Source organism: Corythoichthys intestinalis, chromosome 19 (genome assembly GCF_030265065.1).
Source record: "Corythoichthys intestinalis isolate RoL2023-P3 chromosome 19, ASM3026506v1, whole genome shotgun sequence".
Taxonomy (NCBI): Eukaryota; Metazoa; Chordata; class Actinopteri; order Syngnathiformes; family Syngnathidae; genus Corythoichthys; species Corythoichthys intestinalis.
Genome location: NC_080413.1, coordinates 31710716 through 31854894, shown reverse-complemented (window position 1 = coordinate 31854894; position 144179 = coordinate 31710716). Strand labels below are relative to the sequence as shown.

At 39.6% G+C, this 144179-nt stretch overlaps 2 protein-coding genes across 3 annotated transcripts; one reads left to right on the top strand and one right to left on the bottom strand.

Annotated features, from left to right (window-relative positions):
• Positions 1-39955: 39955 nt before the first annotated feature.
• Positions 39956-52887, bottom strand: LOC130907584 (uncharacterized). The gene is made up of 5 exons (XM_057822844.1): positions 52823-52887; positions 44928-47567; positions 44302-44442; positions 43946-44026; positions 39956-40300 (listed from the first exon to the last, which is right to left on the bottom strand). The coding sequence occupies exons 2-5, from the start codon at positions 47548-47550 to the stop codon at positions 40182-40184; spliced, it is 2964 nt and encodes a 987-aa protein (XP_057678827.1). The 5' UTR covers positions 47551-47567; positions 52823-52887; the 3' UTR covers positions 39956-40181.
• Positions 52888-53135: 248 nt separating this feature from the next.
• vsnl1a (visinin-like 1a) lies at positions 53136-142699 on the top strand. Of its 2 annotated transcripts, XM_057822847.1 has the most exons (5): positions 53136-53386; positions 66518-66587; positions 71667-71833; positions 129323-129538; positions 137317-142699. In XM_057822847.1, the coding sequence occupies exons 3-5, from the start codon at positions 71672-71674 to the stop codon at positions 137512-137514; spliced, it is 576 nt and encodes a 191-aa protein (XP_057678830.1). In that variant the 5' UTR covers positions 53136-53386; positions 66518-66587; positions 71667-71671; the 3' UTR covers positions 137515-142699. The 2 variants fall into 2 exon arrangements, with proteins under 2 accessions (XP_057678830.1, XP_057678829.1); XM_057822846.1 differs by lacking the exon at positions 66518-66587 and having other exon boundaries at positions 53141-53386.
• Positions 142700-144179: the final 1480 nt, after the last annotated feature.

Sequence of the window (144179 nt, the reverse complement as noted above, 5' to 3'; positions counted from 1 at the left end):
TTAGGCCGTCGATTCCACAAAATAGATTGATCCGAAAAGCCGCTGTGGGACCAACGAATAAAAATAAATGGACAGATCCAAAACCATTATTGCAGACGCGATGGGACCCTTACTTGACTGAGGATCCAGGGAAAATGTTCGGGCGCCAGTTGTAACACGTGGTGGGTAGGATACATGCATACAGGGACCAAAAAGAGGGAGAAGCTTCCACTTATGCACATTTATTCACTAAAAATAATAATTCCACCTTGACCACTCACTTCACTCCCCTTTTTTCCATTTCACTTGAAATTGCATCCAAAAGCAGCACATCGTGGCATTTTACTTCGCGAGTTTAGGCAGCAATAAGCAATTGTTGAACACGCTACACATTCGAAAAGATACCAATTACGTCATCGCTGCGAGCCCGCAAACCATGGCGCCAACTAAAGGTCAAAATATGGACTAAATATTATAAAATATTGCCATTGATTTAACATTTTATGTGTTTCTAACAACATATTTTAGTACAAGAGAACAATTGTGGTTTATTAGAGCCTACATGTATTTAAATCAGAGGATTATTGCTGCCTAAACTCGCGAAGTAAAATGCCACGATGTGCTGCTTTTGGATGCAATTTCCAGTCAAATGGAAACAAGGGGAGTGAAGTGAGTGGTCAAGGTGGAATTATTATTTTTACTGAATATATCTGCACAAGTGGAAGCTTCTCCCCCTTTTTGGTCCCTGTATGCACGCATCCTACCCACCACGCGTTACAACTAGCGCCCGAAAATTTTTCCTGGATCCTCAGTCAAGTAAGGGATCCGTCTATTTTCTGGATCCGACGGTCCCACCGCGTCTGCAATATTGGTTTCGGATTTGTCCATTTTTCTTCTTCTGTCCATCTTCGAGTGAGTAAAAAAACGCAGATTTGGATTACTATTGCTATCTTTTTTGTTGACTATTCTTCGTGGGAGTTTTCCCCAAATCATACTAAATAATTAAAGCACTATGGCACGCTACAGTGACGACAGTGACTCTGACGTGGACCTTACAACAATGTTGGGAGTTCGTCAGGGAACGCGTGTTTGCGTACTGCTGAGCTCCCGAGTGAAAAGTGGTCAAGGTGGAAATATTATTTTTTGTGAATAAATGTGCTTAAGTGGAAGCTTCTCCCCTTTTTGGTACTTTTATACACGTATCCTAGCTACCACGCGTTACAATGTACAGGACCTGGATTACACAAGGTGTGCTCTTTCTCCTGTACTGTAAGCACACGACAGCTCTGGATGCTAACAATCTACATAATTATATTGGGATAAGTTTGAAAACGCAATATGCTTACCTTGAATATCTGCTAATAAAACCGGAAAGCATACGCTCTCGCTCCCAACCGGACTTCCCAACAGGACTTCCCAACAGGACTCTCTCGCATCACCAGTTTTGCCCAACTTTTGTCTTATCAGGTATTTGCTGCACGCATTTGGTGGGGCTGGGATTTCCGCAACGGGGCCAGTGACTGCGATGTAACAAGAATGGCGACCTATCACTTAAAATAATTTTTACAAACTTTATTAAAACAAAAACTTTAAGAGGGGTTTTAATATCAAATTATTAGAACTCATACTAATATGTATCTTTTAAGAATTACTTGTCTTAAAAACAGAGGATCCCTTTAAGCATTTATTTATGCCATATTCATGCTACACGTGTATGTTTATGATGCAACTTGTTAATTTAGCATCTTTAAATAACATTGAGGGTCCAACTGAATTTAAAAGAGTGCTTATTCACCACCACAAAAGCTTCGGGAGCAAAATATTATCAGGGTGAAAAATTTGACAGAACACTGGCTGTGAACGTGTGTGTGTGTGTGTGTGTGTGGGGGGGGGGGGGTCAAGTCATTAGCCAATCAAACTTGCGTTTGAGGGGGAAAAAATGGACTAGCACATTCAGCAAGTGAAAGGGGTCAATGTAAGTCTGAACATATTGAAAGTACTGTAATTCACTTAATAATGGGAGGGTAATTATATCCTTACAACATGGGAAGACATTCTAAATTACCTATATAATTGAAGTAATTCTATATTAATGCAAATAAGGTTGCGTAAAAGTTGGTGGGGACAATTTGAGCATCCTGAAAAGTTGGTAGTGTTATGTCCCTACCGCCCCTATACAAACCTACGCCCTTGGCTGAAACACCAATCATCAGAATTTAAGTAATGCATCCAATATGTGAGAATTCTGCGCAGAAACCTTTTGTTGCGGCAGATATGTTCCAGACCCAACTGAAATACAGCATAAAATGCGTACTCCCAATGAAAAACATTCCGTGCATACCTGATGTTATTTGTCACTGAAGTTGAAATGTAGTTTAAAATATTATTTACTTTAAAATATAATATAGTTTTAGCAGGTGTAGCAATGTTAGCTCACCAACAACCTGGTATCGCACATCAGCAATCAGTACGTACCAGGGGTTAAAAAGAGCCAAGCTGAGCCATATTTAAACATTTACAATAAGAGTTCGGTTGGTAGTTAGTAATGAGAGTATTTTTTGTGTTTTTTCAGAAAGTACTGTTTAATGTAGGCAGAGTCCAGGCCTCCACTGTGTAGAATTAGATTTATTGCTCGAAATAGTAAGTGTCGGGGCTTTAATGAGGGCAAGTTACAATAGGGTGAATCATGATTGCATAACAATAATCATAATTTCATCATCTAAATGGGCAGTTATATCTGAATAGGTGCTTTTAAAATGGTCAGTTTTGTGCTGTGCACAGAACAAGTCAAGCCAGATGACAAGGTGACCTAGAAGTACCAGTAACATGTCATTTGGATAAACCTCACTTCTGTACCCTACTACAGTTAGCCCTGAGGATTGTTATGAACTAGCATTTGGAATATCTCTATCTCTGAGTGATAATGGCTATGTGGTTATTTTTATTTCTGAGACGTGATCAAGGTTAGAGAAAGACTTCATGAGTAAAATGTATTTTAGAAGACCCTTGTTTCTATTTTAAAAGTACAAAACATCCAAAGCTTCACTCTTGTTCTTTTTTCTGAGCAATAACGTACATTTTAAGTGTGACCTCGTGTGTTTGTGTATTTATAGTTCATACCCTTTGATGTCATTTGATCAGATTTTCCGAGACAAAATGCATTGAAAATGTATACGGTTACAAGTGGGTGTGTCAGTGGCAAGAGGAGTAGCTTAACAGGGGGAAAAAAGACTGGAGAAATTGAACTGATATGAAGTATGGTCACATATACCAGACCATCATATAAGCCAGGGTTCACTAAATCCGGACCTCGGTGCCACTTTTCCTGTCGTGTTTTCCACGTCTCTCTCCCCTAACACACCTGAATCAAATGATTATGTCATCAGAAACCTCTCCAGAAGCCTGATAATGATCCTGATTATTTTGATTCAGGCGTGTTGGAGGAGGGAGACATGGAAAACACGACAGGAAAAGTGGCACCGAGGTCCGGATTTACTGAGCCCTGATATAAGCAATCATTTACGAATCTGAAATGCTCCCCCAGATTGTGTGTTTAGTGACTGTTAGGTTTTGTCTCGGTTCCCTCCTAGTGTGTCCCTGTGATTGCCCATTGATTTCACCTGTTGTACCTTTTCCTACTGTATCCGCCAATCTGCATCCTTCTGTGTCACCCATCTGTTCCTTGTTGTCTTGTTACCCCTTGTCTCTGTGTGTATATAAGCTCCCAGTTTCTTTTCACTCCTTGTTGCGTCATTGTGAAAGTCAGTCTATTTCAATGTCGAAGTCCTGTGCAAGCCCTCATGTACTAGTCCCATCAATGAAGTAAGTTTTGTTTGAACCTTGCCTTTTTGATCCCCAGTACTTTTGGTTGTACTTTGTGTTTTTATTACTAAAACGTTTTTTTTCCATGCTGCGATCCCACTGCCCCAAGCCATGCTCTCCTATTTTAATGCATACATTGCACTACCCTCCCCTCACAATCACATCACGGTGCTGGGTGATGGCTGCCAGCCGGGAACCTGGCAGCCACAGTAATAGGGTGGTAGGTGGGTCCCACACTTTTTCCTTATGGCGTGGCTCCTGGGGTGTGGCCTCCCCTTTGCCTGGGCTGTTGGCCGCGGGAGTGGGGTGGGGGGTCGGGGCTCCGATCTTGCATCGCCCCGTGGCAGTTCCTCGGCGTTCTCCTGCCTCCGCCTTCCCCTCTTCTCTGACTGGATATCCGCCCTGCGCTCCGTCGCGGATCGCTGGCTGGGCGCCGGTGAATCAGCGGGGTGTTGCCTGCACCGGCGGGGGGCCCTGCCCTGGTCGGCCGCTGGGGGTCCCGTGATGTGCCGTGCCGGTTGGGGGGCTGCGGCTGTGGCTCGTGGTCCGGGTGGGCGGGCGGGGTTGGGGGTAGACGTTGGGTTGGTGGTGCGTCCCCTCCTGCCATCCCTGAAGGCTGGTTGATGGGTGCGCGGGTGGCCAGGGGGACCACCCTGGGTCCCGGGGGGGGGGACGATTGCTCCTTTGCTGGGCTGCGGGAGGAGGGATGGGCTGCGCTTGACCCAAACCCACCCCCCCGCCCGCCATCCCTCCCCAGGCTGGCTGGGTGGGGGCCGTGGCCCTGGGTTGGCGTCCGCGTGGCTTCTCCGCCCGTCTGCGAGGCTGTCGCGCGCCTGATGGGGCTCGCGTGCTGCTGGATGCGGTAGGGCATGCTCGGGTTGGGGGTCCTGGTGCTGGGATTGACATTTGGGTCCACACCACCGACCTGCCCGCGTTTTCCTGATAGTGGCGTGTCCCTGTTTCTTTAATTTATACAATTAAAAATGTGCCTTGTTTCCTCACATTCATGGCTCAAGATTACTTGTTGACCTTTATTTGTAACGTTAATGTATCATCTCATTAAACTTCAAACAACTGTGCCAAATTATTACTATTACCACTGTCAATAAATGACGTGGAAAAACTGATTGATTGAATGATTTAACCTTCACTCTGTGTGCCGTACAAATGATCTTATACAAGTGTTTCTTGCTTTTTTTTATTGCTATAAAAAACCTCTCCTACATATTTTTTTCAACAGCAGGAGAACTGAGTCATCGCCTTATGGATTTTTCAGTTAAATGCCATTTCCAGTATTTCTCCTTTGGGTGCAGTAGCTTTAAGTCTAAAAACAACCTCAGCCACAAAGTTTATATTCTCAGCTGAAGTCATTTAAATCAACTATTGAAAAAGCAAACTAAAAGTGAGATGTGTTTATGGTACTGTACTGTTTGTGTTCACTATAATTATAACGTTTTTTTTTCTCATTATGGTGCGCGGTGAACTAATCTATATTTGCAAGACCGGGTACAGGCTGGAGTTTAGTCTTAATTTAACAAAAGTATGTTTAGTAACTGACCTCTTAACTGTGAGACAGATGTGCTGAATAGAACAATACTAGAACAATATAAACAAACAAAAATATATATCCACATTAGGGATGTCACGATCGGATTAAGTGCCGGAAATCTGGCCAAACTCGTCATTTTTCAGGGGATCGGAATCGGGTGAAATGGATTGGGCTTTTAACTTAAAAAATATATATATACAGTGGGGCAAATAAGTATTTAGTCAACCACCAATTGTGCAAGTTCTCCTACTTGAAAAGATTAGGGAGGCCTGTAATTGTCAACATGGGTAAACCTCAAAGATGAGAGACAGAATGTGGAAAAAAACAGAAAATCACATTGTTTGATTTTTAAAGAATTAATTTGCAAATCATAGTGGAAAATAAGTATTTGGTCGATACCAAAAGTTCATCTCAATACTTTGTTATGTACCCTTTGTTGGCAATAACGGAGGCCAAATGTTTACTGTAACTCTTCACAAATTTTTCACACACTGTTGCTGTTAATTTTGGCCCATTCCTCCATGCAGATCTCCTCTAAAGCCATAATGTTTTGGGGCTGTCGTTGGGCAACACAGACTTTCAACTCCCTCAACAGATTTTCTATGGGGTTGAGATCTGGAGACTGGCTAGGCCACTCCAGGACCTTGAAATGCTTCTTACGAAGCCACTCCTTTGTTGCCCAGGCTGTGTGTTTGGGATCATTGTCATGCTGAAAGACCCAGCCACATCTCATCTTCAATGCCCTTGCTGATGGAGGGAGATTTTCACTCAAAATCTCTCGATACATGGCCCCATTCATTCTTTCCTTTACACAGATCAGTCGTCCTGGTCCCTTTGCAGAAAAACAGCCCCAAGGCATGATGTTTCCACCCCCATGCTTCACAGTGGGTATGGTGTTCTTCGGATGCAATTCAGTATTCTTTCTCCTCCAAACACGAGAACCTGTGTTTCTACCAAAAAGTTCTATTTTGGTTTCATCTGACCATAACACATTCTCCCAGTCCTCTTCTGGATCATCCAAATGCTCTCTAGCTGTTACGTTAGTAGGCTGACAACCCCTAAACAGGCACGTGAGATAGTGAGGCGCTGAGTTCAAGCAGTTTATTGTCAACAGAACTGTTGAGTCTGTGGCGTGGAGCGTCCGGGTAAAGGTACCAAAAACACGAGGCGTAGACGAGATCCTGGAACAAGCAAAAGGTCGATGATCAGATAAGTCCACACAAAATATTCAAAACGCGAGAAAGCACTACCAGTGTACTGAAAGAGACAATCCAGCGACGTGGTGGAGCTCTGGCTGGCTTATGTAGGCTGGTGATGGTGATTGCTGACAGCTGCCGTCGCTCCACCCGTCAGGTGCTGGTCCTGTAATTGGATGACAAACACACCCACACACCTGCCCAGCCTTAGTGCTGACACTAGCGAACCGCAGACGGGCCTAGACGTGTACTTTCTTCAGCAGGGGGACACGTCTGGCAGTGCAGGATTTCAGTCCCAGGCGGCGCATTGTGTTACTGTGGTCCCAGCTCTCTGTAGGTCATTCACTAGGTCCGGGAGGTCTGGGGTTTTTGCTCACCGTTCTTGTTATCATTTTGACGCCACAGGGTGAGGTCTTGCATGGAGCCCAAGATCGTGGGAGATTATCAGTGGTCTTGTATGTCTTCCATTTTCTAATAATTGCTCCCACAGATGATTTCTTTACACCAAGCGTTTTACCTATTGCAGATTCTCTTCCCAGCCTGGTGCAGGTCTACAATTTTGCCTCTGGTGTCCTTCGACAGCTCTTTGGTCTTGGCCATAGTGGAGTTTGGAGTGTGACTGACTGAGTTTGTGAACAGGTGTCTTTTATACCGATAATGAGTTAAAAGAGGTGCCATTAATACAGGTATAGAGTGGAGCCTTGTTAGACCTCGTTAGAAGACGTTAGACCTCTTTGACAGCCAGAAATCTTGCTTGTTTGTAGGTGACTAAAAACTTATTTTCACTCTAATTTGGAAATAAACTCTTTAAAAATCAAACAATGTGATTTTCAGTTTTTTTTCCCCACATTTTGTCTCTCATGGTTGAGGTTTACCCATGTTGACAATTACAGGCCTCACTAATCTTTTCAAGTAGGAGAACTTGCACAATTGGTGGTTGACTAAATACTTATTTGCCCAACTGTATGTTTTTCTCTTCCATGATAATACAGCCGCAGAACCTCCCACCTTCTAAGCAGTGCCGATTGCGTTTGGTACTTGAAGTTAACTATGATTGACAGGTTTGTAGCTTTGATCTGAACAGCGAAGCTTGGTAGCACTACGATCAAAGGCATAAATGTGTTAATCATCATTAAGCTTGTTACACACTAGCAGTAGTGTGCTGCGGCAACTCATTGTGTAAGTGAGAGGCTGTTCTCAGCAGCGTGAGCGTCAATGCCTGAGTGGATTTGAGTGGACTCACTCAATGAAGCATTCAATAAAGATAAGCATTTTTCTACGTTATTCTTGTTAAAAAATAATTCACATGATGAAGGCGGTACGTTGGGACAGTAAGATGTTTGGAACTTTTGTTAAAAAAAAATAAATAAAAAAAAAACTTTTTTCAGTGTCCAATCGGGACTCTGTATCGGCAGATTGTCAAAACAGGTGACTCGGGTGCAATAATATGCGATCGGGACATCCCTAATATAGTACATATGTACAGACTGCCCTGCGACTGACCAGCAACCACTTCAGGGTGAACTTGCCATTCTGCCCGTTGTTAGCTGGGATAGGCTCCAGCACCCCTGCGACCCTCATTTGGGTAAGCGATTTCGAAGATGAATGTATTTATTAACATATACAGTCATTAGACATTTAGATAGATAGATAGATAGATAGATAGATAGATAGATAGATAGATAGATAGATAGATAGATAGATAGATAGATAGATAGATAGATAGATAGATAGATAGATAGATAGATAGATAGATAGATAGATAGATAGATAGATAGATAGATAGATAGATAGATAGATAGATAGATAGATAGATAGATAGATAGGTTTTATACACACAATAATTACACTGTGTCTCCCATTTAAATTATAAAATTTTGGAACAATTTAATGCTATATTTAGGTTGGTTTGCTGCTTTGCTTCAATCATCAATGAATAATGACTCATATCTAGAAATATTACAAGACATGACTTTAAGTTCCCTCAAGCAGAGTGGTAGTTATAGTTTAACATGACAAAATGCAGTGAAATGCAAGTTCTAAATCACACAACTAAGTGGTGCAGAACAACAGTTTGCCGGCCTTATGAATTATGATGATATTTTTTCCTCAAATATTTTCTGTTATGACCTCATCAGGAAGAAAAACATATCAGGTCACCATCCCACGCCCTGCACCATATGCCCTGTGCCATGCTTTGAATAGTATAAGTTGTCTAGTACAAATATGACTGTAATTAAATGTTAACCAGTAAGAGAAAAGATTTAAAGTGCATCAACCACAAAACCCTTGCACAGAGAAATGTTCCCTTGCCTTACCTCTCCTGTACCACCTCCGTGTTCTTCCATCTTATTTATAGTGAAATGTCCAGCTCATAGCTCCAGGTGCTCCGCAGGAAGCAGAGGTCAACAACTGCCCTTCTTTTCTTCCCTTACTAAATTATTCATCCAGACAAGCCCATCATTTGAACCAGGACGAAAAAAAATCTGACGTGACATCTCTCCTCAGGTTGTGGCCCATCCAGAAACAAAACCTTGGCCTACACTGGGACACTGAGAAAACACTTTGAACCGTGTGAGCAGGTTGAAATATATATTAATAGGCAAGTTCCTCTCTGTATGGCTCTTGAGACAGTGCATCAATATGTGGTGGGAAAATAACGTGTTTCATTGTCTTAGAGCAAACTTGATTGTGTTACACGCTGTTTTCTGGACACCTAGTACACGTGAAACTATTTGTTTATTCACAATACCTCCAAGCCAACCAATTCAAATATGATAATGATGTATATTCTTCATAAGAAGAATTATAATTTTAATGGAAAAGTTGATTGCGCCAGCTTTACAAGTTAATACTTTCACGTACAGCTATAAAAAATTGAAACAATTTGTTCTTATGCCCCCAGTCCACTTGTGGAAGTGAAACTTAAAAACATCAAAACTTTCTCATTCGTAATAATTCACAAAATTAACATGGTTTGTATCGCTAATCGTAACAAATCAAGATGAAAAAATGAGACCAGCCAATACTTTAGTCTTTCCACGTCAGAAAGGTTACAACAGCTTTATTTGGACTAGAATTAATCTAATTGTAAAGAGATGGATAGTTCTTCTACAAATATTGCTGCAGGTTATGAGATCTCATATCAGTGCCTTTCACATAGTTAGTAAATTCATTTATTCAGGTTTGCATACATGCTGAACAAAGAAATGCATTATTTTTTTGCACTGATCGGTAGGAGTTTAAGACAATGTGTTACTGGATTTATTTTGCTTGGTCTGTGTATTGTGCTAAGTGGCAGATAACCTCAAAATCTGGCTAACGGAGAGTTGGTTGTATTCGTATCCTCATTCGGCATCTCTGCATGAGTGAGTGCACTGTGATTTTTGACTTTGTTGTATTCAGTCATTTGCTTACTTCTATCTATCAAAGGGGCATTAAAACTGTCAGAATAAAAGGATTGGATTCAGTTCATCACACATACAGGGTTTGGGAGACGGTACATTTATACATGCCATGAAAAGTTCACAATGGAGGCTATTCATGTACTGTACTGTATGCATTAAGGGTGAATGTGACACTCTGCTTTCTTGTCTTTTTTATCTTCATCTGCTTCATTCTAATCAAAGAAAGACTTCATTAACATGTAGACCCCAATAGATCTTTTAAGTACCAGGATATTGTTGCGAATAAGGTCAAAGGGCATTCTGTAAGCAGCTTCTATCCACTCATACCAAATAAGGGACAATTCTGACTAAAACCATTCTCTACAACTCTAGCGCCACGGTAGATTTTTCCCATTTCCCAGCAGTGGGACTGAGTCAATTTCGGAAGGATCTGTTTTTTTCTTGTAATTGTGACTAGGATAAATTAGACTTGAGTTAGTCACTATAAATGGGCCTATAAGTCAACAGTAGCCAACAGTCATGCAAAGCAGGCTGTCTTCCAAGAAGCACATTTTCATTTGAAATGACAGAAAGTCAATAAGCAAGAGATCCATTGCAGTACTTTAAGCACAGATTAATACATTTTTACTTCATTGCGACAGTTTCATACATAAAGCCAATAAAGTTTCTAGTCTCATTTTATTTTGCTGTCCAAGGAAACTGACCTTCACCAATTATTCTCGAAAAGACTTCATTAATCCAACTGTGAAAGGGAAAATAAAGTGTATGGAGAAGGGTAAACAAAGACGTCACATTACATTAAGTTTTATTTAGATCAAACTACAGTTATGTAGACTTATTTATATTCAAACCACAACATCATAATGCTGTTACTCGCATATAAACAGTCGTAGTTGTAGTACATCTGCTTTGTCAATTCAATTTAGTCAAATGCAGTGGTACTTCGAAATACTGTATGATCGCTTCGACACACGATGCTTTCGAAATCCGACATAAAATTTGACTCGCCATTTGTTTCTACATCTGATGACATCCTCGAAATACGACAACAAGACAGCAGACGAACGCACATCGGATTTTCTTGTGACATAAGTCAACACAGGTTTCAAAAAGGTTGGTACAGGTGGTGAAACAAGGAAAAAGGTGACGCTAACCATTGAAATGGTGATGCAAATTTTAGAAAAATATGAGCGTGAGGTGTGCATCCGTTAACAGGCTCAACAATACATCTCCATGGTCCTTCCCCGACCAACGTTCGCCAGTCTTTATAAGATAAGATGACAATTATTATTGTGGTAACATCGCCAAAGAAATCGCCAAGTTAGTCAGGTTTTTATCATTTATTTCAGAACTTATCCAACACAAAAGACACACTCTCCAGCATAGTTGACTTTGTTCTCAAGAAAACATTGAAAGTATTAAGCTCTTAACCTTAACACTCCCTCTCTCTGTCACGTCAGCCACGCGGTGCGTTCAGGTACAGCAAAAAGTGTCCGCTTTATTTATAATTTATTTGTTAACCTAAAGTGGGACAAATAAGTATTTAGTCAACCACTCATTGTGCAAGTTCTCCCACTTGAAAATATTAGAGAGGCCTGTAATTGTCAACCTGGGTAAGCCTCAACCATGAGAGACAGAATGTGGAAAAAAAACAACAACAGAAAGTCACATTGTTTGATTTTTAAAGATTTTTTTTCCAAATTAGAGTGGAAAATAAGTATTTGGTCACCTACAAACAAGCAAGATTTCTGGCTGTCAAAGAGGTCTAACTTCTTCTAACGAGGTCTAACGAGGCTCCACTCGTTACATGTATTAATGGCATCTGTTTTAACTAATTATCGGTATAAAAGACACCTGTCCACAAACTCAGATTAATTAATAACAAATTAATGGAATTATAATGTATTCTTATGGGAAAGTACTGCTAGAAATACGACCATTTCGACTTATAAGCAAAGTCCTGAAACGAATTAACTTCGTATGTAGCGGTACTACTGTAATTGAATACTATACTAAAGGGAAAACTACACAGTGGAATTTGGATTCTACAGAGATCTGTTTTCTTTGGATGCCGTAGTGGTTCAAGAAGTTTTCAACCTAGTAAATTTGAGAATGAGAGCAATTCGATGCATATCTGTTTACGTAAAGAATGGTTGTTAAAAAAAGGACAAAAAAGCTTCAGGTGAAAGTGGGGGTTGTCGGTTTCCATAGCAATTGACCTGAGACGATAAATTAATTCAATTTTTTTCATGTTTGCACATGAACATTACTCTCCATGGCACTTAACCTTCTCCACGTTGGGATCCCTGAACTTTGACCTGCTTCGGACTGCTACTGCAGCATAATACATTAATGTTGACGTCGCATGACTTACCCATTGAAATTTGTCATCTATGCGGTTTGTGATCTCTCAGAGATCCCACAACTCTGCTCCTGCAGCCATCAAGACCACAGCCAGATCTCCTCAGAGATTCCACAACTCTGCTCACCCAGCTCTCTATCCGTCTGCCTGCTTGCCTCCACTCTCTGGAGCTCCCAAAGACATTTTGTAATATAAATTGTTTTTTCACCTTAAACCTGCTTGCCAAATGTCAGCTCTTGGATCCTCCGTACCATGAACAGGGGCAGTGAGTCATGAATGGAGCACAAGACCGACAGACAGATTGGTGCAGCGTCTCCAGTGACGTTTTGTGAACCGGTCTGTTCTGGTGAATTAGAAGCCTAGCCGATAAGTGATTTGCCAGTCGATCTACGCTCCCATCTTCACCTATGGTCACCATCTGTGAGTAATGACCAAAAGAACATGATCATTGATTCAAGCATGCGAAACATTTTTTAAATCTGTATGCCTCCTCTCTAGCAGGTGTATAGTGCATTCCCCACTGGCAAGCGGGAGCTCCCACCGATGCACATGGACAAACATCAGAGGCTACATCTCCCAGCTGGCCCGGGAATACTTCAGAAACTCCCTCAAAAGAGCCTGATAACAGGTGACTGGAGAAAGGGAAGACTAGATAGAAAATTGAAAGATGGATAGACAGACAGACAGACAAAACATAAGGATATAACTAGAGATGTCCCTGATCTGATCATCGTTGGGAAAACGGATCGTGCCACTTTTTAGAGGATCCGAACTGTATGAAAAGTATCGTGTTTTTAATTTTGAAAAAAATATGTATATTGTGCCGGCTAGAGTCGCCACTGGTAAGAGTCTGTTGACATTTTACAGTACGTTACTGCAGTCTGAAACACAGGCTCGTTCATTTCACATTGACGCTGTTGAGAGCTTTGTGTAACGTTTCTGCCTTGGAAACTAGATGACCGTAAGTATTTTACATCTATACTAACTAGGGCTGTCAAAATTATCGCGTTAATGCGCGGTAATTAATTTTTTAAATTAATCACGTTAAAATATTTGACGCAATTAACGCACATGTCCCGCTCAGACAGTATTCTGCCTTTTGTTAAGTTTTACAGCAAGGTTTTTTGTGCTGTCTAACAGCGAACTCTTGTGGTCGCTTTGCAACATGGTTTATTGCTTTCTTGCCATTTCACTATGGCTGGACGACGTCTCGGGCTGATGCCTACGTTGTAATGTTGTGCTTATATGATCCTTGGACAAGATTTGTCCGTAAGTATGGTTGTTGTAAAGAATGTACATATTATGTTAGTAAGCGAAATGTTCTATTTTTTGTATGAGACGCTTTTTGTTTATGTTTAGTGAACCTGTATAGCGTGCTAAGCTAACGTTGTTGCTAATGCAATGCTTGTGTACTTTTTTTGTGTAGTTTCACTACGGTCCAAAGAGGACAATGGTTTGAGGCCATTTTACCAATAAATCAGATGAAAAAGGAAGAAGTCTGATTATTAAGGCGTCGTTCACTAGCTGTCTAGCTTTGGAAAAAGTAGACGCTTCGGAGTGAGGACAGCATAGACAGATTTAAATGACAGTAGAGTGAAATGCCCACTACAGTCCTTATGTACCGTATGTTAAACATATATATCCATCTTGTGTCATATCTTTCTATTCCAACAAATTATTTTACAGAATATATATATATAATTTACAGAAAAATATGGCATATTTTATAGATGGTTTGAATTGCGATTAATTGCGATTAATTACGATTAATTAATTTTTAAGCTGTAATTAACTCGATTAAAAATTTTAATCGTTTGACAGCCCTAATACTAACCTGTTAATATGCTGTATATGTGTGTTTATAGCGAAAAGCAATTAACGAAATTTGTTAATATGTCCTGCTGTATGGAAGCTAACCTATACTTGGACTCGGGTGCAAAAATATGTGATCGGGACATCCCTAGATATAACCTTGGCAATACTGTATTCAAGTCAGCACCAGTGCCATGACTCAAAAAAAAAAAGAAAAAATTCAGAACTGATTCCATTTGAGCATACATAAAGAACACATGGTCCTCATGTCAGAAATGGTGCAAAGATACTTGTCATTTGTCATGCTGCACTGCAGCAAAGGTTTTTCCACATGGTCTATCTTTCTCTGGGAAGGAGGGATATTAAGACAAAAAAGGCGGTTCTTAGCTCAACTCTCCTCTCATCAGCACATCAATCCAGCAGACTAAAATAGATTGATCAGCACTCACAGTGTGTACAACAGTACTCACTGTGATCACACAGTTCTTTTTCCAACAATCTTAAACTCTGTGAGTTCATAGTCATAGAGCTCTCTTTATCAATTCTAATCATCCTGTTAATTTTTAAAAACTTTTGGGCTCGCTATGTTACCTAATCAGTAGCACTAATGCTCCTATCATTTCAGGCATTTCACTTTCTGAACCAGATCAATGCAAGGTATTAGCCTCTGCACCAACACAGACATCAATTTCAAAAATATCAATAATGTTCTCTGTACGCTGTTGCCTGCTTCATGATGTGGACAGATCCACCAACCATTTTTCTTTTTTCTGTGATAAATCAGATAATCCTGCGGGGAGCTGTAAAACAGCTGACTGAGAAAATGTGGTCCTGGGTCAGAGTATTGATAGTTCTTCCTGCAGAGTTCAAACATTTTTAGATTTGTGGGTTACTTATGACAAACCACTCTGTAGGTATACAAGATGGTCGACAAATAGCAAAAATGGAGAGAAAAAAAAACGACCTCATTATTATTAAACTGATAGGTTGAAAAACAAAAACCTTCCGCACGTAATGGTGTATTTCACAAGTTTCGCTCATCTGTTTTGAAAAGAGTCAAGATTTGAATCATGTCTTGGAGAAATTATGAATAATCTATATCTGCTGTTCTTTCTTCTTTTAACAAGCCACTACTTGTATAGGTAAAGGATACACATCATTGCCATTGTGCAGAATCCTCATATTTCCAAGACCAATGTTTTTCAAGCAGAGCAAAGTTAAGAAAAACACTTTGTTAAGACATTTACATTGCATGGTCACAGAAAGCAAATTATTTAATCTGACCTGGAATAGCAAAATAAGTCAGAAGTCGCACAGATTCCGAGATAAATGGCAACAATGGTTTACTGGTCAAAAGTTTCTTTATTGATGTCCTTGTTAGATGTTCCATAAACCACGTTTTGATTAATTCAAACTTGGTGGTTTTAGAGCGTAAAGGGGGTCTGGGAGAGACATACTGTATGTTGATGCATTGAACTTTAAAATATTCTATAAGTGTGCCAATCTGGCTGTCAGCCCCCCAGCCTGAGAAAGTTTTGGTTAAAAAGTGTAGGTCATTATAAGACAGAAGTATACTGTAAGTGCCTGTAAATTACCCACTGAATTAAATATCTTTCTTCTTCTAAGCCTCAGACAAATGAGGTCATAAGAAGACAACATCGGAAAAACTCCCCTATGCCATCTATCATTAAGTTACACATTACACAGTATCTATTTTGTTCTTACTTTAAACCACTGATGATTTACGGCAAACATGACAATGCATATTGTGGCTGAATGTTGGCACTAAAGTAGCAAACGTGTCCAGAGTATCAGCACCCTACAGATCAATGTTGTGAATCAGTGTTCATGCGGAATGACAATTAGTTGCAGAGAATCGATAATCAACCCTCCCCTTACACTCTCTTTATTGAAATTAATACACCTAGTTAATGTCAGGGACAACACCACATGAAAAACAACAAATTCTTACGAATTGAATAGAATAGCCTTTATCGTCATTGAAAAATTAAGATACCTCCTAATAATCTATAGATCATCAATTATAATGAAAAAAAAATTGAGGTTAACCTGTATTTATATTTTTTAATTTTTTTCAAAGGCTAAAAAGTAACAAAAATAATCCAGAAATACAATGGCATTGCCAAAAGAAACAAAAATATATACACTTTAAAGTCTGAAACACTCCTGGAAAAAGCGGAAGAAGTACTGTAAAAAGTACAGTACTGTAACATGTTTGGAACTTGTTCATAAAATTTTAAAAAAAGAAAAGAAAAAAAAAAATCAGGAGTCAGTTGACTCAGACTCCAGTGAAAAAATATCTGATTGGAACATTTCTAGTTTTAACACACGTGCAAATGAATTTTTTTACAAGCAACTCATGTAAACACCATAAGTGTACTATTGTCTTGTCTTGTAACTTGCTAGGTTGTGCTACCCAAGTAAAACAACCAGAAAAATATTTGAGTTGTACAGCAATTCACTAGAAAATTGCATAAATTCTTTTCCATCAGGATGAACCTCAATTTACAGACACTTCACCAGCATGCAATAAGTATGGCTAGATCTGCCCAGCTTCTGAACAAGGGCCACTCCAGAGTGGGATAGTGTCCAACCTCTCATAAGAGAGCTCATTCTGAAGCCCAAGCTGTTTTTTTTCCCACATACAGTGGTATGAAAAAGTATCTGAACCTTTTGGAATTTCTCACATTTCTGCATAAAATCACCATCAAATATGACCTTTTCTTTGACAAAATCACACTGAAGAAAATCAGATGTCTGCTTTAACTAAATTTAGCCTAAATTTAAATTTAATACGTTTTCATATTTTAATGAGGATAGCATGCAAACAATGACAGAAGGTGGAAAAATAAGTAAGAGTACCTTCTGCCTAAGGAGACTTAAAGAGCAATTGAAACCAATTTTTACCAAACAATTTAAGTCAGGTGTGTGCCCAATCACTGATGAGTGGTTTAAAGCTGCCCTGCCCACTATAAAACACACACCTGGTAAGAATTGTCTTGATTAGAAGTATTGTCTGATGTGCATCATGGCTCGGTCAAAACAGCTGTTTAAGCTGCGATCAAGGATTGTTAATTTGTATAAAGCTGGGAAAGGATACAAAACCATCTCTAAAAGTCTGGATGTTAATCAATTGACAGTCAGAGAAGTTGTCTACAAATGGAGAGAGTTTGGCACGGTTGCTTCTCTGCCAAGGAGTGGCCGTCCACCAAAGATGACGCCAAGAGTTCAGCGTAGAATACTCAAAGGGGTAAAAAAGAACCGTAGAGTGTCTGCTAAAGACCTACAGAAAGCACTGGCACAGTCCAATATCTCTGTGCACACATCAACTATATGTAAAACTACGGCCAAGTTCCTGGGAGGACTCCACGGAGGAAGCCACTGCTGTCTAAAAAAAAGCAACTAGCAAAAAGGCACTTGGACACTCCACAGAAGTTTTGGCAAAATATTTTCTGGACTAATGAAACCAAAGTTGAATTGTTTGGAAGTAACACACAACGTCATGTGTGGAGGAAAAGTATAACAGCTCACCAATACTAAATACTAAATGTGATGGTTCACTTACTTATTTTTCCCGCTTCTGTCATTGTTTGCATATTATCTAATCAAAATATGAAAACCTATAAATTTTTGGGTGGTTTTAGTAAAAGCAGACACTGTTTTGTCATCTGTGTGATTTTGATAAAGATCAGATCACATTTGATGGTAATTTTATGCAGTAATGTGAGAAATTCCAAAAGGTTCAGATACTTTTTCATACCACTGTACCTCCTCATAATCTATAGATCAACAACATAATGAAAAAAAAACTTAGGCTAAACTGTATTTATCACAATTTAACAGCCAAAGCCAAATATGGTAATACAAGTTCAAAATACAAGAACAAAAACAAGTTTTAATAAGGACTGTCCTCGATATGATCACGTGATCGGAAATCGGGCCGATCAGGCCATTTTTTCAGAGGATCTGTATCAGGTAAAAAGGAACAGGTTTTTAAATATTTTTTTTCAATTTATATTTTTTAAATGCTAAAAAGTAACAAAATAATCCAGAAATACAATGGCATTGCCAAAAGAAACAAAAATATACAGTATATGCTTTATACTCTGCAAAAATCTTGGAAAAAGCAGAAGAAGAAGTAATGTAAAACGTACAGTACTGTAACATGTTTGGAACTTCTGTTAAAAAAAAGGTTTTTTGTATTGGATCAGGACTCGGAATTGGCAGATTCGCAAAATCAGGTGATACAAGTGCAAAAGGAATTATCTACAAGCAACTCATGTAAATACCATAAGGGTAGTATTGTCTTGTCTTGTAACTTGCCTGGCTGTGCTACCAAAGTAAAAAAAAAAAAAAAAAAAAGGAAAAATATTCGAGCTATACAGCAATTCACTAGAAAATTGACTACGGTAAATTCTTTTCCATCAGGGTGAACGTCAATTTACAGACACTTCCAACAGCATGCAATAAGGATGGCCAGAACTGCCCTGCCTCTGAACAAGGGCCACTCCAGAGTGGGATAGTGTCCAACCTCTCATAAGAGAGCTTATTCTGGAGCCCGAGCTGTTTTTCTTTCATATAATACACATAAAACATCCGTTTGTGAGTTCACATACAACATTATCTACACTTATAGTGCATTGGTTATTAGGTGTATCCCCTCCTTTCTTGGTATCCCCTCAATAGATGAAGTAGTATGAGCTTGTAATGAAATCTATAGCTGGGTCGCATGCATACAAAGTACAAGTAGCAAACTCACAGTGAGCCTACATTTTTGGTCCTTTTGAAGGAGAGAAAAGGCTGAACTATTTATTGGCTTACTCTAATGGTAATGTGCAATTAAAATAATAAACAGTATCAATTGGCTTCTGAGTTAACTCGGCGTTAACTTGCCCAGCCTTGAACCTGCAGACTTATTTTTTGCCCTTGGAGGTAACAGTAGCATGTAGGATGTACAGTGGGGCAAATAAGTATTTAGTCAACCACCTATTGTGCAAGTTCTCCTACTTGAAAAGATTAGAGAGGCCTGTAATTGTAAACATGGGTAAACCTCAACCATGAGAGACAGAATGTGGAAAAACAGAAAATCACATTGTTTGATTTTTAAAGAATTTATTTCCAAATTAGAGAAAATAAGTATTTGGTCACCTACAAACAATCAAGATTTCTGGCTGTCAAAGAGGTCTGACTTCTTCTAACGAGGTCTAACGAGGCTCCATGTATTAATGGCACCTGTTTTAACTCATTGTCGGTATAAAAGACACCTGTCCACAAACTCAGTCAGTCACACTCCAAACTCCACTATGGCCAAGACCAAAGAGCTGTCAAAGGACACCAGAGACAAAATTGTAGACCTGCATCAGGCTGGGAAGACTGAATCTGCAATAGGTAAAACACTTGGTGTAAAGAAATCAACTGTGGCAGCAATTATTAGAAAATGGAAGACATACAAGACCACTGATAATCTCCCTCGATCTGGGGCTCCATGCAAGATCTCACCCCGTGGCGTCAAAATGATAACAAGAACGGTGAGCAAAAATCACAGAACCACACGGGGGGACCTAGGTAATGACCTACAGAGACCTGGGACCACAGTAACAAAGGCTACTGTTAAGATAATTATCAGGGTTTGATTCATTAAATGTTTCCTTGGTTGGTTGATTGAATATTTGCTTATGCTCATATATACCATAAATAATACATACTGCCATATTCTTCTTATTTCTAGATTTGCTTATGCTCATATATATCATAAATAACACATACTGCCATTCTAATTACTTTATCTAATTACTAATTACTTTAAATAATATATTGATTCATATATAACCAGTAAATGATTATTGCTTGCTATATAGATTGTAGTATAATGCTTAAGTGTTACAAAGTGTAGAAAGAGGGTCGGAGTGGCTTCATGGCCACGCCGTTGTATAACTAGACCTTCCAGGCATCCTAGCACCTGGGGTTTGGACTTTCACCTAGCCCCTCGAGGACGATTCTCCATCCGTGGACATCTTCCAGGGCCACAGCGGTGCACAACTGGAAGTGTTTGGACTATTCTGCTGATTGTTTAACGTTGCATAACTAAAAGTGTCTGCATTATTTTGACTGCTTATATATTATTTTGACTGTTTATATGATTGTTTTGATTGTTTACATAAGCTCTTGCTCCACACACGTGTATCACTTAAATTCCACCTACATGCACACACATAGCCAATAAAAAACCACATGGGTGTCGCTAGCTTGCTCTCCCCTCCTTTAAGGCGGCGCCCCTATTGTTCAGGGAATACCCCTAAATAAAATACCAAGGAGGGTTTTTTTCCTTTAGATCAATCTTGGTGGCTAAAGAGCCACATGTTTTGACCTCCTTGGCCAAGAAAACTGAGTGTCTTCTCTCCTTATTTTTGGGTAATTTTACAATGTCAACCTAAGGATCTAATTTTGAACTTGACATTTTTTGGTCCTTCGAGCCGGATTTGAACCAGCGACCTAAGGCAACTACTATGCCAACCATAGTGATAATTGTTGAATTGTGCTGCTGAAAGTTTGAGTAAGTTGTAATGAGGGCAGAGGTAACCGTAAGCCTTGGTAAATGGGTTGCGAATGTGTTTGGTTGTTTGGTGGACGTCTGAAGTGGAAAAAAAGGGAGCTGAGAAAGTTCTGGGAGTGGGAGAGGAGCGTTGATAAGCGTGGGAATTGTTTGTAAATAGCTGACCGTCTATTGCGTAAATAGCTGACCGTTTAATGAGCAAATCGGGAAAAAGGAGGAGTCCTTCAACATGAGGAGTGCGGCCCTTCGGTGGCCCCTATTTGCAACATGGGGTCCTCGACGGCATCCGCTGGGTTTTTGCCCAAACTAATTATAAGGGAAGGTTGTGATTCCAGCTGGGAATATTCCAGCCTTTCCCTTGTACTATTTAGGAGATGAATTTTTGAAATGGAATCTCATTAGCGATAAAAATAGACTATTGAGCTCAATTGGAACTTATAGAATGCTCTTAAAAGAAAATAAGAGAATGGCTAAAAGAGGAAGAAAATAGTTAATGTTATGAAAAAGGAAAAGATCAACTGTTGATAAATAGCTATTTGAGACGTAAACGTAACCGATTTATTTTAAGCAATTTTATTTAAGCAAAGAGCTAGTATGTTTGATAAAAGAAAATTAGATTGTTAGAAATGTTCTTTATTCATGAATAGATATTGTTCATAATATTATTTGAAAGTAAATTATTCTGAATTCAGGTGAAAAATGACCAACTTTTAGATGTATCGGGCTAATAAGAACAAATAGTATTTACTCCAAGTAAGTAGAGTAATCTGACGTATTAATCGTCATTAATGGCCTTTAATCTTTGAATTAGTCTTTATCCCCTGAGGGAAGGGGAAAATTCAAATTCAGAATAAGGTGGAGGAAATTATTCGGCTAGATTCCAGAGAAATGATGTTAGTGAGACGTTATAAAATTTACAATGAAGAAGGTGACTTAGAAATAGGAAAACATACTCATTATTGGCAGATTTAAAGAGAAAATGAATCACACATAATGACATAGTAAATAGATTGACTAAATTAGATTTTGAAGTACATGGCAAAATATTGTAAGAACTGTCAAAAGACTTCCCATTAATTCTTGGGAATGATAATAGATATCAATACAAGTCTTATAGATAAAAAGAGGTCCAAATGCTGATTAGCGAACTCCTGTTGAGGAGCAGTTTGGTATATGTCACAAGATAAATAACTACTAACAGCTGGTGGAAAAACCAGTTTTAGCAGACTTTAGAGCGATTTTAAACTTGCCACTTTCTGTGTGTGAATCTGTTCGTGAATAAATTATCAAATAAATGATTGATTCATCTTAGATACATTTTTGAGTGTATGGAAGTGGTAAATTAATAATATAGAATCACTGTCATGAGTTACTCTTAACATCATGAAAATTTGATTTAGATTTTTGGGGAATTGATAATGCTAAATATTGCTTAAGATAATTGGCTCACATGCTGATGGAATTTGGCTATCTTTGTTCAGCTGTGACCCAAATAGTTAAGACATTTTCATCAAATTCGGATTCTGGGATGAAAAGACAATTCTGAATTTTGTTGCTACGAAAGTATAGTGGGAATAAGTGGCCGATTTTGTAGTGATAGGCCAAGGCAAAATTAATTGATAAATTCCAAAAGACGGAACGGAAGAAGTTGGGGAGCGGAAGCATATATTGGCTTTTCGCCAAGTGGAGATAATTATGCTGGGAGAATTGTAATTTTAAAACATTGGGTTAATTGCAAAGCATAACACTAATAATAATATGGGGTTTTGGACATGGGTTATTTACTTTTTATAACGCTCATTACAATTTTAATTTACAATGTATGATTACAATCCTCCCAATATAAGTTTAATTCTTCATTTTGATTTGGAACTTTGAATGCATTACTTTTATGTTTGATATTTTTATCTTTAGCACTTTTATTGACCTGACTTTTGGTTTCTTTTGTGGTTATAATCGGGTGGGAGTTTATGTAAGTTTATATAAACTAATTTGCTTCTGTGTATATTGTTTTGGGGAAGAGGTCAATTTTTCAGGCTGTTAAATCGGATAATCTTATTATAATTATGCAGCTTGAACTAAATTTAAAGACTAAGAACTCTGATTATAAACACACATTTTAATTCATATGTTTTATAAATTTAATTAAAAGTTAAAATTGTGGGCGGAGAAAATAAAATTCTTGGGGCATGATTTGAGCAAGGGTGGCAGGACGATCCTAAAAGACAGGGAAACTGCCGTGTTGCAAGCCCCAAAACCGCTTACTAAGCGACAAATGATGTCCTTTTTGGGCCTCACAAATTACTGTAGACCATGGATTCCTAACTACGCTGAAATCGCAAACCCCCTTGCTAAAATCGTGTATGACCCAGCGTTATAAATGTCTTCACCTTTGACATGGACAACAGAGGCAGAAAATGCTTTCTCTCAATTTGAACAAACTTTGTTAGCTAGTACCGTTTTGGCTCTGCCTGATTATTCTAAACCTTTTGTCCAAATATTTGATTGCAAGGGTGAATACATGACCTTATGTCCGTTTGCGAATAAACTGCCAAAGGACACTTTCCTTATTGATATGTGACTGTAATGTCCAGTACAGGAACACACTTTATGGGTCAATCATGGAGCGACATTGCGCGGTGGGTCTATGTGAGCACGGAGGGGGGGTCTCATGTCTTAACAGTGGGAATGGTTAAGTTTGAAATGTGTTTTCAAATATTTTTTGCGGGGCTTGCATGGTCTGTGCCCAACCTAATCCTCACGGCAATGTTCGCCCTAAACGGCATACACATTAAAATGGCTTTTTCTTTCGTTTTAAATCAGTTTTGTTTGGAAAATGGGAACGCTGATATTTGGGATACTGTTATTTTTTTTGTTAATCAAATGGTAATTGGGCAGAAATATTTTAAAGTAAACAACGCATAACAATGTCGAGTATGTATTAATGGTAGCAAAAGGCATTGTGTAAAGACATCCCTAAGTGTGGCATACCTGAAACCATTTATAGCGATAATGGGACGCATTTTGTAAACAGAGTAATCGATAAGATTGGGAAATTGTTTTGCATTTCCTTAAAAAATCACTGTGAATGGCATCCTCAAAGCGCGGGTTTGGTTGAAAGAATGAACGGTACAATTAAAAATAGATTAAAGTTACATATTAATATTACTAGTACATCGGGATTAACACTTTTTGAGATTCTTTTTGGGAGACTATATCATTTACCGATTTTCTCCACTAAGTGGGAAATAGATGAAGAAGCTAATTTAGCCGATTATGTGCGAAAGACATTGGAGGTGAGACAGGATTTGTGTTTGCCACAAGTTGATTCTGACTCTTCCCAGCAGAATGACCTGGTGTTCAATGGAGATTGGGTCTTGATCCGCAGCATCAAAAGAAAACACCAAGAGCTCCTCACGGCTCCTACAGCCGTAAAGATCGCAGAGAGGGAAACCGGGGTTCACCTTGCCCACTGCAAAAAGGTCATCTCAACCGAGTCCCAAGGTCGAGCAGCTATCTAACTGAAGTCTGACTGAACGGTGGGGGTGAGCTTATAGTGCTCATAAATACTGCAGGTCAGTGAAGAGAGGTATTAAGCATCAGAGGTATTAAGCAAATCCAGGGCGCTCTTCCTGTTTAGGGGAACTCGGTCGACATGACACTGCCAAGGTGGGCAAGAAATCTCTTGATCACCTATGTAGTCATCTTTTCACGCTCGCGATGCACAAAGTTACGGTCAGATATTTACTTGGTACGTGACGGTTAAAAGGAGGGCCTGGAGGGCGCTGGTGGCGGAGGACGGTCACAAATGGGCTGATTGGACCTCCGACACCTGGGCCACTTCCATTCGCCCTCAAATCAATTTAACTTGTTTAGAGTCGGGAATTCAAATACAAATTAGGTCCGGAAAATGGAATTGTGGTAATAAACCTTGTCTTTATTTTTTCCTCTCCCCATACGAAGGATGGACTGACCCAAGAGGAGATCCTTTTCATCTCCTAATCGTCTGTGTATCCTCCTTATTGGGAGACCCGGTGGAGGCCAGGCCCGTGAGTAAAAATATAAAGACTATGCCGTCTGGGTTGATAGTAAAGGCAACGAATAAAGTTACTGTCGATGATAGAATGGTAGCGGTTACTGGGGTTACTCAACAAGCTAATAACTGGCTTTTGTTAGCGGAAGCTGCTGAAAGAATGGTTAATTCTAGCTGTGTTGTATGTATGGGTACCAGACCCCTGTTGCGCGTAGTGCCAGCTCTCCTTCTGCCACATTGCCTTCTGTAAGTTATGACTAGAACCATATTGAGTAAGGCTTGCAAGAAATGGGATGGGGTATATCCACTAACCAAAGCTGCGAAGGAAAAGCCTATATTCTCCGACAAAGTTGCAATGGCTAACTTTTCCTGTATTGAACTTTCAGGGTCATTGAGCAGAGTGGGGAATCTAGATCCCTCATGGCGTAAGACGACCGTGTATCAAACGAGTCCCTTAGTGCCGCGTAGTGACGTATGGTGGTGGTGCGGTGGCAGCAGGCTCTATGACACCCTAAGGAACTCAGTGGGGGTATGTGCACTTGTGTCATTACTCTTACCAGTGTCTATTTATCCTGTTTCGGCTACAGATATCCTGGACGCAACATCAAAGTTTGACCCCTCTAAGTTGCGTGTTAATAAACGTAGTGCCCAGTGGGCAGTTGAACCAACTTACATAGATGCGATCGGAGTTCCCCGTGGCGTGCCGAGTGAGTATAGGTTGACTAACCCAATTGCCTCGGGTTTTGAAAAAAAATCTATACTCCCTTGGATCACTGTTAATAAGAATGTTGAGAGGATCAACTACATCCATTTTAATCTCCAGAGACTTAATAACAATTCAGAGATTGCCTTTACAGCCTTAAAACACCAGCTGGATGCCACCTCTCTCATGGCGTTCCAAACCAGGGTGGCCGTGGACATGTTGCTAGCCGAAAAAGGCGGCGTGTGTGGTCACGTCGGGAACGGCTGTGGGACATTTGTTCCAAACGCTACCTCCTCTAATGAGGAGAACTTCCACAAGGCCCTCGGAGCAATCAGCTCCCCTGGTAGAACGTTGTAGGGTCACTCTGGGGAGTGGACCCCCGATGTGTCCAGTTGGTGGGAAGCACTGTTCGGTAAGTATAGGTCAATGCTGTATACTATCCTGGTCTCTGTGACAGTGTTCCTGATGGCTCTGGGATTATGTGGTTGTTGTTGCATTCCCTGCATTCGTGTTGTACTTCACCGGTTTGTTTCCGCGACTATAGATCCTCGTTTACAGGAATTATACCCCCTTTTGGCCCTGGGAGAGGAGTATGACACGGGTGCCCATACGGAGTTTGTAGTTTGCGAAGTGGCTCTCAATGGTGACGATCTCCCTGACGACGGCGATGACAATGATGGGTTCTCCATTCCGGAAACTTTCTTTCAGACCCCGCCACCGCCTCCAACTCCGGGTGGCGACAATATGCGTCGACATGTCTAATGATTCGATTGAATAAAGCCTTTTTTAGGAGGTTCTTTTTGATGATGTTTTTGTCGCAAATATTGAATAAACAGGCGGGAAATGTTAAGATAATTATCAGGGTTTGATTCATTAAATGTTTCCTTGGTTGGTTGATTGAATATTTGCTTATGCTCATATATACCATAAATAATACATACTGCCATATTCTTCTTATTTCTAGATTTGCTTATGCTCATATATATCATAAATAATACATACTGCCATTCTAATTACTTTATCTAATTACTAATTACTTTAAATAATATATTGATTCATATATAACCAGTAAATGATTATTGCTTGCTATATAGATTGTAGTATAATGCTTAAGTGTTACAAAGTGTAGAAAGAGGGTCGGAGTGGCTTCATGGCCACGCCGTTGTATAACTAGACCTTCCAGGCATCCTAGCACCTGGGGTTTGGACTTTCACCTAGCCCCTCGAGGACGATTCTCCATCCGTGGACATCTTCCAGGGCCACAGCGGTGCACAACTGGAAGTGTTTGGACTATTCTGCTGATTGTTTAACGTTGCATAACTAAAAGTGTCTGCATTATTTTGACTGCTTATATATTATTTTGACTGTTTATATGATTGTTTTGATTGTTTACATAAGCTCTTGCTCCACACACGTGTATCACTTAAATTCCACCTACATGCACACACATAGCCAATAAAAAACCACATGGGTGTCGCTAGCTTGCTCTCCCCTCCTTTAAGGCGGCGCCCCTATTGTTCAGGGAATACCCCTAAATAAAATACCAAGGAGGGTTTTTTTCCTTTAGATCAATCTTGGTGGCTAAAGAGCCACATGTTTTGACCTCCTTGGCCAAGAAAACTGAGTGTCTTCTCTCCTTATTTTTGGGTAATTTTACAATGTCAACCTAAGGATCTAATTTTGAACTTGACAGCTACTATCAGTAACACAATGCACCGCCAGGGACTCAAATCCTGCACTGCCAGACATGTCCCCCTGCTGAAGCCAGTACACGTCCAGGCCTGTCTGCGGTTCGCTTGAGAGCATTTGGATGATCCAGAAGAGGACTGGGAGAATGTGTTATGGTCAGATGAAACCAAAATAGAAGTTTTTGGTAGAAACACTAATGTTTGGAGGAGAAAGAATACTAAATTGCATCCGAAGAACACCATACCCACTGTGAAGCATGGGGGTGGAAACATTATGCTTTGGGGCTGTTTTTCTGCAAAGGGACCAGGACGACTGATCTGTGTAATGGAAAGAATGATTGGGGCCATGTATCGAGAGATTTTGAGTGAAAATCTCCTTCCATCAGCAAGGGCATTGAAGATGAGACGTGGCTGGGTCTTTAAGCATGACAATGATCCCAAACACACAGCCAGGGCAACAGAGGAGTGGCTTTGTAAGAAGCATTTCAAGGTCCTGGAGTGGCCTAGCCAGTCTCCAGATCTCAACCCCATAGAAAATCTGTGGAGGGAGTTGAAAGTTTGTGTTGCCCAACGACAGCCCCAAAACATCACAACTCTAGAGGAGATCTGCATGGAGGAATGGGCCAAAATACCAGCAACAGTGTGTGAAAAGCTTGTGAAGAGTTACAGAAAACGTTTGGCCTCCGTTATTGCCAACAAAGGGTACATAACAAAGTATTGAGATGAACTTTTGGTATTGACCAAATACTTATTTTCCATCATGGTTTGCAAATAAATTCTTTAAAAATTAAACAATGTGATTTTCTGTTTTTTCCCCCACATTCTGTCTCTCATGGTTGAGGTTCACCCATGTTGACAATTACAGGCCTCTCTAATATTTTCAAGTGGGAGAACTTGCACAATTAGTGGTTGACTAAATACTTATTTGCCCCACTGTAGGTTCTGGAAATGGACGTTGGGTGTTACTGATTTGACAAGATACTGCACGAAGTTGCTAAACACTGCAATACAGGGGTGGGAAAGCTCCCGATCAAGAGACTTTTTTTCCTGCCAATTTGGTGTGGTATGATAATTTGAGTGATGTTGGGTTTTGCTTGTTTAATCAGAAACATCATTGTTTAAACTGCCAATGCTGAATCGACTGGTACATAAACCTGCACCCAAAGCAGGCCTTGAGGAATGCTGAGTGTTTTGACGCCCCTGCTGTAGTATTTTATAAGTAAGAAGCAAGACCTTAAAATTGCATTGCCAGTGCTTTGGGAGCCAGTGTAAGTTGGCCGGTATCAGTATAGGAGTAATGTGATTGAGCATTCTCGTTCTCATCAGAATTCTTGCTCCTGCATTTGTTTCATGATTGCGAGCTTTGAACTTGTGTTGTCCCAATACGATACTCATCATCAGTATCAGCAACCAATACCACTACTTTTGGAGTTTAGTACAATATCGGATTTGGTCACAAGCTCGGATCCGATCCAGTATTCACGTATGTTTTCAGCACCATCACCTTTTCAGCTCAAGTAAATCAAACTACTAGGCAAACATGCCCACTGTGTGGGACTACTCATTATTTATTTATTTATTTATTTACCTTTAGAGGGCACTCATTGAACTCATTGACAGTCGTAGAAGTCCAATCCATTTTTAGTTAATTGTAATTATAAAAAAAAAATTCCAAAAATAATATAAATAAATAAATATTATTTTTCTAAATTTATAAAAATGGTCTCTTGCTCTATAATGGGTCAAAGGTCTAAAGTGTCCACTTTTGAATGGCTGTCCACTGTAGTGACCACCGTCTCTGAAAGGGTTAAATTTGTCTTTCGTTGTTACATTGTTTTGTTTTCTGTTAATTAGTATTTTTAATTGTCTAAAAACACATAGTATTTTGTAGTGCTGTCAAATTTATCACGTTAACGGGCGGTAATTATTTATTTATTTTTAAAAATTAATTACATTAAAATATTTGACGCATTTAACGCATGCGCGGAATGACCCGCTAATGCATTGCCTCAAACAGATTACGATGACTCCGTATTTTGCACATTGAGAGCTAAGAGGCAGAGAAAGGCGAGTGGACACAGGCATTCATTGGACCGCGCCGTTTATTGGCATAAGCTTCGGCAATTCCTTCACAATAAACATAAGTATCATTTAGAGAAAGCACAACAAAAAATAATATTCCTATCTCTCAAAATAAATAATGTTCACAAAAACAAAAGTGCTCCAATCTGTATTAATGAGGTCCTGTTCTCACAAAGTTAAAACAACAATGCAAAGAGAACTGGCATTCCCAATCAAAACAGCTAAGCAAAATACACATAAAACTTACTCAGACTTTGGTCAAACTCTATTCAAACATTTCGTTTAGCTCAAGAAATGCACTGGATGGGCAATGTTTAGTCACAATATACAAACTATCAGAGGTCTCGTACGTTGTGAAGCCAGCACTCAAATGACCGTGACGTTCAATGTAGTTCCAATAAACAGGGAACTACGGCGCCAGTTGAGGGACCAAACACACTCATTGGCTTGATTTCTAAGTAATTTAAAAACTTGCCATTGACACCTTGTCGTGTAGTTCAATCACTACCTTACGTAGTTAGACACAGTGGAAGAACGGCAGGAAGCCCATGTGACGTCACCGCTCGGCGACGTCAACAATGGCGAGCTAATAGTTTATTTTTAGATTGAAAATTTTTACAAATCTTATTAAAACGAAAACATTAAGAGGGGTTTTAATATAAAATTACTATAACTTGTACTAACATTTATCTTTTAAGAACTACAAGTCTTGCTATCCGTGGATTCCTTTAACAGAAAGAATGTTAATAATGTTAATGCCATCTTGTGGATTTATTGTTATAATAAACAAATGCAGTACTTATGTACAGTATGTTGAATGTATATATCCGTCTTGTGTCTTATCTTTCCATTCCAAAAATAATTTACAGAAAAATATGGCATATTTTATAGATGGTTTGAATTGCAATTAATTACGATTAATTAATTTTTAAGCTGTGATTAACTCGATTAAAAATTTTAATCGTTTGACAACCCTATTATTTTTCAAACTATAAGGTGTACTTAAAATACTTTAGTTTTTTTTTCCCTAAATTTGACTGTACGATTTAAACATCTAGAGTGCCTTATGCATTGACCTCAAACCTATTTTGTTGGAGCATAACTGCTCTAGTACAGAACTCTAGAAACACATAAATCATCGAACTAATGAATAAAACAAATAACATTCGCTGTATTAAATAGAACTACTGTATCATTACAAGGAGAGCATGCAAATTCCACAAAAGAAGGCTGGAGCTTGGGATTGAATCCTTGATTTCATAACTTTGAGGCAGACATGCTAACCACTCTAGTACCATGCTGCCTGTAAATAAGCTATTTGAATAAATATTTGAATATGTGTATATAGTTTTTCAATGTGTTCTATGTATGTGGAGTATCACAAATTTGTATTGTAGGCTACTCAAATAAATAAGGACTGGATGCACGCTTCATAATAACGTTCCCTCTATTTCTTGACACAAGCACTGAAGCTTAGGCACATCACGTCATATCATTAGTATTACCCAAATTCTATTATTACCTTTTAATTCCTCATTGCCTGCCTACCTTAGCATCTGTTTGTCTAACTACGCCTGCCATTCCGAAATCCTCATGAATAAACTGTTGTCACAACTGTCCCTCGGTCTCCTGTCTCTGCGTTTTAATCCACTGCACACCCCTTATAAACAGGTGCCTTAGGTATCAAAATTACCTTGTTCATTATTGGTGCACCTAATGATCCGGTGTATCTTATAGACCCAATAATATGGTAGGTATCGGATCGGCATCAAATCAGTATCAGCAAAACATATATGGAAAAGTTTGGATCGGAAGTTAAAAAAAAAAAAGCTGTATCGAGACCTTTCTAATTTGAATACTAGTCAAGATGTAACAAATGCATGTACTATGGTCTCAGGATCACTAGTGAATATAAAATGGGCCGTATCATTATGAAATGAATCAGCCCTAATTTGCTGTTCAGAAATGTTGACACTTCTTAATGTAACATCTTGTACCTGACATCTCTTATGATTAACCACTGCTGTTTTTAGACTGACTGACGACATAGCTGCTCGTCAAATTTCATATTTTGTCCAATGCACATTCATGCCTTCTATCCTGATGCCCTCTATCATGCCTTTGGGGCTGGCTGAGTGGTCAATGCCAGGGCCGGAGTGGGACTCATTTTCGGCCCTGGAATTTCATGCCTCAGACCGGCCCACTCATTTAAAATTATGTCATTATGCATACACGTGTTAAGTTCAGTGTTCTCTAAAGCCGTGTACTGTAATTCTGTGTATTCCAATTCAGTGCAGGTCATGGTTGTTTAACAAGGTGGCTTTATTTTAACAAGTGCAACACAACATATTTTGAACAAATTTAAAAATGGATTTAAAAAAAAACTATATTAAATGATACATTTGAAAAATAAATTAGGCCTGTCAAATGATTAAAATTTTTGATCGAGTTAATTACAGCTTAAAAATTAATTGTAATTAATCGCAATTCAAACCATCTATAAAATATGCCATATTTTTCTGTAAATTATTGTTGGAATGGAAAGATGAGACACAAGATGGATATATACATTCAACATAAGGTACATAAGGACTGTATTTGTTTATTATAACAATAAATCAACAAGATGGCATTAACATTATTAACATTCTGTTAAAGCGATCCATGGATAGAAAGACTTGTAGTTCTTAAAAGATAAATGTTAGTACAAGTTATAGAAATTTTATATTAAAACCCCTCTTAATGTTTTCGTTTTAATAAAATTTGTAAAATTTTCAATCAAAAAATAAACTAGTAGCCCGCCATTGTTGATGTCAATAATTACTTACACAATGCTCATGGGTGCTGAAGCCTATAAAATCAGTCGCACCCAAACGCCAGCGGAGGGCGGCAAAACTCCATAAAGCACAATTAACAAGTGGGCATGTCATTGTACTGTCATTTAAATCTGTCTGAGCAGGGCATGTGCGTTAATTGCGTCAAATATTTTAACGTGATTCATTTAAAAAATTAATTACCGCCCGTTAACGCGATAATTTTGGCAGCCCCAAAATAAATGAATAAATAAGACCTTTTCTGCAACATCAAATATTAACAAAATGAGTGCTTACAGATAAAACAAACATAGCAACATAACAATATGAAAAATAAAGAATACGTATTGCACATTGTAACAACTTCTAATGATACTATTATCCATTTTCCATTTCCACTTTAAAAACGCCACGTAATTGATTATATTAATTCTAATGTTCACTCGCTGAACGACATGGCAATCCTACCTTCCAGCTCTGCACCTGTGGTGTGTTCATTATGGCTAATGCTTGCTGCTACATATCCCTTGTGAGGTGCTACAAGAAGCCAAAGTTTCCACAATTACATCTTGTCGTATCACACGGTGCAAGTTGCATTTTATTCGCCATCTGGCCTTACCACTTTCGTTGTAATCCTCTGTAGTTTGAGGCAGCAAGGTCGTTGCATGAAAAAAAATAGCTATTTTCGCGCATTTTGCCGATTCTTTCACGAGTGCTTTTCTCTTTTTAATTCTTATTTTTCAGCGCCACCCTTGCTCTTTTTATCCATCCGAGCACCGAGGTAGCAGCTAATTTGGCTCAATACAGACTACAATTAGGGGGCGGAGCTGCATGCTGTATTTTTCGTCTGCACACGTGAGGATGAGTCTGGAAAAAAAAATAATACTGTTTTTTTTTTTTTTTTAAGACGGCCCACAGGGACAGCGGTAACAGAATGTAAGTTATACTCAGTGACACTGTCATAAATAAATACCAAACAAAAAATGATAACAGTGTAATTTTTTTTTTTTTTTTTTAATAAAACGCGGACCGGCCCATCTGGCCGGCCGGCCCTTCTGGAATCGTCCAGAAGCTCCCGATTAGTCACTCCGGGCCTGGTCAATGCTGATTAGTTGTTGGTTGCAGTGAATTTATGACAGTCCCTCATTTTCACATCTGTTAACTGGCAAACATTGTGAATATCACTTAGTTTAATCGGCCATGTGATCACATTGCAACGAGTTTTGAAGACTCCACCTCCTCAGAGCTTCATAAATTCAACTGTACTGTACTGTATATAACCGGGGTTGTATTTTTACAATTTGAAGTTGTTTAATACCAAATTGCTGCAGCTTATATTGGGAAGCTGTAGGAAAACTGCAATGTGAAACTGAAGTGTTCAATTCGTGGGCGGATTAAAATGGTGTTGTAGCATGCAGAGTATGTAATGAAGTACCTTAATGGAATTATGAGAGATTTTGGCACTTGTTAATTCAAGCCATTACTAAATGGCCCCTACCTACATTGTTTTAGCAGATAGGCTGTGGCCTAGATTCTAGCCCCATGCCCTCACTCACTAAACACATTACATCGTCACTCATTGTTTGTTTCCATAGGTTACTTAAATAATGTATGATTTCTTAAAGATACGTATATTCTTAAAACAAGGACCTTACCCCAAAATATAATGTTTACTTACATTCTATTCTTGTTTGATCAGAATCGAATTATCCCAAAGCATAAAAAAAAAAAAAAAAAAAAAACACAGGGATTTAATTAAACCTGAACTCGATCCTCATCCCAACTTCTTGTAAGTGAGATTAACTATTTAAATGCATATAAAACTGCATGTAGTAAAAAGGGATGGAATCCAACCATTTTTTAAAAATATTGTACTACTATATCATGAAATTCTGTTATAATGCTGGTGTATTGATTATCTGTTAAAAATTCACAGACCTTTTTTTCACCACCTTCCCCACCCACCCGTGCCTTGCCTCCTCATCAGGACCCTGCTTATTCAAGCACTGCTACTTGCTACAGATATGTAACTGTCCAGCTGGCATCATATCAAAACTGTACAACTATCAAATCCCGTGATCTCCACCAGCTGCTTTTCATTTGGAACTAAAAACCCAAGCAGACAAAAAAGCCAATGATATACTTTCCACTAAATATCCCTTTTGTACACGTCACGTAGAAAAGCCCCGAGACGTCTTAACCCAGAACATGTAAAATAGTTACTCCTGAATGTTTGGATCATTGGATGATTCATACTAGTGATGTCCCGATCCGATATTTGGATCTGATCAGACGCCGATATGGGCAAAAAAAATGCGCATCGGTATTGGATCGGACGACACAGAAAAATGCCGATCCAGTTTTTTGAAAGTCCCGTTCGGGTTTTCCAGCGCACCGATTTACATAATCCATTCCAGTTTTTGCTACGGTTTCCCTAAAATCTGATCTGCATTTTACGGCACACCTTCAACACACTACATCACCGTCTCCCAATTTACCGAGAGACTTTAACGGTAAAAACGTCAGCTGTGTGGGATCATTTCACCTTAAGGGACGACAAAGATGAAGAGGCAGAGTGCAACATATGCCACAATAAAGTCAAGCGTGGTGGTAAAGCTGTAAGAAGTTTTAATACAACCAACCTAATCAAGCATTTAGCGAAATACCACCACAAACAGGAGGAGTATGTTAAGAAAACTGAAGACAAAAAGAAAGGTCCTACGCAACTAACACTGGCAGAAACTTTTGCTATGCGTGACAAACTGGCACTCGACAGTCCCAAAGCCCAGGGAATAACAAGAGGCACTGCCAAAGAATTCATTCTGGATGACGAGCCATTATCTCTCGTGAGTAAAGACGCACCATCCAACACTTAGAACCACGGTACAACATGCCCAGCCGTCATTACTGTACATCTTTGAGCGATTCGGCCGTGGAAGATTCGAGAACGATTCACAAATATCCAAATTCCGATTATTGAAATATGTCAAGTAAAGCGGAACTAATACAAAGCGCGGTCTTCGGGACGCAATGAGAAACGGATCGCATTGCGTCCCGAGAGAAAACATCATGCTTGTCATAGACCCGGGTAATGCCAATGCTCGACTCACAGCTTTAGCTCAACTCATGCCGCTGGATAAAAAACACAAGAATACCTGACTGCTGCTGACAGCCGCTACAAACTACGTCAACATTGTTTTACTGTAGATAATAGATATCATATGTATATAGAACTAGATGCAAAATGACAGACTCACGGCGTTAGCAACATTGAAGTATGGAAAACTAGATGCGTTAGTAAACAGCCGCCATCTTAAAGCAGGAGACTTCCCTAGTGGGCTGTGTGAACCTTCCAAGCGAACCTAATTAACTTTTTATCTAAAATACTCCTAAATCGGCAAAATCTTGACTTGAATCTATCTTCAAAAGTTTTAAAACTTTCACATGTCGAAAGTAGACAGAAGGGAAATTACGGAATAACGGGAGCAATTTTAACAACTTTAACAGTTGATTCGCAAAATTGAATGAATTGAATGTAGTTTAAAGCTGCTGATACAGAATGGGGACTTGAGTATTTTATTCACTGTTTTAAAATGTTAACTTGATACTGAAATAGTCGTTTATTTAAACCTTAGGGACTTTTTATACAAGTTTTGTAACTAATGCACGAAACTTTAAAAGCATCTAATAGCTTGGGGGGTTTGTGGGATTTTCCACTGAGGTTGTTTGTGGGTTTGGCTTTTTTAAGACAGTTTACAATATTATTTGCACGTTTTACTGACTGGCTATGCCATTTCTGTTTGTTATTTATAATGTTTTGTTTGTCACTGAATAAACAGGTCCGTTTTTTGTCACTAACCGTCGTGTGTTATTCAAACTCACCTAATTCAGCTGGCTAGTTGTTATCAAGAGTACTAAAACCCTTTTCAACATGAGTCTGACAACTAAGTAAGGAGGCTAAATAAACTTTAAACTTTAACGCATGCTCAGATTGGCCGGTATCGGTATCGGCCAGTATCGGTATCGGATCAGAAGTGCAAAACAATATCGGAATCGAAGTGCAAAAACCTGGATCGGGACATCCCTAATTCATACAGTAGGGAGATAACCAGTTTCTCAGTCATTCTGCTTGCATCTCAGTACACAAAGAGTTCCAATAAAGCATGTTTAGAAAAGAATCAAAGTATTGTGTTCTTCTTCTCTGCCTTTTGCTGTGACAAAATAAATGAGATACAATCATAATTATACTAGGATGCAACGCATTAACATTTTCACATGAAATGCTTATCTAATTAAGATTTTAATCGATGTACTGTCTATAAATGTGCTTAAATGTGGTCTTTTCTGTATGTTAATTCAGTCGTTAATGTTTCGTCATGTAAGAGCCATGAATATTCTGGGTTGTATTTTTAGTCTCCAAGTGGGTCATATACTGTAACTGTGTCTGTGGCCTGTGATTGGTATTGATCTGCACAGGGCAACAAATACATGACTGGTTGGGTGAACATCCAGTACAGTGCTGAAATTAGTGCGTCAGTTCTTTGTTTGCTTGCAGATATGCAACAGTATGAAAGCTTGATACTGCAGCTTTTATACTACTGTTGTTAGAGAACTGCCTGCAATGCACAAATTCAGTGATAAAAGAAAAGAAGCAGCGGGCAAACACACATAGGCGCACGTTTTCTAGAAAGGAAAACAAGTAAACTAATTACTTCAGATTTTTGTTCATTATTTTTCACCTAAAATGCAAGAGTCCCTAATAGGCTAGAAACTGAAATAGTCAATTATATTGATATTCAATGCTTCAGCTGCCTTTGAAACACACAACACAGAAAAGAAATAAAATTTTGTCCCTGGCTTGTAATCATTTTATTTGTGTTGCTATGTCAATGTGACAACTTCGAACTACCACTTAGAACCTGGGAAAAATTGTTACACAATCTGCCCACTAAATATGGCCATTAAAATATCCTTTTGCATTCCCATTTTTTTCTCATATAGAGTAGAGTAAAAGTACATGCAGTATATATGGTGAGAGATGGATCGGTGCAGTGTTTGCAATGACATGGCCTTTGCATCATTCCATCATGGTAAAGAAAGTTCTCAATTTAGCAGTCGATCTACACTCCTACCTTCACCTAAGGTCACGAGCTGTGGGCTATGACCGAAAGAACTACTTAAGATCGCGTATACAAGTGGCCAAAAGGCATTTCTGCCCTTCCACACAGGGTCCGGGATCGCCTTTCGAAGCTTTGAAGCTTGATCATCAGGGAGGGGCTTGGAGCTAAGCAGCTGCTCGATCGCACTGCAGAGCCAGATGAGGTGGCTCAGGCGTCTGATTAGGATACTCCTTGAACGCCTCTCGAAGGTGTTCCAGTTACGTCCCACTGGGAGGAGGCCCTGGGGTTAACTCAGGACACATTAGTGAGACTGTGTCTCCAGGCTGGCCTGGGAATGCCTCGGCACCTGGAGGTGCTGGACAAAGTCTCTAGTGACTGGGAAATCTGGGCTTTCCTGCTTAAGGTACTGCCCTTAGTACAGTGGGGCAAATAAGTATTTAGTCAACCACCAATTGTGCAAGTTCTCCTACTTGAAAAGATTAGGGAGGCCTGTAATTGTCAACATGGGTAAACCTCATCCATGAGAGACAGAATGTGGAAAAAAAACAGAAAATCACATTGTTTGATTTTTAAAGAATTTATTTCCAAATTAGAGTGGAAAATAAGTATTTGGTCACCTACAAACAAGCAAGATTTCTGGCTGTCAAAGAGGTCTAACTTCTTCTAACGAGGTCTAACGAGGCTCCACTCGTTACATGTATTAATGGCACCTGTTTTAACTAATTATCGGTATAAAAGACACCTGTCCACAAACTCAGTCAGTCACACCCCAAACTCCACTATGGCCAAGACCAAAGAGCTGTCGAAGGACACCAGAGACAAAATTGTAGACCTGCCCCATGCTGGGAAGACTGAATCTGCAATAGGTAAAACGCTTGGTGTAAAGAAATCAGCTGTGGGAGCAACTATTAGAAAATGGAAGACATAGAAGACCACTGATAGTCTCCCTCGATCTGGTGCTCCATGCAAGATCTCACCCCGTGGCGTCAAAATGATAACAAGAACGGTGAGCAAAAATCCCAGAACCACATAGGGGGACCAAGTGAATGACCTACAGAGAGCTGGGACCACAGTAACAAAGGCTACTATCAGTAACACAATGCGCCACCAGGGACTCAAATCCTGCACTGCGAGACGTGTCCCACTGCTGAAGCCAGTACACGTCCAGGCCCATCTGCGGTTCGCTAGAGAGAGCATTTGGATGATCCAGAAGGGGAGTGGGAGAATGTTTTATGGTCAAATGAAACCAAAATAGAACTTTTTGGTAAAAACACAGGCTCTCGTGCTTGGAGGAGAAAGAATACTGAATTGCATCCGAAGAACACCATAACCACTGTGAAGCATGGGGCTGGAAACATCATGCTTTGGGGCCGTTTTTCTGCAAAGGGACATGGCTGGGTCTTTCAGCATGACAATGATCCCAAACACACAGCCAGGGCAACAAAGGAGTGGCTTCGTAAGAAGCATTTCAAGGTCCTGGAGTGACCTAGATAGTCTCCAGATCTCAACCCCATAGAAAATCTGTGGAGGGAGTTGAAAGACTGTGTTGCCCAACAACAGCCCCAAAAAATCACTGCTCTAGAGGAGATCTGCATGGAGGAATGGGCCAAAATACCAGCAACAGTGTGTGAAGAGCTTGTGAAGAGTTACAGAAAACGCTTGGCCTCTGTTATTGCCAACAAAGGGTACATAACAAAGTATTGAGATAAACTTTTGGTATTGCCCAAATACTTATTTTCCACCATGATTTGCAAATAAATTCTTTAAAAATCAAACAATGTGATTTTCAGTTTTTTTTAATCCACATTCTCTCATAGTTGAGGTTTACCCATGTTGACAATTACAGGCCTCTCTAATAATTTCAAGTGTGAGAACTTGCACAATTAGTGCTTGACTAAATACTTATTTGCCCCACTGTACCTTGGTTGCTAGTATCAATATCCAGTCATTTCCATTGTGCAGCTTATGTTTTGGTAAATTGAGAATATATGGTCAGGTTCTAAGGGTTATGATGCCTTTGTATGTAACAATTATACAATATTTGGGCTTTAAACAACTAAAATTAAGTTGCTAAATGCACAAACAGCTCAAACTTACTATTTATTCAATTGTAGCCTTATTTTCTCTTTGGCTCATGGCAGAACGTTGTGCTATTCCGAATTCTAAAAATCTGCTATTCAAGCCATCATTCTCACAAAATGGATCGCCTACCTCATTGTTGTAAGCATTATCTTGATTTAGATGTAAAAACATAGCATAAATTGTAGATTACAGGAATGTGTAGTTAAAGCTTAAAGAAGGACTAATGATAAGAAATATTCAAATTGGTCATGATGAAATGCTGTCCTTGTCACTCAACAGCAACAAAAAAGCTATAATTGAACACTATGCTGAGATTGATGTTTTACATGTTTCCTTGAGAGGTAGACAAAAAACGGTGGCATCTTGTGTTTTAAACTGGTAAGTACTGAACAATTATCTAAAATAAACAAATAAATAAATGACAGAGCTAACATTAGGATTTTTTTCCATACTATAGTTGTTTTCCTGCATAATATTTTCTAAGATGATGCAAATATCCAATTCTATGAGACCAAAACATAACCTTCAATAGAATTCTTCAAAGCTTAACTTGACTTGGTGCACCCACGCATACTAGTAGCTGGAACAAGTTGCAGATTGTATCAAAATCCTTACAGGAAATAATTAATGACCAAGTTAATGCATGTTTTGGATTCAATTAACAATAAATAAAATGTTTTATTTAAATATTAATTTACTTAATAAACAACATGAATATTTCATGAGGCCAACAAGAGAGACATTTGGAAGCCATAACAGTTCAATAGGATTATTAAAGAATTCTAAATATATAGAAAAATGTTTAAAACAGGCAGTAGTAGTATTGTTTATCTGGACCAGGACAATAAATACAGTACATGTGTGAAAAAAACATACCACAACAATCACACAACCTCAAAAGCAGCAACCAACTGTGATTTAGAAATAGTCCCTGTGAACATTTGAGAACTCGTCTGTCTTCATTTGTACGGATGGAAACGATGCAGACCTCTGGGCTTGGCTCTCTTGGACAGGCCGAGACGAAGTGGCCCTCTACATGTCCTCAGAGGCTCCAGTCTCTTGGCCTCCCACGTGTGTACTGCATACAAAGGACAATGTAACAGGATGTATCGGCCCTTCAAGGTCTGCATTTGTTTTATTAGATGTACCGAAAATGGTTCTTGGTTACGTCAATATTTGTACTTTCATTTTGTACTTTTCATTATGCTATTCATTGTACTTCTGCTGCTGTCAGCATAGTATTCTTGCTGGTTTGAGAATTAGATGTTGTTCTGGGAGGGCTTTTTTGAGACAATCCCAACAAAAAGATTAGCCTCATCAGCAGGTGTTAAGAAAAAAGAACATTGGAGAAAAGAAAATGAATGAGAAGCAAGCGGACAGAAAGCTTTAAGACTCCAGTGTTAGCTTGGTACTCTTGTACTGTGTGACAAAACATGTCATCAATTGTTAGTGTTCTCACAATTATTTATTTATTCAGTTTTTCAGCTCTTTTTTTACCTGTGAGACACAAGTGTCAGGATGCTACTCATGTGCACACATTCTTTTAAGACTTGGGTGTTTTGTTGTTTGGGTCCTTTATAAAAAGTTGTTACTGTGACAATTGCATCACAATTAAGAATGTCACTGATATCTACAGTATGTCTATTCCCATTACTCCCTCTATTATGTTTTTCCCTCTATTTAAGTCCCACTACTACCATTTCTTCCACACTAATTAAATGTTTGAGTCTTGTCAAGAGGTTTTAAAAAATCTATTATTAAGACTAACACAGAGCCCTTACTATTGAAATTGTGTAATAAAAATGCTTTTTGTAACGGTTTGACTCAGCATAGTTGATTGACACTGATGATGTATCAAAAGGTAAGGATTCCGGCAGGAGGAATATGAGTCAGAATAACCAATAATCGAGATTTGTTAACTTTATCATGCAACAGGTCAGATTACTAATTTTTGAAAGTGGGTCAGAGAAAGAAGTAAGTCCCGAAGAACATGATTCCAAAGAGACTCTACCATACAGGTTCTAAGGTTTTTGCTCCATTTCCATTGGATCTCGGGTACCTACATGTACTCTTCAACATTTAGTTTCCAACCCCAGGATGGCCACCGATTACGAATGCTACCTACATGAACTCTTCAACATTTAGTTTCCAACCACCAGATGCCCTACCCAGGATGGCCACCGATTACAAATGCTGCCGTAGAAGAAACACTGACATTGACATGGGACCTCAAATATGTTAGCTTTGTTGGAAGGAGGGCAAACAGGGAAAAGTGGGCTAGCCAACTCATGTGTTCTCCTAGCTTGATGAGCTAAGATAATGTACTAATACGAGTCCTGAATAGACCCCACCCCACCAGGTGGTTACTGTGTTGTTGCTTTAGTTTTAGGTTATACATTGTATTTTTTTGTACATTGAGCAATGGCTCTACACGTTTTTGTACAGGCTTTTTTGATGGAGCATTCATCTAAGGATTGACCTGTGCTGTCTCCTGACTGTCACATTTGACATTTTCAAGGGACATTCGTCTATAAAAGACTACCCATTTTCCAGGACAGTAGGACAGCTAAGGATTTTTTAAGGATCTATTTTTTTCTTACCCGTGAGCTCAGATTTTTTTGTGGGTAAGACTTGATACCACACTGAAGAAACATTAAAAAGTAATATTGGGGTATTTGAGAGCAATGTAAGTCTCAAGTTTTGCAGGCGTTTGTTCATTTACTGTCACTGATACCAGGTATGCAATACAAAAAAAAAAAAAAAGTTGTAATGGATTCACACTGTTTTAATAGTATTTCTTCCTGTTCCCCAAAGGTTTTTAAGACATGTCTGACCAAGCCATGATAGCAAGTGAGTATGCAGTGATTTTGTGTTAAAAGACAAAAAAAATGTGTATGTATTAGGGGTGTAACTCGGTTCGGTACATACCTCCGTTTTGAGGTCACGGTTCGGTTCATTTTCGGTACAGTAAGAAAACAAAATGCAAAATATAAATGTGCTAGTTTTTTATACTCATACATTACACACTTTGTGCTTTCAATAATAGGAACATTAGCCTATACAAAGCTAGAATTCTGCTAAAAAAGTAACGGGTATTTAAGGATAATCCAACAACAATTTGCCTTTCAGACCCCGCGTATTGGTCAGCTTTCTTTCTGAAAGCAAGAAGAAAAAAGAAGTCCTGTGCTAAAGAGAAAAGCAATCCCAATGACAAAGATTTTAACATGTATTTTACAAATGAAATGCCTCAATGAATCATTTTTTTTCTTATGAATGGTTTTCAAAAGCTTTATTGGTGGATTTTCTCAAGTTAAAGTGCCACACAGAAATTCATAAATCTAATTGTGTAAGCAGGATCTGGGTATTATTGTTATTATTTAATCACAGGTGTTTTAGCTCATTTCAATTTATTTTATTTAAATGGGCTATTATTTATTTTATTATGTGTTTATATTTTACAAATGTGATGTAGCATTCGTTTATATTGTATATTTTATGTTGTATAACTTTAGTTCCTATGTGAATATTAGTTCCTACTTGTTTTGTTGTGGTAGGAGGGTTTTGTATTGAGCACGGGGCCGTGTTGGTTATTATTATAGCAGAGAAGACAGCACTAAATCAACAAAGACAAGTCAACTGTGCCCGGATCTACCACTCAAGAGATCTGATGGACTCAAAAAGTGGGTTACGATTGCATATTAGTTTGAAAATCGACCGGATCCGCCGTATTTTTACACGAGTGACTTCCGGTCTGGCCGAGCCTAGCTACCGGTAGTAGTATTGACGCAGGAGGGTCGCGTCTCACGTCAAATAATAAACTCTGCCGTTCTTTTCGCGTGCGTCGTTTGAGCCACTTCTGGGACGCATCTAACACGCGGCCGCACTGCGACGGGTGTGCATTGGCTGATTGACTTTAAGCCCGCGTTTCACTGCATTCTCGCGGCGGGCAATTTGTCGCGCCGTTGACGTTTCTGGGTTATACTGTCCTACCATGTTGGTCCTCATTATAGTAGAGAAGACGGAGTAAATATACTCTACACAAAGAAACTGTAACCTGATCGACTCACAACCTGGAAAAGTAAGGATTACATTACATCAGAAACTCGTTCGGTACGCCTCCGTTCCGAACCGAGCACCACGTACCGAAACGGTTCAATACAAATAGATGTACCGTTACACCCTTAGTATGTATATATATATATTTTTTAAAGTTTGGTATCGGTACGGTGTTGGCATTGGCCGACACTGCACAGACGGGTTTCAGAATTGGTATTCGGTGCTGAAAAAAGGTAAGATACACAATGAATGGAGAGTGGGCACTCCTAAATCAAAAGAATAAGATTCTGTGTTCCAATTTTAGACCCTTTTATCCATCTTTATCTTGAACATGGATGTCAGGTTATTTACAGGCTCCCATATGTGTTCATGGTTTTACGTCCCTTTATGTCTTTACTGTGATCGACAGGTGATAAGTGCAAAATGTCTCCCCAAGAAAGCTGGCATTGCATGTATTCTAGCTTCTGTATGACCTCACCAGAATATGCAGTAAAAAAAAATAATAAATGTGTGGTAAATCAATTAGTTTGAGATTAAAAACCTAACAAATTGTTTCGGAACTCATTTCAACATTTCCTGAATGGAACCAACTTTCAAAGAGGAAACCCATCATTCAGATAGTAACAATTATCAGCAGTTTGAATTAAGATTGTGATCACTGACTCACTGTGGCTTTGTCCCTGCATTTGAGGTGGATACATGAAGGACGGTAACCACGCAGTCCTTTTCAGTTCTGTCGGCTGGGGCTCTGGAAGGGACATATTGAAAGTGAGACACAGACAGGGATGAGTGGCTAATCCTATTTTATTTGTTATCTATTTCTCCTCACACAATGTGGCTCTATTCATACCAGTGTTATCATCTCCCTGCAGGTAACTGAGGAAGGGAAATGAACCTCTGACTGCTCAGCAGGGGTTATACAAAATGTTTTATTTTCTAACAGACCTTTTAAAAAGATCATCTTTGAAACAAGTGAACTTGAGTCTGTTTAGATTTTGCTTGAGCATTTGAATGAAAAGTAACCTTTGTGTTTCTCTGCAAAAAGACTTGAAGCTTCTGTGGACATCTCACAGTCAATGGGCACTTCCTGTTCATCTCTATGGCTGGTTATATGACAAGCCTCTGGTTCTGTTACATGCATATTGATGCTGTCTTCCTCTGGATCTAAATGAAATTCGACACGAAACAAATTTCTTTTAAAAGTGTATTGAGTTATCTTTGGAAGAGAGGAAAATTTGCTTTGGTCAAAATGTGATTAAATTGTAACAAGAATTGATCCAAGTTACTGCGTTTATGTGTGTAAGATCTGGGATCACCATCAAGCATATAGTAAAGCATTACCATTTTAAATTTTCAATTAAAATTTCACTAGAACACCTGATACTATGTGCTTTGTTGAGGATGATCCTTCTGCATTTATAAAACCAGGTTAATGTATTGTGCAACATGTGAAAGAACGGGATGTTCTCTACAACATTGGTCTTCAGATAGTGATAGTGAAGTAAATGAAAAATGTATGGCAAGTTAATTGCAGTGGTGAAAGATTATGATTTTAACGACACTATTTGAGCAACTGCCTCAAAGGCACTGTCCCTAATAGTCTCGGCCCACTGAGGATAAAAAGCTCAAATGAAATGAAATGTAGTTACCTAAAGTTGGTTCTCTGTGGAGAGCCAGTTCTTCGCTGATGAGGTGAGTTGTGCTATTAGAGACTTTACTTTTCAGCACATCACCACACTGCTCAGGAGGTGTCCCATTTTTACTTGCAATTTCGCTTTTACAGATATCAAAATACAGATTTAGTTCCTTTAACACTAAGTCAAATTCTTTTTTCATCTTGAACTCAAGGCATTGGATCGAGTCAGGGGGTGGCTCGTTGTTGCCTGAAGCATTATTAGGAAGCTCTATAGCAGTGTCTTCCCATGATCCAAATTTGTTTGAGTTGATATCAATGTTAAAACCTTCATTGGCGAAGTCCTCGGTGTGACACTCAACTCTATGTTCATTGATTTGGTCCTCCTCTGTCACTTTTGACCTCTCCTCATGCTCATCATCTGCTTTGAGCTGGAAGTGTTCCATTTGTGGGGATTTTATAAGCTGCATGGTCAAGCTGGTGTGAGAACAGCAGTTCCTTTGGCCATCATCATCATATTCTGGTGACAGTTGGATCTTGTGGAAGTTGTCAAAGCGTGTGTACGTAGCAAAGACAGATGGCACTGGTGAGAATATGTCATTACTGTTTTGTGCCAGGGAACAATCTACCTTCTGTGATGTTCTGGGGGTTAATTCATGAGGACCAGGGACCACTGCATCACTAAATGGTGGAAAGGACACAGCAAAAAGTTCATCTTTGCACTCTAGTATTTCCTCTGCTTGTTGGTATTCAGAGAAACAGCGGGGTTTGTATTCAACTTCATCTCCTGGTGTTAGTTCGGTGCCCTCATTTAAGCCTTCATTAAGTGGTAGTTCAGTCTTGTCCTCGTTATTTGGCTTATCTTCTTTCAGGGCGATCTCATTTGATCTCATTTCCACTTTCATTTCTTTGATATCATTTTGCTTATTCTTCGTGTCAGCTCCAAGCAGTGAATTTTCAACATCTCGGGCTTTCAGGTGGTCACAGCTGACAGGCGAACAGCCAGACTGCTCTTCCAAATGATGTCCCAAACTACCACAGCTATGTTGTCTTCCATCCCCAGCTGGGAGAGGTTTTGTAGGCTTACGTGGACTAATGCTAGGACTTGATGTCAGATGACAGGTGCCTTCATAGCCAGGTGTGTTGTGCTTCCCAGAGGAGGGAACAGAACAACACTCAATCAATTTCTCTGTTTCATCTTCGTGTTCTTCTGGTTTGCTCTGGCAAGGAGAGTGAACTGTCTGATCCAAAGTTGGGTATAGTAGTCTGACATCAGATGTGGGAGGAAGAGGTATTTCCAGCTCAGAGACTATTACTGATGGAGGTAATGCTTCAACTGCAGCGTTCTTTGAGTTACAGCAATTCCCTTCAGCCTCCCTGACAGTTTCACTACACACTGCAAGCTCAATTACTCTGCAAGGGACAGCATCATTATCTCTTTCAGCAGACTTAACAGTGATCATCGCAGACATGTGATTCTCTGACATGTGATCAACTCCTTCCTTCTGTGTTTTGGCCACTGTTTCACCATGGTCTCCTCTTGCCCAGTTGAAGTCATCAAGGTTGCCTGTCTCAGTGGCAATGTACTTGGCTGGTGGAGTGTGATAAGAGATAGGGGACACTTCTTTAAATTCAATAGAAGAGATTTCCCTGGTTCCTTTATTGTTAGCTTGGTTGTCTGTTTCCCAATCACACACAGCAGGACTATCACACACATCCACATTATTTTTATCCTCTGCCAAGATTGCAGGAATGTTCTCATCAGGCGGTGGGACTAATAATTTAAACTCTGTAATATGACTGTGAGAAGATGTCTCTCTATCGACCTCGCTCACTCCCCTCTGGTTGATAGTATCAGTAAAATCCTCTCCTCTTTCATTGCCGGTACTCTCATCAAAGGCAGAAGATTGACAACACGTATTAAAAACTGCGTCAAGTTGGTCGGAGTCAAAAGAGAAATGTGACTGATGTCTGACTTCCACATCATTCTCTCTATTGACGTCGTTCACTCCTCTCTGGTAGATAGTATCAGTAAAATCATCTCCACTTTCACTGCCTGTAGGCTCATCAAAGGCAGAAGACTGACAACAAGTATTCAAAACCACGTCAAGTTGGTCAGAGTCAAGAGAGAAATCTGACTGATGTTTGACTTCCACATCATTAGAAATTCCATTTTTAGAATGCAAGCAGTGTTTGTCTTCAACAGGAAGTTGAAGGAGTTGACACTCAGGATGACCGGACATGACAGGAGTGGAGTCATCCAAAGTGTAAGACTCTAATAATGGGCATGGGCTGAGCTTGTCAAGCTGATCATATTTTTTCAGTTGAAGCACGTGACTTTTCTCAGTAGTAACACAGACTTCAGGTGTGTTTAGGGTTGTGACTTCTGTGTCTTGAATTTGATCACATTTTTGCTTGTCCGGAATGTTTCCATTTTGCCCTGCACATATTTGATCTACATCCCTAGGTGAGGTCAAAGATGGGGACTCAACTATCTGGGATGTTGAAAGCTCCGGAAGGTCATATGTGCTTGTATCGTTGTTAGCCAATGTATTGTCTATCCTAGGTCTTTTGGGTGAAGGAAGGGGACTTTTACGGTCTGTTTTAGGACTCACGCTTCCTTGCACTGCAATATCCATTTTCTCTTCAGGGAAATCTGAAAAAAAAAAAAAAAAAAGATTAGATGTTGTATATCCCTGATAAGATTAAAAGAGAACAATACTTGCTTGTCATTCCTTGATAATCACATGTGTTATACTTTTTTTCCCTCATAAAATATTTACTGGCACGATATGTGTTTGTGTGTATGTGGATATATATTTGGCCTACAAAATATATAGTTTGAACATCGCCATCGCGATGTGCGCAAGCACAATAGTCCCATCGCAGGACGTGGGATTGATATATATATATATATATATATATATATATATATATATATATATATATATATATATATATATATATATATATATATATATTTTTTTTTTTTTTTTTTTTTTACACGTAAGCTTTTGTTTTGCTTCATAAAAGCAGCAAGTCTGCAGAGTCATGGCCTCATGAATCCCTTTAGTATATGTAGAGGAAATTTCATTATTCACAGATAGACCTCCTTAGCCTGGATTAATCACTATTATATGATACAATTATGTATCGTAGTTTTGCAATTTTTTGCACTTTCAGTTTTAATAAATAAAATAAATAAATGAACACAATTTAAGTAAATTGAAGTACCTTAAATCTATAATGCAAAAATAACAAAAATACAGAAACTAAGATAATATTTTTATAATCAAGAATAGGCCAACACAATGTATCATTTGAACATTGCCATCGCAATGTGCCCATGCGCGACAGTCCCATCGTTTTGTTTTTTGTTGTTTGTTCTGCTTCATAAAAGAAGCAAGTGTGCAGAGACATGTCCTCCTGGATCCCTTTTAAATATAGCAATCTTCATTATTCACAGATCAACCCATTTAGTCTGGATTAAATGGTATTGTATGAATTACAATGTGGTCATGGTGAGTCAATCAAAATTATCCCAAACAGACCTATTCAAGTCATCTGGTGAAAGGTTTTAATATCTCAATATGCAGTATATCGCAAATTTTCAGTTTTTTTTCAACATCGTTCAGCCATAATAAAGAATAAAACAAATTATTGAAAGAATATAAAATAAAGAAAAAAATAGGAATACAAGGATAAATGAAGAGAAAAACAAGGGAGAAACTCAGGAAAAACAATCTAATAAAATAATACACTAATAAAAAAAATGTTGAGTAAACTAGTCTTCCCAAACAGAGCTATTGAAGTCATTTGCTGAAAAGGGTTCCAGTTTTAATATCGCAATATATATCGCAATACAGTATATCGCAATTCCCCAAAAAGTCGCAATGTCAGTTTTTCCAATATCGTTCAGCCCTAATTTATACACGCAAGTGCTGAAGTCATCAGTTTATATCATCATGTAGCCTATATAATTTTGATTTGATTTTTCTTGTATTTATTCATATATTTTATGGAAATTTCTCTCACGCATTTAAAGCCATAAAGGCTATGCTTTGTAGAACTGTACTTAATAAGAGAGATGCCTTGGCAAATTTTGAAAATACTGTACTGTGAACTAATACATTTTGCCTTCTCTGAAATGTTTCCTTTATGTTACGCATACTGTATGTAGGCTGACTTCATGATACAGTATATCATAGAAAAATTATCTTATGAACATAATATCGTAGAATAACTGTACAGTGGTACCTCGACATATGATCGCTTTGACAGACGATCTTTTAGACATCCGACGTAAAATTTGACTCTCCATTTGTTTCTACATCCGACGACATGCTCGAAATACGATTTGTGACAGCGCCGCAGTTTCTTTGTTTTCCCGCAAGATGGACGCAGGGCGGATTTTCGTGCGAGAGAAATTAACATGGGCTCCAAAAAGGTTAGCGCAGGTGGTGAAAAAAGGTGACGCTTACCATTGAAATGAAGATGGAAATCCGTGAACTGGCTTGCTGTCTCCTATCTCAACGGTGCTCCTCCAACCTCTGTTCCGCAGTCTTTATAAGTTAAGGTGACAATTATTATTGCCGTACCATCGGCAGGGAAGTCACCAACTTCATCAAGTTTTTAATCATTTATTTCAGAACTTGTGCAGCACAACACGCCTTCTGTCCCCCGCAGTATACGCCAAAAACAACAGGACACTGAAAGTGAAACTTTTATCTCTACCGCACCCACCTATCTCACTGTGACACCAGCCACGCGATCCGTTAAGGTACAGCACGCAAAACACATCCGCCACATTAGAACCCGCTTCCTTATATTATTACAGGAATTATTATTGTTATTATATTATGTTTACGATTTTTATTTATAATTTATTTGTTTTGCTACGTGTACTTGCCATTTGTAATAGTACCAGCAGTATCTATTAACTCATTTGCTCCCAAAAACGTATGAATACATTCTATTTTTAATTGCTTCAGTGTCCCAAAAACGGATGAATACGTCTTTTGCGTTTTTTTCACAATCGGCATCTACAGGTTCCCATGTATCTTAGATTGAATGCACAAAGCTCAAAACCCATTTTAAAGCAATAAAACTGGCTACTGGAGGGCAGTAGCGCATTTGGTAAGACCCCCCAACCCGATTCAACCAGTACAGCGTAGTTGTGACCGTGCTGCTCGCCTAGCAGAGCCCGCTCCGCAGGCTCGCGTCCCCCACACCCTTCTGTGTCCCGCACGGAAACGCGCATGGCCAAACCAGTTCCCCCCCAGGAACACAAGTTCCCCAGGCGAACGAAGCAGTGGTCACCACAAAAGAAAGACTAAAAAAATCCATCTTTACGAGAAAGGCGGCAATGAAAAGTTTAACCTGCTGTCGCAGCTACCAAGCGTCATCTCTAGGTTAGTTATGTGTGAATAAATTGTTACTTTGCTATCAAAAGCTGTATTTGTCTGGTTGTTTTTGTTATTTTGTAAAAGGAAAACATTATTCAGATGTTTGGGATGTAACTAAAGCAAAATATAGCTGTGTTAAAGTCAAAGTTATGTTTGAAATGTATGCGTTTACAAGAAGCTAGTTTTCTCCATTTTTTCATCAGAAATTGGAAAATTGCTCAAACTAAGCTATTTTATAATGCTGATTTCTAAAGAATGGAAAAAGATACGAACTTACTTTTTTTCTGCTGAAAGAAGAGTCTAATTTTTCTTTTGGTGGGTTCCATGTTTATATAGCAATAGAACAGAATTTTCTGTGGGCCTTGCAAAATCAGTCAAATCCAGTAAAACTGGCGGGAGCGAAGGGCCTTGCTATGGTGAAAATGGCTGGGAGTGAATGAGTTAAGTAAGTTTTTAGGAAAAATGAAAGATTTGGAAAAAACAAAAACACATATCCAGTGTTGGGAATAACGCCGTTAGAAATAACGCCGTTACATAACAGCGTTATTTTTTCAGTAACGGGGTAATCTAACTAATTACTTTTTCCGGCGTTACAACGCCGTTACCGTTACTGACGGTCAAAAGCGGTGCGTTACTTACTTTAAATAAATCGAAGAAACTACCAGCCGTAGCGAGTCTACTCTGCTCTGTTTATTTGTCATCCAAGACTTGGGGTGCGTTCAGGTTCACGGCAATGAAAATAGGAAACACACATAGCCTACCTTTGCAAGAACAATGGAGTTGCCGTTTGATATGGTCATAATGTGCAGGTCCTGCACCCATCCGCAGCAAAACTGTTCGTAGCTTTGTCGCGATTTGTAATTTCGGAATCGCTATAGAGTTTAGTAACATACACCAAACAATAAATACAGCAGAATGTCCATTTCGCGTAATTGTGGAAGCCCGTCGACATCTTTACTCCATTTGTTTTCGGCTTGCTCGTAAGGGTCAACATAGTTCACAAGTTTGATCACATATCTGTTCTTCGCCTTAGTAACGAGTTTGTCTTTTTATCAAACTGGCAAATTAAAGTTTAATGTCCCGTGAGCCAGACCTGCTTCCAATATGGCTGCGTTGTTGTTAAATGTCACGTGATCCCCCATTCTGTGACGTAAACGCTCGAGCAGCGCACATACTTCAGAGCCGGTTGTTTATATGTGAATTGTCTCGCCTTACAGTGGGGAGAACAAGTATTTGATACTCTGTCAATGGGTTTTCCCATTGGCAGTGTATCAAATACTTGTATATGTGTATTTGTTGTTAAAAAAGTTTGTTTAAAATTTTTTTTTTTAAAACTTCAGAGCCGGTGTTTTCACACACAAACCGTAACAGCGCGTGCGGCAAACACACACACGCAAAACAGATGCAGAGGGATATGATGGCAGAGCATTCAGAGGAAAATTTGTCCTTTACGAGGTGGAGATATAAACACTATTTCAAGTTGGTCGAAATTAAAGGACAGAACGTGCATGTAAAGTGTAATTTATGTCCCAGGGCAAGGCTTTTGTCGACATCTGTGGTAAGCAATTCAAATCTGTATATTTTTGTTGCACATCAAGTGTAGGATAAATCTGTTGCTGGTGAGGTGCAATAAATATTACAAGGTTCTATAACACAACTACCTGTCTGTTCTTCTCTATTCAACTGACTCGAATACTGCTCAGAAAATTTCAAATTCTTTGACATACAACAACTTTTTAAAGTAACGGAAATAGTTACTTTCCCTGGTAACTAGTTACTTTTACTATAGAGTCATTCAGTTACTAACTCAGTTACTTTTTGGAAGAAGTAGTGAGTAACTATAACTAATTACTTTTTTAAAGTAACGTGCCCAACACTGCACATATCACATATGGCTTGAGAACAAACCAAGTTCCACAAATTAGTCAAAGTAAATGCAGTCAATTGTAGTCTTAATTTTGTTCATCCCTTTGGCTTATACTGCAACTCTTAAATGACAACAGTTTTTGGGCTGTGGAACCAATTAATAGAAATACAATGTATTCTTATGGGAAAATCCTGCTCAACATACGACCATTTCGACTTACAAACAAGGTCCTGGAACGAATTAACTTCATTTGTAGACGTACCACTGTATTATGATATCATTATCATGTAGAAAATTGTATTGTCGTGAAGAGTACACTTGAGTTCAATACTGTATTTTTTTCTTTCCTCAATAAATGTCACAAAGTGTTCTCGTTATTTAATGTTGACAAAATGGCTATAAAAATGACTTTGAGCTACCACAAAGTTCTTTGGAAACTGTGCTACGTGATGAAGTGAAATTATACCGTGTAAAATGAAGAAATGTAAAAACACCTGCATTGCTAGCTAGCGCGACCAGATGTTTGTGCATACTAAATGGTTCCATTTGAAGTACTTTCAGAGCACCACTATTTTTTTATTCACCTATACGTTCGGTCACTGTATCTAGAGCATGATAATTGTTGAGGAACTCACCTACTTAACTCACATTTGAACCAGTCGCCCACGTCAAGAAACCACTTACGAACGAGTTCGCGTTTAGCTTCAAATAGCTTTATGTTAACGCACCTTGTGTGGCGCCAAACTGGTAGAGAGAACATGACGTCAGTGTATAACAGATTTTGAGTGAAGGCGGTGTTATTGTCGAGGTTTTGTGTACTTTCCCAATTATTTATGCGCCGCTACATCTCTTTCACGCGTTAATAGGCTATTTTATGCCATTTTATGTCACGTGAAGCTCGGGAAAACACACGCACACACATAGAGGAGATAAGCGCATCTCTCTCTCTCTCCCTCTGTGTCTCATGCTGAGTGCATCACGACAGTGTGCGTTTAGCAGCAGCATCCTACGCACCTGCACCACTCACTATAAGACTCGAGTACATTTTAATACACACAGTTAGGAAAAAAAAAAAACAGAAAGAACGATAACTAAGAAAAGACAACCAGGTAGTTAGACTAAGGACTCTTCTTCTTTTTTATCGTCCTCGCAGTTTTGGACCTCTCCAAACAGTACATCGGACTTCTCCCTTCGACTCTTCGGGTAGGTGATGCTATTCCACCTTTTATTAGTATTTATTTATGCATCTTAAATGTTATTCTTTAATTTTTTTTACCTGCATGATGCAATGTAGTGCGTCATCCCTTCTGCTTCCATTTCAATTACGGTGGATGATTTACCAACATAGATAAGGTATCACAAAACACAACCCAGACTACGATCATGTACGAGTTGTGCTCTCAAAATTCACATATTAATTAGGGTGTTTTATCACAAGCCCGTCACGCATTGAGAAAATAAAAATAAAAAAAGTGAAGAGGATGCTTGACGACTGATTTCTATCATTACAAATCGTTTTAATTCATTATAACTGTAATCAAGTGCAAGTTGCAACTCTATGTGCGTGCGTGCAAGCGTGTGTGTGCTTTACAGAGAGAGAAAGAGACAGAGAGAGGAAGATGGGGATGTAGTGTTTTCCATAACCTACATCACCCCATCTGCTACTTTTTGCCAACCAGTGCAGGTTTGACCACACCTCCTAATCTGCTTTCATAATGATCCCATCCTTGCTTATCCAGCATAGTGACAACTCACACACTCACACATATATGCATGTATATTTTTCAGTTTGACACCACCAACCGGAATTGTCCATGCTTATTTTCCTCTTTGAGTCAGGGCTCCTTCTCAAGGTCATCCCCTGTTATAGAATAATGGTAAGGGAGACTGAGTTATGTAATAGCCTGCCCACCGCCCGGCCGGTCTGGTGCACGTTGTTCACAAGGGGTGTTAGATCAACCTTAGTGTATGTATATGCACGCGTATGTGCATCTTGTTATTTTTGGGTTTTGTTTTTTTGGCTAGCCTCAAAAGCAACCCCCCCCCCCCCCCCCCCCCCCAAACGTACTATTTTATTCTAGAGTCATCTTAATGTAGTAATTTACCTTTCTGCATTACACACTAACTTGGACACCAACTCTCAATTTCATGACTAGTGCAAAATTTTATCACAAAAGACTGGTTTTCTGGTGTTTGAACACACTTTTCAGCAAAAAGAAATGCTTGAATCATGATTTGCTGCATTATTAATTGCAAAATAGGATTACTTACCCTGAGTAGTAGGAGTAGTGAACATATTTTCACTAGGATTCACAGGATATGACATTAAAATTAGGCAAAACATTTTAAAAATAAATTTCAGGTTGCATGCAATGTCTTCTTCTTTCTTACAGTGGTATGAAAAAGTATCTGAACTTTTGAAATTTCTCACATTTCTGCATAAAATCACCATCAAATATGATCTGATCTTTATCAAAATCACACAGATCAAATAACAGTGTATGCTTTAACTAAAACCACCCAACTAAAACCACCCTCTGCCTAAGAAGACTTAAAGACCAATTGAAACCAATTTCAGTGTGCCCAATCACTGATGAGTGGTTTAAAGCTGCTCTGCCCACTATAAAACACACACCTTGTAAGAACTGTCTCACAGTCCAGTATCTCTGTCCACACGTCAGAATCCCATCAACATATGTGAAACTAGGGCCAAGAATGGTGTTCATTGGAAAACTCCATGGAGGAAGCCACTGTTGTCTTGAAAAATCTTTTAAAAAAACAAAACATTGTTGCTTGTTTAATGTTCGCCAATTAGACACTTGGACACTCCACAGCAGTTTTGGCAAAATACTTTTTGGACTGATGAAACCAAAGTTGAATTGTGAGGGAGTAAAACACAACGTCATGTGTGGAGGAAAAATGGAACAGCTCACCAACATCAACAACTCATCCATTCCGTGAAGCATGGTGGAGGGAGCATCATGATTTGGGGCTGTTTGGCTGCCTCAGGGCCTGGACAACTTGCAATCATTAATGGAAGAATGAATTCAAAAGTTTATCAGGATGTTTTGCAGGAAAATCTGAGGCCGTCTGTCAGACCGTTGAAGCTAAAAAGAGGATGGATGCTGCAACAAGACAATGATCCAAAACACAGAAGTAAATCAACTTCAGAATTGTTTCAGAAGAGCAAAATACACGTTCTGGATTGGCCAAGTCAAAAGTCCAGACTTAAACCCTATTGAGATGCTGTGGCATGACCTAAAGAAAACAATTTATGCACAGGAATCTGACTGAACTACAGTAGTTTTGTAGAGAAGAATGGACAGGTCCTGATTGATGTACCAGACTGATCTGCAGCTACAGGAAGCATCTGGTTGAAGTGATTGCTGCCAAAGGGGGGGGGGGGGGGGGGGGGGGGGGGCACAAAATATTAAATATGATGGTTCACTTACTTATTTTTCCCCCTTCTGTCATTGTTTGCATATTATCCTCATTAAAATATAAAAACCTATAAATGTTTGTGTGGTTTTAGTTAAAGCAGATAGTGTCTTTTTCATCTGTGTGATTTTGACAAAGATCAGGTCACATTTGATTGTGATTTTATGCAAAAATATGAGTAATTCCAAAATGTTCAGATACTTTTTCATACCAGTGTATCTTTGCAAATGCTTTTACTCGTATGGCTGTAAATGACCCACGTTAGGTGCCATTCATAGGAACCCTTTTTTGGTAACTGGTGAGCTCAAGTGAATATCACATGACTTAACTAAACAAATGAACTCAATTTTATCCAGCTTATCCAGCAAAGAAAAACAATGACCGTGAAAATTGTGATTAGGGTGTGTTTTAAGTTTCTCAGCATATTAAAGAAAGCTTCTGTTACCCAAATCCCTATTCCACATTCAAAATTATGTTGGGATACTGTATCCCCGTATGCATCAGCATGTAAATAGGGGACTTTTATGTCTTGCATACTATTCAAATTATTGAGAGACTTATCCAGCTAAATGGAACCAAATAGCTGTGATTCGGTTCTATTGCCTTTGTTTTGAATAAAGAGGAAAGTGTGTGTGGTTTTTGTGTGCGCTTGCACATTTTGCAAATATGTATTCGCTCACACAGATACTCATGGCCTGAGGCATAGCATGATTTTGTTAATGTGATGGCTGACAAAAACAGGAATGACACATGAGGCATCTTAGCAACAACTGTAGATCCTTTCAGATTTTTTTGGAATGAAAGTAATTTTTCAATGTTTAATTTAAATAGTTTTTTTCTAAAAAGGGCTGATTTGGTGTCGTGCTCTGCTTAATGTGTGAAAAGAGCCGAAAATTGTGGCATGACAACTTGTAGCTGCTTCACCATGACAACACGCCTGCTTACAATGCCCTTAGCATTCGATAAATCCGGGCCAAGATGAACATCACAGTTCTGGAGCAACCTCTCGATAGATACTAGGGGTGGGAACCTCTTGGTACCTCACGATACAATACAATTTGCGATACAAGGCTCAGGATAACGATGATCTCACGATATGGCGATACATTGGTCAGGAAATCATTCTAGGATATTCTACAAAACAACTAATAAACAGAAAAACATGTTATCTTCATCCTTCTGCTGTAAGTTTATCACTAGTAGACGTCAAATCCATTTGAACTGGGAGGGTGGCAGTGAATGAGCCCCTCCCACTTCTATGGCCGCCAGTGGCAGCCAATGCCAGGCAACGAGGAAATTGATTTCAGTCACTTCCTGTTGATTTTGGGGCATTTCAGGGTCACCTCCTGTTGATTTGGGGGCATTTTATGGGTCACTTCCTTTTGATTTTGGGTTAAAGAACAGGAAGTGACCTGGGAATCTCCTAAATGAATAGGCAGTGATTGAAACTCAAGAAGAAGTGACCTGTAAATCCGAAAATCGGAAAGAATGAATCTTATTGGATCAATGGCTGTGACACTGTTACGGTGGAATATTTTGGTAGCATCTTGTTGATTCCTTTTTTTTTTTTTTTTTAAACATTGACACGTTTTTAAAACGATATTTCGATATTTTGTCACACTCCTAATAGATGCAACCTGTATGTGTTATTTCCTCCTTCGCAAAGTGAAGGACTCATATTGAGATCAAAATGGGCATGATGACGGATCTTTGAAGAAGTCTTAAAAAAAACACTGACAGGAAACATACAATGCACTGCTTTCCACAATTGTTATAATTTTTGTCATAGTGCCCGAAAGGAATCATCAACGATACCGCACATTGTCTTTCTGAAAGAGCCAATGGTGATTCTCTTTTCTTACCATGAAAGAAAGCAGGAGCAGAGCCTTGTGACAAAAAAGATGATTCAAATTGCAGACCCAAAATGGTTGGAGGTAGAGCAGTATGGGGCGCCGTTTGTAAAGCAGCACATGCTGAAAATTATGATTCCAATATTTTCTCACATTTAGCGCCACATCAGTGTTTAAAATTTAGTGTAAAAATTTTAGAGTCACTTTTTTTTGCACATTTACCACATTATTTAGAAATCTAAATATTTTTTTTAAAATAACAACTATTAGACTTAAATGTTTAAATCCAGAACTAATTTAAATCTTTAATCTAAATCTTAAATGTTAATCTAAATCTTAAATATAAGTCTTAAATCTAAATCTTAAATCTAAATGTTGAATATGAATCTTAAATATATATCATAAATCTAAATTTTAACTATATATCCTAAATGTAAATCTTAAATATAAATCTCAAATCTAAATCGTAAATATAAATGTTAAATCTAAATCCTAAATCTTGAAACGGGTGAAACTAAATATTTATGTAATATTTAAATTCACATGACTGGTGACCGGAAGTAACAAAATGAAAGTTAGAGCAGCTCATATTTGCATATTAGCTAAATATTTAGTTTCACCCGTTTCAAGATTTAGGATTTACATTTAAGATATTAGATTTAAATTTTAAGTATAGGATTTAAATTTAAGATTTATACTTAGGATTTATATTTAAGATTTACATGTAATATTTCGATTTAAGTTTTAGATGTAGGATTTAGATTTAACATTTACATTAAGGATTTAGATTTAACATTTAGATTCACAGTCGGGCAAATGAGTATTTAGTCAACCACTAATTGTGCAAGTTCTTCCACTTGAAAATATTAGAGAGGCCTGTAATTGTCAACATGGGTAAACCTCAACCATGAGAGACAGAATGTGGAAAAAAAAAACAGAAAATCACATTGATTTTTAAATCATTTATTTTCTAGTGCGTTTTGCCCCTCGACTGACGCCGTAGTTTCCAGGTTCATTGTACCTTACGTTCATTTGAGTGTTGACTTCACAACATACGAGACCTCTGATAGTTTGTATATTGTGACTAAATATTGCAATCTACTGTATTTGTTGAGCTAAACAAAATGTTTGAATAGAGTTTGACCAAAGTCTGAGTATTATCTTTCAGAGCTATTTTGATTGCGAATGCCAATTCACTTTGCATTGAGTGCTTTTCTTGTTGTGAATGTTATTTTTTTTTTTTGAGAGATAGGAATATTACTTTTGTTGTGCTTTCAGTAAATTATTCTGTAGCGACTTAACTGTTCCGCCCAAATGCATGATGAGAAGTTGGGCAACCATGACTGTCAGTGGTGGCTGCAAATGGTATATCTTCTCTGCATTGTGTAAAATACAGGGTGTTAAGAAAAAGATAATCTCCTGTCATTCTTCCCCACGTTGCTTGCAACAATAGTTATAATTGTTGTGGAAGAGATGCCAAAGCTTGTGCCAATAAATAGCGCGGCCCCAATGAATGCCTGTGTCCACTCCACTCGCTTGTCTCTGCCTCTTAGCTCTCAATATACATAAAATGGCGCCATTGTAGGCTATTTGCGACAATGTATGAGTGGGTCGTTCCGCGCATGCGTTAAATGCGTTAATTATTTTAACGTGATTATTTTTTTAATTAATTGCCGCCCTTTAACGCGATGAATTTGACAGCCCTAATTTTTATATACTTAATGTTTGGACTGCATATACAATTGTTAGATTGAAAGCTGGTAAATAAATCAACGAGAAACGGTTAATTTGTATTTCATGCATTCATTCAGATTTTCAAACTATGTAACTGTCCGCTTGGGCGAATTTATCGTCATTTATCGTTATCGAGGTAAATCTGCTTAATTTACTGTAATACATACTTAAGGCCATATCGTCCGGCCCTAGTTAAAGGTGCCCATGCAGATAATATAAGCCTTTTTATCCCTGGAGGTCAGCACTGCATCAATTACACTGAGTCTATTTAGGAGATGGACATTAGGCATGTCACCAAATTAACAAAACAATCTTATTATATGACGGTTTTCAGCAGTTAAGGCTAATCTGTGTTCAACAAAACTCAATACAGTTTGTCTTTGATATAATAGCAAAGGCTTCGGTATGTTTGTGCTTTTACATGACCATATCTCAGATAATGCAGTTCAATTGCTGGATTTCGGGTGTTACGAAAATGGGACTATGGATCCCAGTCAGGGGTCTGAAACCTTCGGCCCCAGAGCTGCAGGTGGCTCTTTTATCCTTATGCTCTGGTACTTTATGATTTTGGAAGCTTTTCAGTGCCATCAATGATGCTACATGCGCAGTCATGTGGCATCCAATGATCCTTCTGCTGTGAATTCAATTGCATTTATCACGATAAGACGTCCAATCCATTTGATGAGGGAGGGTGGCAGGTAATCATTTGCTGCCATCCTTCCCACTTCAAACAGATTGGACGTCTACCACCATCAATGGCCACCAATGAGTTCAAATTCACTAACAACACAGTCTGATTCTGAATCTGAGATAATGAGTGTTAGATTTGAATTAAAGTAGATTGTACATTTTTCGAACCTAATTCTAAATTTGAAGATGGTCCTATTGTAATACAAAAATAAAATAAAATAAAATAAAAACAAATACACAAAACCCAAACTACCGTATTGGCCCGAATATAAGACGGCCCTGATTATAAGACGACCCCCTCTTTTTCAAGACTCAAGTTTGAAAAAAGACTTTTTGAACACCAAATTAATTTTTATACAGAAAATAATTACAGTACATCTGAAAAAAAATAAAAATGATTATAACAACATATTTGAGAGAAGAAGCATGTTATTTTCCCTAATTCAAATCTTAATATCTGAATATTTAAATATGTAAACTAAAGTGCAATCACATTTGTAAATGAATGGCTTCTGGTTTTTGAAATGTAAATAAACCTATATATATTGTGATAAAACAACAAAATTGCAATAACTGCATTAACCATCAAAGTGAAATCTAACTGTAACTGTAGTCTTCAAACAAATCTGAATAAGGAAAAACATTGCAATAAAATAATGCAAACTGGTTAAACTTGAGAGCAGCTGAGATCTGCCATGACAGATAATCGCTTCAATGATATCTGGCGCCATCTAGCGTCGTGAATGGGTATAATGTCTAGACCGCGAATATAAGACGACCCCCACTTTTTCAGTCTTATTTCAATGCAAAAAACACCATCTTATATTCGGGCCAATACGGTGTTTGACCACCAATGGACAAACTAGAAATACTTTTTTTTATTTTTACTTTTTTTTATTTTTTTTATGTGTGTTCTCTGTCGCAGTTTATGAAATGTCAAAGGACTTTTGTGGCTCCTGGTATCATCTTTGGTGAGAGACAGTCAATCCGGCTCTTTGTGTGGTTGTTGACTCCTGTTCTAGAATATTTTAACCATGATGTTATATTCAGTGTGTATTTATCATGTACATTACAATTAATGTGAAGCGCAGAACAGTTTACACATGAATCCGAAGACAAAAGATTTACTCCGTTGTTTAGTGTTGCACTCAATGGGTGGGCAAGCATATCATCAATGTTTCAAAGACTGTAACACTCTTGAATCAATCCATTGAATTAGTGTAGGTAAACTTGTTTGAAGAAATGTGAGCACCTCTGCATTAGACAACATGGATATATCAAATGTTTCTGGGGTATGTAGGAGCAGTCTCTCCATAGCTCACACACACATCTGTTTCTGGCAGCTGCTGTCTCAAGGCTCGGGCCATCTAGTCTGAAAGCAGAATAACAGGCGAAACGCTGTCATGATATGATCTGTTTACTCACTTTCACCACTGAACCATAACTCAGGATATTTTTTAACTGTCCTCTCAAAGTCACTACAATATAAGCTCAGAGTTCTACACCTCACTGCACAAGGGAAAATGCAATAGTAAGCCTTGTGAAATTCACTGATTGGTAAACGGTTCAGAGCTTCACTTTTTACTTTGCTATTTTTGCTTGATTGGTACAAAAGGTTCCATGTTCCAGCTATTTTATAATATTATGATTTATGATGGTCTTTTGTTGGATTTTGAAGATTTTTTTGATTCAAAATCGTTTGTTTAAAATTTAAGCACATTATCTATACCTATCATGATGATTGCAGGGCTTCCCCTAGGATTTTTTGAAGTTGTGAGCCGGAAAGCCTCACCATGTCGTGCCACAGCGAAATTGCGCCATATCATGACAAATGAGATTTTTTTTTTCACATTTTTTTCCTAAGAAGAACCATAACAAAGATCTATTTGAAATATTTCATTAGCCAGGCTAATGTCGTTGCTCTCAGCTATGGTACATGTATGTAAAATGCTTAGCTGATCACAGCTACATTACCCTACGTAACAATAAGACTTTTTTCTCGTAGCAATAGTACAACTTACATCTCGTAGTCCTTCTTTTTCCTTTTATTTGGCCCTAATTACCATAACTTTAGTCTTTCTGTTGACGGGCCCATTTCAAGGAGGAGGGGGAAATTCTAATAGCCGTGTAAAGAGTTTTACTAGTTTCGGTGAGGAGGTGAATGTTTTTTTTGTTGTTGTTCGTGAACTACATTTCCACACAAATGCACCTCAAGGTACCATTTATATTAGCAAGGAGAGGTATGAGAGTCATTTTTCAAGTGTCAAGAGCTCTCTAAACTTGGAAAAAAAAGCGCATTTGTCAAGGTTTCGTCAGCCGTGATTGCGATTATCCATCCGCTGAAACAGCCTGTTAAGACAGATATGAGTACGCCTGCCCCTCTGCTATTGCGTTGTTGACATTAGCACAGCGACGCTCTGAAAATAGAGCAAGGCTGTATTTTGGGCCCCACCTCTCGGCACAAATTTGCGGTTCCATCCAAGACGGCCGTCCACCGCTCACTTTCGCCGAAAAGTCCTATCCAAAATACGGAATTGCCCAGAATGGGGGGAAGAAGGAGAGGAGTGGATATTGGCTTACCCAATTTATTGTGGCAACAATAATAAAGAAAAATAAATAACTAAATAACAATGTGCCGCGCGACATGCGACCGCTATCGCTCGCTATCACTCCCGTTCTCCTGCTCGCTTCCCTCTGCTTCACAGCTCCCCAGTCCGAGCTTCTCTTAAGGGGGCCGCAGATAGTTACGTACATTACAATACACATTGGATAGGTTGCCCCTGAACCCTTCACACTTGGCTGCCGCTAGATAGAAACGGCCTTTAAAAAAGCGGCTTTTGTTTTGGTGTGGCGTGCGCCATAATCTTTTTTATGTAGGGGAAACCCTTCGATTGTAGTTTTTTAGTATAGTAGTACAGTTTAAATGTTGACAATGTCTTTTCTTTAACATATTGTTAAAAGCTACCAAAAATGACAATCTCTAGTAGTTAGGCTTTATTTACAAGTGATATACAGTGTATGTGTCCTTTTTTTTTTTTTTTTTTTTTTTTTTTAAATGAAATTGCCATCTGAAAAAAAAATTTAAAAATCTTGGAAGTTAAGCTTCAAGTTGATCGTCCCACATTAAGTCCACGTACCTGTTTTCCTGATTTGGCCATTTCACGTTTTGCATAAGGCATCTAATAATTACAAGTGACAGCAAAGTTTTTTGTGAGATGGTTTATGAACACGTGCGTTTTCTTTCACTTGACTGACATCATGCCCTCTGCAGTATTAGTTGAGGCATCTATTCACAGATGACTACAAAGTAAACAACAGAGTTATGTATTCATGAGAACATTATTGCAGGGCAGTGGTTTTCAGCAACAGGAATTGATTGCATCATCACACCATCGCTGCCCAAATGAATGCTGCTATAGCTTCATTTCATTTGCTGGTTATTTTTGTTTGGACAAAATTGTTGTCCTCAAAATCATCGGATAACAAATTATTTTCCATTCTTAGTTTATCAAGAAAATATCACTCAACTGTAAGTGGTTTCTTTGCAATCAGCTTTTCTTTGGCTGCGAACCCATGTATAAAAGAATAGCCTTGATTTGCTCAAATGCAGTGGATAAAATAGCATCTTGAAATCCAATTGTCTAGTCGTGATGACATTCAGCAATTGCCACAAGTCAATGTTGTTAAGTTGTTCATCAGAAGTCTGCATAAAATCTGATTTTATGTAGACTTCAATATCATGGGAGCCTCAGTCTCGAGTGTTTGGGTCAAACCAAAATAATAATAAAAATAATAAAAATAGCACTTTTTATGGGCAGATACTGTAGGTTAGCGTTATTGTTGTCATTTAAGAGTTGCAATATAAGCCACATGGGTGAATAAAATTAAGACAACAATTGACTGCATTTACTTTGACTAATTTGTGGAACTTGGTTTATTCTCAAGCCATATGTGATATGTGTTTGTTTTTTTTTTCCAAATCTTTCATTTTTTCCTAAGAAACCTACTTACTGTAATCATTGGTGTATCAATATTAATTAGTGCATTATGTTAACAACAAAAGTCTGCTGTTTTAAAATAAAGATATTAAATACCAACACATACAGTTAAGGTATGAAAAAGTATCTGAACCTTTTGGAATTTCTCACATTTCTGCATAAGATCACCATCAAATGTGATCTGATCTTTGTCAAAATCACCTAGATGTAAAAACCATGTCTGCTCTAACTAAAGCCACCCAAACATTTATGGGTTTTCTTATTTTAATGAGGATAGTATGCAAAAAATGACAGAAGGGGGAAAATAAGTGAACCCTCTGTGTAAGGAGACTTAAAGAGCAATTGAAAGCAAATTTTACCAATCAGTTTAAGTCAGGTGTGTGCCCAATCACTTATGAGTGATTATATACTATACCACTATAAAACACGCACAGGGTAAGAACTGTAATGTTGAGATGCATTGTCTGATGTGCATCATGCCTTGGTCAAAAGAGCTGTCTGAAGACCTGCGATCAAGGATTGTTGATTTGTATAAAGCTGGGAAATGATACAAAACCACCTCTAAAAGTCTGGATCTTCATCAGTCGACAGTCAGAGAAGTTGCCTACAAATGGAAAGAGTTTGGCACTGTTGCTTCTCTCCCAAGGAGTGGCCGTCCACCAAAGATGACGCCAAGAGTTCAGCGCAGAATACTCAGAGAGGTAAAAAAAGAACCCTAACTTGTCTGCTGAAGACTTACAGAAATCACCGGCACAGTCTAATATCTCTGTGCACACATCAACTATACGTAAAACTATGGCTAAGAATGGTGTTCATGGGAGGACTCCACATGGGATGCCACTGATGTCTGAAAAAAAAACATTGTTGGTCCTTTAATGTTCGCTGAAGAACTGAAGAGCTTTTCAGATTTCGCTCTTAAGTGTTTCACTCACTTGAATTGTATTAAATGCATCATTTGCTGTCTCAAAAAGTCACATTAAAAAATAATAATAATAATAATTGACTGCGTAGTTTTTGAGTTATGGCCATTGCAACACCATAGCAACGAGGGACGCGCCGCACTGCCGACCGCTGCCTGATGACGTAACTTCCAGGGAGCCTCACCACCACTCTGAACACGGAAATATAGCACCACGCTATCCTCGCCATATATTGCAAACATTTTCTGGGTTTTACATGCGAGATCCGTCATGCCATCTCGATGTGTAGCGATGAATTCCTCACAGGAAGACTCGAGACTCTAGGAGTGGTCCAAAAAAAACTTCTCCTGCAAAGGTTTGGACCGTTTTTCTGAGCATGCATACAGGTCCCCAATCGGCTCATTGTTTTCATCATTTCAGCAACAACAGCTTTGAAAACCTACAACAATGCAACCTTGGTTTTACAAAGACGTAAGTAGAGACCCTTAATGGCTTTTATGATTCTAAAATTTGATGCACTTCTGTTGATAAACGAGGGGGACTCCTACTGCCTGTTTGTTGAAGCGCGACATTTTTTTGTTGTTGTTGCTGTTGCCCTGTCATAAGTAGATAGGTTTGCTGACAGGTCTACTCATGTGATTTTATTACTATATCAATAGGTATTATGTAAATTTGAATGTCCCCAGCACCAAATAGGTCCTTGGCTCGTTGTTTTTTGGCCTGTCACGGGGTAAATATAAAGCCTATATATAAAACAATCCACCTGCCAGGCCCTAATGTATCAAATACATCTCAATAAAACAATGAATATTGTACTACAGCATCAACATCAAGGTCTGCCTATTTGAAGAGGGAACAATAGCATCAAATAGATGCTGCTTTGACTGGGGGGTTATTATTTGATCACCAAGAAATTATTAAAAAATATTAAACTAAAATTAGGATTATCCAATATTTTCATGCTGCTGTGATTTTTTTTTTTTTCCCCAGGAAGCCAAACATAAAAAAATTAAGCGGCGGAAACCCTCAACACTATGGAAAAAGCGTTGCAAGTCAGTCTCCACCCAGTTTCCAAAATCAAGAGAGTGGGTCGAGTTATATGATGACCCAAGTAATGCAGTGTCCAGCGATGACGAATAAAGAGATCCTATAAGGCCTGCCAGATGCTGAATTTCTTCTGTCTGCGACATCAGATGACGATGACTTAGGAGAAATAAATATAAAATTTTGATGAAATGAAATCATAAACTAGTCATATATACAGTACACATTTTTAAAAGAAAAATCTAGTTACCTTCAGATTTTCATAATAATGATTTATCTTTGTATATAGAACACTTAATGCTACAGAAAAGAGTAAATACATATTTCCCACTGCCATTATCATTTTTCAATGTTGCGCTAGTCCGTTCCTATCCTAACTTTGTGTTGCTTACTAAATTTATGTTCTTTGATGTGTGCCATTGTTTGCTTGGTATAACTTAGCTTTCTATGTTGTGTCACAATCTGACAGCGAAAGCCGATGCTGATTCAACATAAATCTGATATCATTTATTATTGTGGCCTATTGAATATTGTTTCAGAATGTTATATAATTACAATATATTATATACCAATAGAATACATTGAACAGTCAACAAAATATGTCAATGTTGTTTACAAATTATTCTTTTATTTTTTTAATGTAATTCCTGCCCCTGTCAGTGCTTCAGCCTACTCAAGTTTGGCTCTCACGTCTGGGATCTCCTGACGACACAGGCATACTCTTGGAAGGGTAATTACTTGACGGTTTACAGCAACACCTGGAAAATAAAATCGTTTTGTCATTTATTTTGAAAAATCAATAACATATCATTTATTTAGCCACATTTGGGCTAGCTTTACCATAGTTAGATCGGTAGGAGCTGTCCCATTACCATTACCCATGGAAAATATATACAACATATATACAACCATGTAATCGCATTCTCTCAAATAGAAAAATCACAATGCTGGATTTAGGCTTACCACTCACTCTCCCGTTCGTGAAGTGTCGAGCTGTCAATTGGCGTCATGACGACATCTGCTGTGTCAAGTAAATCGTCGTCATCTGATGCCTCAGGTTCAAACATATAGGGATTAACTGTAGATCATCTTTCCTGGGAGCCTTTGCCGTCGGTAGCGTCACGAAAGAGTGATCCTGAATGGTTACCTTTGGTGGAAATATCACTGATATAGTTGTTGCTGCTATGCTAGCTGTGGATACTAATCTTCTGTTGCGTCGGGGAATTTACGTCACACTTCCGGGTTTGGGAAGGGACATTTAACGGTGTGCAAAAAAACTTTAAAAAATGCAAATTATCCTTGCAATTACGTGTTGATAATGTCATGGTTGTTTTGACGAACTCGTCCAAAGTTTATATTCGTAAAATTACACCAAAATCCGGAAAGCTCTTCAGTTGCCCTTTAATGTTCGCAAAAAGGCACTTGGACACTCCACAGACGTTTTGGTAAAATATTTTGTGGACTGATGAAACCAAAGTTGAATTGTGTGGGAGTAACACACAACGTCATGTGTGGAGGAAAAATGGAACAGCTCACCAATATCAAGACCTCATCCCCACCGTGAATCATGGTGGAGGGAGCATCATGATTTGGGGATGTTTTGCTGCCTCAGGGCCTGCACAATTTGCAATCATTAATGGAAGAATGAATTCAAAAGTTTATCAGGATGTTTTGCAGGAAAACCTGAGGCCATCTGTCAGACAGTTGAAGCTAAAAAGAGGATGGATGTTGCAACAAGAAAATGATCCAAAACACAGAAGTAAATTAACTTCAGGATGGTTTCAGAAGAACAAAATACATGTTCTGGAGTGGCCAAGTCAAAGTCAAGACTTGAACCCCATTGAGATGCAATGGCATGAGCTAAAGACGGCGATTCATGCCCGACATCCCTGGAATCTACAGCAGTTTTGTAGAGAAGAATGGGCCAAGAATAGCTCTGATCAATGTGCCAGACTGATCAGCAGTTACAGGAAGCGTCTTGTTGGAGTTATTGCTGCCAAAGGGGAGCCACAAAATTTTAAATGTGATGGTCCACTGACTTATTGTCCCCCCTTCTGTCATTGTTTGCATACTATCCTCATTAAAATATGAAAACCTATAAATGTTTGTGTGGTTTTAGTTAAGGCTGACTGTTTTTTCCCTGGAGGTGGGGCTCGAAGGCAAGCGTCTGGTGGCCGGGCCTGTCCCCATGGGGCCCGGCCGGGCTCAGCCGGAAAAGGCAATGTGGGTTCCCCTTCCCATGGGCTCACCACCTGTGGGAGGGTCCAAAGGGGTCGGGTGCGTAGGGAGTTGGGCGGCAGCCAAAGGCGGGGGCCTTGGCGGTCCGACCCCCAGCTGCAGAAGCTAACTCTTGGGACATGGAATGTCACCTCTCTGGCAGGGAAGGAGCCTGAGCTGGTGTGTGAGGCAGAGAAGTTCCGACTAGATATAGTCGGACTCTCCTCCACACACAGCTTGGGTTCTGGTACCAATCCTCTCGAGAGGGGTTGGACTCTCTTCCACTCTGGAGTTGCCCATGGTGAGAGGCGCCGGGCAGGTGTGGGCATGCCTATTGCCCCCCGGCTTGGCGCCTGTACGTTGGGATTTACCCCGGTAGACGAGAGGGTAGCCTCCCTCCGCCTTCGGGTGGGGGGACGGGTTCTAACTGTTGTTTGCGCTTATGCACCGAACAGCAGTTCAGAATACCCACCCTTTTTGGAGTCCTTGGAGGGTGTGCTAGGGAGCGCCCCCTCTGGGGACTCCCTCGTTCTCCTGGGGGACTTCAACGTTCACGTGGGCAACGACAGTGAGACCTGGAGGGCGTGATTGGGAGGAACGGCCCCCCCGATCAGAACCCGAGTGGTGTTCTGTTATTGGACTTCTGTGCTCGTCACGGTTTGTCTATAACGAACACCATGTTCAAACATAGGGGTGTCCATATGTGCACTTGGCACCAGGACACCCTAGGCCGCAGTTCGATGATCGACTTCGTAATCGTGTCATCGGACTTGCGGCCGCATGTTTTGGACACTCGGGTGAAGAGAGGGGCGGAGCTGTCAACTGATCACCACCTGGTGGTGTGTTGGCTCCGATGGTGGGGGAAGATGCTGGCCAGACCTGGCAGGCCCAAACGTATTGTGAGGGTCTGCTGGGAACGTCTGGCGGAATCCCCTGTCAGAAAGAGTTTCAACACCCACCTCCGGCAGAACTTCTCCCTTGTCCCTTGGGAGGTTGGGGACATTGAGTCCGAGTGGGCCATGTTCCGCACCTCCATTGTTGAGGCGGCCGATCGGAGCTGTGGCTGTAAGGTGGTTAGTGCCTGTCATGGCGGCAATCCCCGAACCCGCTGGTGGACACCAGCGGTAAGGGATGCCGTCAAGCTGAAGAAGGAGGTCTATCAGGCCTTTTTGGCCTGTGGGACTCCGGAGGCAGCTGACAGGTACCGGCTGGCCAAGCGGACTGCGGCTTCGGCGGTCGCTGAGGCAAAAACTCGGACATGGGAGGAGTTCGGCGAGGCCATGGAAAACGACTTCCGGACGGCTTCGAGGAAATTCTGGTCCACCATCCGGCGTCTGAGGAGAGGAAAGCAGTGCACCATTAACACTGTGTATAGGGAAGATGGTGTACTGCTGACCTCGACTCGGGACGTCGCGAGTCGGTGGGGAGAATACTTCGAAGCCCTCCTCAATTCCACCGACACGCCTTCCTTTGAGGAAGCAGGGTCTGGGGACTCTGAGGTGGGCTCTTTGATCTCTGGGGTTGAAGTCACTGAGGCGGTTGGTAAGCTCCTCGGTGGCAAGGCCCCGAGGGTAGATGAGATCCGCCCGGAGTTCCTAAAGACTCTGGATGTTGTAGGGCTGTCATGGCTGACACGCCTCTACAACATCGCGTGGACATCGGGGACAGTGCCTCTGGATTGGCAGACCGGGGTGGTTTTAAAAAGGGGGACCGTAGGGTGTGTTCCAATTATAGAGGGATCACACTCCTCAGCCTCCCCGGTAAAGTCTATTCAGGGGTGCTGGAAAGGAGGGTCCGTCGGGAAGTCGAATCTCGGATTCAGGAGAAGCAGTGTGGTTTTCGTCCCGGCTGTGGAACAGTGGACCAGCTCTACACCCTCGGCAGGTTCCTTGAGGGTGCATGGGAGTTCGCCCAACCAGTCTACATGTGTTTTGTGGATTTGGAGAAGGCGTTCGACCATGTGCCTAGGGGAGTCCTGTGGAGGGTGCTCCGGGAGTATGGGGTACCGAGCCCCTTGGTAAGGGCTGTTCGGTCCCTGTACGACCGGTGTCAGAGTCTGGTTCGCATTGCCGGCAGTAAGTCGAATTCGTTCCCAGTGAGGATTGGACTCCGCCAAGGCTGCCCTTTGTCACCGATTCTGTTCATAATTTTTATGGACAGAATTTCTAGGCGCAGCCGAAGCGTTGAGGGTGTCCGGTTTGGTGGCCTCAGCATTTCATCTCTGCTTTTTGCAGATGATGTGGTGCTGTTGGCTTCATCAAGCCATGACCTCCAACTCTCATTGGGGCGGTTCGCAGCCGAGTGTGAAGCGGTTGGGATGAAGATCAGCACCTCCAAATCCGAGACCATGGTCCTCAGCCGGAAAAGGGTGGCATTCCCTCTCCGGGTCGGGGAGGAGATCCTGCCCCAAGTGGAGGAGTTCAAGTATCTTGGGGTCTTGTTCACGAGTGAGGGTAGGAGGGAGCGGGAGATTGACAGGCGGATCGGTGCAGCGTCTGCAGTGATGCGGACTCTGCACCGGTCCGTTGTGGTGAAGAAGGAGCTGAGCCAAAAGGCGAAGCTCTCGATTTACCGGTCGATCTACGTTCCTACCCTCACCTATGGTCACGAGCTGTGGGTCGTGACCGAAAGAACAAGATCCCGGATACAAGCGGCCGAAATGAGTTTCCTCCGCAGGGTGTCCGGGCTCTCCCTTAGAGATAGGGTGAGAAGCTCGGTCATCCGGGAGGGGCTTGGTGTCAAGCCGCTACTCCTCCGCGTTGAGAGGAGCCAGTTGAGGTGGCTCGGGCATCTGGTTCGAATGCCTCCTGGCATGTCCCACCGGCGGGAGGCCCCGGGGTCGACCCAGGACACGCTGGAGAGACTATGTCGCTCGGCTGGCCTGGGAACGCCTTGGAATCCTGCCGGAGGAGCTGGCAGAAGTGGCTGGGGAGAGGGAAGTCTGGGCTTCCATGCTAAAGCTGCTGCCCCCGCGACCCGACCCCGGACTAAGCGGAAGATAATGGATGGATGGATGGATGACTGTTTTTTCGTCTGTGTTATTTTCACAAAGCTCAGATCACATTTGATGGTGATTTTTGCAGAAATGTGAGAAATTCCAAAAGGCTCTGATACTTTTTCATACCACTGTATGTTGACGACATAAATCTGCCGTTTTAAAATAATAAGACAAGTACTTTTACATACTAGTCCCTACGGATTATCTCTTGCAATTATTTGTTGCAATTTACGTTCTAAAACTTGGAAACCGAAATGCCAAAAATTGTAAGTTTCGGAAAGAAAACTAGATGTAAGATGTATGAGAATTCTGTCCGAAGTGATTTCAATGAGTCTGGCTGAGAGTTTCTAAATATGAAACAAACTACTAAAACTAGGGCAAACAGTCCTTTAAAGGAAGTGCGATTAAAGGTGCATGTCTCGTCGCTGACCTCATTAATAAATACAAATACAGCCCGAGACCTTTTTCAAGTACAACTCTGCCGTCTCGCAAAAAATAGATTTCTCTTGAACTCTCAGTTTTCACAGCTGATGAATCACAAACGCATTGTTGTTATTAAATGTGTGACTTATTTGTGCACACGTTTTTGCGCAGGCAAAATGGGGAAACAGAACAGCAAGCTGACCCCCGAGGTGATGGAAGATCTGGTGAAGAACACAGAATTCAATGAACATGAGCTGAAGCAGTGGTACAAGGGCTTCCTGAAGGACTGTCCAACTGGACGCCTTAACCTTGATGAGTTCCAGCAGCTCTATGTGAAGGTGAGTCACACGAACACATATATTTACCTCAGCCACACTATGAAATTGATTTTGTTAATCTAAACTTCAGGGAGACAGACTAACTACGGAACAGCCTTTTAATCATTAAGGGCTCATTAACAAAGAAAACATAATAATTTCCTGCACATATATTACTTGAAGCAACACGAGAAAACTTTTCAACCTTTATAAAAGATTGTTATAACAGTTGTGATGAAATGTCGACTGACAACTAGTTGAATGACACCTCTGTTATGGCCTGAGAGGGTCTGTATTGCTTTCACTGACACTAATTAACTTTGAGGAGGGTGGCAGGAATCCTGCCACACAAAACTCCAAATGTGCGGACTGCTTTACGGCATATGTCACTTCCCCCTTTCCCCATTCGTTGTAAAGACAGAAGTCGAGGCGAACGCTTTCAAGCGAATTCTACAAAGATGGCAGAGCAACAAAAGAGACGAAAGGTTTTGTCGGAGGAGACAAAAAAAAAAGAAAAATGGAGGCTACCAGGATAAAAAGACACTGAAGAATAAACATTGCCCCGGCTTTCACTCGCTGGGGATATGCCAGCGGGGCGGAGTTTTCTTATTTTTAACATTGTCATACTGTATGTTATTGTTTAGCCACAACTGGATTCATTACCTCATCACTAGTCATCCTATACAGCCGCTTTAAACAGAAATGTCGTTGAATCCAACTGCAAGCCACTGGAAGATCAGGATTTTACAATACTGTGTGTTGGTCCTCTTGGTTCTCATGAGAAATGCAGTCTTCCTTAAGGCAAAACCATAGACTTCACTATCAGTTGACGTGACACGGGACCGATCCTTAGACGGCCTATTTTCAAAAACTTAAAATTCAAATATTTTCAAAACCAAAGCTGCTAGCAACCTAAAACCAAAACAGGCACCTCCTTTAGGCATACAGTTGTGGTCAAAAGTTTACATACACTTGTGAAGAACATAATGTCATGGCTCTCTTGAGTTTCCAGTTATTTCTGCAACTCTGATTTTTCTCCGATACAGTGATTGGAACAGATACTTCTTTGTCACCAAAAACATTCATGAAGTTTGGTTCTTTTATGACTTTATTATCGGTTAACAGAAAAAGTGATCAAATCTGCTGGGTCAAAAATATACATACAGCAACACAAATTAGCAATTCCTTGTGAATGATGATTGACTTGAACAATCATTGACTTGAACAAGTCAGGAAAGTCACTTGGAGCCATTTCAAAGCAGCTGCAGGTCCCAAGAGCAACAGTGCAAACAATTGTTTGTAAGTATAAAGTGCATGGCACTGTTTTGTCACTGCCACGATCAGGAAGAAAACGCAAGCTGTCACCTGCTGCTGAGAGAAACTTGGTCAGGAGGGTGAAGATTCAACTGAGAATCACCAAAAAGCAGATCTGCCAAGAATTAGAAGCTGCTGGAACACAGGTGTCAGTGTCCACAGTCAAGCGTGTTTTGCATCTCCATGGACTGAGAGGCTGCCGTGCAAGAAGGAAGCCCTTGCTCCAAAAGCGGCACCTTAAGGCTCGACTGAAGTTTGCTGCTGATCACATGGACAAAGATAAGACCTTCTGGAGGAAAGTTCTGTGGTCAGACGAAACAAAAATCGAGCTGTTTGGCCACAATGCCCAGCAATATGTTTGGAGGAGAAAAGGTGAGGCCTTTAACCCCAAGTACACCAAGCCTACCGTCAAGCACGGCGTTGGTAGTATTATGCTGTGGGGCTGTTTTGCTCTCAATGGAACTGGTGCTTTACAGAGAGTAAATGGGATAATGAAGAAGGAGGATTACCTTCAAATTCTTCAAGATAACCTAACGTCATCAGCCCGAAGATTGGGTCTTGCGCGCAGTTGGGTGTTCCAACAGGACAGTGACCCCAAACACACATCAAAAGTGGTAATGGAATGGCTAAATCAGGCTAGAATTAAATTTTTCGAATGGCCTTCCCAAAGTCCTGACTTAAACCCCATTGAGAACTTGTGGACAATGCTGAAGAAACAAGTCCATGTCAGAAAGCCATCAAATTTAACTGAACTGCACCAATTCTGTCAAGAGGAGTGGTCAAAGATTCAACCAGAAGCTTGCCAGAAGCTTGTGGTTGGCTACCAAAAGCGCCTAAATGAAGTGAAAATGGCCAAGGGACATGTTACCAAATATTAGCGCTGCTGTATGTATATTTTTGACCCAGCAGATTTGATCACTTTTTTCTGTTCACCCATAATAAAGTCATAAAAGCACCAAACTTCATGAATGTTTTTTTGTGACAAAGAAGTATCTGTTCCAATCACTCTATCAGAGAAAAATCAGTTGTAGAAATAACTGGAAACTCAAGAGAGCCATGACATTATATTCTTCACAAGTGTATGTAAACTTTTGACCACAACTGTATATGAGTCTCCATGAGTAGCGACATAAAAAAATTCAAAGTCGTTCCCTAAAAAAAAAATCCTGATTAATAATGTTTTTATACAAGTATAACAAAACTTGAAATGGCTATAAAATTCTCAAATTTTACGCTAGATGCACAAAAATCACCAAATGCAGAGATAATCACATATATTTTCAGTATCAATAGAAATATTTAACATATATAAGCTTTTGACCAAAATAGCAACTTAAATATTTTTTTTTTGTGCAAGTTTTTAACAGCTAATAAATCACTCAATTTTCACATCAGAAACTTAATACTTGAGGAAAGCATACAGAATCATCTTAATTTTACTCAACAAAAGTAGAATTTGCATTTTTCTTTATACAATCACAACTTATTTCGGTTGAATTCCGATGTCACTATTGCCTCAGCACGGAGGCACGTCTTGCCGGCTATCTGGCCCACATCATTTTTAGATTGAAATGTTACGTAAAATAAAACACGTAAAAGTCGATTTTTTTTTTTGTATGGATGCAGAAATGTCTAAATTACTACTTTTTAGCCAAAAAACGGGCAGTTGGCCCAAAATTACCTGATCATTTGAATGTAAATTTACGCTACTGTGCATGGATACAACATGGTGGCCAAAGAGCTTTATAAGCTCAAAATTCTTGTAAATAAATACATACATCACCGGAATTTCTATAGATATGAACATAGAACAGTCTAGATTCTTGGTAAAAAGCAAAAAAACAGGCAGTCATCATTCATTTTACGTAAATATTTAGAGCTAAAATTACGCGAATGTATAAACCGTTGTGGCGGCCGCCGCAAAACAAAGAGCTTTTTAAGTTGAAAGTGCATGCATGGGGCTCTTTTACATAATAATTAGCTTGAATCCTCGATCAAATCATTCTTGAGACAATCCTTCCTCCTTTTAAGCGGTAAAAAATTTGTCCTGTTTCCACCTAAATCCGGTGTTTGAAAGCATTGTGAAAGCAGGTTTATCATAGTCAAAGCTGACCTTAGCTCTGCCTGGGACGGCCCCCAACGTCAAGGCGTGACCCAATTTTAGTGGGAGCTGTCTTTTCATCTGATAGTGAAGCCTATGGAAAAATACTACCACTTTTGTCCACGTGCACTGCTAAAACCAACCAAAACTGAAAGTTTCCAAGTGTTGTTTTAATAAAGTATAAAATGACTAAGATTAAAATGAAAATCTGAAGTTTATGGAATACTGCTCACGTGCATTTTGGCCACAAGCTTAAATATTTCCTCCAATGGTATATACAAAACTGGAGAAGCTCCCTGAGAGAGCAGACCTCCGCCTCAGCAGCCAAATTAAACCCTCATCATGACCATGCGCCAAACTGTTGTGTGTTTCTTATTCATTCTTAGGTTATCTTGGACACAAACATACTGACAAACAGACAGACTGCCAGAGACATACGGAACCGAATAAATAACCTCCATCTTACTGGTGGTCATAATTATAAGTATTGTTGTAAAACTATTGTTGTTTACATTACGAATTGAATTTGTATGAGTTAGTGGCAGCATAGTAACTGGTTTGACATCCAGGAATGCTTGTTTAGCATGTTTGAATATGAATATGTGCATTTTAAATGGCTGTGGCCTCTGCTTTTATGCTTGGACTTGTTCTACGCTGATATTTCTCAATTTTTTATTTATTTATTTTTTGTGACTTCTTATGCTGTGTAGGCATGTGCCGGTATGTGATTCTGACGGTATGATAACCGTAAGCATAAACACCACAATTTCACAGTATCACGGTATTGCAATTACAAATCTAAAATGTGATACTTTGAGATATCTGGGATTAAAAAATAGCATTTTTTTTTTTCAATTGGACAGGATTTTTATTTTTTAAAACATATTCACAAATTGGAACATAAGTATGATGCTAAGTTAAAATAAATTTTAATAAATTACAAATAATAAGAAATATTCTAAATATAATTGAAATAAATGCAGTCCTTTAGGTGAGCGTAAACCCAGCTTAACATTAAGAAAAAAAAAAATAATTGAATTATTTTCCATGAAAAGCGCGTGTGTATGACTCATGTCACGTCTATATTATACACACACACTCTTTGTCAACAAAGACAGTTGCCAGAGAGAAAACAACACGTTTTACCACCAGTAGACAGACTAAACACACCTGAGTTTACTCTCGTAGCTGGTGGGAAATGTGCATGATATTGTTGACTAACCTTTAATTTTGTATAACAGCAAAATCATATTGGAGGTATTGCCTCCTCAGCAGCCACCCTCTGCAAACATGTTTTACACATTTATTGGCCCTCCTCCTCTAAGCCGCGGCCGTCTGTTACTTTTCTGTAGCCGAAGTATTCCCATACCAGCGATCTCGTTTTCTTCGATTGGGGGGGAAAAGTTCAGGAGTTTCACTCATCCAGCTATCGTGTTGCACAGTTGACTCACTGACACTGAGCAACAATCAGTGGGGGAAGATTGAGCCTTGCAGCTGCAAGCGAGGGACTTATCCCTGCATTTATGGTACATAAAAAATAGCTAATATCTTAGGGACGGTATGACGGAAAATTTTTGCGGTTTTGAAACCGTGCCGATTTCATAGCACGGTATACCTTGAAACTGGTTATCGGCACATGCCTAATTCTGTGTTACAGTGACACTTTAGGCTTGGCATATACCGTATTTTCGTATTCGTATATTTTTTGTAAATTATACACACACAAACCCATAGAAAAGCAAAATTGAAGATGAGATCTTGTTTGTCTCATTTACTGTACATCTCTGAGAAATAAATCAGCAATAACCGAGACCAGAATGGTTTTCTCATTTTTCTCAAATTTGTTTCGGGAGAAGTAAATTTCACAGTGAGCATTGCATGACAAGGTCTTGAGAATAGTTCTACTGGCACGATTTCTCAATAAAGTCTCACAGCTTTCTCCTTTCAAGAGCTCACCAAGAGACAACTATGAGATCTTTTGTTGATCTCAAATACATCTCAATTTGATCTCCTTACTTGGACTCATGATCTCAGTCATGTCTCAGTTAAGGATCTGGATGAGCAAAGTATTTATTTCTTAAACTTGCCTCAAAGCTTGCCAAGCAACCGCACATTGTGTCAGTTACAAATATTTCTCAATTTGATCTCCTTCCAGTCTGCAATTGCTCATTTTGGGTTCTCAAGATTCTTTCATTGTAAGAAAGAGTAGTCGCTGCTCTGACATGTCCAGTCACATCCTAATTCATCTTGTGCCAAAATCTGAGAAAATAATATCATCAGTCAAACAATTAAACAACATCCGGTTCATTTGGTTGAATGCAAAAATTAGAGATGTGACCGAAAATTTGGTGCCGAACACTATTGGCTGCTACAAATGCATTATCGGTTTTTGGTTTTGAAGATCTATAGTTTACCAGAAAATAGTGTGAAGAACCTTAGTCCTCTTGTTTGATGACGTAATCAAAACACGGCAAAAAGCAACACGCTGGCTGACGCTGTCTCGCTAAAACTACTGGCTCACAGGCAACATGTCTGCGATATGGAAGTTTTTTTGAAGTATCAAAGAAATATATAAATTATTCAATGAAGCAAAATAAAATGAATTTGCTTTCATCACCGCTACACGCTCTTTCTTAAGTGTCTTTCCATTGATGTGCCGCGTCACATTGAGTACAGTGCATCTCTGCGTGGCTCAGAAGTCGTTCCCTAACCCATAGGTTGTGAGTTCAATTCTCTGTCTCGATGAATTCATCTAAGTATCCATGAGCAAGACATTGAACCCCATGTTGCTGTGTCACCAGTAGGGAGATGAGGATATAGTGTCAAAGTGCTTTGAGTGCCTCAAAAATGCTATACAAGTATAACTCCATTTTCAATTATGACAATTTCTCCTCTCAAATATTGCTCAAATCAATCTCCTTTGCCTCAATGATGTCTTTGCTCATTTTGACTCATCACTTCCCAACTTTGTAAAAATAATCCATCCCAGTGTCATTCTTAACAATGACCCAAACTCAGGAAGGAGTCACTTGCCGGGTCAGCAACCAGTTTTGGGCCAGAACTGGTTCAAAGTAGCAGACACGACATTAAAGTATGGCCCTGATATGGCACACATGTTACCCTATCTGGGCGGGATTTGTATCAAAAGTGTTTTCAGTATTAAATTTGGGAGTCCATTTTGTTCAATGTATCATACTGTAATGTGTTTATATTGCAAATTAAATTTGTCAATTAAAAGCAATAATGACACTTCTTTTTCATGCCATTTATTAATGCTAACATATTAATGCAACATAAAACAACATAGCATTGTTTTTTCACAAAATATTTCAATTGGAACAAGCAACTCAACATTAAAGATGACTCATTTTTAGACTAACCAAAATATTGTATTTGTTAAGGTTCTGGGGTAACGGGGGACCTAATTCATTGACGATGAGAGGGAGTGTAAGATGTGCCTGAAGAATCCGGTGGGCAGTTTGTGATAGAACAGTTGAACAGGCAGGCAGGTGTTTTGCCAGGGAAGCAGTACAGGATCTTGGGGGCAAAAACACAAAAATGAGCTCAGTATCAGGATTACAAGATTCTTTGTTAGCTGAAAGTCACATACTGTACCTGTTGGTGAGTTGTTAACCTGGCGATGATGTGAGGCCAAGGACCGGTTTAAGCAAGCTGCTGACGATGATCAGCGGCACCTGTTCCCAGGCTCACCCATCTATGCAATCAAGGCGACAATTAAGGCAAAACTGTCATAGTGCTGATCCGGGCTGTGCTTGCTATGCGGATCTGGCAAGCTGAGGCCTGATCCGGCACGCAATTGCCTGCTATTGGGGTTGCTCCTTAGGGTAGCCTTAGGAGCACAAACTCAGAAACAAATAAGCAGAGAATGAGATAAATTTGAGATGATCAAATTCGTCTCACGAGACGAGATTAAGCAACAGATGAGTAGCAAATTTTTGCTATGGGAGGCTAGCATCCGCGCTGGTGTGTGTTTTTTTTAAAAAAATTTTTTAAAGGCTATTGGGGTTGCCACTAAGGGTATCCTTAGGAGCACAAACTCAGAAATAAATAAGCAGAGAATGAGATAAATTTGAGATGATCAAATTCGTCTCACGAGACGAGATAAACTCATTCACTCCCAGCCATTTTCACCGGAGAAAGGCCCTTCGCTCCCAGCCGTTTTACTGGATTTTGACTGATTTTGCAAGGCCCACAGAAAATTCTGTTCTATTGCCATATAAACATGGAATCTACCAACAGAAAGATTAGACTCTCTTCTTTCAGCAGGAAAAAAGTAAGTTCATATTTTTTTTCCATTCTTTAGAAATCAGCATTAGAAAATAGCTTAGTTTGAGCAATTTTCCAATTTCTCAGGAAAAAACAGAGAAATTGAGCTTTTTGTGAAAGCATACCTTTCAAATATAACTTTGACTTTAACACAGCTATTTTTTTGCTTTAGTTATATCCCAAACATCTGAATAATGTTTTCCTTTTACAAAATAACACAAACAACAAGACAAATAGAGCTTTTGATTGCAAAGTAACAATTTGTTTACATATAACTAACTGAGAGATGACGTTGTTGTCGCCGCGACAGTCGGGTAAACTTTTCCCTCATCGCCGTCTGTCTCATAAAGATGGATTTTTTTTTGTCTTTGCGGGGTCTGCTCGGTGAGCAGCACGGACTCAACAACATCGTCCGCTGCACTGGTGGTCCCGGTCATTCTGCTCTGTCGTCCAGCACCTGGCATCCCGGGCGTCCTCTCCGTTGTTCTGCTCAGTCGTCCACCGCCTGGCATCCTTCCGCCGACGCCCCGGCCGTGCTGCCATTGAATCGGGTTGCAGGTCTTACCAATTGCGTTACTGCCCTCCAGTGGCCAGTTTTATTGCTTTAAAATGGATTTTCAGCTTTGTGCTTTGGAGCTCAGTTGAATCAGAACCCAGAGATGTCTCTTATGAAAAAAAACGTAAAAGACGTATAAATATGTCTTTGGGACACTGAAACAATTAAAAATAGAACGTATTTATACGTTTTTGGGAGCAAATGAGTTAGGCAACAGATTAGTAGCAAATTTTTGTTATGGGAGGCTAGTATGCGCGCTGGTGTGTTGTTGTTGTTTTTTAAAGGCAGATGGACCAAAACTGAGTTTAGTTGTACTTTATTAAAGAATTTAACAAAGTACTCACATCAATCTTAATCAATCCACAAATCCATCAAAGTCCTCATCTTCTGTATCTGAACTGAAAAGCTGGGCTACGTCTCCATTAAACACGACAGGTTTGTAAGCGTGTCTCTTCACAGTAGATGCCATTTTTGAGGGTCCTTTGCCAAACCAATTTTGTTTAGCCTAACGCACACGCTCTTACTTTTCGAGGCTGTGCGTCGATCAGGTTACAGTTTCTTTGTGTAGATTATATTTACTCCGTCTTCTCTACTATAATGACGACCAACACGGTAGGACAGTGTATAACCCAGAAACGTCAACGGCGCGACAACGTGGCCACCACGAGAACGCAGTGAAAACGCGGGCGTTAAAAGTCAATAGGCCAATGCACACCAGTCGCAGTGCGGCCGCGTGTTAGGCGCGTCCCAGAAGTGGCTCAACGCGACGCACGCGAAAAGAACGGCAGAGTTTATTATTTGACGCGAGACGCGGCCCTCCTGCGTCAATACTACTACTACCGGTAGCTAGGATCGGGCCGGAAGTCACTCATGTAAAAATACGGTGGATCCGGTCGATTTTCAAACTAATATGCAATCGTAACCCACTTTTTGAGTCCATCTCTTGAGTGGTAGATCGGGGCACAGTTGACTTGTTTTTGTTGATTTACTGCTGTCTTCTCTGCTATAATAATAACCAACACGGCCCCGTGTTCAGTACAAATCCCTCCTACCACAACAAAACAAGTAGGAACTAATATTCACATAGGAACTAAAGTTATACAATATAAAATATACAATATAAATGAATACTACATCACATTTGTAAAATATAAACACATAATAAAATAAATAATAGCCCATTTAAATAAAATAAATTGAAATGAGCTAAAACACCTGTAATTAAATAATAAGAATAATACACAGATCCTGCTTACACAATTAAATTTATTAATTTCTGTGTGGCGCTTTAACTTGAGAAAATCTACCAATAATGCTTTTGAAAACCGTTCATAAGAAAAAAAAATGATTCATTTAAGTCATTTCATTTGTAAAATACATGTTAAAATCTTTGTCATTGGGATTGCTTTTCTCTTTAGTACAGGACTTATTTTTTTCTTCTTTCTTTAAGAAAGAAAGCTGATCAATACGCGGGATCTGATTATTATCTTTAAAGAGCATATGACACCAGAAAAAAAGTCTTAAATGGCATTATTATGTGAATTAGAATCATATTTTGAGACGATTCGACTATATACAACAATTTAGCAAAGCGCAGATGACGAGAAATTAGTCTTTTAATCTGCCGGTTAGCCACGCCTTCCATTATAGGGCTTTAGCGTCCCCAACAGGTAGATGACGTCAGCGGTAGACTGGGCTCATCGGTTTTACTATTCAGCCCATTGAGGGGGAATTGTTCAGAACGAGGAAAACGCAACGAAGAGAGCCGCAAAATGTCATTGTTTCAGTCTCTCTACTCCCAATATTTTTACAGGATATTCTTTTTATCCAAGTATTTTTCCCCAATAGCTATATAAATGGCTTGAGAAGGACCAGTCAGCCCGTCGAGGAGGAACTATTCACAATGAGGAAAACGCGACGAAGAGAGCGGCAAAATGTCATTGTTTCTGTCTCTTTACTTCAATATTTTTACAGGATATTCTTTTTACCCAAGTACTTTCCCCAATTGCTAAATAAATGGCATGGTCATGACAAATAACAATCTTGTGCTAAATGGAATATAAAATAATAAAATTCCATTTATTCAAGACGACATGGCAAAATGACTCCATAATGGTCAAAACTGTCGACTTCACCTTTACTGTCACACCTCCCGAACGATATTTTATGACACCTAAATCGGACATATGTCATTTCCCTTCCCCGGCTTCGGAGAATGTAAGCAGACCAGAAGGAGTGACAGCTAGCCGACATGCTAACCCGAACCGAGGGATGTTTCAAAGTCTTCGAAGTGGAAAATCACACAGATTATTTGACATGACGACCCGGTTGTCGAGTTTCTTTGCGGATCGTCAAACCACCCGGCGGAGAGCAATTTACAGTTCGTTCCCTGGAGGAGGGTGGCTGGAGTTGTTGTGCAGCTAATGTGCTAACAGCTAACTGCTAATAAGCATGAGGATAGCTTTTTACATGCCTATCAATGATCAAACGTAAGTAGTCCTTTATTTAAAGGAATTTTATAGTGTTTACTTTGTAATCACTGTATTCGTATTTGACATAATACAAAACAAGATGTTTACTCACTTCCTTGTAAGTCCAATGGTCCCACAGTAAATATCCACGGTGAATGGGAACCTTTTGAAACTCCAAAAAGGCGCATACGCCTCTCCCGCATACAGAATGATTTTTCTGCAGCCGTTTGGCTGGCGTAATGCAAAAAATAAAAGTATTAATCCGCAAAATCAGCTGAATCCTTCGTCCTCATCCACAACAGTACACTGTATAGTGAAGAGAACGTCTTCTACCGTATACGTCACAGCGCCCTCCTCCTCAATGCAAGACCGAAGCCGGAAGTCACTCATTTTGATGGCGCGGGATTCAAAAAACTAAATAAATATAGCGATCGCTCCCACACACATCCAAGCGGTCCATATCATTCAGGGGCATAAAATACCGCGTGTATTATGAAATAAACATGCTTTTTCGTGTCACAGGCACTTTAAATACTCGCTACTTTTTGAGCAGAAGTTTAGCTTTGTATAGGCTACTGTTCCTATTGTTGAAAGCAGAAAAGTGTGTAATAAACAACTAGCACATTTATATTTAGCATTTTGTTTTCTTCCTGTACCGAAAATGAACCGAACCATGACCTCAAAACCGAGGTACGTACCGAACAGAGATTTTTGTGTACCGTTACACTCCTAATGTGTATGATAAATTGATGATTTTATATATATGTGTGTGTGTATATATATATATATATATATATATATATATATATATATATATATATATATATATAGATAGATAGATAGATAGATATTCATCTCTTTTGGATCTAGGAAGAAAACCAACAGGGGCTAATCTGAGAAGGGCCTTACTAATAAGTAGCCTTTTCTATCTCATTAAGGAGGGGGTGTAAATTTATTCAATGACTTATTCATTTAGTGTCGTAAACAGTGATAATTTTTCACAATTAAACTGACATTTTGACAGTAATACTATTTGTCAGCTGCCTGGCATTTTTCAAAGAAACCCATTTGCATGGAATGGAAATGCACGATTAAAAAAGTATATATTTAAGTACAGTACTGTACAGCATTATACTTCATGATAAATTGACATAACAGTTAATTTGATGTGTCTAGAAGCCACTTTTATTTAATCTTTTTTTTTTTTAGATTACACAATAATTCTTCAAAGCTCAGATGCCAGCCTGCAATGTGAGTAGTGTAAGAATAAGCATTAATCTTTTATCACCGGTGCCAGGAAATGCCAGAGGGTGCTGCAGTTACATAAGACCCTCCTGCACGGGCACTGAGGTCACAAGTGCACTTCCTTTAAATGCCAAATGAGCTCACGCATCAACTACCAACCGGAAAAGAACGAAACAATTTTTGACGTCATAGTGTTGAAACTTTCAAGCGGCAACTTCACAAAAAACGTGTTTCAATTTTTGCCCATTGATGCATTTTAAATTGAACGACACAAAAATAACCTTTATAGTTGGGAGGCACAGCAAAGTTAGTAACCAATAGACTAAAATACAGAGAATGTAAATATTTCTTAAAAAAGACTGAAAAAGGCACAAGCTCTAACAGAAAACCTGCAGAAAAAAAGCCAACGCGAATCGAAACGGTTCCTGTTTGGTTGCAGGGAAAATCCCATTATTGATGCATCCTATTGTGTTTCTAGGCAACAGTGAATCCATGATAGGGCTTTATTTAAATCTAGTCAGCTGATAAGTGGAAAAACGGTCTGCTGTGACCTCACATTAACAAGACAGATTGTTCCTGTGAAGAGTGACTGCGCATGTGTGTCTGTGTGTCTGTGTGTGTACACGTGTGACGGGGGAGGTTAGGGGGTATACTGTATAAGTATTTAGTGGGAGCAGTGTCGCAGGAAACCAAGGGGTATAGACAGGAAAAGTATGCAAGTGTATATGCATTATTTATCAGTCATTAGCACTGGTGGAGATGTGCAACACAGCGATGTTTGACAATGTGGACTAGATGTGTGAGCCCGTGTTCCCTCTGTGCATGCGTGCATGAGAGTGACGGACTCACACCTGAGCACCCATATTATTTTTCCTCTGTGCATTTTCTGCTCATGAGTCTGCACGAAATCACTCCCCCATACCCGTCATGCTTCTAAATACACTGTTAAGGAGCCTAGTAGGATGACTAACCACTGTTTGGGTTTCATGTAATTTATTCTCCTCTTCTTTTGTGGAGGGAATTGTCCTTTAGGCTATGCAAAAGCAAGGGAAAGTGAAAGCGGTATGGAAGGGGTTAGCAGGCTGCATGAATCATTTGGTGTAATATATGATGCATGACCGAGTCAGGCACTTTGATTATAAAATGGTTAGCATAATTTAAAATGTTTTATTTCAATTCACTTACTGTCTCTGATTTGGTATAACTTTTTCAAGTATGACTTAGAAATCAAATAAATTGATGGTTTCGCAAGAAATGCATGGACAGACAAAAGTATTACACTAAGAAACAAGATGCCAAATATGCCAGGACTGAATTGGTATGTAGTCCCATCGCAGGACGTACAACTGTTTTTGTTTGTTTTTTTCAACTTGTGCTTTATTCATAAAAACAGCAATTGTGCAGACACATCTTTCTTGATGCCTTTTATATACATACACCAATCTTCATCATTCACTGATAAACCCCCTGAGCCTGAATTAAACAGTATTACGAACATGACTACTAGGGATCTCCCGATTGCATACAGTGGTATGAAAAAGTATCTGAACCTTTTGGAATTTCTCACATTTCTGCATAAAATTACCGTCAAATGTGATCTGATCTTTGTCAAAATCACACCGATGAAAAACAGTGTCTGCTTTAACTAAAACCACCCAAACATTTATAGGTTTTCACATTGTAATGAGGATAGTATGCAAACAGTGACAGAAGGGGGAAAATAAGTAAGTGAACCATCACATTTAACTCATTCATTCCCAGCCATTTTCACCGGTGCAACCCCCTTCGCTCCGGGCCGTTTTACTGGATTTTGACTGATTTTGCAAGGCCCACAGAAAATTCTGTTCTATTGCTATATAAACATGGAAGAAAGAAAGATTAGACTCTCTTCTTTCAGCAGAAAAAAAAGAGTTAGTTCATATCTTTTTCCATTCTGTAGAACATTAGAAAATAGCTTAGTTTAAGCAATTTTCCAATTTCTGATGAAAAAACAGAGAAACTGAGCTTTTTGTAAAAGCATACATTTCAAACATTACTTTGACTTTAACACAGCTATTTTTTGCTTTGTGGCATCCCAAACATCTGAATAATGTTTTCCTTTTACAAAATAACATAAACAACAAGACAAATAAAGCTTTTGACAGCAAAGTAACAATTTATTTACACATAACTAAACTATTAAACTGAGAGATGACGCTGTTGTGGCCTTGACAGCCGGGGTAAACTTATCCCTCATCGCCGCCTGTCTCATCAAGATGGATTTTTTTTAGTCTTTCTTTTGTGGTGACCACTGCCTCGTAGCGGAGTTCGCCTGGGGAACTTGTGTTCCTGGGGGGGAACTGGTTTGGCCGTGCGCGTTTCCGGCTGAGTCGCAGGACACTGGAGGGTGCGGGGGACGCGAGTGGCCAAGCACGGCAGTGCAGGCTCTGCTCGGCGAGCAGCACAGACTCAACGGCATCGTCCGCTGCAATGGTGGTCCTGGTCATTCTGCTCGGTCGTCCAACGCCTGGCATCCCGGGCGTCCTCCCGGTTGTTCTGCTCGGTCGTCCGCCGCCTGGCATCCTGGACATCGATTTGGTCGTCTTAGCCTGGATTAAACAGTATTACAGAACATGACTACTAGGGATCTCCCGATTGTATACAGTGGTATGAAAAAGCATCTGAACCTTTTTGAATTTCTCGCATTTCTGCATAAAGTTACCATCAAATTTGACCTGATCTTTGTCAAAATCACACAGATGAAAAAAAAACTGTGTCTGCTTTAACTAAAACCACCCAGACATTTATAGGTTTTCATATTGTAATGAGGATAGTTTGCAAACAGTGACAGAAGGGAGAAAAATAGTTAAGTGAACCATCACATTTAATATTTTGTGCCCTCCGCCCCTTTGGCAGCACCATAACTTCAACCAGACGCTTCCTGTAGCTGCTCATCAATCTGGCACATCAATCAGGACTAATCTTGGCTCTACAAAACAGCTGTAGTTCAGTCAGATTCCTGGGATGTCTGGCATGAATCGCTGTCTGTAGGTCATGCCACAGCATCTCAATGGGGTTCAAGTCTGGACTTTGACTTGACCACTCCAGAAAGTGTATTTTGTTCTTCTGAAACCATTCTGAAGTTGATTTACTTCTGTATTTTGGATCATTGTCTTGTTGCAGCATCCATCCTCTTTTTAGCTTCAACTGTTTGACAGACAATCTCAGGTTTTCCTGCAAAACATCCTAATAAACTTTTGAATTCATTCCTCCATTGATGATTGGAAGCTGTCCAGGCCCTGACTGAGCAAAACAGCCCCAAATCAGGATGCTCCCTCCACCATGCTTCACGGTGGGGAGGAGGCGTTCATGTTGGTGAGCTGTTCCATTTTTTCTCCACACATGGCGTTGTGTGTTACTCCCAAAGAATTCAACTTGGATTTCATCAGTCCCCAAAATATTTTGCCAAAACTTCTGTGGAGTGTCCAAGTGCCTTTTTGCGAACATTAAAGGAGCAACAATGTTTTTTTTTTTTCTAGACAGCAGTGGCTTTCTACGTGGAGTCCTCCCATGAACACCATTCTTGGCCCTAGTTTTACATATAGTTGATGTGTGCACAGAGATATTAGACTGTGCCAGTGATTTCTTTAAGTCTTTAGCAGACAAGCTAGGGTTCTTTTTTTACCTCTCTGAGTATTCTGCGCTGAACTCTTGGCGTCATCTTTGGTGGACTGCCACTCCTTGGGAGAGAAGCAATAGTCCCAAACTCTCTCCATTTGTAGACAACTTGTCTGACTGTCAATTGATGAACATCCAGACTTTTAAAGATGGTTTTGTATCCTTTGCCACCTTTATACAGAACAATAATCCTCGATCGCAGGTCTTCAGACAGCTCTTTTGACCGAGCCATAATGCACATCAGACAATGCTTCTCATCAAGACAATATTTACCAGGTGTGTGTTTTATAGTGGGTAGGGCAGCTTTAAACCACTCATCAGTGATTGGGCACACACCTGAGTTAAATTGTTTGATAAAAAATTGGTTTCAATTGCTCTTTAAAGCAGAAATGTGAAGTAATTTCTTCACATGCGAAATAGGGTCACAATTAAAGTAATTAAATATTGTCCAACAAATAAAGCATGAAAAAATAATTTATATTTTGTATATTTGACAAAATAATCGCGTTTCCGAAGTTCGAGCCTGAAAGGGGATGAACCCGGAAGTGATATGTCACACCGGGAACAGCGATGGCAGCTCCATACATGCGGCCGCCATACAAAGCCCTTCAAACAATGATTCAAACAGCGATATAAGCGATAGATCGAGCGCAAGGGAGGAGATCCAAGTTTCTGAAGAGTTGGAGGAAGAAGAGGAGGTTGGAATTTTATGTTGGACCTAACATTTATTAGCCAGACGCTAATCAGGATGCAAACAATATGCGTAGACGACCTGAAATGGAATGGATACAAGACCCAATCGAGATTACAAGATTGGTTAGATATAGGTTGTTATTATTTTCATGATTTGAAGATGCAGGCATTTGCACATAATTTTACGTTTTTGTCTATCTGATGACATTGTTAAAAAAAATAATAATCAGACTTCATGTTCATTTTGGCAGATCCGGCAGCTCTCGTGCATATAAAATAATAATATAGAAACGTTGGGGGGAAAGAAGGAGATGAGTCGTTGATGGCTTTCTCCACTTTATTGTGGCAACAATAAGAAAACAAAATAATAGCGGACTGCCGCCACATTCGACCGCGAAATTTTGCTTCTCGCTGATCTCCTCCTCGCCTCCTACTACTCCAGCGTCTCTTAAACGGGTCGTGCATAGTGTCTTGTTATGAGCTTTTTGTTTACAAATGTATCGAACACATGACATGCTGACAACTTTGTTTCTTTATTAACACATGGAGCTAACAGTACAACACGGCTCGGGGCTCTCGGCAGAAAGTGGCATCTAATGGCATGAGGAAATGTAGTTTTTTCACACAAGCGAACAGATTACAAAGCACCACTTCAGTGTTGTCCCGAGCGTTTGCAGCAGAGAACACTACTTGATGATGGTGTGAAATTCATTCGCTGCGTGCGAACGAAAGATGTCCATTTACGAGCCCTGCTATCCTTTGGCCACTCGTACAACTTTTCGTTTGAGTGAGAACAAAACATCGCCACACACCGCCGTGGCATTTTACCGAGAAGCAATGCAACAAACAATACTGTTCTATGGCGGACTTCCCTCGCACTTCTAGGTGTGACGTAATTTCCTAAGATTTACCAAGATTGCCGAAGAAAAGCATTTTCGTTGTCAAGGGCATTGCTATGGGTTAAACAAAGAATCTGGGAGGGTTGCGTTAAAAAAAATGACGAAAATATGCTTATAACTGTTTAGCCATTGATATTATTCAAAAACATGGTTGGCCAACCTTACTTCACATTTACGCTTTAAGTCTCATTAGCCAGAGGGTTCACTTACTTATTTTCCCCATTCTGTCATTGTTTGCATGCTATCCACATTAAAATATGGAAATCTATAAATGTTTGGGTAATTTTAGTTACAGGGGACACTGTTTTTCATCTGTGTGATTTTGACAAAGATCAGATCACATTTGATGGTGATTTTATGAAGAAATGTGAGAAATTCCAAAAGGTTCAGATACTTTTTCATACCACTGTATTTTTGCACCTGAGTCCAAGTCACCTGATTTTGAGAATCTGCCGATGCCGAGTCCTGATCCGATACTGAAAAACAGTGTTGTTTTTTTACACAATGAATGAGTTGCCACAGCACACTTCAGACTATTTACCAAGTTTAACGATGATTAACACATTTGTGCCTTTGACCGTAGAGCTACCATGGCATGTCTGTCCAGATTAAAGCTCCAAACCTGTCTGTCATTGTTAACGTTAAGTACCAAACGCCAACTGCACTGTTTAACAAGAAAAACAGTTTGGTCACACTGCTTAGCAGGCGGGAGGGTGACAGGCTGTACGAGCATGAAGCAAAAGAAGTGGTCTTGCAAAAGGATGGTTAATGCATAGCATTCCCAGTTAGTTTTCAGCTTATTCATGTAATAAAAAAAAAAATCTGTATCGATGAATGGAAACTCCTAGATTTCAGAAGTCAGAGTTAAGCAGTGCCATGGTTGACGCCAGTAGAGCCAACATAGATGGGTGGCTAGATGTGACAATTCATACACTGAGGCGTGTATATGTCACAGTGTGTGAAATTTCACATCCTAGACACATCAGCGCCTTTGTGAGCTTTTTGGAACAAGAGCTGGTGATGTTTTCTGAAATACTGCCATCATGTCCCGAAGTTACTTCTTTTCACTTTGATGATAAGCCCACTCGAAGAGGTCATCATCACCACAACTGGCTAATTTGATGTATGATAGTGCTTACGTGTAGTCCAGTGCCATAAAAGTGATTTCGCACACATTCTCAGAACCAGACAATAAATCGATGTTTAATTTCACACTTGATGAGAAAGCATGAACTTTCAAGACTATTTCTTTCCAACTAATTAAAATGCAAGTTTTCTATAACATTTACCCTCAACATTTGCACATTAGGTAATAAAGATGAGTTATGACATAATGTATCAAAATTAACATTAGTTGCTACCCAATTAAGGAAATCCTGTCACTGCATATGAAGGCTGTTTATGTCTCAATACTGTCCAATTTCATGGAAGCACATCTTACGTACAACAGATATAGCAGGTAAATGGGAAATGATAATGTGTTTCCACTTTGATTATGAAGTTCCAGCTCAAGCTGCTAATGAGAGCTTCACAACAAATGGGTAAACACATTAAAAGCATTTCATTATGAAAGGTAATGCTAACACAACCACAACAAGTAACAAATTAGGCACTAAAACACGCATCTGAGCCGTACTGCCAAAAATATCAGATTAAGAGAAAAAAAAATACACTCATAAGCGGCACCTGACTATAACCCACATCCGTCCATGTCTTAATATGGCATATTTACACATTAAGGTGTTACACAGAAAGATTTGATTCATCAACATCCGCAGATAGAAAGACTTGAAGTTCTTAAAAGATAAATGTTAGCATGACTTAAAATAATTTGCTATTAAAACCCCTCTTGATTTTTTCGGTTTTATACAGCTTGTAAAATCAGTTTAACTAGTAGGTCGCCATTGTTGTTGACGTCGCATGATGATGTCACATGGTTATGCTGCCGGGCTTCCAAAGTATGACTCCAGTGACATAAACATGTCTTCTGTTCAACCCTTTCAATTTGAACCCGAGAAGAACATTAATGAGCATGACAGCACTGTCGATATTTCACAAAACGAGCAGCAAAAGCAAAATGAACAGGAAAGACTAGACAAGAGTAGGGAAAAAAATTGTGTTATGTCAAAATGTGCTACACTGGCGAAACATCTTACAAGAGGCAAATTTCACACCCAAAGTACTACCGTGCGCTCTCATCTTGTTTTGTTTAGATGCATACAGACAGAACATACTAAAGATGCCTATAAAAAAAATACTTAAACATAAGATCGAATGAGGGTAGTTTAAATATGCTACGTGACGCATGTGGTCAACAGATCAACAATGTGCTTTAAAGCTACCACAAGAAAACACAATGCTTAAAAATATAAGAGGGAAACACATGCAAAAAGTATTTTGAGGCAATGAAATGGTAATAAAAGACTCAATAAAAACACAAAAAGTAAGTACTCGCCGCTTTTAACCGATGAGCGCATGTGTTGGACGTCTCGCCGCGAAGAAGGAATTGCAATAACCTGGTAGTATTCGTCTAGTGACAGTGACAACCTACGTCATCACCCCGAGCGTCCATTGCGCGCTTAAAACATGACTGTAGGTCTAACTTCACTTCTCAGTTTGCAGCGGATGGAGTCCTCGTAAAATCTCCAAAGTGTTTGAACTTGCCGTCAGCGCTAGCCCTAGCATTGGAGCTTTGTCAAAGCACACTGTGGATGTTTGTTCAGTTTAAATCTGTGAAACCAAACCTTGCTGGCATTGACGTGTTCTTCTGTAATGGCACCAAGCATCAGACTGAGGCTACTTCATTAACTCATTTGCTCCCCAAAACGTATAAATACGTTCTATTTTTAATTGTTTCAGTGTCCCAAAGACGTATTTATACGTCTTATACGTTTTTTTTTTTTCCACAAGAGACATCTCTGGGTTCTGATTCAACTTAGCTCCAAAGCACAAAGCTGAAAATCCATTTTTAAGCAATAAACCTGGCCACTGGGGGGCAGTATCTCATTTGGTAAGATCCGCAACCCGATTTAACGGAACGAACGGCCGGGCTGCACAGCCGGAGTGCTGGCAGAAGACGACCGAATGGACGTCCAGTATGCCAGGCGGCGGGCGACCGAGCAGAACAACCGGGAGGACGCCCGGGATGCCATGCGCTGGACGACCGAGCAGAACGACCGGGATCATCAGTGCAGCGGATGATGCCGTTGAGTCCGTGCTGCTCGCCGAGTAGAGCCCGCGCCGTAGTGCTTGGCCGGTCGCGTCCCCCGCACCCTCCAGTGTCCCGCACAGAAACGCGCACGGCCAAACCAGTTCCCCCCCCAGGAACACAAGTTCCCCAGGCGAACTCTGCCACGAGGCAGTGGTCACCACAAAAGAAAGACTAAAAAAAAAATCCATCTTAATGAGAGAGGCGGCGATGAGTGAAAAGTTTACCCCAGCTGTCGCGGCCACAACAGCGTCATCTCTCAGTTAGTTACGTGTAAATAAATTGTTACTTTGCGATCAAAAGCTCTATTTGTCTTGTTGTTTATATTATTTTGTAGAAAACATTATTCAGATGTTTGGGATGTAACTAAAGCAAAAAATAGCTGTGTTAATGTCAAAGCTATGTTTGAAATGTATGCTTTCACAAAAAGCTCAATTTCTCTGTTTTTTCATCAGAAATTAGAAAATTGCTAAAAGTAAGCTATTTTCTAATGCTGATTTCTGAAGAATAGAAAAACATATGAACTAACTTTTTCCTGCTGAAAGAAGAGAGTCTAATCTTTCTTTTGGTGGGTTCCATGTTTATATAGCAATAGAACAGAATTTTCTGTGGGCCTTGCATAATCTGTCAAAATCCAGTAAAACAGCCGGGAGCGAAGCAGTTTGCACCGGTGAAAATGGCCCATGGTTGGCCTTAAATTGTTCTCTAGCGACACCAAGCACTAGACGCAACCTTTCTCACTGAAGAAATCCCCAGGGTGTTTGATGAAGTCTGATATGGTGGCAAACTTGCATGCTAGCAACCGTAGGTCATGTTGGAACAAACTGTACATATCCATTATTTTAATGTCTGTCAGTGCATGTTGCGCTGCTACACTCAGAAACTCAAAGAATTATTGGGTAATGGAACACTAGCACTGGTAGTTAATACACCCAAAAGTAACGATCACACGGTCCCTAAGCTACGTGAAATAAATGTCCGCTAACTGAAACGAGGAAGCATGAAGCATATTACATAAACCCACAAATAAGCTGCTTTGTTATGACGCTGCAAGCTTCCACGTGAAAGAAAAAAGTAGTGGATTATTTTTGAAAATACTGTCATTTACAACATTTTTTGCACTGCAATTGAGTGCATTATGAGGGTCAGGAATATTTAAGAAGTACTTTAAATACATGCTATGATCTTATTTTGCATTTTTGTTTGCGTATAGTTGTTATACTAATTACAAAAAATGCAATGAACGAAAAAGATACATGTAGGATCATCTGACATATTTGAGATAGGGTTGTCAAAATTATCGCGTTAACGCGCGGAAAGTATTCTCCTTTTGGTAAGTTTTACAGCAAGACTTTTTGTGCTGTCCAACAGCGAACTCTTGTGATCGCTTTGCGACATGGTTTATTGTTTTCTTTCCAGTTCATTATGGCTGCACGACGTCTCGGGCTGATAATGTTGTGCTTATATGATCCTTGGACAAGATTTGTCCGTAAGTATGGTTGTTGTAAAGAATGTACATATTATGTTAGTAAGCGAAATGTTCTATTTTTTGTATGAGACGCTTTTTGTTTATGTTTAGTGAACCTGTATAGCGTGCTAAGCTAACGTTGTTGCTAATGCAATGCTTGTGTACTTTTTTTGTTTGTTTGTAGTTTTACGACGGTCTAAAGAGGACAATGGTTTGAGGCCATTTTATTAATAAATCAGATGAAAAAGGAAGAAGTCTAATTATTAAGGCGCCATTCACTAGCTGTCAAGCTTTGGAAAAAGTAGACGCTTCGGAGTGAGGACAGCATAGACAGATTTAAATGACAGTAGAGTGAAATGCCCACTACAGTCCTTTTGTACCGTATGTTGAATGTATATATCCATCTTGTGTCTTATCTTTCCATTCCAACAATTTATTTTACAGAATATATATATAATTGACAGAAAAATATGGCATATTTTATAGATGGTTTGAATTGCGATTAATTGCGATTAATTACGATTAATTAATTTTTAAGCTGTAATTAACTCGATTAAAAATTTTAATCGTTTGACAGCCCTAATTTGAGAACAACATCACAGAAACTAATTTGTATGTCTGTCATAAGGAGACATTAATGAGACATAAAGGACGGTAAATTACTGTATATATCATTTGTATCTTCGATAAAACATTTTGTTACTCACAAAAATTATCTGACTAACGTTCTGTAAATAAATTCATTTTTTTACAACAGTTAATTTTTGTGTATCGCAATTTTCGGACTATAAGGCGTTACTATTTTCCCTTATTTTGGATCCTGTGGCTAATAGCGCAGTGCGGCTTATTTGTTGATTTATTTGGGTCATTAGGTAACACTTTATTTAACAGCGGCGTCATAAGACTGCCATAAGACCGTCATAATTGTGACATGACACTATCATGGGCATTAATTAATGCATTTGACAGATATCATTAAGTATCATCCCGCAAATTATGTCACTAACTCCATCTATGTCCAGCTCGGATCTTTTACATCTATTTAAAAGTGAGATCATTTGCCGGATGACACAAAATGACATCGGTCATAAGCATTCATAAATCCTTATTCCATTATCCTCTAGTAATAATGATGGTCTTATGACAGTTTTATGGCGCTACTGTCAAATAAAGTGTTACCAAATACCAGAGCTAGCAATGAATTAAAAACAACTGGAAAAATTACTGAAGAAATAATTAGCACAAAACATGAATTTCGATTGTTATTTACATCTGTGGCACTGCAATGCATGCTAGGAGGCATGTTGGACGACAGCAGTGTTGGCAGCAGGTGGCAGCAAAGGTTAACTGTCTCCCCCAAGGGAGCAGTGATTGCCAAATGAAGCTTCTTGAAGCAATGAAGCTTTGCAGCCAATTGGTTCTCAAAGCTTTATGGTGGTTCATTTGGTCTTATGCAGTGCTGTTAATTTTACTTTAAAAAAGTAATGAATTATAGTTACAAATTACTTCTCCCAAAAAGTAATTGCGTTAGTAACTCAGTTACCTGAATGTAAGAGTAATTAGTTACTTGGGAAAGTAACTGGTGATAATTTTCATGTTTTGATTTTTTTTCCTCAAAAAAAAAAAAAAAAAAAAAAAAAAAACATAGGTCACATTATGTTAAGTTTAAAAGGTTTTTATGGACAATTGGCCCTAGCCCAATTCTTTACGCTAATTTACCCTTTACCTTGAATCAACCGTTAAAAGTTGTTAAAATTGCTCCCATTATTGCATTAGTTCCCTTCTGTCTACTTTTGATATGTGGAAGTTTTAAAATTGTTTCATCATTTAAAGATAGATTCAAGTCATGATTTTGCCGATTTATGAGTTTTTTAGATAAAAAGTTACTTAGGTTCGCTAGGAAAGTTCTTTACAACAGAGCCTTCCTAAGAAGGTTTCTGCTTTAAGATGGCAGCTGTTTACTAACGCATCTAGTTCCTATACTGTACATGTTGCTAATGCCGCTGTCTGTCATTTTGCATCTAGTTCTATACATATACAGTGGGGAGAACAAGTATTTGATACACTGCCAATGGGTTTTCCCATTGTGAGTGTATCAAATACTTGTTCTCCCCACTGTATGTGATATCTACCATGTCTACCATGTCTACCATATCATGTGGGCGTAGTCCCTGGGCGTAGTTTGTAGGCTATCGGCTACAGTCAGGTATTATCGGAGCCACCTAGCATCACGTTTGCGCGGCGTCTCTCGGCGACTTTTTTGTCTCCTCCACACTTCTGCTCTGCTCTGTCGTTTCAGTGAGTCCGTCTCCCTCAGACTTTTCTCGCGTCATTCAACCAATACAGTAGCGCACGCCTTTCCATCCTCAGTAACGGTAACAGTGTTGCCAAGATGAGAAAAGTAATTAATTAGATTACTCTCTACTGAAAAAAATAATGCCGTTAGTAACGCCGTTATTGACAACACTGGTCTTATGACACTGTTATGATACTGCTGTCAAATAATTTGTTCCTGGTTGTTATCTTTTGATGTAAATATCCCATAATACAGTGAGGACAGCTGCGGCTTACAGTCCAGTGCGGCTTATCTATGAACAAATGCCATTTTCGTGTCAAATTTGGTGGGTGGCGGCTTATAGTCAGGTGCGCCTTATAGTCCGAAAATTACGGTAATTAGTAAAACAGTGACATTAAATTTGACCAGTGGCGAAATGGTCATAAAACATACTAGTAGAAGGCAGGACAAACTGAAGCCATACTGAAGTGAAGGAATACAGACTACATATTACTGGGATTACAACATAAGGTTATAAATGAGCCGTTGCGGTAGTATTGCAAACAAAATATTTGGACAATAGTTGTCGCATGATGGGGCACACATTTGCTTTTGTACAGGGTTACGAATTTGCAGGCTCAACAATTAAAAAGAAAGTCAATCACATTAGGGTACCCCCAAAAAATTAACGGAAGAGGTCTCTATTTCACCACATCTGACTCTTTCATGTGAATTCCCAGTGCACCCGCTCATCTCTGTCTGTCATTGTCTCTGTGCCTCAATAAGCGTGAAAAGGGTGACATGTTGATGGTGAACATTTAAAAAGGTGCACTCACCTCACCCAAGCTGCTTGTGGCTGAATGTTGCCAAATAAATTGCATCACATGGAACGGAGAGTAAACCCCAGGTTCACCTGCCAAACCTGGCAGCCAAGCAATGAGTCACACTCTGCTTGCTACCCTGCTTTGCTGCCTGTCTGTATCTAATTTAGAACATATGAGGTATAGTCAGCACTGACGAGGCAAGGAACTGCAATGGTGTGAATATCGCACACATTTGTCAGGTTATGATGACAAGCCAAGCCAGGAAGGGAATCTGAAATAATTTACAGGTGGGTTATCTTTTGTGAGTTTAAGGTCAACAGTATCGTCAATCGCCCAATTTTATTGTGTCTGAGTCAGAATTGTACTCCTCTTAGTAAATTATTGTTAGTTATTGGTGCAAAATTATAGTTTTCACAAACATTTTTGGCAGTGTCATCGCACTCTTTTTCATCACAGAGGGCTACCATGAATACAAATTTATATAAAATAAAGTAAGTACTGTATTTTTCGGACTATAAGTCACAGTTTTGTTCATTGTTTGGCTGGGGGTGCGACTTATACTCAGGAGCGACTTATGTGTGAAATTATTAACACAATATTAAATCATTTCACATGTTATTTTGATGTTTTGGAGTGACACTGATGGTTTGGTAAACTTGTTAGCATGTTCTTCATGCTATAGTTATCTGAATAACTCTTAATAGCTATGTTACGTTAACATACCGGCCATGTTCGCGTTCTGCCTTTGGCAATGTGTGTTCAATTGTATTATTGACTTTTTTATATTGAAATGAATGCTTTAGTTTGTGGCACTTTCACGCCCAAGTGGGGGCGCACTCGCACTTGTTTACGCGAAGAAGAGCGCTCAGACGCCAGAAGAAGACAGACAACTATGCAGCTCTGAGCGAGTGGGCGAGTTAGCGAGAGAGAGAAAAACACGGCTGCGAACTACGTTCATTGTTTATGCTTGTAAAATATCCCTACAGAGGCAACGCCTGTGTGTATCATCTTTTCTGTTGTTGTTGTTGTGTGTTTTCCACCCGCGATCGGACACTTAGAGCCAGTTGTGTGGTTGTTTGAACGATGTGCTAATGCTAGCCAATGCATGCTAACCGTTTGTGTCATTGCTATAATAGCAGCTAATTATTATTTATTTACGTTGATGCGAACCTGTTTGGTATCGAGGACGAAATTGATTTGTATTATTTCTATTTTAAATTTCACTCTTCAAATGATGGTGTCATAACGACGTCCAGTATCATCATTTGGGAGTTTAGTTCGCTGTATAGCCAGGGCCGTGCCGTAGCGTCCTGGTGAGGACAGTACATTCGCATTTCGTTGTTCATGCATCATGTAACATTAACATACCATACACTTATTCAGCATGTTGTTCTCTATGGTATTTTTATTTTAAATTGTCTTTCAAGATGACATATCTGATTTATGTGTTGGATTTTATCAAGTAAATTTCCCCTCAAAAATGCAATTTATACTCCGGTGCGACTTATATACCTGTATGTTTTTTTCCTCTTCGTTGGGCATTTTATGGCTGGTGCGACTTATACTCAGGTGTGACTTATGGTCTGAAAAATACAATAATACCTTTAATGTGAAATCAGAGAACAGGAAACCTTTTTACTCAACTTTTTATACCTATCCGCACTATGTTAAAGGTGTGTTTATAAACGCCACGCTCCTGCAAAGGACGCCCTAATTTGCGCAGACTACGCCTGCGAAAAAAGGCGCAGCCCCGTGTGTGACGCGAGGGTCACCTCCAAACTGAAAGCTAATAATTTTTCGCCATTGTTTTGATATCTTTTCCAGACATATTCAAGCTTAAAATTTACAAGCCGTTTCAGTCGTAAAAAGAGGAGCACGAAAGCCACGTCTGTACCAGTCGCCTCCATTGTTTACGATGCCATAATGCCACACACAAAAAATAGCGATGGCACGCTCCAGGACGTCAGTTCCGTTGCCGCTGATTTTTACATAGGTAGCCAGCGGCTACACTAGACTGGATATCTGGCGTTTAAGAAATTATCTGGATCTCCAGCCCGTGTAATAATATATCTGGACAAGAGGTACATTAGTGTAGCCAACATGCCAAATAGTATAATAAATTGAACGTTTAAGGCCATTATCCATCCTAGTGTAGACATAGCCCTTTTTTTTCAAGTAGGGGAATTAGTCCCAAAATATGCTTTCACATTTTTTTCCAGCGTGATAACAATCTGCAAATTTGGTATCTTATCAAGAAGCATAGGTTAGGTTCAGATGCACAATAGATGCGCAATTCCGATTTTTCGTCATATCTGGTTTTTTGGCGTGCCCGTTCAGACTGCCTTTTTCCATTGAGCCCATTAAAGTATTAGCCATGCGCACTAAGGCGTGGACCTTATGTTATCATTACGCATTCAAAGTTCTGCGACAAGGAAAAGCGTTGCTCTGTAATTCACCGTCAAGCCACTAGAGGGATGTTGCTTTGTCTTTGTATGGTTTTGGGGACTCTTGTCGAATTCATTTAATTTTCCTCCGGTCACAGACAGCAATGGCAATAGAGATGGAACGTCTGTATTTGCAGCTGCATCTGATCAGTATCGAACAACAAATGTTAATACAAATGTTGAAGCGTAGGCGACACAGAAGACGTTTGCGAATGTTTGAAAACGGCGGTGATTTTGTGCTGAACCGGAAACAACGTGCTGAGCGGACCAATCACAGTCCTTTGACGTTCACGTCATGACGCGTTGACGTGATGGGTTGTCAGGATTTTATGAGGTGCACGTCAGAGGTCGTAAATCGGGTCTGCGTTAAAGGCGTAGGTCCGTCGTCACCGCAACTCAGAAGCAGAGGTGGGTAGTAATGCGTTACATGTACTCTATTACATTTAACTGAGTAACTTTTTAAGAAAAATGTACTTCTAAGAGTAGTTTTACTTAGCCATACTTTTTACCTTCACTTGAGTAGATTTGTGAAGAAAGCCTCTTCTGAAGACGGTACACAAGATAGCACGCGAACAGTTTGCTGAAGACATGTCAACAAAGCACATGGATTACTGGAACTGGAATGTCCTATGGTCTGTTGAGACAGGCGGGCTTTCTTGTGTACTGTCTTCAGAAGAGGCTTCCTCCTGGGATGACAGCCATGCACACCAATTTGATGTAGAGTGCGGCGTATGTTCTGAGCTAACAGGCTGACCCCCCCCCCCCCCAACCTCTTCAATCTCTGCAGCAATACTGACAGCACTCCTGTAACGAGTCACATGACATTTTGGAGGGAAAATGACAAGCAGTACTCAATTTGGACATTTAGGGATGTATGTAGTTTCTATGGGGTGTACTCACTTTTGTTGCCAGGGTTTGGATATTAATGGCTATATTTGGAGTTATTTTGAGGGGAAAATGAATTAACTCTATTATGTAAGCTGCACACAGAGTACTTTTCATTGTGTCAAAGTGTCATTTTGTCAGTGTTGTCCCATGAAAAGATATACTTAAATATCTGCAGAAATGCGAGGGGTGAACTCACTTTTGTGATACACTGTATGGTCTGTTTGCCCCGATTCTCAACCACGTAAGCAATATTGAAATATTGCTCATTTGGAAACAGAACAAAAACCAAGCATCCTTAGGCTCATCCTTTTTTTTCTTTTTTTTTTCTGACTGTGGTCAAGCCCGCCTCCTGCCCAAAAGCCAAGTTTAAGCTCAGCACTGAGAGTAATGCACATCTTCATCGCTGCCGTCCTCCCTACCTCTCTCGCTCTTTGCGGATGTAATTGCTGCGTGAAGTTCAGAATGCCGCCACATTCTGAAAAAATATGGCCTAGATCGGATTTAAAACCACACATGAAAGTGACCTAGCTCGGATTTGAAACTGTCCACTTCTATGCAACTTTTCCCATTCAGACCGTCAAGTTAATCCCTCACTCCAGTCGGAAAAAAATGGAGAAATTGAATTTGTGTTTTAAGACCTGCAGTATGAACCTAGCCATAAAGTCAATGCACATGATTTGCTTTAACGGACCATATAAAATTATGTGGTAGGCTGGATCTGGCTGGTGGACCTAGAGTTTGACACCTGTGATTAATAGCATGCATTTGCTGCATTCTATTTCCTCCATTCATGCTACTTGTTACACATTAATTCAAGCACTGTTGGGTTCGTGCCAAAATGTTGACTAATTATGATAGTTAAGCCACTAATAAGCATAAGTCAGAGCCAAGAACATTGAAGGTGTTGTAATATCGGGCATGTATTACAGCTAATGAAATGGTCTCACTGGTGTTTGTTGATGTGACTGCTTAAAAATGTTCCTTGCAAATGTGAATACATTGAAATTTATTATGTTTAGGAAGTAATTTCTGTACTTAATGAACAACCTAGTAGAATTTCAACATGACTTAAAAAAAAGAGCATTTTGGAGAATGTACTGTTTTCTACAGAGCGTTTTTTTTTTGTTGTTTTTTGTTTTTGAAGCCTTGGAAGCAGCAGCAACATTACAATAGCAGTGTGCTGGCTGAGTTTCAGCCTCTGCCTTGCATGTCACTGAGGTTTTATGTAAGAATGAACGCATGCACTGTCCCTCTCACGCGGATCCACTCAAACACACACAAAATCACACCCTTTAAATACCACAGCAATGGATTATGCATGTACTGTATTCCCGCGCTCTCTCCCTTGTAAGCATCTCTGGTGAAGAAAAGATAGAATGTGAACAAGTGTAAGAAGCAACTGCCTGTGCCGCCAGCCTGAGGTCCTGCTGGATGCTCCAAATGGGCTTGACTGCACCTGACAATGTTAGTAGAGTGATGCATGAGACTAGGGCATTATTTACACAGCCTTCTGGTTACACACGAGACTGACAGAAAGCAGAAGAAACAACTGATAGTTGGACCTTGATTCATTTTGCAGAGCAGCAAAGACAAAGTACACATCTCAAGTTCCTTAAACAGCAAACTATAGACATTTGGTTTTATGTTTAAACATGCTATTTGGTGATTAATCTATCCTCCATTGCTGCAAAACACATCTATTTACTTTTAAGTGTTCAGGCATATTATTTTGGCACCATTTTGTGGCATCTTGGAAGTACATTGAAGTGAACAGAGGAACTACTATATATACTTTATACACAAGAGTGCTTCAGTTCAGTTTAAGTTTATTTCTTTACTGATGTGGCATCTATTGTTAAATATTAATCTTTTGAACTAATTGTCGTGACATTTATTACATAAATTATGGGGGCCTCAGTAGGGTTGGGCATCGTTTGAAATTGAACGATTCCGATGAGAGTTGTCCCGATCGATATGCCGATCGATCGGTTGCGATCACGTCATTTTCAAAGTATCGGAATTTTTAAAAATTATATATTATATATATTTTTAATATATATATTTAAAAAAGGCATGTCCGATATTTTTTTGCCGATTCCGATATATAATATATAAAAATATATATAATATATAATATATATTTATAATATATATATATTAAAAAAGGCATGTCCGATATTTTTTTGCTGATTCAGATACTTTGAAAATGACGTGATCGGATGTGCATATATATATATATATATATATATATATATTTTTTTTTTTTTTTTTTATTAAATTGTTTTCTAACTGTATTTAACGTTACAGAAAAAATGTCTTACACTCATCCAGAGTCTTTAGTTTTGGCTTAAAGTGGGGCTGTCAAACTTATCGCGTCAGCGGTGGAAATAACATTAAAATATTTAACGAAATTAACGCATGCGCTGCACTACCCACTCACGCATTGTCGCGTTCAATCTATAATCGCACCGTATTGTGTATACATAGAACTAAAAGGCAACATAAAATGAGTAGAGAGAATTTTGGCAGCCTTTGAAGCCTTTTTTTAATTGGCTAAAGTCTTACAATCCCTCTCTCAACGATCAGAAATATCGTGGGAAGCAATGTGGGGAAGAAAGGTAGTAGTTGATCTTTTTCTTAACACCCTAGTTTATTTCCCAACGCTGAGAAGATATATCAATTGGTACCATTACGCACAGTCATGGTTGCACTTCCCATCATGCATTTGGGCAGAAGTTAAATGGCTGAATAATCATTCACTGAAAGCTCATAAAAATCCACTAGATGGCAATATTTAGTCACAATATACAACGTCACATTTGTCCTTTAAGAATTACAAGTCTTTCTATCCGTGGATCCCTCTCACAGAAAGAATGTTAATAATGTAAATGCCATCTTGAGGATTTATTGTCATAATAAACAAATACAGTACTTATGTACTGTATGTTGAATGTATATATTCGTCCGAGTTTTATTCATTTTTTTTCTTAATGTATTGCCAAAATGTATATGATCGGGAAAAATTATCGGGAATGATTGGAATTGAATCGGGAGCAAAAAAAAGCAATCGGACCGGGCAATACCGGGATCGGCAGATACTCAAACTAAAACGATCGGGATCGTATCGGGAGCAAAAAAACATGATCGGAACAACCCTAATTCCGATTCCATGTTTCGATTCCGGTTCCGAGCGATTCCCGATTCTGATTCTTTTAAGAGGCAGGGTCCCAAAAAAAAAAAATGCAGGGTCCAAAAATTGCATAGTGTATATTAAAGTCTTAACTTCTAAACGTTTTTTTTTTTTTAATTAAATGAACTTCTCACAGGGCTAGTTATAACTTGTATATAAATATCAGTCTTTAAACTCGAGCAATTTTTTTTTCCACTCGGTGGTCAGGTCATCGAAACAAGGAACCAAAATTTAAAAATTCGAACGATTCCGAGAGCATCGGAGTGTTAGAACCAGTTCCCATCGATGCTCGATGACCAACCCTAGGGCTCAGAGGGGAAGCAGGTAGGGAGATTTTAAGCCGAAATCAAGCCGAATCCGAATTTAGAATGTCCCAAAAAAAATTCAGTTGTCCTCAGTCAGTTGCTCACATTAAGGCGAAGGGGAGGCCTCAGTTCACGCAGGTCTCTCCCAACAAAAGCAGTTTGTCTCGACAATTCCGCCAGTTGGAAAACGCGATGTTCTCGTCTGTCGGGATGGAGCCGTGCAAGCAGTCCGGGCTTCCAGCTTGTCTTCCAAAGCCTTGAATAAATCATGAAGGCGGAGTCTGGATTGCAGGTCTCCCAGCTCCTTACCAACATTAGCGGTCTGACGAGACAGCTCCATCAGCTGGTTTCCGATGGAATTCTCCTCTCTCCTGCTATCCCCGAGATGGACCGTGTATAGGGTCCCGATTCGGTCTTCCAACCAGTCCTCGAAAGTCTTGAATAGCGCCGTTTGATCAGTGGTCAATTTGCCAATTTCCCTGAAAGCTGCTGTCTTGGAAACTTTCCGGTACAGTAGGACACCTCCCAAGCGAACCAGGAGGACCTTCGTGACCATTATGCCAATCAGCCAAACATCCTCGACGTCTTCCACGGATAGGACTGTGAGACAGAAGGGCTGCTAGTGGTTCCATGAATCCCGCACATAGTCCGCCGCAAAGGTCCCCTCCGGGCAGAACGGCTCTCCTAGAGCGCCGTGTTTTGTTGAAAAAATCTTGTCAATAGTTCTGAGTGACCAATTAATCAAATCAATTTTTCAAGTTGAGAGTCAGCAGCAGCTGGTCCACAGAGAAAAAATAGAAAACAAGCTGACAAAGTAGACTGGCAAAGATAGAAGAGCTCAGGAGAAGAGGTGAAACACGTACGCCCCCGTCGAAGGCAGGAAGAAGAAGATAAATGGGGTCATCTGAGATCATCATTGCTTTTTCGCCTGCCTCTTCCACTATGAAAAAACTCAGCGCACCATCAGTGGCTTTCTGCCTGGCACAATTGCAGCTACCAATTTACTTCGCCATCAAGCTGTGTTGCCAAGTTTCAGCTCCCGATCCCCCAAATACATAATCTCCCGCATTTATATGTGTTTTATGTCATTTGGGCTTTGTCAAGGCTAGCAAGCGATGATGCAGTTTGGCTGGCAGGTCACACAGGTTACCAAATTGGATGCATTGTGGCAAAGGGTATGTGAGCGGCACCGCTAGCACATGGGATCCCCATGGTGCTTCCTTCTGCGCCGGCTAGTAGTGAATGCATTGAGTCAACTACAATACTGCCGAGTGCCCGCTAAATTTCAAGCGAATTGTCAATGACAATACACATTTACCGAGAGCAACTGCCGCAACGAGGCACTATTCGCTTGCTTGTGTGTTTTCTGGGGTCGCTGCTTGTCGCTGGCCGGCTGTTTCACTCTCGCAAAGCCCTAGCCTAGAGAGATCCTTCTCCTTACGTCCACAAATGTATACATCTGTATACATGGGAAACCTCTAATCAGAGTACCATCCATGGTGTAACAAGCAATGGAACAAATAGACATTTGGCACTTGATATGATCAGGTCATGTCCCCCAAATGTCCCCAAATGATCTGATATGACCAGGACATGTCTCCGAAATGTCCCAAAATGACCTGATATGACCAGGACATGTCCCCCAAATTATGTGATATGACCAGGACATGTCCTCCAAACGTCCCCAATTGACCTGATATGACCAGAACATGTCCCCCAAATGACCTGATATGACCAGGACATGTCCCCCAAATGTCCCCAAATGACCTGATATGACCAGGACATGTCTCCAAAATGTCCCAAAATGACCTGATATGACCAGGAAATGTCCACCAAATTACCTGATATGACCAGGACATGTCCTCCAAATGTCCCCAAATGACCTGATATGACCAGGACATGTCCCCCAAAAATCCCTAAATTACCTGATATGACCAGGACATGTCCCCCAAAGGTCCCCAAATGATCTGATATGACCAGGACATGTCCCCAAATGACCTGATATGACTAGGACACGCTAACAGCATCGGAGACCTGGTGAACCGGCCTTGTTTTTCCCTATTTTGAAGCCATTTTAAATATGGTTGGCAATTGTTTCATTAATTCAAATTTGGCGGGCTTGTGAGCAACACTGTTTTCTTTGAACCAATCAAATATTTTATTAAAGTTGACTTGCACTGAACCGTCACTTTTTTAAAAAAACACTTTTTTCTCCAACGAAGATTCAGGACTAGAGTCGTAACATTTTTTAATTGATTTTTTTAATGCAAGCAGTTGGCAGACAAAACATAAATTCATTTGTACAGTAAATAAAAAGCTCAAGGAAGGAAGGAAATTTTGATTTAAAATTGCCAATTATCTTCATTTGTGACTGATTTTTTTTTTTTTTTTTTTTTTTTTTTTTTGAGGGCGTGGGGTTGGCTCTACTTGATCTGTTTGGGTTTCCAGATAGCTGCTGTCGAATATAATCCAGTTACATGCAATCTGCAACTCCCCAAACTGCAACAGAATGCGCACAGAATAACTAAATCGCCCCATTTGAAATCCTGACCCTTGCAAGCTCATCACTGGAAGCTTTTAAGCTGCAAGATGTCTGTCCAGCTTAGCTGTTATCTGAAGAGCAGCAAGCAAACACAAACTGTGGATCTGGGGGCTGCTGCTAAAGGGGTTATTTTCAACCCAAACTTGCTAAATCCTTTTCTCACTTCTTGATGAGCTTCTTTGTGCTATACCACCAGTATGTGTGCTCTGTCATGGACTGAATTATGCATCTGCTCTCCGTTGGTGCATCCAGTTTGTGTGAAATGGCTTTCGTTGAAGTGCGACTCGTCAAGTGTCTCCCCGCCTTTCCGTTCTCTGCCAATCAAAGTGTTTGGATGAACACCAGTGCCAGCTTGCAGCCTGATTAGAGAGACTTTAATGTTCTGCTTAACAACAGTGTGTGTATGTGTTCTGTGTGTGTTCTCCAGACTAGCATAGGCCCGTGCCAGGCTCATACTAACCATTGACGTGAGCTCTCATCAAGCCAGCTGTGCCTGACATTCAACTTGTAAACCCAACCACAATAATGAAATACAACTTCAGGATAGGAATGAATCTTAATGAAGATGATAAGCATTTCTTCAAAGTCAAGGCATATCTATTTTTGACATATGAATCATTATTTATATTGTGATAGACACTACAAAGGACTACTACAAAACAGCATGTGTGCATTTACAATTTTTATGGTTTTTGGTGCACTTTGGAAAACCAACACAATACACCGCACACCACATGACATCATCATTTCATGAGAATATAAGACCCGTTAACTTTACTTACGTAATACCTTGTCGTAACGCAAGAGCTTCATGTCGCTTCATAAATGGCCGTCATTGTATTTCACATCACAATCAAGCAGAGGAAAAATTCCAGGATAATCATTTAGAGCATGAGTCCCCAACCACTGAGCCTGGGACTGGTACCAGTCCGAGGCGCATTTGCTCCCGGGCCGCAGAGAAATAATAAATAATTTGTAAATGACTGCAATCTGGCATATGCTGGCCTATAGACCCTACTCACCAACGTCACAGAATGACGTGTCGCTGTATCCGGCCGCCATATTGTCCGTCTCTGTTTAGCCCTATTCTCAATGGTTTCAATTAGTCGTTCAGTTTATAGAGCAATTCATGGAAGCCCCGGTGCTTTCAGACGCTGTAAACTCATTGGATGCGTTGCATAAAAGGCGTTATGTGGAAAAGCTTCAGTCTATCCATTCGCCAGATCCATATTTGATGCCTAAATCAATATTTTTCGACCCGCTGTCTTCGCCCTCTCTGCCTGACATCTGCTACCCTGATATCTACAACTAACTTGTCCACACAAAATCAGCCTATTCTCACGAAAGTTTGAAAAGCTTTAAGAGCAGCACTCTAAGCAACATTACCCCGTGTGACCCAATTTTCTAAAATGGCGACAATCAATAAAAAAAAAAAGTTGACTGCGATGGCCGACGCTTCAAGGATAGGTGGATATTGGACTATTTCTTCAATAAAACATGCAACAACTGTGTCTGCCTCATTTGCAAAGAGACAGTCGCTGTTTTTAAAGAGTTCGATGTGACGCGATAATATTACCGAACAAGAGACGCTAACATGTACGACAACATTACAGGGAAGATACGCAGCGAGAAATTATAGCAACTTGAAGCTAATTTAATTTCACAGCAGCAGTATTTCGCAAGAGCCCGAGGATCGAAAGAGAACGCCACAAAGGCGAGATTGTTGAAATTATGAATTAAAAATAATAATAATAAAGCAAATGTGACACACAGAAGGGCTTGCTAAAAAATCAGCCCAGGTAGGCCCCCACATTTTTACCACACCAAATCTGGCCCCCTTTGCAAAAAGTTTGGACACCCCTGTTTAACCGATGATCCGTAGACGAGGCCAGCTTCTTTCACTAGTTACCAGCTAAATATTATTAAAAAAATAAAGATGGTGGAAGAAATAAGCATCTTGAATTTGAAACGGTATGTTGTCGGCGGTTAGCCTAGCAATGATCTTAATTGTGGTTGTCAGCCCAAAACCATCTAAATATATATTAAATGCATCTTACCAGATATAAAATGACTACTACATAATCTGTGGTAATCGTTTGGAGCCCAGTTTTCTCATCAAATTGCAGCAGTCCATCTCGCTCTCCTCTCCGGGTCTCTCGGAATACGGTAGAACCTCAAGTCTCTCCGTCTATCTTCTCTGTTATTGCAACCGACCGCCACACACGCCTTCACCATTTTGATTAATAATGTTAACGAGCAGAAAAACACGCCACAATAGGAGGAATTTACGTAGCGGTAATGCATCAACAACGACGAGTTGACGGACAATATGGCGCGGGGGCGTGGTTGTGACGTCATGTGAGTAGGGTCTATACACATCAATAAACCTGTCTACTTTAATGAGTAGAGATTTGTGTACGTCACCCTCTAGTGGTTGGATGCCATTACTGAAGGTTTTTCACACCTATAGACCCAATCACCAACGTCACACAATCACGTGATCGCTGTATTGTGCCGCCATATTGTCCGTCATTGTGTTTCCATATTGTCAATGATCGTAGTTTCTAAAGGTGGATTCACTTGCAGATTATGGAAGCCCCGGTGCTTTCAGACGCCGTAAACTCATTGGATGAGCTGCATAGAAGCCGTTATTTGGAAAAGCTTCGGTCGATCCAGTCGCCAGATCCATATTTGATGCCCAAATCGATGTTTCCTCCCGTCCGGTCCCGTGCGTCAGACTTCGTCCTGAGACCACAAAATTTCCAGTCTTACTCCAGTTTATATCACGATGAGGAGTCGGGTACCCAAAATTGGCACCGGCCCGAATATAAACCGACATTTGGGCAGCTGAGCGTCACCATTGTCACGATTGTAAAATGAAACTTGATCGGCGGTTTGACAACTGGCCGGTGTGTGCCGAAAAATAGCTGCCCCGTGTGAAATGTCCCCCCTGACGGGAGCGCTTATTTATAACGTTTTATTGAAGTGAAAATATCAAATGTTTTCATGGACGCATTACAGTAATGGATTTACGACTGTAAAATCAGTTTTAAATAATAATTAAATTACACAAAATATTAGGACTGTATTTTAGTAACAAATCATGGACTGGGCCACATAACCATCTTTGAACAGAAATGTAATCGTCTACAGGTTTTCACGACCATATCCCAATTACAATCACACAGGTATGACATTTATTAGTTCAAGCTGAGTAAAATAATACATATTCACAGTACAAGATTTATTAGTTCAAGCAGAGTAAAATAACACATATTCACGGTACAACAAAGTCGTTTCCGTGTGGGCGCTCCCGTCAGGGTTGACATTTCACGCGGGGCGGCTATTTTTCGGCACAACACCTGTTGTTGCGCTCACCTTCTTGCTGCGCAACCGTGGCGACAAGCTTCGTAGTTTCCGTCTGATGATGTCTGCGATTGTGTTGGCATCACGACTATTGATGTTTTCGACGCTGTCTGACGGCTGTCGACACAAACGCATCATGGACCGAGATAAACCGTGCCGCTTTAGAGATTTGCCCTTTTAACAATGGGCACACAGTAACTACTAAAATGACCGTTTATCTTCTCTGTTACTGCAACCAACTGCCACACATTGCTTCACCATTTTGATTAATAAATGTTAACAATTGTCAGGAAGGTTTTTGGGTTCGTTTACTAGGCGGTGATTCCTTAGACAAGCAAAAAAAACATGAACTAATAGGAGGAATGTACGTAGCGGTAATATGTAAACACGATGAGCTGACGGACAATATGGCGGCCAAAGTCCGGGGGGCGGTGTTGTGACGTCACGTGAATGGGGTCTATAGCAGCCCAGCGTCAGTCAATGTAAACAGTAACGTTAGCTGCTGTTGGCGGTGTGCTGCACACCTCAGCAATGGCAGATGAGGTACAGTGCCTTGCAAAAGTATTCGGCCCCCTTGAATCTTGCAACCTTTCACCACATTTCAGGCTTCAAACATAAAGATATGAAATTTAATTTTTTTGTCAAGAATCAACAACAAGTGGGACACAATCGTGAAGTGGAACAACATTTATTGGATAATTTAAACTTTTTTAACAAATAAAAAACTGAAAAGTGGGGCGTGCAATATTATTCGGCCCCTTTACTTTCAGTGCAGCAAACTCACTCCAGAAGTTCAGTGAGGATCTCTGAATGATCCAATGTTGTCCTAAATGACCGATGATGATAAATAGAATCTACCTGTGTGTAATCAAGTCTCCGTATAAATGCACCTGCTCTGTGATAGTGTCAGGGTTCTGTTTAAAGTGCAGAGAGCATTATGAAAACCAAGGAACACACCAGGCAGGTCCGAGATACTGTTGTGGAGAAGCTTAAAGCCGGATTTGGATAAAAAAGATTTCCCAAGCTTTAAACATCTCAAGGAGCACTGTGCAAGCCATCATATTGAAATGGAAGGAATATCAGACCACTGCAAATCTACCAATACCCGGCCGTCCTTCCAAACTTTCTTCTCAAACAAGGAGAAAACTGATCAGAGATGCAGCCAAGAGGCCCATGATCACTCTGGATGAACTGCAGAGATCTACAGCTGAGGTGGGAGAGTCTGTCCATAGGACAACAATCAGTCGTACACTGCACAAAACTGGCCTTTATGGAAGAGTGGCAAGAAGAAAGCCATTTCTCAAAGATATCCATAAAAAGTCTCGTTTAAAGTTTGCCACAAGCCACCTGGGAGACACACCAAACATGTGGAAGAAGGTGCTCTGGTCAGATGAAACCAAAATTGAACTTTTTGGCCACAATGCAAAACGATATGTTTGGCGCAAAAGCAACACAGCTCATCACCCTGAACACACCATCCCCACTGTCAAACATGGTGGTGGCAGCATCATGGTTTGGGCCTGCTTTTCTTCAGCAGGGACAGGGAAGATGGTTAAAATTGACGGGAAGATGGATGCAGCCAAATACAGGAACATTCTGGAAGAAAACCTGTTGGTATCTGCACAAGACCTGAGACTGGGACGGAGATTTATCTTCCAACAGGACAATGATCCAAAACATAAAGCCAAATCTACAATGGAATGGTTAAAAAATAAACGTATCCAGGTGTTAGAATGGCCAAGTCAAAGTCCAGACCTGAATCCAAACGAGAATCTGTGGAAAGAGCTGAAGACTGCTGTTCACAAACACTCTCCATCCAACCTCACTGAGCTCGAGCTGTTTTGCAAGGAAGAATGGGCAAGAATGTCAGTCTCTCGATGTGCAAAACTGATAGAAACATACCCCAAGCGACTTGCAGCTGTAATTGGAGCAAAAGGTGGCGCTACAAAGTATTAACGCAAGGGGGCCGAATAATATTGCACGCCGAACTTTTCAGTTTTTTATTTGTTAAAAAAGTTTAAATTATCCAATAAATTTTGTTCCACTTCACGATTGTGTCCCACTTGTTGTTGATTCTTGACAAAAAAATTAAATTTCATATCTTTATGTTTGAAGCCTGAAATGTGGCGAAAGGTTGCAAGATTCAAGGGGGCCGAATACTTTTGCAAGGCACTGTACATCTAGTCATTTTGTTCAGATTAGATATAATAATAAAAAAAACTGTAAAGGAATTCATCATTGAAATCCATTGGAGCGAGCATCTACCATCTATTTTTTTTATATCTATGTGTGCATGCCTAGATAATGGCGTAGGCACACCAGATTTGTTCCCGGTAATAATAGGCCCACACGTTAGCGAAAATGACTAAAAAACAGACATCAAACAACCATCTCTGGAAATGTGTTGGAGACACTTGGGTTGAAGGTTTGGTAGCTCTGGCAGTTGCGCTAAACCCGAAGGGACGTTTGAGTGAAGAGTATGGGCATAGTACCTGTCATATTCAACATTCTTGACTTCCTCAAGGCATGGCGGATGCTTCAAGAATCTGATTTTAGAGCTTCAACTCCATCAGTGAGTATGTCATTAATGACAACATTGTCTACACTTCTTTAAATAAGAGTGATCTTCTTTTGAATGACCCATGAGGCCCCTAACAATCCTGCTAGCTTACTTAAGGCATACAAAAGAAGTACCATATGCGTCCCATAGATCGTGCATTTGATCTCTTGAAAAATTTGACAATTTTGCTTGTGCTGCATTGCAGCACTGACAGTGGTAAACTTTCAATACTGAACATTCAGTTGTCATAAGTAGTTTTGTATTCAAAATTATTCAACCTCCACAGAGGATAAGTGTTTTTGCAAGTTCGACATTCATTTTTCATCTTGTTTAGAATCCCATCAAATAATGACATGTAAAATAGACATACACAACTGAAATAACAAAAAATATTTTGGGGAATATTCCAATTAATAGCATTTCTGTGATTACCTCATTGACAAAATTATTCAACGCCCCAAGTCCACCACTCTTAAGCCTGAGTTATGCTGCCGCGTTGCGGTGACGGCGCAGCGACTACGGCGTCATTCGATACTCGATGGTTCTCTGGGCAGGTGACGTGTTGCTCTGTAATTCACCGCCAAGCCACTAGAGGGGTATGGTGTTATGTTTGTAGGTTTTTGGGCATGCTTGTTGACTTCCTCTTCTCTGGTTTAAAGGGGAAAAATAAACAGTGCAAGATGGAACGCTTGAATGTTGATCTTCAGCTCATCAACATTGAAAAAATGTTGATCCTACAAATGTTGAGGCGCAGGCGATGCAGAAGACGGTTTCGAGGCGGTCTGTCCAACTTTTGATGCCGCATAGAGAGTTCTAGCCTCGGGTGGAAACCAGCTAGCTGTGGCTGCTAGCTTCAAAATGGCATCGAGCACTGCGTCCAGCGTTTTGTCCGAGGTCTGCAAAGCCCTCCAGCCCGATTTGTTTGCCGTGTTCTACAACCAGCCAGTGAGAAGCCATTGCGGATTTCTGGTGTCTATGGAACTTCCCAAACTGCGTTGGAATCCTTGATGTTAACATTGTCATAAAAACACCGAGGCACTCTCAATCAGTGATGATGTATCGTGTGTGAAATGTCTGTTGTTAAAAATTTAACATCAAAACAACTCTTTTAGCATCAAACCTGTGCTTTATTCTTCAGATACTTGAAGTGTGGCACGTAAATAAGTCACAGACTCACAGCAAACATATGCACAGAATAAATGACTAACTGCACCAACCAAAAATATGACATAAAGTGATAAAAAGCTGGCAGTTTTTGGCCGACTGGGTCACCGCTTCGTGTGGCCACTCGATTCCGAACACACATGTCTGTGGTTCCTCCATTTTTTTATTCAATTGCTGACCTTACCATTTGGCAATCATTATGATGTCTTGACGAGACTTGCTCTTCGATTATACTTCCGTCGGCTTGGTCCATTTTTGCATGTAGAAAAATAATGTTTGATTCTATTGTAACATGGCGGTGATTTCGCGCTGAACCGGAAAGAACAGCCTGAGCAGACCAATCACAGTCCATTTCCTCCACGTCATATGCGTCGACGTGACGCTAGGGTTTGAAAATTCATTTGGCACACATCAGGTTATGGCGCAGGGTCATAAAACGGGTCTTCCTTGACGGCGCAGGTCTGACGCGGAAGCATAACTCGGCCTTTAAGAACAAAGGTTTCCATCCGGTGTTGTCAAACAGCTGATGAGCAGCAATTAAGCAGATTTAAAAGGACTATAACACATGGCTCTTCTTGGCAGTTAATGACATCTTTACAACATGGTGAAGTCCAAGGAATGGTCAGAAATGTTCAGAGAGGAGGTCATTTCACTTCATGAGCAAGGATATGGATATAAAAAGATAGAAAAAGAACTACAAATTTCAAGAAAAACAATTGGGAGCATAGTCTGCAAGTTTAAAGCTAAAGGCAGAGTGGAAACGCTACCTGGGCGTGTTAGAAAGAGGTTACTGTCTGCAACTGCTGTGCGATACCTGAAGAGAACGGTGGAGAAAAATCCCCGGGTGACAGCTGAGGAACTACGACAGGACATGTCATAGGAAGGTATTCAAGTTTCATCCCAGAGAATAAGACACACACTGCAAAATGATGGCTTCCATGCAGGAACCCCCAGGCAGACCCCCCTGCTGACTCCAAAGCACAAGACGTATGCTGAAAACCATGTGGACAAACCACAAAGGTTTTGGGATACTGTTCTCTGGAGTGATGAGACCAAACTGGAACTTTTTGGGCCAATGGATCAACGGTACATGTGGAGGAGAACAAATGATGATCTACTGTGAAGCACGGTTAGGGGTCAGCCATGCACTGGGGTTGTTTTGCTTCTTTAGGTACAGGGAATCTTCAGCGTGTGCAATGTATTATGAATTCAGTTCAATACCAGGAGATCTTGGATGCAAATGTCATGCAGTCATTGACAAAGCTGAAGCTTGGGTGAGGTTGGACCTTCCAACAGGACAATGATCCGAAGCATACCTCAACATCTACCACATCTTGGTTGCAAAAGAAGTGCTGGAAGATTCTGGAGAGGCCATCGCAATCACCAGACTTAAATCCCATTGAAAATATCTGGTAGTACTTGAAGAAGGCAGTTGCAGCACGCAAGCCCAAAAATGTTAATGAACTGGCCCATGAGGAATGGGCAAAGACACCAGTGGATTCAGTGGATCGCTGCAAGAAACTTGTGTCAGGCTATGCTTCACGTCTAAAGGATGTTATTATTGCAAAGGATGTTGTACTAATTTACTAGAGTTATACATACATAAGGGGTTGAATAATTTTGTCGATGAAGTAATCACAGAAAGGCCATAAATTGGAACATTCCAAAAAATACGTATTTTTATTATTTCAGTTGTATTTGTCTATTTCAGTGTTTTTCAACCTTTACTGAGTCACTGCACTTTATCACATTGGAAAAAAATCTCGCGGTACACCACAAACCAAAAATGTTTCAAAATTACTTTCTGTACAGTAGACCTATATTTAATTGTAAAATAATTTCTTAGTATGTATACTTACTCAGTGGGAAACTTGAGCCTGTTTAGATGAACACAAAGCCGATATCCCGGCAGGAATCTTCAACAGCTCTCAGTCTCTGTTTTTTTTAGAGCAGTTAGGCTTGAAAAGCTCAGAATTATCAGACAGAGGGACTTTAGAAATGTCTTTAACTCATTTGCTTCCAAAAACGTATGAATACGTTATATTTTTAATTGTTTCAGTGTCCCAAAAACGTATTTATACGTCTTATACGTTTTTGTTTTTTTTTTTTTGACAAGAGGCATCTCTAGATTCTGATGCATCTAAACTGCAATGCACAATGCTCAAAACTCATTCTAAAGCAATAAAACTGGCCACTGGAGGGCAGTAGCGCATTTTGTAAGAACTCATCTCGGGCAATGAGAGGAAGTGAAGAAAAATAGTCAGGAAATGGAAGTTGGAGGGATCTTGTGAAGATGCGTGAGAATTTGAGAAAAACGTGGAGAACGGGCCGGAAAAAAAAGGCAAACGACACTGGAGGAGTGTTTTGAAAAGAAAACGAAACCATCGTCAAAGAAGGATTAAAAAAATCTATCTTGATGAGACGGAAGGTGACGAGCACAACAGCGTCAGGTTCCACACGCTGAGCTCACGTTGCGTTACTGCTGAGCCCGAGGTTGAAACCAACGATGAAGATGATGAAAAAAGTGAGACCGATCTTGATCCGGACTCATCAGATTACTGGGAGCCACCTCATTCAACCGGGAGCAGCCGAGAGCCTTCCCCGTTGTTATGTGCACAAATAGTTCAACAGTTCAATAGTTTAGTTATGTGTAACTAAATTGTTACTTTGCGATCAAAAGCTCTATTTGTCTTGTTGTTTATGTTATTTTGTAGAACCAAATCAGTATTCAGATGTTTGGGATGTCACAAAGGCAAAAAATAGCTGTGTTAAAGTCAAAGTTATGTCTGAAATGTATGATTTTACAAAAAGCTCAATTTCTCTGTTTTTTCATCAGAAATTGGAAATATCTCAAACTAAGCTATTTTCTAATGCTGATTTCTAAGGAATGGAAAAAAATATGAACTAACTTTTTTTTTCTACTGAAAGAAGAGAGTCTGATCTTTATTTTTGTGGGTTCCTTATATAGCAATAGAACATAATTTTCTGTGGGCAATGCAAAATCAGTCAAAATCCAGTAAAACGGCCGGGAGCGAAGGGCATTGCGCCGGTGAAAATGGCTGGGAGTGAATGAGTTAAGCGCATCAGGGCCGAGCATCTCGCTGACAATGGCTTTGCAGGCAGGTAGTATTAATGTCTCTGCCGCATTGTGGGACTTTTTTGGATTTAGCAACAAGTTCAGCAACAAGGTTGCTGGCTTTGGGGGCTTTCTCATTTACCTTTGTAATTTTTCTAAAAAAAAAGTTGTATGTTTCTCTGTGTTTTCACAAAGGCGAACAAAATAGTCCATTGACTTGTTTTGAAACGATGGGTGTTTCGTTTGGAGATGACGTTTAAGCTTCCTTGGCACCATGGCGCTGTTGGATAGCTGCTCGTGTCGCTTTCAAGAACTGCTCGGATTTCTAGTCATCAGCCACCTTGCTGTCTTCGACAGTGTGTTACAATAAAATACAGGTCGTCACATATGGATAAAATGGAAAGGACACGTCATGAATATCGACACTTGACGAGTCTAATCAAATGATGTACAGAAGACGTGGTGGGGTCGAAATTGTTGCGGACTGCAAGGTGGCTGATGGCTAGAAATCCGAGCAGATCTTGAACGCGATACGAGAAATATCTCGTTAATCTGCGCACGACCGAAACCTACCTACTTCTGTCTTCCTCTGCAACTCCGCCCGATGACGTTTAAAAAAAAAAAAAACGATATTGGATCATTACTCGCGGCACACCTGACAATGTCTCACGCCACACTAGTGTTGCGTGGCACACCAGTTGAAAAACACTGGTCTATTTGACCTGTGATTGTAAACAAGATTAGACCTGAAACGAGTACTCGAGCAACTCGGGTAACTCGAGTTTAAAAACTGATCCGAGTAATTTTATTCACCTCGAGTAATCGTTTATTTTGACAGCTCTAAGCATCACGTTTTGCTCGGACTACTTTTAATACGAGACAACGCGCTGTCACGTGCGGAGAGGAAGAAGGGGAAAAAAAAAAACTTACTGTAGCCGACAGCCGCCACAAACGACGCCGACGTTGCTAAATACTAGCCCGCACGATGCTACATTGGTACAGGTAGCGTCTGATGCGTCTCATAGAGATCACGTATGTTGAACTAGATGCGAAATGACAGACTCGGCCGCGTCTGGGCAGCGTTTAGTAAACAGCCGCCATCTTAAAGCAGTAGAGCGCTAAGCGCTAATAAAGAGCGCTAAGCGCTAATAAATAAGATTAACGTTAATGTCGCTACTAGCTCACGTAACGTTAGCCCTGCGGAAGGCTAGGTTTCAATTAATTATGACCACTGTCGATGCGTGGCTAACGTGTCTTACATACAGGCTTTAACATAACACAGCATTGTGGAGTGATGAGGGTGTAAAATAAAAACTTAATCATGCTAACTATCAATTTTAGCTCAGTAGTCATTGCTGGATAAAACACCAGGTAGCACTGGTCCCTAATGTGCTCCAATACAGCCTGTATCATACATTTATTTTGAACACTGCAAAAACTCAAAATCCTATCAGGACTTACAGTTTAGACTAACTTAAAACTTAACTAGAACTTAAAAATGGCTTGACACAAAGAGAAATTTAATTGAAACACGTGGGAAAAAATCCTAACTTTTAAGTGATATGTGTTATCAAGCGTAACGGCATTTTTAGGTAAGATATATATATATATATATATATATATTTTTTTTTAATAAGATCTAAAAGTTTTTTGAGTGAAAGCAGTGAATTAGTCTTTTTTTTTTTAATTCTAGTTACATCTGAGATGCAATTGTTGGCTGTTTTCAACAATATACATCGAAAATAAAGACATTGATTGACTGAAAATGGTTCAAGATTAGATGAAATGTCTTATTTTCTCATGTATATTTATAATTGCTCTTCACCTAAAAAAATATTTGTTTTATCCGATTACTCGATTAATCGATAGAATTTTCAGTCGATTACTCGATTACTAAAATATTCGATAGCTGCAGCCCTAAACAAGATTAAAAATAAATTTCAAACTTGCAAAAACACTTATCTACTCTGGGGGCTGAATAATTTTGAACACAATTGGAGGCCTTAGGCAGTGAGACCTTAAGCTCAACTGGTTTCTTGTTCTGGTCATTCATCCGTGACTTGATTGTTAATTGCCCCTTTTATCAATGAAATGCGGTTAAATCCTTGGCTGAAATGACATATTTGCTGGCGTGTTCTTCCAAAAGTAAGTATTCCGGTTGCAGAAATCTCAAAAGTCTCATGCTACCCCCACCCTCTTGTCCCATTTTTTCCCCCCTCTCGCTTATGATTTACATAACACAATGTGTTTCGTAACTTTGCAGATTCTTAAGGGGCTGCGTTCGCTTCCTCTTTCTTCCTCCATCTTTACTTTTGTCCTCGTGCCAACCCGACCTCACGTTTTCTGCAGTTGCCTCTTTTGGGGTTTGGAAGCATGTGAAGAGGCAGGTCCTTGTCATGTGTAGTGAGAACACTGAGACAGTCACTTACTCCTTCATTGCGCTCTTTAGAAATCAGTATGTCAGTCTCCTAAACAGACCTGTCACACTCCCTCGCACGCTCTTTTGTACAAAATACTTTTGATATGTAACATTACATAAGGTTCGAATGACAAGAACTGCAAATTGGGCCTTAAGAAAGATAATAATGCTCATCATTTTTTATAGACATATTTTAGCACAGCTGTTATTCAATTTTGCAGTTCTATCCTTTCCTGTTGTCATGATTCCAGACAGTGCTGGTGTAGTTGTGCTCAACCGGGACTATTCTAGCGTCCTTGTCTTTTTCCTTGTAGGATTAGAGTGTCTGCTGCACACCAACGGCAAGGACACAGGGTGAAACAGTTTGATATCAAAAGTACACATAATTCATTTACTCAATGACTAGAAGTGAAGCAAACTGAACCGTTATTGGAATAGTAAGCTTTAGTTTGATTTAATTCATATCGACAGTGTATAACAAAAGTGAGTACACCCTTTGCGTTTCTGCAGATATTTAAGTATATCTTTTCATGGGACAACACTGACAAAATGACACTTTGACACAATGAAAAGTAGTTTGTGTGCAGTTTATATAATAGAGTTAATTTATTTTCCCCTCAAAATAACTCAAAATATAGCCATTAATATCTAAACACCTGGCAACAAAAGTGAATACAGCCCTTAGAAACTACGTACATCCATAATTGTCCAAATTGAGTACTGCTTGTCATTTTCCCTCCAAAATGTCATGTGACTTGTTACAGGAGTGCTGTCAGCATTGCTGCAGATTGAAGAGGTGGGGGTCAGCCTGTTAGTGCTCAGACCATACGCCGCACTCGACATCAAATTGGTATGCATGGCTGTCACCCAAGGAGGAAGCCTCTTCTGAAGACGGTACACAAGAAAGCCCGCCCGTCTCATCAGACCATAGGATATGGTTCCAGTAATCCATGTGCTTTGTTGACATGTCTTCAGCAAACTACTGGTGGGCTTTCTTGTGTATCGTCTTTAGATGAGGATTCCTCCTGGGGTGACAGCCATGCACACCGATTTGATGTAGAGTGCGGCGCATGATCTGAGCAGTAACAGGCTGACCCCCACAGGGGTGTGCCATCTTAGGCACCCCACGATTCAATTCGATTGCAATTCAGGGGGCAACGATTAGATTCTTGAACGATGATCACGGTATTGACGATGATCACAGTTATCACAATTATCACGATTATCGATGCAACGTATATTACTAATTAATATAGTATACAAACAGATTTTTGTCCATTATTTAAAATATCCTGATGATTCAACAGGAACGATGGAAACATGCCCATACAACAAAAACCTGCCCTTAAGCTGCTTTTTTATTTATTTATTTTTTACAAGAAAGTGCAAAAACATTAACCATTTTAAAGGGAGTATTTCACTGAACAATACAATAAAATTTACACAGGTGGAATGAATTCCACATTTTCTGGAAACAAAATGGCTTTAGAAATAAACCGTCTTTTAACCAATTGTTACGTGCCAAAGATGGCTCGCGAAAGGCGTAACATAAAACAATCCACACAAAATGGACAAGTGGACACAAATTTATTTACACAATAATCAAACTCGCAATGAATATGTACAAAATGCCGAGGAAGCGTGACTTCAGGGTAAGCCCAGGCCAAAACAACAAACAAAAGCAACTACACTTAACCCCACCCGCTAACTAAGCCCTGATCATGTAAAAGGAACAAAGAAAAGACAGCTTCTAACCTAACTTCCTACTCTATACAAAACAGGAGAAAACGGGTTGAACAGAAATGGCGACTTACCCTTACTTGCTTCAGTGCTCTTATTTACAGTGGTGAACAAAAACGATCCAATAACGAATAAACACAAAAGATCTCACCGAAAAAGCGGGAGTGTATCAAACTAGCGATCAAAGTGCAAACGAGCGTGAATGGCGAGCAAACAGCTAGCGAGGAGGAACGCGACAGAATACTGCCAAATTGCGACCTCATAGAACGTTGACAGCGGCAGGTTTATGAAGCTTGGCGCCTCCTTCCGTGGCCAATCAGCGGTGGTGACGTCGTCGGTCCGTCCTGCGTCGATCAGCTGTCGTCACAGTGGGAGGGGAAACAGCCAGCTGGTGGAGGCGGCGATCAGCTGACTGGAAGAGTCTCAGAAGTTAACCATTAAACGGCCAGGGGCCGTCACACCAATATACTTTGTTTTCACAGATTTCTGTACTATTTTGCATGTTTGTAGTGTTACCGCTGTACTTAATCATGGTTTTACAGTTCTGCATATGAAATACACGTTAGCGAATTAGCTAATTAGCTTAGTGCTCAGCGCTAACTATTAACACCTCAAAAACAACAACAATAAAGGCTAAACAGCACAAGAGGGTTCGTGTACTCACCACTTGTAGACGCAAACGGGTCTAAGCAACACACTCAGGATATTTTTCAATTGACATGACTTGAAACTACAGCTAGACATCTGAAAGACGAGGAGCAACGAACTATCTCTCTTCCCCTCTTGCTCTAAAAAATAACGTGCGCTTCTGTCCCTGCCTGCCTCATACACAAATTTATTTTCCAATCTTTTGAAAAAGAGTAAATCTCTCACTCAGTTACAGGCAGCATTCATTATAACGTGCGTGCGTCCGTTAAAGGTGTCCGGGCGGTAGACATGTCTTGAATTTCGTTCCGCTACGAGCAGAGGGAAAATCATCGTTTTTGAGCCTTTATGAATTGTAATCGAATCGTCACGTGTCGAATCGCGATGCATGTAATAATCGATTTTGTGGAACTCCTCTACCCCCCACCTTTTTAATCTCTGCAGCAATGCTGACAGCACTCCTGTAACTAGTCACATGACATTTTGGAGGGAAAATGACAAGCAGTACTCAATTTGGACATTTAGGGATGTACGTAGTTTCTATGCGGTGTACTCACTTTTGTTGCCAGGGGTTTAGATACTAATGGCTATATTTGGAGTTATTTTGTGGGGGAAATAAATTAACTGTATTATATAAGCTGCACACAGACTGTCATTTTGTCAGTGTTGTCCCATGAAAAGATATACTTAAATATCTGCAGAAATGGAAGGGGTGTACTCACTCTTGTGATACACTGTATAAGCACTAGTTGTTATGTAAGGCTTGATTCTTGTGTGAGTTTTTAAACAAGTCGGAAGGAAAGGATTGTTCAGCCTCATTGGAATTATGCGCTCTAATGAGTGTTATTATAGTTCATTGGTCATCCCAAACTACAACAGCGATTAAAGTCAGTTCCTGTCAGTCTTGTTGAAAACAACCAGTGAAGTGTTAACCAAACTAGCAAATAGATTCTCTTTCGTCCGAAGTACCTTACGGGACATACCATGAGTAAGTAATTTTCGGACTATAAACCGCTACTTTTTTCCATCATTTTGAATCCTACGGCTTATAGTCCAGTAGGGCTTATTTGTTAATTTTTTGGGGATACTAGGGAACACTTTATTTGACAGAGCTGTCACGATTATGACATGACACTATCATGGGAATTACTGAATGCTTATGTAATTAAGTGTCAGCTGGCAAATTATATCATAAACTCCATTCACGTCCAGCTTGGATCTTTTACATCCATTCAAAAGTGAGACACTCGGCCGTATAACACTAAATGACATCTGTTATAAGCATTCATGAAGTGTTACCAAATACCATAACTAGCAATTGTTGAAAAATACTGAAACAGTAACTGAAGAAATAATTAACACAGAACATGAATTTTGATTGTAATTTACATCTGTAGCGCTGCAATGCATGCTAGGGGGCATGTTGGACAACAAAAGTGTTGACAGCAGGTGGCAGCAGTTGACTGTCTCCCCCATGGGAGTAGTGATGGCCAAATGAAGCTTCTTGAATCAATGAAGCTTTGCAGACAAATGGTTCAAAGTTTCATGGTGGTTTGGTCTTATGACAGTCTTATGATGCCGCTGTCAAATAAAGTGTTACCGGTTAATATCTTTTGGTGTTAATATCCCATAATACAGTGAGGACAGCTGCGGCTTATAGGTATCAAGATATCACAATATGTCAACATTTCAATATTTTGTCACACCCCTAATTATGACATGCTAATGACAGATGTCATTCAGTGTTATCCGGCAAATTATGAAATTAAATTAAACGCTACTGATTTTGTCAACAAGCACAGCCAAACTTAACAAAAAATGAAAAGTTTTTACCTCGATTATGATTAATGTATTTTTATGGGGGGAAAATGTCTGTATAGGCTGTAAATGAAAATAATTGTAAATAAAATAATGTACAGAATAAATAAATATATAAATCTGACTATCATCAAAATGATTCACTTAGTAATTGTAGGGTTGTATTCTCTCAATTGCTTGTATAACTAAACTCATTATATACTGTAAATAAGGTTGCGTTAAAGTTGGTGGGGACAATTTGATCATCAGAAAAGTTGCTAGTGTTATGTCCCTACTGTCCATATGCAAACCTACGCCCTTGCGTCTGTTGCCTTCCCAACAAAGCAGCAAAGCAAATTTGACACTGATTTAAACAGGATACTGTTTATCAGATGTAGGGATCAGCTATCGATTATTTAAGTAATCGATTCATCTATTAATTATCAATTAGATAGAATAATCGGATTAGTAACATTTCATGTTTTGCTGAATAAATTTTACGAGATGTAAAACATAGGCTTGTTAAGATTGCACTGTCAAAAGAGCATTAAATGAAAATTCAACATAAAATTCCTAAGTGGTTTTTTGTACTATGCAGAATTGCGCTTTCATTTCAGAAAACCAATAATTGCATTTAAAAATAATTTAAAATGCCTGAGCTCAGCATCAAACATTATAAAAAAAAAAAAAAAAAACATAAATGAGGATCAAAGTACAGAAAAAAGAACAATTGGCTAACTTGCATAGCAAAAGTCTGCGATCTTAAACATTATAAAATCCTAACTTTTTTTTTTTTTTTTTTACAATGCTCTCAACAGATCACATATTCCCACAAAAAAACTGCTATATATACCTCTAAACGAAATTACGAATGCATAATCGATTATATTAGCTCAAACAAAAACCTACAACCTTATGTTGGTCTTAAGAGGGAGCAGCTGGATTCAGCCATGAGAGAGATGAGTTACTTCATTTTCACTACTGCCACTAGAGGACAGTGTATCCGCCCAAATCAATAAAACTAAATGAAAACTCTTTAAAACAATTCATTACAATGCCACTCTAATTAAACGAATCCTCAAAGCAGCAAAATTTGATTCAAAGCTTTTTTGTAATCGAATGACTTGAGTTGATCGATTAATCGTTGCTAATCATATGTATCAGAAAAACAGATTTAGGCGCTTATAACAGACCCATGCAAAGAGTAAATTGCAAGCATCAGATATGATACTGTCAGTGCACCTTGGATTTCTAGATTTTATAATTGCTTCTGTCCTTCCTGTTGCAGCTTTTTCTTTTAAAAGAGTCCTAGGACTTTTTTTAATGCAGGGTGCTTCCTATTAGCAGGGTGGTTTTGAAGGCTCCATTGCCTCACTGGGTAGCTGCATATTATACAAAGCGTGTTGGTGCGTAGGAATCACCCACAGCGATGAATTCATATTTAAATACGTTTCCTTGTTATGTCTGTCATATGCAAGTTTCTTTTTCTGAGTCAGGCTCGTCTGTCTTTTCATTCCTTTTGAAAAGCATTTCTTAAGACTTTTTTTTGTTTGTTTTTTTTTTGCTAGTTTGTTTTGCTAGCTTGTGGGTTTATTGTTACCATGAGTGCACTGTATGCACCTTACCTAGACGCGTATCATGACGTGTCAAGTGGTTTGGGCCAATTTTGCATCAAAGAAAATCCGTTAATCTCTTGGATAATAAAAACAACTGAAATAATGTAAGTTATTCTTTCTGTGCAGCTCTGTGCTAAACGAGACTTGGACTGGTATCAGTCTTAGGCCCGGGCATTGGGGAACTTCCTATATTCCCGGATGGCAACTCTAGACCACTGATACTGTATAATGTTACCAATAATTAGGGGTGTGACAAAATATCAAAATTGTGATGTACCATGATACTTTGTATCCCAAAAGATTATAGATATGCTCCTGCCAAGAATCGACATATCGTTTTAAAAAGGTGTCACTGTTTAAAATGAAAAGGAAGCAAAAAGTTGCACTTGCTACCAAAATCTTAGCTTCTATATTAGCTTATTGACCACCATTGACGGCGGTGGACGTCCAATTCATTTATAGTGGGAGGGGCCGATCTTCGGGGCATTTACAGCTCAATTTCTGTTGATATTAGGGAATTTATGGGTCACCTCCTGTTCAGTTTGAGTCACTGCCGATTCATTTAGGGGAGATTCCTTGGTCGCTTCCTGTTCTGTAACCCAAAATCAAGAGGAAGTGACCTATGAATGCCCTAAAGTCAACAGGAAGTGACCCATAAATGCACTAAAATCAACAGGAAGTGACCCAGAAAAGCCCTCAAATCAATAGGAAGTGACTGAAAATCAACAGCAAATGACCTGAAATGCCCCAAAATCAAACTCATTGGTTGCCATTGACCAGCGTAGACATCCAAACCATTTGGAGTGGAAGGGATGGCAGCGACCTTTCCACTCTAATGAATTTGGACATAAGTGATAAACCAAATTCAATTCACAGCGGAAGGACGAAAGGGGTTGTTTTTCTGCTTATTACTTGTATGATGTAAAATGATTTCCTGACCCATATACAGATAATTTTTATATCGCCATAACGTGAGATAATCGTGATCGTGAGCATTGTATAGCAAATGGTATCATATCGTGAGCTACCCAGAGGTTCCGACCCCTACCAATAATAGTCTGGTCAGTCGAATATTGTTTAAAATTGTGGTTTGAAACATTTTCCACTGATATTCATTAATTCGTTCATTCATCTTCTGATCAAATTATCACACTCACACCTATGGACAATTAGAAGTGTTCATTCAGCCTTACCATGCTGGTTTTTGGGATGTAGGAGGTATCAACAACACTGATATTCAAAGGTGGGAAAAATGTCCAATGAAACAACCCTAAATTATAATAGATGCCTGTAAACTGTCTTGGATGGTAGATATTGAACGTGGTGTTGCAACAATACCATTTTTTGGCCCAAATGCCGATACCTGGCTGTGCGGTATCGGGCGATACCATACCGATACCAAATTAAAACATGCATAATACTAGCCCAACAGTAAGAAAGTAAAAATACAATGAATGAATAATGAATACATTTTTTTAAACCCTGAGTTTTGGTTCTCAAAAGCCAAAATAGTGCTAAATTCGTGAAATTAAAACTTGTATAATACTAGCCCAACAGTAAGAAAGTGAAAATACAATGAATGCATAATGAATAAACTTTTTTAAACCCTGAGTTTTGGCTGCCAAAGGCCAAACAGTGTAACTTTCATGAAATTACAGTATAAGTAATAATAACTGACCACCCATCCTGTCCCTCTATTAGCCTCCCTCTCTGTGGACCAGCAGCAACACACACTTAGCCACTTAGCTTAGCTTACTTTTACAGCACTTTTGAATAGGCTTGCCACCCGTTCCGAATTGGGAATTATAAGTTCTGTTCTGTATTTAAACAATACAGAATATATATAAATAGATACATTTCTATGCATTTTATGAGTTTTGGGGTTGTCCCTTTTTTTTTGTATGGCTTTGGGCGCGAGGGGAGTGTCCCTTATTTCTATTTCTGAAAGGTGGCAACACTACTTTTGAAACAGGTCTCACATTACTGCGGCATTTCTTTCAGGAAAAGACAATAAAAAGTAAAGTAGACGAAGTGAGCTGACCTTTCTCTTGGTAGCAGTTGCTGCTGTTGTAGCCTCAAACTACTGGCAGATTTAACTCCACCTCTTGAAACTTTCAGGCCACAAATCTTGCATGAAGTTATTGTACTTGACGGAAATTATAAACTGATATATGTCTAGACCGCCGACATTTGTCTCTTAGTTTGTTTTTCCTACATATGAAAAAGCTGCCCTGGGATTGGTTAACTCATTCACTCCCAGCCATTTTCACCAGAGCAAGGCCCTTCGCTCCCGGGCGTTTTACTGGATTCTGACGGATTTTGCAAGGCCCACAGAAAATTTTGTTCTATTGCTATATAAACAAGATTAGACTCTCTTCTATCAGCAAAAAAAAAAAAGAAGTAAGTTCATATCTTTTTCCATTCTTTAGAAATCAGCATTAGAAAATAGCTTAGTTTGAGCAATTTTCCAATTTCTGATGAAAAAACAGAGAAATTGAGCTTTTTGTAAAAGCATACATTTCAAACATAACTTTGACTTTAACACAGCTATTTTTTTGCTTTTGTGACATCCCAAACATCTGAATAATGTTTTCCTTCTACAAAATAACATAAACAACAAGACAAATAGAGCTTTTGGTAGAAAAGTAACAATTTATTTACACATAACTAAACTATTGAACTGAGAGATGACGCTGTTGTGCGCGTTTCCGGCTGAGTCACGAGACAGTAGAGAGTCACGAGATACATGAGCGGCAAAACTCGGCAAAGCGAACTTTACTCAACGAGCAACACAGACTCAACAACATCATCCGCTACACTAGTGATCCCGATTGTTCTGCTCGGTCGTCCGCCGCCTGGTGTCCTGGACGTCCTCCTGGTTGTCGCGCTTGGTTGTTCATCGCCTGGAGTCCCGAACGTCCTTTCGATCGTCCTGCTTGGTCTTTCGACACCTGGCGTCCTAGACGTCCTCCTCGTCGTCCGTTCGGACGTCTTCCACCGGCGCCCTGGCCGTGCGGCCCGACCGTACGTTCCGTTAAATCAGGTTGCGCCTGGCGTCCTGTGTGGGTGGATTCTGGGGCGGACCAGTGTGGTGACCGCTGCCTCATGGTAGAGTTCACCTGGGGAGCTTGTGTGGGGCATGTTGTGTTCCTGGGGGGGAACTGGTTTGGCCATGCGCGTTTCCAGATGGGTCGTTCTCCACATTTTTCTCACGCTTTCCGACTTCCGTTTCCTGACATATGACTTCTTACCAAATATGCTACTGCCCTCCAGTGGCCAGTTTTATTGCTTTAAAATGAATTTTGACCATTGTGCTTTGGAGCAAAGTTGCATCAGAACCTAAAGAAAATGTAAAAGACGTATAAATACGTTTTTGGGACACTGAAACAATTAAAAATAGAACGTATTTTACGTTTTTGGGAGCAAATGAGTTAACCCTTTAACACCGAACGTGTCGGCAGCGACGCGTTTACGCATGTCGTCTTTGAAGCATCGTCACGCTGTAATTACGTCACCCACGTGCTGCTGGTTGGTCTCGTTTGAAAGTATGGAAGTTGATGTCCACACCAGTTTTTATTTGAAGTCAATCGACCAAGAAAAAGTTGTTTTATAGTTTTATTGCATTCATAAATATGCATTAAAACACTGCATGGACCATGTATCTATCTCCATATTTCCATCATTTCTTGTCCTTTTTCAAAACCGAAAGCAGCACAAAAGACTACATATATCCCAAGAGCCGTTGTGATGTCAAGAAGGACGAACCGAATGTGGACATTTTTAATAAATTTCCGAGCGAGGCGCCAACTAAGGAAAAGGAGGCATGCTGAAGCAAGCAACGGCCAGTTTGAGCGAGCGACTTTGAAACGTGCAGAATGAATCTAAAACTAAATTTAGCGCAAGCTAATGCATTATTTCATTAACTCAAGGAAGAAGAGGAGCAGTATTTCTCGTTGTTTTCCTGGGATGAGTCGGCGTCTCGGCGAGTAGAAGTGACAGGCTGACAGCAGCGCGCAAACGGCGAAAGAGTAGGCTGTGTGACGTTGTGTGTGACGCAGCTCCGTGACCTGTTCATCAATCTTATTTTTTTTCTATTGAATGTTTATCCTAACAAGTAGAATAAATATTATCAAGCTTCAAAAAGTTTGGTCAAGCATGTTTGGTTGTCAATGGGACATCAACATTACAAATTTTGAAAAAAAATTTGGGGATTTTTTTTTGTCTTTTTGGGGCCAAAATGTGGATTGTAATTGGTCAGTGAAGAAAACAACAGTTTTGACATGAAGTTCAAGGTGTCCTTAAAAAAGGGACCCAACTTGGCCATTGTGAACAATTTTTTATTTGAAATATAAAGGCAACATCAAATGCATGCAAATTCGGCCAAAATAGGCTTAGGTGTTAAAGGGTTAAGAGTGGCTATTGGCCTGCTCTCATTGGTCTGGAGCAGGCCAATAGTGACAGCTGCTTTGGCATGAAAAGTGATCACATGTCATCACACAACAGAGAGTGTAGTGAGCGTCAGAAGAAAAAGAGGCTGCGGTCAAGTGTTATAATAGTGGAACAGTAAATGGTATCGGCGCCCACTTTGTTGGTACACGCCGATACCGATACCACCATTATGGGCCGGATTGGTACCCCCTGCCGATACTGGTATCGGTGCATCTTTAATTGAAAGTGTACCTCTAACTACTATTTAAAATATTGCAATAGGATGCAGTGCATTTTTAACATTCATTTCTTTCTCTCCTTTTTCCTTGTAGTTCTTCCCTTATGGTGACGCATCAAAGTTCGCCCAGCATGCGTTCAGGACTTTTGACAAGAATGGCGATGGCACCATCGACTTCAGAGAGTTTATCTGTGCATTGTCCATCACATCGCGGGGTAGTTTTGAGCAGAAGCTCAACTGGGCCTTTAACATGTATGACTTGGATGGAGATGGCAAGATAACCCGGGTGGAGATGCTGGAAATCATTGAGGTAGGAAGACGATTCCCGCAAATTTATTCCACTAGCTTTCAGCCTAATGCGCACTACATATTAAATACAATTTAATCTAAAATAATCCATTAAAATAAAAAAGGAGTGTGAAATACGATTAGTACAGGTTTCTTCGGATAGCGAGTTCCTTTAAATTTTAAGGTTACAAATGATGATGCTATGCAAACCTACTTGAAATGAATATGCCATCATTCAGTACCAGAAGTCAAAACACAAATACAATTAACCCATCTTCCTAAATGAACCCGTATTGAGACATTGTGTGAAATTATGAAGTGACTAAAAAATGAGACATAGACTAAAGATAAACAATGGAGACCATCGGTATGAGTCACATTCGCCTGCTTCATATCTTGCATCTCACCGGCCAATTCACACAATTCCTCCAAGCCTGGGGCTTTTTGTATGTGAGCTCCAAAAACAGGCAAGTGGGAAAACAGGGAGGTGTGAATTATGCGCACTGTGTGAGTTTTCTTTGTCCTGTAACGCCTCCCAGAGGACGAAGGCGTAACAGCTGTTGACCATGTTGCAGAAAATAGGGCAAGAAGGGCTATTATTTTAACACTGGCTGTTGGACTTAAGACTTAATTTATTTACTTTTACTGTTTTGTTTTGTTTTGTTTTTTGAGGGGGGGGGGGGGGGGGGCTTAAACCTTCTAAAACCACCGAAAAGCAAAAACTGCTTTTGGCACAGTTATAAATATAACACACAATAAAACAGAACAGGTTTTACACACACAGTGGTCAGCATTTCCCATCACAGTTCTGAGATCAAGGGTCCTGCCTCCCTGTGTGGAGTTTGCATGTTCTCCCCATGCCTGCATGGGTTTTCTGTGGGTACTCCGGTTTCCCCCCCACATCCCAAAAACATGCATGGCAGGCTCTAAATTGGCACTAGGTATGAGTGTGTGCGCGAAAGGTTGGTCGTCTCCTTGTGCCCTGTGATTGGCTGGCAACTGATTCAGAGTGTTTCCCGCATACTGCCCATAGTTAGTTTGGATTGGCTGCAGTGCTCCCCTGACCCTCGTGAGGATAAGCGGCTAAAAAATGAAAATTAATGGATGAAAGGTTTCACACATGTATTAGGCTACTGCATTACACTGGAACAAGACATAAATGAGAAACTGATTTCCATTCAAAATTGTTATTTTTTTCATTGATTTAAAAAATTCCATCTAAAACTCCATCTAATTTTTATTTTCCCTCATTTCCTCAAATCTAAAAACAAAACCTCAATTCTAACTATTCAAGAAAAAAGTATGTATTTAAAAAATGAAGATAATGTAAACATTGCCTTTTTTTTTTTTTTAAATAATAAAGCTATAAGTAACATACATTAACAAAAGATACGTACAAATGACTTACATCATGCACAGTGAAATGGAATATTGACTTTTTTTATTATAAGGAATTAAATAAGTAGCCTCACATAAATGAACAAAAATAAGTCCAAAGTGCACATTAACATATTCTGAACCTTCCAAATAAAACACCAAAAAACCTGGATTTGAGCCAATCAGAGCTAACTATCCATGCTGATCACAGGTCAGGTCAATTGAACGGACAGCAGAGTCCAGTTTTTTTTTTTTTTTTGCTGCCCGCTTGTGCAGGGCGACTTGTCAGATACAGAGAGACACTGGGAAGAACTACGTAAAATAAATACAGTGATACCTCAGCTCACGAACGCTTAAGCTCACGAACTTTTCGCCTCAAGAACATTAAATTCGCGAGCATATAGTCTCTGCTGACGAACTAGTTTTCGGCGGACAAACCAAACCACGCGGTCGAACAGTGCCACGAGAAGCTGACGCACGCTCACGGCGTCCCAGTTCGTCCCCTCCCTTTCGTCGAGTGCGGACGTGGTTTGTGTTTGATAGAAATTTTGGACCATATTGAGTGTACTTTTGCTATTATGGGACCGAAAAACACCCCACCACAGGCTAGTGTTAAGCCTAAGAAGACATTAAAGAAAATAAGGTATATTTTTGTGTAGTTTTAAGGCTTATTTAGTAGAAAATTATGTTTTATGGGGACCTGGGAACGGATTATTCTCATTTTAATGGTTTCTTATGGGAAATAAATGTTCGGAAGACGAACTTTTCGCCTTACACACACTTTCTGGGAACCAATTATGTTCGTGAGCTGAGGTATCACTGTAAATGAATAATAAATATCGGTGGAAACGAATTACGCTACACAAGCTCTTTATTAGGCTTGTTGTTCACACTCATGTATGTAAATCTGACATTAGTAGATTGTTCTTATTGAAGATGCGGGTGTGGCAGCGTGGAACGGTTTTTTGTAAAACATGGGGTTTTGACAGTTGCTGTCATATTTTTGGGATCAAAGCACTGAATGCCAGAACATCGTTCCGGCATCAAATTTCATGCCGGAACGCTGTTCCGGCCTACTTTCACCCCTGCTTAAGAGTGGCTGTAAGAATTAATGAAATTAAAAGCGTGTTTTGGTTTCTTGGCTAAATCTTGAGTCTTTAATCAAATGAGAATGGTTGGACTATTCTTTAAAATTTTAGTGCAAAACTGTTGATATTGTAGAATATTTATTACAGACATTTAATTCTTGACAGAAATGGATGTTGAACGTGAGAAGCATTTGCAATGCTCATTACCTTTGCATTATGTCCACTGATTAAAGGTCAAGGTTCCATTTTAGGATTAACTGTGGTGGGAGGGAGGTAGAGTAGCCAAAAATTTTACACAAGTAAGAGTAGCGTTACTTCAAAGAAATATTACTCAAATAAAAGTACTCATCCAGATGTATTCAAGTACAGGTAAAAAGTATTTGGTGAAAAGAATACCAGTACTCAAGGTATGGGTAACATTGTGAGAAACTGCTTACGATGTACGACTAACAACAACAAAAACTATTCACCGTCTCACAGAATCTAGTAAAACTCTTTACACGGCTATTATAATGCCCCCCATTTGTTGATATAGGAAAAGTCACTGTTTTCTAGTGCAACAATGAAAAATAAACGCAATAGTGCTCGGGACTAGAGTAAATATGCTTGCCACTTTTCACTTCCTTATAGCGTCTGCGTCAGGCTACATGGCTCCTCCCTTGCCGTGGACCGCTCTTCACACTGGTCTGACGCCAGTGTGAAAAGCCCTAAAGAGTAGCGTATCTTCTTACCATGGTCAACGTGTTCTCAAATGTGAAAATATATTTTCATGCTTCGATGCTTTGATGCTGAGTCACTGTTGGTTCTGCTGAAATCACACGTTTGAACATTTTAATGAGACCTAGAGGCCATTTTTCCCTTTGCAATTAGTTTTTATTTTTAAAGCCCCAAGGGGGGTTGCTTTTGAAGTTTCACTCTATTTTTTGTCTTTTTAAAGCTTTGTTTAGCTGTTTACTTGTGCAATGTCTTGCTGGCTAGCGGGCCATCTCAAATATTGATTTTCTTCCAAAACAATAAAAGCAGTTGACCTTGTCCTAAGTACAGACTTCGAAATGCAGAACATTAATGAACACCAAAAAACAACTATAAAGGCATATTTTTTATTTTGTGAGAATTGAGAGATTACTGTACCTCAATAGATACAGTGGGGCAAATAAGTATTTAGTCAACCACTAATTGTGCAAGTTCTCCCACTTGAAAATATTAGAGAGGCCTGTAATTGTCAACATGGGTAAACTTCAACCATGAGAGACAGATTATGGGGAAAAAAACAGAAAATCACATTGTTAGATTTTTAAAGAATTTATTTGCAAATCATGGTGGAAAATAAGTATTTGGTCAATACCAAAAGTTCATCTCAATACTTTTTTATGTACCCTTTGTTGGGAATAACGGAGCCCAAACGTTTTCTGTAACTCTTCACAAGCTTTTCACACATTGTTGCTAGTATTTTGGCTAGGGCTGTCAAAATTAGCGCGTTAACGGGCGGTAATTAATTTTTTTAAATTAATCACGTTAAAATATTTGACGCAATTAACGCACATGCCCCGCTCAAACAGATTAAAATGACAGTAGTGTAATATCCGCTTGTTACTTGGTTTTTGGTGTTTGGCGCCCTCTGCTGGCGCTTGGGTCCAAATGAGCACAATGAGTGAGCATGGTGTAATTATTGACATCAACAATGGCGAGCTACTAGTTTATTTTTTGATTGAAAATTTTACAAATTATAATAAAACTAGGGCTGTCAAAATTATCGCGTTAACTGGCGTTAATTAATTTTTTTAATTAATCACGTTAAAATATTTGACGCAATTAACGCAGATGTCCCGCTCAGACAGATTTAAATGACAGTACACTGAAACGCTCACTTGTTGTTATGGAGTTTTGCCGCCCTCTGCTGGCGCTTGGGTGAATGACCATCTCGCATATTACCTCAAACAGATTACATCATATGAGGCCGTTTATGGACATTAAGAGTGAAGAGAATGCCACCGGCCGCTTGGGGGCAGCGCCGTTCCATACTCATGTTATTTCTTCTAAACGTGGGAGAATTAGTAGTTGTGAGACGTTTATGCTGTATTCACAATGCGATGCAAATTGCTATTTGTACTCCACACATATTTCGGTAAGTTTTCTTTCTTTTAGTGGCAATTATGTGTCTCTTGTTGTATTTTGGGTAAGATATGTACAAATATATGTTATACAGTAGAGGCGAGTGGACACAGGCATTCTTTGGACCGCGCCGTTTATTGGCAACTCCTTCACAACAAACATACAGTGGGGAGAACAAGTATTTGATACACTGCCAATGGGAAAACCCACTGGCAGTGTATCAAATACTTGTTCTCCCCACTGTAAGCATCGTTTAGTGAAAGCACAGAAAAAATAATATTCCTATCGCTCCCCAAAAAAATAATGTTCACAAAAAGAAAAGCACTTCAGTCTATAGTAATGAGGCCCTATTCTGACACACAGTTAAACAACAATGAAAAATGAACTGGCATTCCATATCAAAATAGCTATGCAAAATACACGTAAAACTTAAGACTTTGGTCACTCTATTTTTATTATTGTTATTTTTATTCCTCTTATTATTATATTAACTCTACTTTTGATTGAAAATTTTACAAATTTTATTAAAACGAAAACATGAAGAGGGGTTTTAATATAAAATTACTATAACTTGTAACTATAACATTTATCGTTTAAGAACTACAAGTCTTTCTATCCTTGGATCACTTTAACAGAAAGAATGTTAATGCCATTTGTGGATTTATTGTTACAATAAACAAATACAGTACTTATGTAGAGTATGTTGTATGTATATATCAGTCGTGTGTCTTATCTTTCCATTCCAACAATAATTTACAGAAAAATATGGCATATTTTAGAGATGGTTTGAATTGCGATTAATTGCGATTAATTACGATTAATTAAATTTTAAGCTGTAATTAACTCGATTAAAAATTTTAATCGTTTGACAGCCCTAAATAAAACGAAAAGATTAAGAGGGGTTTTAATATAACATTTCTATATCTTGTACTAACATTTATCTTTTAAGAACTACAAGTCTTTCTATCCATGGATCGCTTTAAGAGAATGTTAATAATGTTAATGCCATCTTGTTGTTTTATTGTCTTAATAAACAAATACAGTACTTATGTGCCGTATGTTGAATGTACAAATCCGTCTTGTCTTGTCTTTCCATTCCAGCAATAATTTACAGAAAAATATGGCATATTTTACAGATGGTTTGAAATGCGATTAATTATGATTAATTAATTTTTAAGCTGTAATTAACTCGATTAAAAATTTTAATCCTTTGACAGTCCTAATTTTGGCCCATTCCTCCATGCAGATCTCCTCAAGAGCAGTGATGTTTTGGGGCTGTCGTTGGGCAACACGGACTTTCAACTCGCTCCACATATTTTCTATGGGGTTGAGATCTGGAGACTAGCTAGGCCACTCCAGGACCTTGAAATGCTTCTTACGAAGCCACTCCTTTGTTGCCCTGGCTGTGTATTTGGGATCATTGTCATGCTGAAAGACCCAGCCACGTCTCATCTTCAATGCCCTTGCTGATGGAAGGAGATTTTCACTCAAAATCTCTCCATACATGGCCCCATTCATTCTTTCCTTTACACAGATCAGTCATCCTGGTCTCATTGCAGAAAAACAGCCCCAAAGCATGATGTTTCCACCACCATGCTTCACAGTGGGTATGGTGTTCTTCGGATGCAATTCTACGGTGGCCCTGAAGTGCAAAACACAACGGCAAATTAAAAAACTGTTACTGTGGTCCCACCTCTCTGTAGGTCAGTGAACCATTTCTGTGTAGATTTGGCTATATGTTTAGGGTCATTGTCATGCTGAAAGACCCAGTGACGACCCATCTTCAGCTTTCGGGCAGAGGGCAACAGATTTTGATTTAAAATGTCCTGATATTTCAAAGCATTCATGATGCCATGCACCCTAACAACAAGGTTCCCTGGGCCTTTGGAAGCGAAACAGCCTCACAGCATCACTGAGCCACCCCCATACTTCACAGTGGGTATGAGGTGCTTTTCAGCATCCGCATCTTTTGTGGCACGCCAGACCCACTTAGAGTGTTTGTTGCCAAAAAGCTCAATCTTGATCTCATCTGACCAAAGCACACGGTCCCAGGCTTCAACTGAAATACCAGGACATTTTAAATCAAAATCTGTTGCCCTCTGCCCGAAAGCTGAAGATGGGTCGTCACTGGGTCTTTCAGCAAGACAGTGACCCTAAACATATGGCCAAATCTACACAGAAATGGTTCACCAGACACAAAATCAAGCTCCTCCCATGGCCATCTCAGTCCCCAGACCTTGTTTTGTTGGCAAAAGGGGGTTGTACAAAGTATTAACACCAGGGGTGCTAATAATTGTGACACACATTATTTGATGTCAAATAATTATTTCTTTATGTGGGATTTTTTCCCCACCGAATAAATGCACTTGTATTTAAGGTTGGGTTTTTCTCTTTTTTCCATTAAGGTCCCATATTATTTGAATTAAAAAATATATGTATTAGAAGCTAAAAAGCACATCTTAACCAGGGGTGCCAATAATTATGGAGGGCACTGTATGTCTTCCATTTTCTAATAATTGCTCCCACAGTTGATTTCTTTACACCAAGCGTTTTACCTATTGCAGATTCAGTCTTCCCAGCCTGGTGCAGGTTTGCAATTTTGTCTCTGGTGTCCTTCGACAGCTCTTTGGTCTTGGCCATAGAGGAGTTTGGAGTGTGACTGACTGAGTTTGTGGACAGGTGTCTTTTATACCGATAATGACTTAAAACAGGTGCCATTAATACAGGTAATGAGTGGAGCTTCGTTAGACCTCGTTAGAAGAAATTAGTGCTCTTTGACAGCCAGAAATCTTGCTTGTTTGTAGGTGACCATATACTTATTTTCCACCCTAATTTGGAAATAAATTCTTTAAAAATTAAAACAATGTGATTTTCTGTTTTTTTTTCCACATTCTGTCTCTCATGGTTGAGGTTTACCCATGTTGACAATTACAGGCCTCTCTAATCTTTTTAAGTAGGAGAACTTGCACAATTGGTGGTTGACTAAATACTTATTTGCCCCACTGTATTTATTTCATATTGGGTACATTAATACAAACAGTCAAACAGTAATTACGAGAAAAGATACTATTCCTTCAGGGGGGAAAGTAGCGACTTATAGTCCGAAAATTACAGTAATTACTTGTACAGCAGACAGGAGATTATTTTTTAAAAAATTAAAAAAACTTTACAAGAAATAGAATTAACCTAAAGGCTACTTCCTTTTATGTTTACCCTTTTACAGGCAATCTACAAGATGGTCGGCACTGTGATCATGATGAAAATGAACGAGGACGGGCTGACGCCCGAGCAGCGGGTGGACAAGATCTTTTCCAAGATGGATAAGAACAACGACGATCAGATCTCACTGGATGAGTTCAAAGAGGCGGCCAAGAGCGACCCTTCCATTGTATTACTCCTGCAGTGTGACCTCCAGAAATAAGGTGAAGGGCAAGCGGAGCAACCCCGACAAGACGCCGCTGCCGCCACGGACTGCACAGAAAGCATTTCATGTTCCATTCAGTTTGCAGCTATTTCCACTGAACAACAGAAAAAAAAATTGCTTGGACTACCTTTCAATGGATCTCGCTTCTTGTGTTTGAAACACTCGTGTGCATGAGAATGTGATTTGCTTTAACAAAAAATAAACACAATGACACGCACGCATACATGACAGCACACACACAACAATACGCCACTGTATATTAAGACCACGCACAAATAATATACAAAGATATATAAGTATATATTGAAATTATTTAAAGATCAAATGCCAAAATGTGAAGTGTGCAATGTTTTTTTCCCCTCCAGTTTCATTCTATCGGAGCATCAACGATGTGCTACACTGGATTTGCCGCTATACTGTATTTGTTGTTCCACTGATGCTAGCTGTACGTGTTTACTAAAGTCAACCCAAAACCAAATTCCTATGGTAATGCATCTGCCGCTATCCGTCAAATATTAGCTCTAGATAATAAAACAGAGAGGTGGTTTGTCAGGAGTTTCTTCTCAGACATGCTTGTACTGTCAAATATAGAACTATGAATTTTTTCAAAAATGTAAACGTAGTTAATTTGCATGCCTTTAGGTTCTGCCTTAAACTCTTGTCATTTTGCATCCTGCGATTGAAGACTAGAAAGCCTTATCAAAGTTAACATGTGAGGACGATATTTTTACAGAAAAGGGCGGGAACCACAATATTGTGGGCCCCTGTTTGTGATTTTAATTTTTTTCCCCGACTGCTTTAACTGTGGGAGCATGTGTCCTTGTAGTTTAGCTGTTGTAGATGTTGCTAAGAACACAACACTTGACCTTACGTGTTGAAACACACCATTACAAAATTGCATGCTGTTGATTTGAAATGAGATCTAAAGGAACAAATTAATACCAATCGGAAGGATGTGAAATTAGAGTAAAAGTTGTCAAGTTCTTGACTAAGGGCGCACTCACACAGGAATACGTATATTGTACCTTGCTTCGGCAAAATTAGCTACGTGTCATCCTTCCTCATGTCATCACACGGTCATACGACGCCGAGTTACGACAACTTCTTATCTTCACTCCTTTGATTCCTGTTGGGCAAGTGGTGGTTGTCAACTGATTAAAGGAACAAACGAAAGGGTGTCCTAGAGGTTAGCGTGTCTTCCCTCTGAGGTTGAGAGTTTGAATCACAGCTGCAGTGTATCACAAAAGTGAGTACACCCCTCGCATTTCTGCAGATATTTAAGTATATCTTTTCATGGGACAACACTGACAAAATGACACTATGACACAATGAAAAGTAGTCTTCGTGCAGCTTATATAATAGAGTTCATTTATTTTCCCCTCAAAATATAGCCATTAACAAGGGCGTAGGTTTGCATAGGGACGGTGGGGATATAACACTACCAACTTTTTAGGATGCTGAAATTATCCCCACCAACTTTTAAGCACTTTATTTCCATTATGACTTCAGTTACAGTATATAGGTCATTTAGATTGTCTTCCTATATGTTGAGAGGATAGAATTGATCCTACCATTATTAAGCGAATTACAGTACTTTCATTATGTTCAGACTTATTTTGACCCCTTTTCACTCGCTGAATGTGCCAGTCCATTTTTTTCCCCTCACACGCATGTTTGATTGGCTCATGACTTGAACCCCCCCACACACACACACACGCGCATTCACAGCCCGACAGAAATACAACATGCCGCCTCCCCCGCCCACTTCGAAGACGAGGGATATTAGAATGTAGAATGTAGAAAAAAGAAGTAATGTAAAAAGACTTCAATATTGTGGAGGTGGGGAACACACCACTAATTTTGCATCTGATACAGTGCTTAAAGTCAATTTTACTCACTTATATTTCTTGACATAAGAAAAACAGCTAGCTGAAAATAAGACGAACAGACTTAATTTAAGCAAAACGTTTGTATATTTAATCTTAAAAGAAAAACGTGTTAGTCAGAAATGTTCTTAATGCAAGAATATTGTTCAAAACATTATCTGAAAGCATTTTTTTTCTTGATTTAGTTGAAAAATGACCAACGTTTGGATGTATGGGCTTGATAAAAACAAATACTGTAGTAATATTTACTTTAATGTGTCAGATTCTTCCACTTACTTTATCTGTTAACTAGCCTTTAACACTCAAAACAAGATGGGAGAAAATTATTTGACTAGATTTAACAAAAAATATCAGATTAAGACATATAAATTTGCAGTGTGAAAGTTAGCAGAGGTCAATACAGATTTATTTGCATTCATCAATTAGCCTATTAATTAATTCAGTTCATATTGGTGAGAAGTGTAGCCCTGACCCCCGTTCACCAAATATATTTGGTCTTATTAATGTCCTGTCCCCAGCAAAAAGTGTACATGTAAGTTATGCTGTTATATCCTCCTTACCAATATTGAGACCAAACCTACGCCTTTGGCCATTAATATATAAACCCCTGGCAACAAAAGTGAGTACACCCCTTAAAAACTACGTACATCCCTAAATGTCCAAATTGAGTACTGCTTGTCATTTTTCCTCCAAAGTGTCATCATGTGACACGTTACTCGATACTGTCAGTATTGCTGAGATTGAAGAGGTGGGGGTCAGAATGTTAGTGCTCAGACCATACGCCCTCTTTAACTGTTTGCTGAAGACATGTCAACAAAGCACATGGATTACTGGAACCATGTACTATGGTCTGATGAGATGGGCGGGCTTTCTTGTGTACCGTCTTCAGAAGAGGCTTCCTCCTGGGGTGACAGCCATGCACACCAATTTGATGATGAGTACTGCGTATGGTCTGAGCACTAACAGGCTGACTCCCCACCTCTTCAATCTCTGCAGCAATGTCGAAAGCACTCCTGTATTGAGTCACATGACATTTGGGAGGGAAAATGACAAGCAGTACTCAATTTGGACATTTAGGGATGTATGTAGTTTCTATGGGGTGTACTCACTTTTGTTGCCAGCGGTTTAGATATTAATGGCTATATTTTGAGTTATTTTGAGGGGAAAATAAATTAACTCTATAAGCTGCACACAGACTACTTTTCATTATGTCAAAGTGTCATTTTGTCAGGATTGTCCCATGAAAAGATATATCTGCAGAAATGCGAGGGGTGTACTCACTTTTGTGATATACTGTTGCTAAGCAAGCAAGCTACTATTTAAGTGAATTCTTGTTCAAATTTGTCAATTTTAAATTTACTACAATTAATTTTGCTTTTCGCGTTTGATTTTCATGTTGACATTTGAACTGTTCCCGTTTTTCATTTTCATGTCTAATTCTCAATTTATTGTCATGGGTTTGCATCACATATTATCTTCATGGCGTAAAATTTACTGGTCGATCTACATTCCTACCCTTACCTATGGTCACGAGCTGTGGGTCGTGACCAAAAGAACAAGATCCAGATATAAACGGCCGAACTGAGTTTCCTCCGTATGGTGTCCGGGCTCTCCCTTAGAAAAAAGGTGAGAAGCTTGGTCATCTGGGAGGGCCTCGGAGTAGAGCAGCTGTTCCTTAGCATGGAGAGGAGCCAGATGAGGTGACTTGGGCATCTGATTAAGATGCCTCCTGGACGCTGCCTGGACGGTGAGGTGTTCCAGGCATGTCCCACTGGGAGAAGGCCACGGAGCCGACCCAGGACATGCCGTCTTAACTTTTGCCGAACCCCTTACACTTAGTCACCGAACCCCTGGGGTTCTATCGCAGTCAAGTTAAGAACCACTGATATAACGTTAAGCTTCCGTTTACAGTGCAGTCAATTTTATCGCTTGTTTATTTTTCATTCTGCACAGTTTGAAATAAAATTTAGCAGTCAATGAATTTTCTGGTTCCTTCTTTGAATATTGACTCAGATCTCAATCAATAAAATCTACTGCACTGTAAATAGAAGCTTAACAATCTGAAGAACTCCAAAACTGAGTGGACTGCAAGCAACTCTTAGGTGTATACCGCCACCTACTGTACAAGAGTGTGGTGGTTTAGTAGTTAATATCTTGTTCACCAGCCAATCTTGCTTGTTCTCATGTTGCTGCCTCTAGTGCTCAGTATCGTTGCACAGGGTTTTTTTCGATTGTGCCGAAGGAATGAAAACGTAGAGTACAGATACTTGCTGTAAAATGTAGTGAAGTAAAAAGTACCACATCGTATTGGTACACCAATACATTTGTACTTCAATACTTCGTTACATTCCACCACTGCAGCTAAAAAATGTGCATGTTCTCCCCATGCTTACACATTCAAAAAACATCCACGTTATGATCAGTGAAGGCTGATTTACTGGTAACCTTTCTTGGGTGTGCCCTGCCTTTTACCCTCTTTCAATTTTCACTCTTGATCAAAAAGTTGGAAAAGTGTGTTATTCCACAGCTGACTGAGATGAGTTTTTCCAGTCGATCCTAGACTGAATTAAGCCGTGTACTCCATTAAATCCCAATTGTTTTAAAATTTCCAAACCATTTACTAAACTATCAACTGATTATGATCCATCAGTTGCTTTCACTAATAGTCTCACTTTCATCAAGATTTTGCAGGTTGCATATCAATATAATCAATGGCCAGCAGAGAGTAAGGCCTGCATTTCAACTCATTGTTTTTCTTACTCAAAGAATTAACACAAGTTTTATCGTAGGCCAAACAGTTTGAAGAAAGCAACCCTTCAAGTAGATCCAAGTTAAACGATACACCCACCGTCAAACTTTTTGTACTTTTTTACTCCCCTGAAATCTCATTGTATGGATGTAAAGTAGCCACGAAGGTCACTGAAAGTTCAGTCTCCTGGGAGTCCATCGCCATATTTCGATAATTTGGCCCACCTTGTCCACTTAACTATGTGATCTCCATACATGATGACCTGCTTAAATTCAACACAGCCTAGTGGTTCATTAGCTAATACAGAGCAGTAGTGGCTTGTCTTTGTAGGTTTGAATTTCTTTGCATAAACCTTTATGTTGTCCTTTATTTTTTTAGGGAAGGGGTGTTTCTAACTACAAGTCTATTATTGCGAAGATCAAGATACCAAATGTAAGCAAAAGGCAACTGTGTACAATGATTCTTTTGTAGCATGTATTGTGTTCCTGACGACATGGCTGCACTACACCCTGTGTTGTGATTTAATCTAATAAAAGGAACTCTCTGGGCTGTTTCACCTCTCTTGCTACCACACCAAGACACACAGATGGTTTACAGTTTACAAAATGTCATGACATATTGCCAAAGGCGTAGGTTTGGACTCAACATTGGTAGGGACGATATAACAGTAAAAACTGCATGTACACTTTTTGCTGGGGACGGGATACCCATATGGAAAAGGAATATAAAAAACAAGAAATTACATCGATTTAAGTAGTCATTTTATTATATGTCTGATACTATGATTTACTCTTGAAAGTGGCCACTTTTGCATAATTTTCATACAAAATATTTAAAGGATCTGTGTACGAAACAAGTAAAACTGATCTTCAGTATGTGGTAATTATGGAAAATATTTGGCAAATTATATTTTCCATAGATGTTTCATGTTTTCTGCATGTAAATTATGCTTTCCTTATATAATTTATATATGTTCAAAATATGCCATTTGATTAAAACAATGACAAAGACAACCCCTAGCAAAAAAATATGGAATCACCAGTCTCCGACAAGCACTCGCTCACTCATTTTATCATGTAGAACAAACTCAGATAAAAAGCTTGAAAAAATAATGAATTACTTCAAAAGTGCAACTCTTTAGCATTCAGAAACACTAAAAGAAATGAATAAAAACATTGTGGTGGTCAGTAAATGTTACTTTTAAAGAGCAAGTGCAGGGAAATATATGTATATGGAATCACCCCATTCTGAGGGGAAAAAAATGGAATCATGAGAAACAAACAATGAAATAACAAAACATATCTCTAGTATTTAGTAGCACCACCTCTGGCTTTTATGACAGCTTGCAGTCTCTTAGGCATGGACTTGATGAATATTCTTCATCAATTTGGTGCCAACTCTTTTTGATTGCTGTTGCCAGATCATCCTTGCAGGTTGGAGCCTTACTGTGGACCATTTTTTTCAATTTCACCACAGGTTTTCAATACGGTTGAGATCTGGGCTATTTGCAGGCCATGACATTGACTGGATGAGTCTTTCTCCAAGGAATGCTTTAACAGTTGTCGCTCTGGCATGATGCATTCTCATCTTGGAAAATGACAAAGATTTTCAACTGAAGGGATAATAAAGCTGTCTAAAATTTCAATGTAAACTTGTACATTTATTGAAGATTTAACCACAGCCATCTCCCAAGTGCCTTTGCCTGCCATGCAGCCCCGTATCATCAAGGACTTAGGGAATGTTGATGTTTTCTCCAGGCAGTCATCTTTGTAAATCTCACTGGAACAGCACCAAACAAAAGTTCAGGCATCGTCACCTAGTCTAATGCAGATTCTTGACTCTTGTCATTTTCCAAGATGACAATGCATAATGCCACAGAGCTAAAACTGTTAAAGCATTCCTTGGAGAAAGACTCATTCAGTCAATGTCATGGCCTGCAAATAGCCCAGATCTCAACCCTACTGATAACCTGTGGTGGAAATTGAAAAAAATGGTCCACAGCAAGGCTGCGACCGGCAAGGATGATC

Coding starts and splice junctions, on each gene's coding strand:
- LOC130907584 (XM_057822844.1), bottom strand. CDS start 47,550: ATGGATATTGCAGTGCAAGGAAGCGTGAGTCCTAAAACAGACCGTAAA. Junction 44,443..44,927: donor CCACAGAGAACCAACTTTAG/GTAACTACATTT, acceptor AATTTCATTTAG/ATCCAGAGGAAGACAGCATC. Junction 40,301..43,945: donor AATGCAGGGACAAAGCCACA/GTGAGTCAGTGA, acceptor CTTTGTATGCAG/TACACACGTGGGAGGCCAAG.
- vsnl1a (XM_057822847.1), top strand. CDS start 71,672: ATGGGGAAACAGAACAGCAAGCTGACCCCCGAGGTGATGGAAGATCTG. Junction 71,834..129,322: donor TCCAGCAGCTCTATGTGAAG/GTGAGTCACACG, acceptor TTTTCCTTGTAG/TTCTTCCCTTATGGTGACGC. Junction 129,539..137,316: donor AGATGCTGGAAATCATTGAG/GTAGGAAGACGA, acceptor ACCCTTTTACAG/GCAATCTACAAGATGGTCGG.